A 144,179-nucleotide genomic window follows, 5' to 3' on the forward strand; every position below is an offset into this window, starting at 1 on the left:
TGTTCAAAAGAATGTGGCTTAACTATCTCCACAGGAAAAACCAAACAAATGAAGAATATCTATTTCTTATATAATAATATTCAATTGGAAAGACAACCCATAAAAATGGTCCATCAGTACATTTATCTTGGATAGACATTCTGAATGGACAATTAGCTGGTCTCAGAAATGGGCAGGAGGAGAATAATCTGGATTGTTGTTGGAAGCTTCTGCAGTGCTTTCAATTACCCTAAGCTTCTCACTAAAACAAAGTCTCATCTTTTTAATATAAATATTCTTCTAGCTGTGAATCATAAAATTCCATAGTCTCCAAATAGAAGTTGGGGTTCATCCAAGGTCAATGAAGGTGGGAATCAGAAGGCTGTAAAAATTACCAATAAAGAGTTGCTCAAAGGGAAAACCATAACATCTTTCATCAGAGAGATGAGACTAGAAAAAAGTGGGCTAGTCATGTACTCATAGTGGAGGATAACCAAATATGGACAGTTGAGTACAGTCCAAATAATTCATTGGTATTTATATGAATCCAAGAAATCTAGCAGAAGGGTACTCAGTATGTTGGTTGATAGAACCCTGTATGAAAGATTCATGTGAGGACATGAACAAGAGTCAGACAGAATAAGAAAGTATGGGTTGGTTTCAACATGCAATGTTGGAGGGAGTACCCTTCTAGATGAGATCCATCAAAGTATCAAAATAAGCGATGACAAGTTGGTGTGCATATGGTGGAGAGCAAGATGAGTGAAAGGATCGAAACTACCAATTAAAAACTATCAAACTGAAAGTATTCGTTAAGTGCTACTGTCTGCCAAACACTGTGCTACATGTTGGCGATACAAATACCTATGTGTAGAGTGCACGTATAGTGTATAATGAAGTTGGAAAAGTGAGTTGGGCTATGGTTGTGAAGGGCTTTAAATGCTGAATAAAGAGAAGAATATATTTTATCCTAGAGGCAACAAGAGACTATTGGAGTTTATCGAGTAGCGAGTGGAGTGACATGGTCAGTCCTATGATTTAGGAAAATTACTTTGGCAACTCTTTGCAGAGTGAATTGCGAGAGGGGAATTTGAGGCAGGTAGACCAATTAGGAGGCTATTGCAATAATCCATGTAAGAGGTAATGAGGGCATGAGCAAAGGGGATGATTGTGGAGAGTGAGAAGGGGTCTGCCAAGGAGATGTTATTGAGGTAGAAATGGACAAAATTTGACAACCAATTGGTTATGTGTGTTGATTGAGAGTGAGGAATCTAGGATAATGCTAAGGTTGTGAAACTGGGTTACTAGAGGGATGATGATGTCCTCAAATGGAACAGGAACATTTGGAAGATGGATGGATTTTGGAGAAAACATGAGCTGTGCTCTTCAGAATGCCTGTTCCATAAGTAACAAGTTTGCTTTCATCTTAAACTTTTCCCTTTCCTATTCCTTCCATCTTCTTTCACTTACTGGAACTTGCTTCCTTCCTGATGACATAACTTCCCTGGCCACCCTTTATAGGACTGATTGCACTCACTTTGGAGTTGGGGGTGTTGGAACACTTTGCTTCCCATTGCCACTTCCAGAATCTTCTCCCACCTCCATTATTCAACAACCTATCCTCCTTTGTGGTTTATTTAATCTATGTTTATCACCCAATCATGATTCTGCTATCTTAATTACCAACTTTGAGGACCTCTTCCTTTTCTCTATAAATTCATGCTTTTCTATAAATAAATGCTTGACTCACGGTCTTTTTCTCATTCCCAACTCTTTCCCTTATTCTAAGGGACTTCAATATACCTATTGATACTTTCTCAAACACTCTATCCCCTCAGTTCCTCAACTTACTCATTTCTCATGACTTACTTCTCCAATCCACTGCAATGACACACAAAGATGGTAATCCTCTTGATCTTACTACCACTCCAAAGTTTCACTTCCATGTTCATGAAAGCTGAAATTTCCTTATATGATCCCAGTCTGTTGACATTCCAACTATACCTTGCAAATCCAAATCCTGTTCTTCATCCTTACCATTATCTCTAATTTCTCCACTCTTCAGTTCTTTCCCAGGCTATCACTCTTGCACTAGCTACACTTTTCTCCCATCCCTAGCTTGATCTCTTGGTGAACCAGTTCAACTTTACTCTATCCTTTTCTCTTGAGTCCCTTGCCCTATCAAAGACCTTTTACTGCCAAGCCTCAGTCTTGGATTATACCCACCATCCATTGCCTTCCCTCCTATTCATATGACGCCGAGTGAAGCTGGAGAAAAATGAGAAAACTGTGCTGATTAGGTCTACCACAAATTGATGCTATGTAATTTCAACTTGACACTCAGAATATTTTGTATATCCCTAATTGATTCACTATCCCACTACAGGGCCTTTTCCAGACTTTTTCATCTCTCCTCAAATTTCCCATGGCTCTCCCTACCCCACTCTCTCAGCTGGGAATTTTGCCACATAGTTCACTGAAAAAGTGAATTCCAATTTGCCAAGGTCCCATTTGCTTTCTTATTCCCTTCTTCTCATCTCACTCCACTCAGATGCCTTCTGCTACTATCTTTTAATCAGTTCCTCTCTCACATGAAGAGATGGCCCCTCTCCTTGCCAAGGCTAACTCCTCTATATGTTCAAGTGTTCCCATTCCATCCTCTCTTCTCTAGCAGATTTCCCCCTCTATTGTCCCTACTCAATCATTATTGTCCCTACTCAATCAGTCTCTTCCCATCTCCTGGTTGCTTCCCTACTGTTGACAAATAGGCTCATATCTCCCCTATCCTTAAACCACTCCCACTTGATCTGTCCATCTTTGCTAGCTGTTGTTCCATATGTCTCCTCCTTTTTGTGACTAAACTTGGTAAGGCTTTCTATAATCTGTGCCTCCACTTTTCCTTTCACTCCTTCTTAATTCTCTGTGGTCTGCCTTCTGATCTGATCATTCAACTGAAACTGTTATCTCTAAAGTTACCAGTGATCTCAAAATCACTAAACAGAATGGCCTTTTCTCAACCCTCATCCATCTTGACCTATCTGTAGCCTTTAATATTGTTGATCACCCTCCCCTGGATATTTTTTCTTCTCTAGGTTTTCTGGACACTGCTCTCACTTAGTTCTCCTTCTACCTGTCTGATTGCTCCTTTTCCATTCCCTTTTCTGAATCTTTGGTCATGCCCAGTAACCACTGCAGCTGCCCCATGGTTTTGTCCTGCATTCTCTTCTCATCTCTATTTTTAAATTTTTTTTTTATTTTTAGTTTACAACACACGGTTCTACATAATTTTGAGTTCCAGATTTTCTTCCCTCCCTCCATCCCCAAGATGGCATGGAATCCCATATAACTTCCACGTATAACTTCGCATTGAATTAATTTACACACTAGTCAAGTTGTGGAGAAGAATTATGACCAATGGAATGAATCATGAGAAAGGAGAAACAGAACCAAAAAAAAAAACATAACCCAAAAACAAAAGAGAAAAAAAAAGGGGGGAGAAAAAGGCAAGCATGAAGTGTGCCTCAATCTGCATTCATACTTCATAGTTCTTTCTGTGGATGTAGATAGCATTCTCCATCATGAGTCCTTTGGAGTTGTCTTTGTACCTTGTGTTGCTGAGACGAGCAAAGTCTGTCAGGGTTAGTTCTTATCTCTATTTTAGTTCACTTGGTAGCCTTAGCTTCCATGGACTCAATTATCATCTCTAATGTAGATGATTTTCAGATCATTTGTCTAGTCCTGACTCTTTTTTCCTGTCTTCCTATCTTGTATCTCCACTTGCCTATTAGACACCTCAAACTGAATGCCCCATACTGTAGACATCTTAAATTCAACATATCCAAACTGAACTAATTTTCTCCCCTCTCCGACCCTGCCTAGTCCTCCTCTCTACCTAATTTTCCTATTACTGTTGAAGACACTACTATCCTTCAAGTCATCCAGGCTTACAACCTAGCTGTCATCTTTATTAATCACTCTTTCACCCCTTATATCTAATCTGTTGCCAAGTTCTCTTCATGTACCTTTTTAATATCTCTTATACATGCTCATTTCTCTTCTCTGACACTGTCAGCACCCTGGGGCAGGTCCTCATCACCGTATTGCCATAGCTTTTTGATTGATTTCCTTGCTTTAAGTCTCTTTCTTCTCTAGTGCATCCTCCACTCAGCTGTCAAAATGATCTTCCTAAAGCTCAGGTTTGAGTATGGTATACCCCCTCCCCATTTAAGAAACTCTAATAACTCCGTATTACCTCCAAGATCAAATATTAAATCCTCTGTTTGGCATTCAGAGCCTTTCATAATCTGGAGTTGGAAAAGCATAGACTCTGTTTCTGCCCAAGAAAAAGTCTCAACAAGTTGGAAGAGGCAGCTTTCCAGCTCATAAATTATCTTTGAGCAATGAAGTCTTCTCACAACTTACTCCTCCTTCTCCTCCCCAAGTACACCATCATTGAGACTTCCATTGAGTGTTCCTTGCACAGAATACTCCATCTACTGACATTGGGCATTTTCACTGGCTGTCCCCTATTCATGGAATTCTTTCTTTTCCTATCTCCATCTCCTGGTCTCCTTGACTTCCTTCAAGTCCCAGCTAAACTCTCTTCTTGATCCCCCTTAATTCTAGTGCCTTACCTCTATTGATTATCTCTAATTCATCCTATCTTACTTGTTCATAGTTTCCATGTTGTTTCCCCTATTAGACTGTAAGCAGCATGAGAGCAGGGGCTGTTTTGTGGGATATTTTTGGCCTTTCTTTGTATCCCCAGTGCTTAGTAAAATGCCTGGCACATAATAAGCACTTAATAATGCCCATTGACTTATTTTGATTTGGTAAACACAGACACAGTCCATTATTGGAAAATGGAGTGTGTAGAGTATGTGTTTCCTGATGTGGAAAGAAGACATTTGGTGTGAGACAGTGGAACACTTGGGTTAATAGAGGTAGGGGTGAAGGAAGACAATTGAGACACCATGCTGGGCTTGGAATCACATTAGACCTGAGTTCAAATCTTGCCTCAGACACTTAATAGCTGTGTGACCTTGTGACCTCTCTTGACCTGAGCCTCTTCATTTACAAAAGGAAGACATTGGACTCTCAGGTCTCTTTTAGCACTAAATCTGTTGATCTATGATTTCCTCCTCTTGTGTTATCATTGTGTATTTTCAAGGGAGCTTTTGTTGTTCCATGTGCCAGTGAAATGTACACAAACAATGATGAAGCTGTGAAACCAGAATCCAGTCTATGACTACTGACCTGAATTATACTAACTTACTTGTTCCTGGCTCTTGTTCCTTAGAGGCAGTGGACAACTTAACATGGACCAGGGTTGAAACTGAGGATAGCATTATGGTTTATTTCTAGTGTATTTTCAAAGCTCTTGTACCTGACTTTGGGGTCTAGAACTCAGAATTATTGCAAGATGGTTATAATTGGAAGGGCATGTGGGAAGTTCTTCCATTCTTAGCCCAGAGTCCTATAGCATGTTGAAAATTATCAGTTTAATACAATACTAATTTGTTTGAAACAACTCATGAAACATCACATGAGTTTCAGGAAATAATGAACAAATGTTCTGAAAGAATGTTTTTCTCACAAGGGAAGAAAACCTTAGGGAATATGCAACACATCTATAGAACACTTCTGAGTCATCATTGTCTTCTTTTCTTCATCTCTTCCCTTTAGTAAACTCAGCCAACATTAGACTACATCACTGGGTCACAGGAAAGACAACTGGTAAAAAGCAAATAAAAATGAGGAAATGGTTCCCAAGAGAGGCGATGGATTTAATGGTTGGATGATGATGAAGATTGCAAAGCATCCAAACTTCTGACACAATTACAATATTAGTGATGTTTTCAATGCTTTATGCATTTGCAATACACATTCATGAAGAAAAACTCAAGGTACTCAAACTTTATATTACTACACACTATTATGACTCCTTAGTGAATTATTGTTTCTAGCTGAGGTAAGATATATAATCCCATTTTTCCTTTCCAAAAAGTATTTCTATAGAATCTTACATCCAAAAAGATAATTTAATAGTTTGAAAAGTACAATTTTAAAACATATATAACAAAGTATTCTGAACTCAAGGACTTTTAGTATCATGGGATTTCAGAGCTGGAAGCAGGACCTAAGAGGTCATATAGTTTAAACTGTACCTGAATAAGCATCCCCTCTATAGTTTACCGAAAATTGAGTATCCAACCTTTGCTCGAAGACCTCTCCCATTCCATTTTGGGGCAATTCTAAATGTTAGAAAGTTTTTGTTTACTTTGTGACTACATCTGCTTCTCTGAAGCTTATAATGACTGTTCTTAGTTCTGTCTCCAAGTGGATCGTCATGCTCCATCAACATGACAGTCTATCACAAAGCTAAAGACAACTGTCATGTTACATGATTATAGATTTAGAGCTGAAGTGTGACTTCAGACAATGCTTGGTCCAACTCTTTCATTTGAAAGTTAATGATGCCCAAATTGGGGAAGTGACTTGCACAAAGTTCTACAGGTGACAAGTAAAATTGGTATTCAAACCCAGGTCCTTCGACTCTAAATATACCCCTCTCCTTTTGTCTCTTCTCCAACATAAATATTTCCAGTTCCTTCCACTAATAAATATTTCCAATTTGTTCTACCAATTCCACATATAGCATGATCTTGCAGTCTTTTATCATCTTGATCACCATCCTCTGGATTCTTTCCAGCTCAACAGTTTTCTTCTAAAATGGAGTGTTATCTGACCAGATCAGAGTATGTAGTAGTAACCTACTATTTCCCATATTCTGGACACTATTCTTCTTTTACTGTAGCCTCTGATTACACTAGCTTTTCTGGATTGACATTGAACTTGGAATCCACTAGAACCCCCAGATCTTTTTCAAATGAGCTGCTATCTAGTCATTCATCCATAATTTTATATTAGGTTTACTAAGGGTAAATTTGCTTAGGTTTACTAAGGGTAAAATTTTACATTTACCTCTGTCTAATTTTATCTTACTACACTTGACCTAATGTTCACATCTGTTGAAATCTTATTGGCTCTTGACTCAGGAATGCTAAAGATATAGTTTAGCCTTCAACTTTGTACCATCTGCAAATTCGATAAGTCTATCATCTATGCTTCTATTCAGTTCATTGACAAAAACCTTTACCAGCACAGGGCTTAGGACAGACAGACCCTTAGGGAACATCACAAATCTCCTTTCAAGTTGATACAGACCTACTACAGCTATTTGGGTCTGTATGTCTGCTTTTTAGTTTTGGTCATTTAAATAATTGCAAATTCAGTTAAATGCATTCTTTTGTAGTCCAGTGGTGTCAAACTCAAATAGAAACAGGTCACGTTGTTGTATTGTATTTTTATTAATTTTGTTAAATATTTTATAATTATATTTTAATCTGATCTGGGCTACTCTCTAGAATTTTGTGGGCTCTGAGTTTGACACTTCTGGTCTAGTCTCCATTTTCTCACAAAGATAACAAGAGAAATGTTGCCAAATGCTTTGCTATTATCTAGGTAAACTATATCTATGGCATTCCTCTGATCTATAACCCTAGTAACTCTGTCAAAAAAGGAAATGAGGTTAATCTATGCAGCAATCTAGAAAAAATTTTCTGGTTTTTTGGGTGTAGCCTTTTGTTGTGATAGGTTATCTCTGTTCCTCCTGCCTGGCACTCCCTCCCAGTTCTGGAATCTGCTATGCCTGGCACCTTGAAAGGTTGTCACATGGAAGAGGGATTAGGCTTGTTTTGTCTGATCAGATTGGGCAGAACTAGATGGATCAATGAATAGAAGTTGCAAAGAGGCACATTTAGGTTTGACATAAAGAAAAATTTAACAATCAGGGCCACATCCAAAAGTAGAATAGATCATTGTAGGCAGTACTGGGCTCCCTATTACACAAGGGTTTCAAACAAAGGCTACATGACCACTGGCCAGGTGTGCTGCTGGGAGTCCTTTTCCAGGCATGGGTTGGACTAGAAGGCTATTGCCGTCCCTTACAACTTCAGAATTCTGTGATTTTAAGGTACCAGGCTAGAAACATTTATCTTCCACATAGGTTTGCTCATTTTTGCATCCATGCCTTAGGTGACAGTGGTAGGAAGCCAGTCAGACTCACTTTGGTTAGTTAGTCAGTCAGTTCATAAACATTTATTAAGTGCCTACTATGTGCCAGGCATGGGGGTGAGTGCCGGAGAAACAAAGAAAGGCAAAAGTTAATTCTTGATCTCAAGGATCTCAGTCTCCTGGGAGAGACAACATGCAAACAACAACATATAAACAAACTCTATTCAGGATAAATTGGAAATAACCAACAGAGAGAAAGCATTAAAATTAAGGAGGATTAGGAAAGACTTCCTGTTTAAGGTATGATTTTAGCTGAGACTTGGAGGAACCTAGGGAAGTCAGGAGGCAGAGATGAGGAGGAAGAACATTCTAGGGATGGAGGACAGCCAGCGAAAATCTCTGGAGTTGGAGATGGAGTGTCTTACTCAAGAAACAGCAAGGATGCCAGTGTCATTGGGCTGTAGAATTAGTAGGACATAACATATAATAAGACTGGAAATGTGGTGGGAAACAAATAATGAAGGGCTTTGAACTTCAAATAGAGGATTTTATATTTTATCCTAGACGCGACACCTAGTCATGTCCTATGAAACACCTGAACTTCCTTTACTTTGGAAAGTATTGTAGTCCTCTTGTGTGAAACCGAATCAGGCCCAATTACCCCCAAATGGGTATAAATGAAAAGAGACTGGTATTATACACACCCACATCTACCAACTCACAAATACACACATTTTATACACCCACCTATCCATGCCCTCCATACACATCCACCCAACATACATATGTATATATACATGTACGTATATACATACATACATACATATATAAATATATACATATATGTATATATACTCACATATGCATACACATATGTGTATGTATATATACATGTCTTTGCAAACCTTAAAGCACTATCTTTATAAATTATAACCTTAGTGGTCTTTCCAGAGGGTGGCTCTTACTGGATCATCAACCCCCTATTCTACCTCCTCTCACATCTTCTATAGCACGATGATAACTGCACTCAAGGCCCAGACCTTATATATCATGACCCCTCTGGATTCTGGTTATATCCTCATCCCACTAGGGAATATAATCTGAATATATACTTATTCTCTATTGTCTATTCCCAACCCTATGCCCTAAGGTGCCTAATGTTAAGCCACAAACCTCCATTTATAAGTTAAGATGTGCCCGTAACTAAGGTATGTTGCTGTATATCGAATCATCAGGATAATTCTTTTGCAAAGATCTCCTTAAGACCTTGCAGTCTGGCATGACCTGTTCTTGATGAAACTGTTCTGTTTGTCTCCTTTTTAAGATATTCATCAACTATCCCTTCAATTATTTTCTAGATTACATTCTAGACTTTGTCTAAGAATTGAAGCTCACTGGCATAGACTTTGCAGGCTATACAGAAACTCCAGACCTCTTCTATTCACCGCCATCTTTGAGAGATCACTTTTTCAGCAATCGCACCCACCAATTCTCCAAGTATCTTGAGATATAGTTTGTCTGGTCTTAGTGACTTGATCTCCTTATTTATTAAGCACAAACTATGTGGTAAAGAGGACTTATTGTCTTCATTTCATCGATGGGGAAAAAGTTTAAGTGATTTCCTCAAGCTCACACAACCAGGAAATATGGGAACCTATACCACCGTTCACGCTTTCTTTCCAATGTACTATGTTAGGTCTCAAAACTATTAGGTAACACATGCCAATTATGCCAGTGTCCATGAACCTTTTTTATACTATTATTTAAAAATATTAACTGAACATCTACTCAATGATAGGCACTGTACTAGGCATTATGGAGGATTTAGAGACAAGCAAGAAATGATTTCTTTTCTGAAGGAAATTGTAACTTGGCAGGGGCAAGAGGAGCCTGGGTGAAAGAGTGGAGGGCTAATCTTGGAGTCACAAAGACTTGGCTTTAAATTCAGACTCTGACTCTGACACAAGTTGTGTGAATTCAGGCAATTTGGTGCCCCAGGCAACAAATTAGAGTTCGAGTTGCTGATCTCCACCTAGAGAAAGGATTTCCACACTGATGAAATCACAAGTCTTGGCCAAAACAAGAAGGTGGGAATGGGGAGATGATATCTGTATGAATAATTGCAACCTGAGAGAATACATGATAATGTATACCATAAATCACAATCTATAGGACTTCAGGGAAGAATGATTGCTGACTGAGATAATTCTAGAGGAGGTGATATTTGGACAGGGCCTCCTTCAAAGACTGGTAAGATTTTGACAGACAGATATGGAACGGGGGGGGGGGGGTGGGTGGGGGGGTGGGGGGGGCAAGGTTATCCAAGGCAGAAGGTTGTACTGTTGGCTAGTCAAAAGGAAAACAAGATACCAACAAGTGGACTGGGTTGAAGAAAGAATGAGAAAGGAAGTAAATAAACATTAACCAAAAACACCTGGATCTCTCTACTCATTCATGTATATGTCTTAGGTAAATAGAAAATTATTTTTCAGTATATGTATGTTTTATATGGGGATGCTAAGTGGCACAGTGGATAGAGTGCCAGGCCTGGAGTCAGGATGATCAGAGTTCAAATCTGGCCTCAGATATTTACTAGCTGTGTGATCCTGGGCAAGTCACTTCACCCTGTTTGCTTCAGTTTCCTCATCTGTAAAATGAATTAGAGAAGGAAAAGGCAAACCACTCTAGTATCTCTGCCAAGAAAACCCCAAATGGGGTTACAAAGAGTCAGACACAACTGAAATGACTGAACAACAACAAGAAATATTTTATGTGTATGTAATATAAGCTCTTTGTCAGTATAGACTTTTGTTCTTTGTACTTGTGTCCCTAGCTTCTAGCACGGTACCTGGCATATCACAGGTGTTTAATAAATGCTGTTGATTGATATGTCTAGATGTCTATACAATAGTTAGCTATGCATATACTTAATATATACACCTAAAATATACCACAGCTCTGTTCTACAATATATTCCTACACGTGTAATAGATATGTACATACCACATAGCTAAATTATCGCACATACATACACACATACATATACACATACATACATGTGTATGTGATAAACAGAAAATCGTGGATAGGCCATTGTTCTGCAGTCTAGGAAAGCAATTTCATCAGAACTGGACGAAGAAACTGCTGACAGCATTTGTTATGAAATCTTGATTATATATCTGTCTTCATCAAACACAAACATGATGCTTAGATTTGGGCAAAGCCCTTCCAAGGTTACACCTGCAGTTTTCAATTTTAGGTCATCAGAGATCTCCACATATTTGCCAGGAAAATATCTGGAACATCTGTAGATGGGAAAAAATATTGTACTGAAAATTGATACCCTTTTCTTAGCACCCCAGAGTTTTTTTTTAAGTGAAAAGAGAGGGGGACTAATATTTGGAATTGGCAGCAGATGACTTTGGTCTGAAATCACATTTCAAACTCTCTTACATTATTTGAAGCTATGTCAGTACTCCTATGTGCCCAGATTAAGAGCAGTATTTTGAAGAGAATTTGAAACTTGTCCTTTGTTCTGAATTGGGATATCTTTCTCTTTGATGATTGTAACTATGGAGTCCCATCAATCAACATTAAATATTTGTTATGTGCCTGGCATTGTGTTAGGCATTAGTGATATAAAGAAATTCAGTGAACTTCTGCTTAAGGATATAGACTCCCAGTTGAATATTTTTTCCATTCAATTAATTTTTTAAAATTTTTTTTGAAATTTAAAAACTTCTTTTGATTCTCTCCCCCCACCTCTTTTCTTCACTGGAATTATTTTCTTTCTAGTCCAGAATTTAATGTTTTTGTTTCCCATTGGAATTCTCTCAGGTGACCAGTCCAGATAGTCCTTTTGATTTCTACTGTATTGTTGCTTATAGCAGTATTGACTGTATTTATCTGTACTTCTTGGAGTTATGCGTTATTGACTGCATACACAGCTGTCTTGTTGATTCATTGGTATTGAAGGTTTTATTCTATGCTAATTGTCTTTATATTTTTTAATTCTAGTTTTTACAGGTATAGGAGAAGAGCTGAGTGGTTAAGTTACTTGTCCAAGGTACCACAGCTTGTATGTGTCTAAGATGGGTCTTGCACAGTGGTATTCCTCAAGGCCAATGATCTAATCAGTATACTATGTTCTCTCTCATTACATGATATACCATCTGTGTATTATTTGTTTAAATCTGCACTATTACTTTGCTGAGTACAATTTTGAACTAAAATTTGAACAAAATGGGGGCTAAATTTTTAGAAATTTGCAGAAGACTTTTAATATTAGGACTAGTTCTTGAGTATAAAAACAAAGATGTTATAAAAATATCAAAAAGTATTATAAAAGATTTTGGAAAATACAAAGTAATCCTTAATAGGCATCTTTTCAATTTCCCATTTCCTAAGGAAATGTTCAAAGTTCCATTGTATGAGTAGGCAGATGTTTGCCATACTACAGGAAGTGACAGTACTCCTAGCTAGTGTAATTGGGACTTATACATTTTTCAATGTATATTTTACTTCTTCTTCCAATCACATGTTAAAACAATTTTCAAACATTCTTAAAAAGTTTTGAGTTCCAAATTCTATCCTTCCCTCCTTCCTTCTTCTCCCCTCTCCCTGACACGGTAAGCAAGTAGATATGGGTTATACTGGTGCAATCATGTAAAAGATTTCCATATTTGTCGTTCTGTACAAGAAGACCCAAATGAAAGAAAGAAAGTGAAAAATAGCATGCTTCAGTCTGTATTCAAACAATATTCGTTCTTTCTCTGGAGACAGATAGTATGCTTCATCATTAGTCCTTTGAGATTGTCTTGGATCATTCTATTGGTGAAATAGCTAAATTATTCACAGTTCTTTATTGAACAATATTGCTATTATTGTTGGCCCTGAGGACCAAGCAGTAACATTAGAGAATGACCTTCAGGACCTAGTCCAGTGCTAGCTGAGGCAAGGACTTATCTGGTTGCAGTGCTGCCTTTGGATGTGAACTTGGTAGCACCAATGCCGTGGAGGAACTAAGCTAAGTTTGAGCCTACTCTTCCCGGAGACTGAAGTGGGAAAGGGGAGAGGTGTTCAGGGGAGGGACTGTTTTTACTTTTGTTCTTGTTAAAGCTTTGAAATGAATATCCCTTTGTAAAAGCTAATTGATGGTAAGAGGTTAAATGAAACCAAGGGGCTAGTCAGTCACGGGCACCTAACAATATGTGTGTGGCGGGGGGGTAGGGAGAAGGTCACAACCAATGGGGACTTGAGTCAATGGCATTAGATAGGGGATGCTCCAGATCTTCAGGGGAAGATGTAGTGAGCCTGGCTCTGGGTTGACGGCCAGAGAGATACACTGACATTAGTGATAAAAAGAAATGATTGAATCATTTTTGTAATAGCTTTTGTTGAGTCATTTTTTTTCAGTTGTGTCTGACTCTTTCTATACCCATTTGAGGCTTTCTTGGCAAAGTAATAGAGTGGTTTGCCATTCCCTTCTACAGATCATTTTACAGATGAGGAAACTCAGGCAAACAGGGTTAAGTGACTTGCCCAAGGTTTCACAGCTAGTAAGTGTCTGAGGCCAGCTTTGAACTCAGGAAGAAGGGTCTTTCTGACCTCAGGCCTAGCACTCTAGGCACTGCCTAGCTTCCCAAGCTTTGGAATTGCTGGAAAAAGGCAAACTGGTTGAGAGCTGGATGGAACCTGCAAATAGTGACCTACCTCACAAAGAAATATCTGATTTCAACTGGCCATAAAATATGTTCTCAAGTGTGGGCCACAGTAGGAAGGCAAAGACCATGACTGTTAAGTGAACATGAAGCTTTCTAAAGGAGTCATTGATATCAACCAGAAAGTAGATTCCATGGCTCTGCTCTGTCCAGTCCTGGCAAATATCCCCGTAGTATCAGCATATATGAATGAATGCTAAAGCATCTATTAAATGCTTTCTATGTGCATGCAGATCACTGCACTAAGCATTGGGGACACAAATAGAAAACAAGACAGTCTCTGCTCTCATTTCAAGGAGCTTACATTCTAATAGGAGGTCTCAACTAGAAGTCAAATGGAAAGCACAGAGAACCAACTCTATTCAAGATATAGCAACATGCAGTACGTTGCACACTGGGATTTGGTATCTGACCACCTTAATCATCCATGCATCTTCTACAGACACTTAAGGAAGATAGAAGCAAATGGTAGCCATGAATGTAACAGGAACACTGGCTCTTCCATCTCAGGAGTGGATCTAGAGAAGTTTGAGTTCAGCGAATCTCCAGTGCATGAAGAATGACAAGATTGGTTGAAGGAGAGGCTCAGCAAGAGAATAGGCATTTTTTTCCTTGCAAATGTGATGTGGGATGTGCCTGAGAAGCAACACAAAAAGTCTACCTCCTAACTATTTTGAGTTTTGTCTGGGGAGATTTCCCTTATTTCTGATGTGATAGCTAAAAAACCATATGAAAGAATGGCTAGTCAATGTCATCATAGAATCTGATCCTTCATATTCATTGTTTATAGTGGTGGTATTTTCCCTGAGAATGGGAAAATGCGAATGCTTGCAGACTACTAGATTTCAAACAAAAGAAACAGAGTGTACCAGCACACCATGCCAAGAAATCAAGGCATCTTAGGCTGTTTGCTAAACAGCGAGTTTTTAAAGTCATTTTCAGTTGTATCAGATGCTTTGTGTCCCCTTTTGGGGTTTTCTTGGCGAAGATACTATAATGGTCTGCCATTTCCTTCTCTAGCTCATTTTACAGACAAGGAAACTGAGGCAAACAGGGTTAGGTGAGTTGCCCAGGGTCACACAGCTAGTGTCTGAGCAGCTAGTAGTTTTCAGTATTGCCATCCTGGAATATACTCTCTCTGTGTCTTTCCCTGCTAAAATTCCTCTCTTCCTTCAGTGCTCAGCACAGGGGCCACTTCATCAATTCTTCCTTTATCACTCACCACACTCTTCAGCTAAAAGTGATTTCTTCTCTCTCAAATTTTCCTAGAGCTATTTATCTGGATTGCTTTCACATTATACTGATCTGTCTTCATGTTGGGCCCCCCTAATAGATAATAGGTTCCTTGAGGGCATATATAATTTTTTTCATCTTTGTATCTTCATTAATTAGACCAGTGCCTTGCACATTGTAGGTACTTAAACAATATTGCTGTTTGTTAAATGATGAAAAAGATGAGTTCCTCCTAAAACTGGATGACATCAGGAACTATTGGTGAGATGATCTTCATAGGGTTATGTAGACTGGAATAGGGCCAGCAACAGAGGGTGAAATACGACCTCTTCCTTCTTTAAGAGAGAAGGGCATGGAGACAGAAGGAGAGCCCTAGATACAATCCTAACCTTAGTGAAGGGAGGTTGAAGCAATAGATACCGCAGTTGTCTGTATTTTACCTGTTTAACTTCACAGTTGCAAATGTTAAGAAGGGGCTGGGTGGGTGGGGGAAGAGGGTTGTGGAGCAGGTTTCTCCCAGATCTATGTCTATATATGACTATGCTAATCTAACTTTATTAGATTACAAAATCCTTGAGGACAAGGTGTGTCACTTGTTTATGTTCCATAAAGCACCCAAAGTAGTATGCCATTTTCCCTGCAGTCATGCATTCATTTAATTTGTTAGCTTACGATATCTGCAATAAGAATATATTCAAGACACTAAGATGAGTCCTTAACTAATAATCTGCCACCATTGACATCTTGTAGTTGCTGCAGTTGTTGTATCCTATTTCATGGTTTTTAACAGTAAATAATTACGACTTATAAATAAAAATACATATTTGGTACGCAATCTTGAAAGGGCAGAGTTTTCCCTAATTGGGCGGAGATATCACTGGCAGTTTGCAAATATTCTTATTGTAACACCATTGGCCATTATTATTAATCACACCCTGAATTCCAAATATCTTGTCTGGGCTATCCACACTCCTAAATCTCCCATTGTTTGGAGAACTGGTGGTTTTTATTAAGGACAGTGAGGGAAGGATTTTGGCAATGTCTAGTGAATTAGGGGTTGGTTCTTCTAATACTCTACATTCTAGGATTCAGTGTCGGATGCTGAAGGGAAAGGAAAAGATCAGATTCCAGGGGAAAATGGCATTTGCCCATCTTGGGTGGGAGAGAGGGGAAAGTATGTTGTATTGGGTTCAGGAATAGTGGAGGGGGGAGGAGTAGGCAGAAGGGGTGAAAATAAGGTGGTCAAGTTGTTTACCAGCAGATGAAGAGGCAGCAGGGTGTAGTGAAAAGAGCATTTAGTCTGTCATCAGAATAGCTGATTTGAATATCAACTTCAACACTTATGGGCAAGTCATTCTGTTTCTCTGAGTCTCAGTTTACCTTATCTGTAAAATGGGGATTATAATACTTGTCTTATGTACTTTACAGGGTTATTGCGGGGAAGGTGAAAATACTATGTAAGTGTGAGCTCTCTTCCCTTTCTTTTTCTGTTTCTTTTTGGCTCCAGACGTGGACTTTCACTGGTGTAAGGAATTCCAGGTGAGGAATTGGTAGAGCTTCCATTTAGCAACTCTTCTGTAATTTGTAATCTTAGAAAGTTGTCTTGGAGAACTTAGAAGTTAAGTGATTTTTGATGGAAAAGTCATTTAACTTCTAGCAGTGGTGGTAGAGATCTGAAGGAAAGAAAGGAAGGAAAGAAAGAAGGAAGGAAGGAAGGAAGGAAAGAAAGAAGAAAGGAAGGAAAGAAGGAAGGAAGGAAGGAAGAAAGGAAGAAAGGAAGGAAGGAAGGAAAGAAGGAAGGAAGGGAGGAAGGAAGGAAGGAAGAAAGAAAGGAAGAAAGGAAGGAAGGGAGGAAGGAAGGAAGAAAATAGAGTCTGATTAAGGATGGAAGGAAGTACTTGGCAGATATATGGAAAGAAATACCCTACAAACTTGATAGCAGAAAACTTCTGCAGTACACTTCTCAGGCAAATACAGACTCAACCAACTCTTGTGGCTTCCTGTCGCTTCCAAGACAAAATGTAAACTTTGTTTAGCTTTTTAAGGCTTTCATGATGAGTCCCCAACCTATCTTTCCAGCTTTACTGGACATTACTTTCCCTCCCATACTCTGTCCTACAGTCAAACTTTCTGTTCCTCACACATAATACTCCATCTCTGTCTCTGTTCCTTTGTTTGCACTGACCATCCACTAGCCTGGAATGCTCTCTTTCCTTTTCCTCTGCCTTAGAGTCCTTCTCTTTTAAAAAGCAACTCAAACATTTCTTCTGCGTGAAGCCTTTCTTGATCGCTGCCACCCTCCCCTCCCTCAGGTGCTAGTATCCTTTCTCCTAAACTACCTTGGCTCTTGCACATAATTGTATTCATTCCCTTGATATTCACATAGTATATAGTTATAAGTAGATACACAGTATATACTTATTATTATATTTACACAGCATATACTTATTATGTACTTGTTTTCCCCATTAGAAAGTAAGTTCCTAGGGAGTAGGAATGGTTTCGTTCTTGTATCTCCAGCGCCTACCACAGTACCTGCAAGCATATGTTAGGCGCTCTGTAAATACTGGTTGTTTTTTTAAAAGAACGTGAAGGGGGCTAGATGGACTGGAAGAGGTGAAGGTGATGTCTTGTTGAGGTGGGAACTGGGTTGTTCCCAAGAAACGAAACAAAGGGAAAAAGGTGACTTCGGACGAAAGTGAGGAGGAAAGGGGAAGCCACAAATGCCCTTTGTGGGCAAAGACAAGGTGGATCTGCAGGTAAGAGGACACGGGTGGCCCTACATTATTTAGGGTCTTTTGAACTGTGCGGGTGCAGAGAGGGATAGCCAGACACCTTAGAAGTCACCTAGTGTAACGCTCTGACTTTGTAGATAAGGAAGCTAAAGACTTGCCCAAAGCCACACAGATACTAAGCGTCCCAGCCGGAAATCGGACCCAGGTCTTTGATTCCTAAGCCCTCTTTGCACTGCATCACACGGTGTTGGGATATAGTGAACTTCCTTATTGGGTTATCGAGTGGGGGGGGGGGAGGTGCGCGGGTATTGCGGTCCCAAACTCAAACCGTTTTCGGTACCAGTGAGTATCCCTCCCGGGTTGTCCCTGTCCTGGCTCGAGGTCGTCTCTGACTCATGAAAGGGGCTGGGTCTGGCCGGGCGGAGGGGGAAGGGGAGGGCGGGGGCCGGAGCTGGGGCTAGTGGGGGTGGGGGGGGGGGTTGTCGCGGAGCTTCTCCCACCCCGTTGGCTCTCCGGCCGCCTCTTCTCCAGCTGGGAGGCAGCGGCAGAAGGACAGGGAGGAGCCAGAGCCAGGAGCTGCAGCTGCAGCCGCTGCTGTTGCTGCTGCTGCTACTTTCTCCAATCTCCCAGCCTCGGGCAGTCCCCACGGATCTGCCCTCTTGCTGCTGCTCCCCACTCCAGGATTTCTATCTGTCTCCCTGCCTTCCGACATGCTTCTGCTCTTGGGGCTCTGCTTGGGGCTCCCACTCTGTGTAGGGCAGCAGGACCCCCTGGCGCTGGCCGAAGAGCTGGAAGAGGAGTTAAGGTGGGACGATCAAGTAAGTCTGATGACTGTGGCGGGGGGCGGGGGTGGGGTACGGTGGAGTGGGGAGCAGAGCTGGTTAGCCTTCTCACAAGCAGGACACTATTCCTCAGTCTCTGTTTGACTTGCCTAACTTTCTCTTCATCACCATCCATACCATTCACCTCAGAAAGTCGAATGCCAGGTCTCCCAGCTTCTCCTTTGACTATCCCCAGGGGTCTCCCCTTGTCAGTTTGTTGTCTCTGATGATCAGGTGTATTGTAGCTGGATCGCTCTTAAGGTTTTCCAGTGTCCCCTTCAAGCGAGGATCCTTCTCTGCTCCTCCTCCCCACTTTCCATTCCAGTAGGGAACTCCAAGTTCAGTAGACTTCTTGGTCCCACTCACCTGCCAGGGTTGTGGCAGCTTTTTAACCCAAAATTCTGATTTTGGAGCAAGAGAAGTTCCTCATTATATTCTGGAATATTTGGGATATGGCTTCTTATTTGATTCTCGGAGGGCAGGCTTGTCTGATTGCTCCCTTGCAGGGTTCTGGGAAATGTCTTCAACCTCCAAACTACAAACTGTCTTCAATCTACAAACTGGGAGGGGGTAGCCTTTATTTTCCCATCTGAAAACACAATACCCATTCTCAGTATTGCGAATAGCTTTGGCTATGTTAAACTACACCAGATATAGCAACAAAAGCCTTGAAACTGGTGTCAAGAGACAAGTTGGAGACCTAGATTTGAGTTCTGATTCTGCCATTAACTGGTTGTGTAATTTTGAGCAAGTCTCTTAAGTCTTTCAAGTGAGGAGTCTAGAAGACATGATTTCTAAAGCCCTTTCGAGCGTTAGCAGTGCATAACTTAGAATCATGAGCCTTTGGTCCCAATGCTTCTTAGGAGCAATATTTAAAGGATGCAATATAGACTTAATAGCTAACAGATGACTTTTGAGTTGTTCTTAAAATACTTTTTATTGGTATCTTTTATTTTACAACACCTACATTTCCCAATGTATCTCCCTCTCTTCCTCTCCCAGAAAGCCATCACTTATAATAACAAATTTAAAAAGAGGAACCACCACCACCCCAACAACAACAACAAACCTTCAGCCAAACTAATCAGCACACCAAAGAAGTTTTATAGTGTATGCAGTGTTCAGCATACATGGTCCTTAACCTCTGCAAAGAAGCTGGAGGCATTTTCTCATATCTTTGGGGCTGAGCTTGGATATTAAGATTTCAAAGCATACTGTTTCTATTGCTTGGTGTTATTTTTTCCATTTACATTGTAATCATTGTACATATCATTTCCTGGTTCTGCCTATTTTACTTTGCATTGGTTCATATAAGTCATTCCTTCCTTCTCTGTATTCTTCATATTCGTCACATCTTACACTGATACCTCATGTAATTCCCTCCCTCCCTGGAGGGAGAGAGAGAAGGAATTAGCATTTATATTGTGACCTACTATGTGTCAGGCACTGTCCTAAGCACTTTTTACAAATATTATCTTATTTGATCCTCACAATAAGTATGCAAGGTAGGTGCTATTATTCACTCCATTTTACAGTTGAAAAAACTGAGGCAAATAGAGGTTAAGTGATTTGCCCAGGGTCATACCACTAGTAAGTATCTGAAGCCAGATTTGAATTCAGGAATTCCTGACTATAGGTCTAATGCTCTATCCTTTATATCACCAATTGCATCCAGTTACATTCAACTACCACAATTTGTTTAACCATTCCCTGGCAAATGAATATCCACTTTGTTTTCAGTTCTTCGCTCCTACAAAAAGTTCTGTTATAAATATTTTCATATATATGAGGCAATTCTTTTTCCACATACCTCATTGGGGGTGATATGCCTAGCAGTAGAAATTCTGGGTCAAAGGGTATGGACATTTTAATCACTTTCATTGCATAATTGTTTTCCAGAATGGTTGGGCTAGTCAACAATGAACTAGTGTGCCAGTCTTTCTACAAACCCTGGAACATTGACTATTCTAATCTTTTGTTAAGCATGATATTTTACCATCTCCCTGGATATCTTAGTTTTTTTTTTTCTGTGAAAAGGAAGCCTTCACAGGGTACTACTGGCTGCCAGCACAGTGAAAAGAATTTTCTGCAATTATAAGACCTTCAATAATAAGTGAGATGAAAGATGTGAAAGCTCTTTGAAAAGCATAAAGCAGAATGTGAATATAAATATAAAATGTTACATACTTATGGCTATTAAAATACATCATGCCACCCTGGGTATCATCAACAGTTATATTTGGGGAAAATATGTAGGTATTTGTTTCTTTTCCTAGCATTCCATAGTAGATACTGAAGAAAAATCCCATGGGGGCATCATGATGGATATTTTAATGTTGCTTTTGCTCAATGGATGTCTTAATCTTTAAAGGATGAATAACATTACATATAATTACTAGGATATAAGGATGGAGAGAGGAGAGAGAAAGAGAGAGAGAGGGGGAGAGAGAGAGAAGAATTAAATAGGAAAGCTAAAATGGAAAGGGAGGACCCCTGAATATTATAGGACTCCCTAAAGAACTTAGTGTAGTAGTGTACTTCTAGTCTGGGTATGGGGATGTTGAGAAATCTAGAATGATAAATTAGTGCAGGCTTCCTTTCTTTTCCAATATTCGCAAGGCTTTGGAACCTAACACATGGTAATTTTCATTCTTAATGAAAATTTCATTCTCCAAAATGCTTTGCTGTGTTGTTATTGTGCTGCTGGGTTCCATCAATTCCTCTTGTAAAGATCCTCAGCAGGAAGTTCAGAAATATTTTTGCATCAGAGGGGTGGCATGGCATAGCTAGTGTGTGGGGCCCTAAAGTGGAAAACTGGGCTCTCTCTCCAATTCCGTCACTCACTTGCTGTTTGACAGTAGGCAAATTACATTGTCCCTTTGTATTTGTTTTGCCCAAGGCACAAAAGCGAATAGTAATTTTCTGTGGGCAAATAATGATGTATCCTTCTTATCTCCCAGGAAACGATCTGAAATTCTAACCTAAAAATGCACCTTCTTCTCTCAATGAAAATATTTAACTGCTGAACAACCTGTAGGAATATTATGCCAGCTGAAGGAAAAATCTTGCATGGTTGATGTGTAATTACTCAAATTGGAATATGTCCAGACCACTGTGGCTGTATTATTCCTTGACACAGATGATAGATGACAACTCCAGTGGGCCAGTAATCTCTAGTCCTTGGTTAGGTTTCAAATTTGAAACAACTCTATTTGGGAACTCCCACCATGTTGGGTCATGAACTTTCTCAGGAGGAATGTTAACCACTAGGTTATTGCATATTCATACAATTATAGAATCTCAGGGTTAGGAGGAGCATCAGAGATCATTCAGTCGAACTCATACATGGACAGGAATCCCCCGTCCAATCCTTACCCTCATACAGTTTCCCTCAATGGGACCACACCCAAACTGTTGGGGTGATGAGCCTCTCTCTTATTCTCGTTCCCTCCCTCCCTCCTTCCTTCCCTCCTTCCTTCCTTCCTTCTTTCCCTCCCTCCCTCTTTCCTTCCTTCCTCCCTCCCTTATTCCCTTCTTCTTTCCTTCCTTCTTTCCCTCCTTTCCTACCTTCCTTCCTTCCCTCCTTTCCTTCCTTACTTCCTTCCTTCCCTCCTTCCCTCCCTCCTTCCTTCCTGCCTTCCTTTCTTCCCTCCCTCTCTACTTCCCTCCCTCCTTTCTTTCTTCCTTCCTTCCCTCCCTCTTTCCCTCTCTCCTTCCCTCCCTCTCTCCCTCCCTCCTTCCCTCCCTCTCTCCTTCCTTCCTTCCCTCCTTCTTTCCCTCTTTCCTTCCTTCCTTCTTGCCTGCCTTCCTTCCTTCCCTCCCTCCTTCCTTCCTACCTTCTTTCCCTCCCTCCCTCCTTCCTTCCCTCCCTCCTTCCTTTCTTCCTTCCTTCCTTCCTTCTTTCCCTCCCTCCCTCTTTCTTTCCTTCCTTCCTTCCTTCCCTCCCTCCCTCCTTCTTTCCTTCCTTCCTTCCTTCCTTCCTTCCTTCCTTCCTTCCCTCCCTCTTTCCTTCCTTCCTTCCTTCCCTCCCTCCCTCCTTCCTTCCTTCCTTCCTTCCCTCCCTCCCTGCTTCCTTTCTTTCTTTCTTTCTTCCTTTCTTCCTTCCTTCCTTCTTTCCCTCCCTCCCTCCTTCCTTCCTTCCTTCTTTCCTTCCCTCCCTCCCTCCTTCCTTCCTTCCCTCCCTCCTTCCTTCCTTCCTTCCTTCCTTCCTTCCCTACCTCCCTCCTTTTTTCCTTCCTCCCTCCCTCCCTCCTTCCTTCCTTCCTTCTTTCTCCTAAGGATACAATGAAACAGTTTCTACCTTTAAGGAGTTTACATTTCCTTGTGTCTTTGCATGGCCTTCACACATTCTTAGATTCTACGTAATTCTCCTATATCCCCTAACTTGGGCATAGACAAACCTCTCCTTTTCTTTGGGTTCTTAAGGGAAAACCCTCAAATTTTTGCTATCAATGACCAACTCTTTTATTCCATCCTTCTTACCTTTCTCCTTTCTATTTCCCCTTCTCTTCCCTTTTCATTTCTCCCCGGTCTCCCCTCCCTTTCACTCTCCATCTCCCCTCTTTTTTCCCTTCCTCTTTTCGAAGCTGCCCAAGGAAGGATCCAACAACTCAGGCAAACCTGATTTTAAACTGCAACTTTAAATGAAGAACTATTGAGAAGATTGTGGGGAACCTGCTGTGGCTCTCAGCACCCATTCACTTCATTTACTTCTCCCCTTTTTCCGATCTGAATCTTTTCTGTCTTCATGCCAGTGGGGAATGGGCTTTTCTTGAACCAATAAATAAAGAAGTTTAGGTCTTCAGGGAGGATCAGAGTTCCTTCTCTACTCCCTTCCAATGCTCTTCTCCACTGATAGGTCTTTTGAATACCCCAAGTGCTCTCCTCTCCTTTCCCTTTTTCCCTATTGGTGTTTGGGCTAGTCAGAGAACAAATATATCACATTAACCGGGGTTTTAAGGTGTTTCATTGTATCTGTTTACTGCCTTAGAAGGGACTTTGAAGACCATCTAGTTAGTTTAAAACCTTTATTTTAAGGATGAAGAAATAAAGATCTTTCCTACTTATTTTTTTCTTATTTCTTCCCTTTCTCTTCTATATAATTAGCTCCAGTCTCCTGTCTACTATTTAATCAACAAACATTTATGAAAAACCTACTATGGGCTAGGTACAGTGCTAGGTGATGGAGATACAAAGACACAATCTTCCCTGTCCTCAAAGAACTTAAATTCTATCAGGGAAGGCGACATGTAAATACCTACACACACACACACACACACACACACACACACACACACACACACACACAATAAATAAGAGTAGTGAGCAATGAGGCAGGATTAGTAAAGCAGGATATGGTTTTTGGGATGAGCTTTGAATGAAACTCAGGATTCTAAGAGGTGATGGTGAGGAATGAATATATTTAAGATATGTGGGGAAGTCTGTGGAGAAGAAGCAAGGGTGGGGATAGTATTTTGTGTGTAATGGGCAACAGGGAAGCTAGCTGGGCTATACTAAAGAGTCTGAATGGGATTAATATATAATAAGGCTGGGAAGATAGGTTGGAGACAGTCTGGGAAGGGCTTGAAATGTCAATTGTTGTTGTTTAGTCATTCGGTCATTTGTGACCCCATGGACCATAGCGTGCCAGGCCTTTCTGTTTTCCACTATCTCTCAAAGTCTGTTTGAGTTCACATTCATTGTTCCCATGACACTATCTATCCTTCTCATCCTCTGCTGTCCACTTTTCCTCTGGTCTTCAATCTTTCTCCCAACATCAGGATCTTTTCTAGTAAGTCCTGTCTTCTCACTACGTGGCCAAAGAATTTAAATTTCAGCTTCAGTATATGACCTTCCAGTGAATAGCCTGAGTTAATTTCTTTAAGTGTTTTGTAATTTGATCTCTGCTGTCCAAGGGACTCTCAAAAGTCTTCTCTAACACCACAATTCAAAAGTGTTGATTCTGTGGCACTCAGATTTCCTTATTGTTCAACTCTCACAGCCATACATTGCTACTAGAAAAACCATAGTGTTAACCATAGAGACCTTTGTTGGCAAGGTGATGTCTCTGCTTTTTAGTATGCTGTCCAGATTTGCCATAGCTTTCCTTCCAAGGAGCAAGCATCTTTTAATTTCATGGCTGCAGTCACCATCTGCAGTGGTCCTTGAGCCCAAGAATATAACACGTGACACTGCTTCCATCTCTCCTTCCTTTATTTGCCAGAAGAGTTTGCATTTTATATTGGAGGTGATAGGGAACCACTGGAGTTTATTGAACAGGGAGTGACCTATGCTTTAAGAATATCACCGTGGAGGCTATGTGGAGAAGGGGTGTGTGTGTGTGTGTGTGTGTGTGTGTGTGTGTGTGTGTGCACGCGCCCGCACAATGGAACTGGAGGCAGGGAGACCAATTACAAAGCTGTTGCAATAGTCCAGGAAAAAGATCCTAGGATTGTGTCTGTATGAGTGAGGCAAAGAGAATGAGTTTGAAAAATGTTGTGGAGGTCGAGTTGTATTTTGTTGTGTTTTAACACATCACTTATGGACTTGTAAAGGAACTCTTCTTTCTCTGATCCCCCATTCCAAGACACATTCACAGCTACTATGGATTCATTTCCAGGTCCTGTCAAGGTGGTTTGTCCATATTGCTTTATTAATCCTACCCATCTGACTAAACACAGTCCTCTTTTTCACTGTACTCTAAATGTATAAAACTCTGGTATAGTGGATAGAATGCTAGTCTTACAGACAGTAAGACCTGAATTCAAATCCTGCTTCTGACACATAGTAGGTTATGTGATCCCAGGTCAGTGCCTTAACTTTTCAGTGCTTTAGGCAACTTTCTAGACTATAAATTGCAGAGATAGTGACCACCTGTATTAGTAGAGGGATTTTCCTAACCTGGGAGATCCTTATGTTATTGAAATTACAGTCAAGTCCCTATCCTTATCTTTTCCACTAAACTTCGGATTAGCAAATTATGCCATGCTTCATTTTCTTGTCTGGACTAAACTCAGTCCCTGTCAGCTTGTTGGGAGGACTGATGAACAGCAACAAGTACTCATAAAAGGATCCAGGGATGCTTCTTCTAAGATCTGTAATTTTGTTCATATGGTACACCTTCCCTTCTACCAATCCAGTTGAAAGGACATGATTACTACCAGCTTGGTGATGAGCCTCCCAGATCTAGTTTGGTTGGTCTTCAGACAACAGATGGACTGTGTGTCATAGGTGCCCATCCCCAGTCCTGTCCTAGGTACCCAGCCAGCTTGTTAGGAACCGTCAGAGCTTATGCTACACTGAAAGAGTTTTGGAAAATCCAGGATTACCTCCATAATGCAATGACACATTAGAGTAGGGATTTACCATCCTATATAATACCTCTGGATCTTTGCATTGGCCTGACTTCTCAGCTCTGGATCTTTCCCTTTCCTAAGGGCCAGCTCAAGGGCCACTTTCTATGGGCTTTCTCCATCTTGGATTCTTTTGCATTTATTTTTTCTGTATATACATTTTAGCCTTCAATAGAAGGAGAATTTAGGGCAGCAAGGTGGTGCAGTGGACAGAGTGGTAGGCCTGGAGTCAGGAAGACTCATCTGTCCTCAGACACTTACTAGTTGCGTGACTGTGAGCAAGTCATTTAACCTTGTTTGTCTTAGTTTCTTCATCTGTAAAATGAGCTGGAGGAGGAAATGCAAACCACTCCAGTATCTTTGCCAAGAAAACCCCAAATGAGGTCACAAATTGTTGGACACACTGAAATAATTCAACAACCACAAAAGAAGAATTCTGAGGGCCAGGAGGGTTTTTTGGGTTTGTCTTTGTATTCTTAGCACCTATCATTGTGCCTTGTAAATAGCAGACACTTGCTGAATACTTGTTGAATTTGTGAAATTGAATATTTAACTAGTAATAATGAGATTGCCACCGCCCACACCTAGTTCCAATAGGCACCAAGAATTTATATATGAAGACCACAAAAAATGTTAACCAGAACTTTACCTTTTCAAGAAAATTTCGATTCTGTTCATTTTAAGTTTGGCCTGAAGTATGGCCATAATGATCCCCTAGAGAGACCTAGATAGTCATCTCAGAAGCAAAAAGCCCACTTCTCTTGTTATCTATGAAGTCTGTTTACCAGAAAAATATATTTTACAAAGGAGAGACTTCAAAGAAAATATTTTAGATCAATCAAGCTCTATGTAATTCCCACGGGGAATTGGGCCCTTCCGTTGAACCATAGAGTGATCTTAAGTGGTTCTCGGCCTTTTCATGATTTCAAGGTAGAAAAACCTTAAAGTTAAAAAAAACCCGAGATACTTGAGTAGAACTGGGTGAGTAGCTGTTCCTTTGGCCTCTTGCAGGTGTCTGAAGAATGATTCACTGTTCCTACCCCGTTCTGAGGGTCAAAAATTACCATGCTCCCTGAAGTTCTCACCTCAGCCTAAATACCATGTTTCTTCCCTCTCTTTATTATGACTCGGGTTCCCTTATGCTGAGATGGCTCCGTAGTGATTTATATAGCATTCTCTGATCACTATATAAATGCTGACCTATAGGTGGCAAAAAGTGCTGGACTTGGAGTCAGGGAGACCCGAGTTTGAATTCTGCCTCAGATACTTCACTAGCTGTGTGAATCTAGGAAAGTCACTTAATTTCTCTAAACCTTGGTTTCCCCATTTATCAGATGGGGAAAACAATATCACCTTCCTCATAGGATTGTCATGAAGAGCATACAAAATAATAAGGACAATCTGGCTGGTAAACCTAAACCACTGTATAAATGTTAGCTACTCCCCAGTTGCCTTGCCCTCTGCCCTCCAAAAAATGTTAGCTGTTATTATTAATTTTATTACCCAAATGTTTTAGCAACAAACTGACAGTCACAGAGTCACAGAATTTCAGAACTGGAAGGGCCCTCAGAGGCTATGTAGTCCAACTCATTCTGGAACAAGAATTTTTTCTACACTGTACCAGACAAAGGGTCATCCAACCGTTGCTTGAAGACCTCCTGAGGGGGAATTCCAAAGGCAGCCTATTCCACATTTGGGTAGCTCCAATGGTCAGGAAGTTTGTCCTCACATCAGGCTTCTCTGCAGCTTTCATCCAGTATGCCCAACATTAACCTTGAAGGGATGGCTCAATATTCAGTAACAACTGAAATAGGGCGCTGATGCTGTAGCTCGCCGCTAGCATTTACACATCACTTTAAGCTTTTAAAGCACTTTGCAGGCATTATCTCATATTATACTGACAACAGCCTTTAGAAGTAAGTGCTATCATTCTATCCATCATATAGATGAGGGAACTGAGACAAACAGAAGTCAAGTGACTTGCCCAGGGTCACTCAGCTAATATGTGTCTGAGGCCAAATTTGAACTCTTCCTAACTCCAGGCCCAGGGGTCTGTCTGCTGCACATCTAGTTTTAGCTCACATTTATGTCGAGCTTTTAGATGTACAAAACACTTTCTTCAAAATAAACCCGCTTTCAAGCTCCCTTTGAAGTGTTGTCTCCCCCTTTATCAAGGCCCGTCAATCTTTAGGGTCTTTTTTTTTAATGCTAAGAATATCCAGTATGAGTCTCCTTTTTTTCCCTCAGGGGAGGGACTCCCTTCCCCATGATCATCATTGTTAATACTGTATTATGAGATTTTTACCATTAATTATTATTAATAGTACTTAATGAAAAGAAAAAAGAAGATCTGATTCTCTTCATGCCTCCCCTAGAATGAAGCACTCAAAGCTGCCTGGCACCAGGAAGAGAAAAAATGTAGTTAGATTGTGAACTCCCTGAGGGCAGGGATTAGCTTTCTCTCTGCGTGTATTTCCATTCATAGCACTTAGCACAGTGCCTGGCATATACTAAACACTTAATAATTGCTCCTTGACTTGACCTGCGAGATAGGTAGCAAAGGTACCTGGGAGAAAACTGAGACTGGAAATGGTTGAGTGTCTTTTCCGAGAAAACTCCTTGCTTCCGCCAACAGACTTTGGGTGAATATTCAACATATCGAGTCAATAAGATAGTCACAAAAATCTAACTGTGTCTTCAGTGAAGGTGTTTCCTGATATTCTGAATTAAATTGAATATTGACCACCAGTCCCTCAAATTAACTTTAGACATCTTAATTCTGTGTCAGCTGTTATAAGTCAGAGTAGTGTTCATTTCAATGCAGCAAAGAAATGGAATAACTTTCATCTTCTCTGTTAACATATTGCCTTACTAGCTAAGCATGCATCTGGGTCTAAGCACTTTGTCACAGCTTTAGATAACAGCTCATTTAGTTTCTGGCTATTAATATGGCACCCCTACAGCACCCTAGGGGTATGAAGAAATATTCTGAATTTAAAAGATGTTTTTTAGAAAAGGATCCACAAATCCACAAACCCACAAATATAAAGCATCTAATCAGCCATTCGTGATCGTATTTCATGAATCTTTTTTTTTTTTTAGCAGGTTGGACACCGAGTCCCAAGACAGGTCAGGCTACAACAGAGGCTGGTATGTATATTCATTCGGCATCTGAAAAGCAGATTTCCTTTCCTCTTCTAATTCCTTTGAACTAGCCATTGCCTTTGATTAAAGCTCCCTGAAAACTTATAAAGAAGCAGATGAATTAATGCCAGAGTTTGATAGTATTAAGCTTTGAAAGCTGTTGTTGTTTTATAGGACTTTTAAAAAATAGATGTGAGCTTTCCTTTTTGGCAAAGGAACAGATCGCGTCAGTAGGAAAGCAAGGACAAAGTATTTTAAAAATAATCTACTACATAGGGTTTCAAAGGCCCTCTTGCAAAAATAAAACCAAACATGAAACTTTTTTTTCTTTTAACATTTCTCTTCAATCCCCCTGGGAGTTTAAAAACAACAAAATCTTCTTAGTGAAGTAAACAAACAGAACATCCACAGATGTAGGCTAAAGCTTCATGGGATGAAAGTTGGGCAAGAATTTGAGTGCATTTCGGAGGTTAACAGATTGGGAGCTTGGGATAACCTCCAGCAATTCTAATAACTTATTTTGGAGTCTTCTTTTACTGACTACTGTGTACTCAAGGATAAATCATTTTGAAACAGTGAGAAGCTCCACAAATCTCTAGGGTCTTTTTTTTTTAATATTAGGAATGTCTAGTGTGAGTCCCTTTTATTCCCTTGGGGAGAGACTTCCTTCCCTGTGATTGTCACTGTTAACATTGTATTATGAGCTCTTTATCATTAATTATTATTAGTAGTACTTGTGAAAAGAAAAAAAGGAGACACAACTCTCTTAGGGCCTTCCTTGGAATGAAGTAGTCAAAGCTGCCTGGCACCAGAAGGAGAGAGATGTTTGTAGTTAGAATTCCATCTGCATCCTTTGGGGCTGACCATCCTTGATGCTCATCTGATGTTAACTTGCTTTCCCTTAAACTGTTAATCTGTTATTATTGAAGGCCAAGGATTTAACATTTTCTTAGGTCCTTCATAGTGCCCAGCACAGTGTTGGGTAACTATATTGCAATAACCACTGTGTCATGAGTGTCCTCCATTGTTGCTACTGTTCCTAACCTCTGTAATCTTTAATAAATAGCCTTTATAAACCAGAGGTTTTGGCATATGCCTATAAACCCTGCTGCTCAGGATGCTGAGACTGGTGGATCACTTGAGCTTGGGAATTCTGAGCCATACTGGGGTTAAAGCTGATTGGATGTTCACACAAAGTCTGGCATCAATATGGTGAGCCCCTGGGATTGGAGGGCTATCATGTTGCCTATGGAGGGGTGAACTAGCTCAGGTCAGAAAAGCAGAGCGGGCCAAAGTATTGAGACTGGGCTTGGGAGTGATGACTGTACTTCCATGTGGGGTGAGATAGGGAGACCTGGTCTCAAAGAAACAACAAGCAAACAAATCCCTCCCCTATACCCTTCCTAAGTGGCACTGGCTAAAGACATTCATCATCTGGCGATTAATCTTTGGATGGTTGGATATTAATAAGCACTTTTAGTGGATTCATTAATTTAGTTAATGATTTAATTAATTCTTTAAAAATTTAATTTTTTAAAAAATTTAGCGATGCAATTTTGATATCATGGACATTTCCCAGTAAATACCTAAACACCACCCTCATTCCCTCAAAGAATACACTTCTGGAAAACAGCTACTCTGTTAACAGAAAGGGCAGAGGTACCCTTTAACTTTTTATAGTATTGAACCAAAGTTGACCACTATATTTGATGAGGGTTTTATTGCCTTTTTTTCACATTTATTTACATACTACACCACAGTCGTCACTAAACATTGTCTTCTTTTGGCTCTGCTTTCTCCCCATTGCCTTATTTGCAAGTCTTCCTATGTTTCTCTGAATTCTTCATACTTCTCATTCCTTACAGTGCCGTCATACTCCATTACATTCATATTTGCTAACCAGCCCCTGGTCATTGGGAATTCTCCGGTCATTTTGCTTCCAGTGCTTTGTTATTGCAAATAGTATTGCTATGAACATTTTTGCACATGAGCCTTTTCTTTCTGTCAACAACCTCCTCATTCTTAAACCCCTCTCTTCAGTTAGATCACTGCAAGTTATAGAGGTAGTGAACCTGCAGCCTTGAGGCCACATGTGGCCTTCTAGGCCCTTAAGTGTGACCCTTTGACTGAGTCCAAGTTTTACAGAACAAATTCTTTTATTAATGGCATTTGTTCTGTGAAGTTTGGATTCAGTCAAAGAGCTGCACTTGAGGACCTAGTGGGCCACATATGGCCGTATATGTGTGTGTATACGTGTATAAATAAATGAATATATATTTAGAGTATATACATATATTTAGAGTACATACATAAATGTACATATTTTATATGTACATATAAATGTATATGTAAAGTATATATACACTTATGTATATATTTATACTTGTACATATTCAGATTATATATGTACATATTATTTAAACATACACATATACACACAGACATCCATATGTATTTAGACCTATGATTTCACTGGTATGGGGGCTCCCAGATTAGGGAACTAACTTCTTCTACCTGCACAGGTTTGTACCTACTCTGCCACTTTTGGTTTTGGAGATTTGCCCACAACAGTGAGAGATTAAGTGAATTACCCAAGTTCCAGTTCATACAGTCAAGCTCTGTCAGAGGCAGGAATTGAACTGATGTTTTCCTGGCTCCAAGGCAGAGTCTCCATCCGATATATCACTACATGCTGCCATATGTTTTGTTGATGCTGTTCAGTTGTTTTTCAGTGGTGTCCAACTCTTTATGACCCCATTTGGGGTTTTCTTGGTAAAATTATTGGATTGGTTTGCCATTTCTTTGTCCAGCTCATTTTACAAATGAGGAAACTGAGGCAAACAGGCTTAAGTGACTTGCTTAGGGTCACGCAGCTGGTAAGTGTCTGAGACCAGATTTGAACTTATGAAGATGAGTCTTCCTGGCATTCTATCCACTGAGTCACCTAGCTGCCCACTGCTACATACAGAGTGTCCCCAAAGCCTCAGTGCAGATTCAAACCTAGCAATAAATTTGTATAATATACTATAACAAACTAATTAATAAGCTTGCATCTGCACTAAGGCTTTTGGTACATCCTAATCGTATATGTAATGTATATCTATATAATTTTCTATAGTTATATTTAATCTGTATCATTTATATTTATAAAAGCTATCCATATTTCTATTCTTAACTTCATAGAAATGAAGACATAAGATAGATGTGTATAGAAAATATTCTTTTACAAGTAAAGAAAGTGGGCACAGATGTGAAATTATTTCCTTATAGCAGATGAAATTATTTCTTTAGTGACAGTAGTATGAACAAAATTCAGTTTTTTATCTCCATGTCTTCCTAGGTTTATGTGTAATATAAAGTAAACAATATTGTGGTTTCATTATCATTATCACCTTAAGACACTTAGGACTTATGTTTAATTATGTGTCTTTAGGTTAGATTAGAGTAATTCCATAAAATGTTTACTTGAGACTGACACTGAGAGGTATTATGGCATAGCTGATAAAGACTTGGCCTCAGAGCCAGAACGACCTGATATTAGGTCTTGCCTGGGTGATACATATTGACTGTATAACCTTAGTCAAGTCAGTTAATTACTCAGTGGCTAGGCAGCTATCTGAGACTATAAGGTTCAGAGAAGGTACTGACCTGAATTTAAAGACCATAGATTTTAAAGCTGGAAGGGACCTTAGAGTTAAATGAGTCCATTCTCCTCCCTTCCCCACCAACCTTGCCTTCCCCAACCCAACAAGTCAAGAAACATTTTTAAAACAACTATATGCCAGGCTCTATGCTAAATATTGGAGATACAAAAACAGTAAAAAAAAACAAAACAAAACCAGAACAAAACACAAGCAAACAAAACAAAAAACCACAAGCTCTCAGAGTCTGAGGGAAGCAACATATGAACACCTATGTACAAACAGGACATAGGATAAATTGGAGATATTAACAGAGGCAAGGTACTAGAATTAAGAGGCATGGGGAAAGTCTTGTTGGGATTCTAGGCAGGATTTGAAGGAAGCCAAGAAAGCCAGGAGCCAGAGATAACAAGGGAGGGAGAGTTCCAGGCATGGGGGACAGCCAGTTTTTGAAAATGCATGGAATCTGGAGATGGAGTGTCTTGTTTGATGAACAGCAGTAAAGCCAGTATCACTGGAGCACAGAAGACTTTGTGGGGAGTATGATATAAGGAGACTGGAAAGTAGGAAGGGGCCCAATTATATAGGGTTTTAAAAGCCAAACAAACAGAAGGTTTTATATTTGATTCTGGAGGTAGTAAGGAGCCATCCTTCATTTTATAGATGAAGAAATTGTAGCCCAGAGAAGTGAAATTACTTTCCCAGGGTCACACAGTCACACTTTTCTGGTAACTTCCCATGTCAATGCAGTCACACATCAAGTTCCTACCTTATTCCCATCCAATTTGAGAAAAAAGCCAAAAAGATTTGGGCGTAGATGAATGCCTTGGGGATAATTCAGGTCATCTTCTTGTTACTTGATTTTAAATAACTCACTTGAGTCATGTTGAGATTTTTAGTCCATGAATTCCCAAGGACAGACTGCTTTTCAATCTGTTTTAGCTTTCGTAGGAAATAATGAAGGAAAAATTATATTGTGTCACAGGAAGAACTTCCTCCACCCTAATTTTCCACTTTTATTTCCAAATTAAAAAAAAAGCAATGAGAGTATGGAAAGGGTGTTGTACCATTAAGGAACCCTCATTTTGAGATGATTGAAGCAACTGTTTTATATTTCCTCCATTCCCATATACTTACGAAGTGCCTCATTTAAACTTTGCTGGGCATTCAGGAACCTCTGTGATCTTGGGTCTCTTTACCTACAAGACCTAGAAGACTCCATTCTAGTCAGGCTCACTCTGTTACTGCCACAGGATTATGTGCTAATTATTCCTACCTCCATTCTTTGCTTGTATGTCCCCCCCCTTTTTTATAATGCCCTTCCTTTGCTTCTAAACTGATCTATATTCTATTCATTTCTGAGGATCCAGTCAAGTTCTGCTTCTTCCACAAAGTTACCTTTGCATACTGCAGTTCTCACTGATCTCTAGAGAAGCCGTATCATGTAGTGGGAAAATATAATATTTGGAGTCAGAAGGCCTGGGTTCTAATTTCAACTTTTACTTACCGCCCACGTGAGCTTAGACAAATGTCTTTGCCTCTCTTCATACGTGTCTTCATATGTAAAATGAAGCAGATGAGATAATTTATAAAGTACCTTTCTGAGATATGAATCCTTTTCTCTAAACTCTGACAATACTTAGAGTAAGTACCACACATACAGCATTTAATTTATGGGTATTTGTTTAGTTTCTGCAATTGAATAGTACATTCATTCAGGGAAGAAACCATGTGTCATTTTCCGCACATTCTGCATCATCTCAACATGTGTTTGGGAATATGAGATGGAAGAAGAGTGTCAACCATCCTGGAAGGTGGGGGCGGCAAAGGGCAAGGCTCCAGAAAAATGCCCCAACATCAAGAGTAACTGGTAAACCATTCTGAGCTAAAATGCCACTCCTTTGCCCAGCTTTCAAAGACTTTCACAGCCTGTTACCAAACCTAACTTTCTAGTCCTATGCTATTTTTCTCCATATATTCCAAGCTTAAAGAAAATTTGTTTGCTTTCCTCCCACAAACACATTCCATGCTCTCTCATCTCCATCCTTTACCTATGCTATTTCGTAGGCCAGCAATGATGTCCCTCTCTCACCTTATCAATTAGTTTCCATATAGCCATAAAAACACAATTCATATGCCTCATCTTTCATGAAGTCTTTCTTGACTCTTCTGGTTGGTTTCCTCTCAGGCTTCACATAGTTCTTTGTTTTGTAGCCCTTTAGTGCATTTATCAGGTCATATGGTAGTAATCTGTGGGGAACATCCTTCTATTAGAATCAAATAAGCTCAGTGAAGGCAAGGATTATAATTCATTTGAACTTTGTATTTCTCTGCGGTTAACACATTGTCCTACAAACAAGCACTTAACAAATGTGCGCTGAATTAATAAATCAATGCCCTACCATGGGTGAGCTTGTAAACTTTCTGTAGACTGAGTTCTTAAACTTTTTTGTAGAGTTATCTTTTCATGTACAAAATTCCTGGGCACCGCCAAATGGTTCAGCACCAGAAGCTCATATTATTTTATTGGTGAAAATTAAATTTAAACAATAAACATTAAAGAAGAGGAATCAACTATCTGTTTTGCCACTGCACCCTAAGGAACCTTTCCATCTAACCCTCAGTTGAAACTTTCCATATGTGTTGCCTCACTCACTGGAGCATGAGCTTCTCGAGAGCAGGGACTCCATGACTTTTCTATTTGTAGTCTCCATCACTTAGCACAGTGTTTTGTGAATCGTAAGTACATAAAAAAATACTTCATTCACTCAGGAATTGTATTTCCTCAAATCTTTTATTTTTTCATAGGAGAGCAGAACTTTAATATTTCCAGTATTTTGTTGCTTAATTCTCAGAAGACTTTTGTGACTTAGTGCCATCACTGCTGAATAGGAGAAAATATCTGAGTTTTAGAGGTAAACTCCTGGCATAAGTCCTCACTGAATAGTTACTGAACCAAAGATGAAAGAATCAAGGGTTCTTTTAATTGAGTCCTTTATTGAAATGTTTGACCAATTCAGTGGTCTTTGATTATTCATAGCTTTTAGGGGAAGTTCGGATTGCATTATAAGGTTAAAACAACATCGATATAGTAGAAATCACTTTGTACTTGGAATCAGAAAGACTGGGTTCAAATTGCAGCTCTAATACTGACTAACTGTGTGACCAAGGGCCAGTCATTCCAACTTTAAGCCTCAGTTTCCTTATTGTAAAATGGAGATGATTTTCTGGCACTATGTATCTCACAGGGTTGTTGTGAAGAAAGCAAGGTTTACTCTCTGGGGAAAAAAAAGAATGGGAATCATATGATTTAGCTCTGGAGAAGAAGACAGGTAAGGGAGAAAAAAAAAGAAAAGGCCTCCAAACTACCCCAAAATTGCCCTAATGAAAAATCTTTCTTTGAATCATGGACCAACCAAGCATGGACAATAATCAATAGTTCTTTTAATTCCCATAGAAAACAAAGCCCTTGATGACGCACTTTTCGGTGAAATCTACCATTATCTCTCGTTATGCCTTCACCATGGTTTCCTGTAGCTTGCTGAATCGGGCATCAGAGGACAAGGAAGTTGAGTTTCAGATGCAGATCCCAGCTGCAGCCTTCATTACCAACTTCACTATGTAGGTGGTATGACTGTCAAAAATTCAGCATGAATCCCGTACTGTAGGATGGTTGAGGCTGGCCTACAATGGCATAGATGATTTGGACAATGGTGAAAATCAAGGGCAGTGCTGAGGATTTGGTGGGGAATGTTAGAGTGGGAAGTGTATGTGTGTATGTATACATACTACATACACACAAATATATATGCATATGTATATATTCTGTAATTTATAATATAGGCATGTATATATTTATGATAATCCAGGAGATTTGAAAAGCACTTTAAATTATGTAGGGTAGCAGATCTGTTTTTGGCTTTAAGCTGAACTCAAGAGATCTACAAAACGGGGTGGTGTTTGGGGCTTAATTTTAGGTTTGGGCAAAGGTCCAAAATGGTGCCTATTTTTTGTTGTTTGTTCTGGTCCTATCCTGTTTTGTGTATATATCCAATTTGAGGCAGATGGCATGATTTACTCCTGCAATATTATTTAGACTTTATGGGTTGAGTCTTGCCATTCAGACCTATTGAAAATTGCCCAGGAGAAAAATGAGCAATCTGTGGGTAGCATCCTGGAACTTTTTCTTTCTGTACGTTGAAAAGAGAAATAAAAATATTTTTCTAAGGTTGCTGTGGTTACATGCACCGTATCTCAAATTGTCTATTAACTCAAGGTTTGTAACGGCTATCGCTTCTGTTTTAGGGTTGTTGGAGACAGGGTTTATCAGGGGGAAGTTGCAGAAAAAGAAAAGATACATGGTGATAGAGCAAAAAAGCAAGACAATAAGACCTTGGAAGATAATGGGTAAGTATCATTTAATGAAAGGGTTAGTTTTACTTTTGGGAAATCTTGAATGGAACAGCATTTTTGTAACTTCTCATATTCAATTTCCCTCTTTCTCGGGCCTGTCTCCTGCCAAAGTGTATTGAGTGTATCTGTTTAACAGCTTCATCAATCCACTATCCCTTACCAAATGTGGAGAGCCGATATCGTATCAGTTTTAAAGTTGCGGAAAGTATCAAAAGCCATTTAGAATTCTTAGCTGAGTAAAGAATGAAATTTATATCTCAACTTCAGGTCTTGCTACCTATCTTCCAACTGTTTAAAATTCCTTTTCACTGGTTGCCCCCTTTTGTCTTTCCTGCAGTTTTGGGATGATACAAATAAGAAAATGGTGTTTGGCTTTTGTATTCTCTGTCATCCGGATAGTAGCATGATTTAGCAAGAGGCTGTGTTATGGAGCAGATAAAGATCTGGCTTTGGAGCCAGGAAGACCTGAGTTAGAGCATTGTCTTTTACGCATACAGGTTGTGTTATCCCGGACAAGTCCCTTCATCTTTTAGTACTCTAGGTAAATGTCTAAGACTGTAGGTTGCAGAGAAGAGAGAACTCTATGTCCGTCTGCACGAAATCACAGGTCCAGTCCCCCTTGCTATTGGCCATCATTTGTTATCTGCCCTAGGACTTTCCTTCTTTATCACTTGTAATTCTTCTCTTCTTCAGCTTTCTTGTCTTCTTCCCTCTTATCCCCACTGATGATGAGGGAAGCTGGGGAAACAGCTCAGTGGTGAGATGGCTGAGGGCTGTGAAGTGCACGTTATGGTGGCTTTGTCTTGTCTTTACAGGGAAAAGGGGACTGAGACTTTCAGTGCCTCTGTCACCATCCCCAGCAAAGATAAAGCTGCCTTCTTCCTGCATTATGAAGAGCTTTTGCAGAGACGGCTGGGAAAGTATGAGCATGTAATCAGTGTCCGGCCCCAGCAGCTTGCAGGGAGATTGCATGTAGAAGTGAATATTCTGGAAAAGTCGGGCATTGTGTCCCTTGAAGTACCGCCGCTGCAAAACAGCAGGCAGAAGGGCAGCGGGAAAGTGGAGGGTAAGTAGTGGCTGGGATGCTAAACCTTCCAGATCGTGATCTCTGCTCTTCACTATGCCAGGACAATAAGCAGAGTCCATATTACATAAGGATGACTACCTATGTGTTATGATTTCAGGATTGCAGAGAAAGCTCCTCATTTTATAGAATATATTGACAAGCCCTACCTATGTGTTATGATTTCAGGATTGCAGAGAAAGCTCCTCATTTTATAGAATATATTGACAAGCCATCTATCTGTCTATCTATCTATCTATCTATCTATCCATCCATCCATCTATCTATCTATTTATTTATGTACAAAATGAAATTCTTTAATGAGGAATTGAGGAGCCATTAGGACAGTGGCACCTGGAATGTACAGAAGAGGGGCAGGGGGTGGGACTAGACACCATGCTGAATAAGAGCTAGTTAAAAGAATTGATTACATTTACCCTGGATAGGAGATGATTTAAACAGGACCTGATAGAGCTGTCTTCAAATATTTGAGGAGTTATCATCCGTGAAATATGGGAAGGAGGAAATATAGCTCCTCCTCACCACTCTCCATAGTAGTCATTAAAAGCTTGGGCTTTAATCACACAAGGTATTGTTATTTTTTAAAATAAGCGTTACTTATGTATTTTGGTTTTTACATCACCATAGTTTTGCCCCAGTATCTCTCCCCCTCCCCCTCCCAGAAAACCACCCCATATAACAAATAGAATTTTAGAAGAAAAAAAGAGAATAGAATCAGTACAACCAATCAATACATTGACAGTGTTCAAAAACGTGTAATGTTCAACAACTTTGGACCTCTCAGCTCTGTGAGGGGATGGGTTGGAGGTTGGGAGCATCCCCTCATATCTCTCCACCATACTTGTTCTTTAAAATTTAGTGATGCTTACTTTTGATATTTTTGGTGTGTAGGTGGTTATTCCTCCCATTTCCATTATTGTAATTATTGTGTATATTGTTTTCCTGGCCCTGCTTACTTTACTCTGCATCAGTTCATAGAGATCTTTCTCTGACTCTCTATGTAACATTCATCATTTCTTACAGCATAATAAAATTCCTTTACATTCATTTATGTATCAAAATTTGTTTAGTCATTCTCCAGTCAAGATGCTTCTACTTTGTTTCTATTTTTTTGTCATCACAAAAGTGATGCCATAAATATTTCAGTGCATATGAGTATTTCTTTTCATCCATGGCTTCCTTTGGGCATAAGCCCAGTTGTGGAATTACTGAGGCAAAGGGTATAACATTTTAGTCATTTGCTAATCCCATATTGATTTCCAAATTGGTTGTACCAGTTCCTAGCTCCACTAACAGCACACCAATTTGCCTGTCTTCCCCTCCAGCAATGACTATTGCTATTTTTGCCGTCTTTGCCAGCTTGAAGGATATGAAGTAAAACCTCAAAGTTGTTTTGACTTGCATTTCTCTTATTATTAATTATTTAGAGCATTCTTTCATGTGGCTGTCAGTACTTTTTAATTTTTCTTTTGAGACTTGTTTGTTCATATTCTTTGACCACTTATCTCTTGGGGAATGGCTGTTTGTCTTATGTACATCTGTTAATTATTCATCTATCTTGGATCTCAATCCCTTATCAAAATTTGATACAAATTTTCTATCAAGATTTGATATAAATTTTTTTTATCAAGATTTGATACAAATTTTCTATCAAGATTTGATATAAAGATTTTTACCATTTGACAGCTTCTCTTCTTAGCCTAGGTGCATTAACTTTGTGCAGAAGATTTTCAGCTTTGTGTAATCAGTTATTTATTTTACTTTTTGAAATTGCTTCTATCCCTTGTTGGTTAAGAATACATCTCCTACCCACACCTATGAATAGTGTGATCTATTTCTCTTCCAATTTTTTATAGTGTGATAATTAACATTAAGATCATGTATCCATTTAGAGTATATTGTAGAATATAGTGTAAGCTGCTGGTCTAAGTCTAATCTCTGTCAAGTTGCTTTTTAGATTTCCAGAAGTTTTTATTAAATAGGAAGTTTTTTCTTAAGTTTTTGACTTTATTGGCTTTATTGAAAACTGGTTTATTGAGTTTCATTGTTTCTGATTCTCCCTGATCTAGTCTGTTCCATTTAGCTACCTTTCTGTTTTTTGAATCAATACTAGGTGCTTTTGAAAACTGTTGCTTATGATATAGTTGAATATCTGGAAGTGTTCTTTTCCTTCATCCCTACCCCTTTTCATTATTTCTCTTGATAGTCTAGATCTTTTGTTTCTCCAAATTAATTGTCATTGTTTTATAAAATTCTATGAAGTGTCTCTGTGATAATTTGATTGTTATAGCATTAAAAGTGTAAGTTAACTTTGGTAGAATTTTCATTTTTATTATATTGGCATGACTCAGCCATGAGCCTTCCAGTCATTTAGGCTATATTTCATTTCTTTAAAGAGCATTTTATAATTAAATCTATACAAATCTTTTGTGTACTTTAGCAGTTTAATTCCCAAATTCTGCATTTTATGGCTTAGATTTTATAATTATTATATAGAAAGGCAGTTGTTTCTTGAAGCTTTGTTTTTTAGTCTGCAAATATGCTGAATTTATTTACTTGTATTGATAAGTATCTTGCTGATTCCCTAGTTTTATCTTTTCTTTATCTATCTTTAGGGTATTTTTCTTTTGTCTCGTTGCTGTTACCAGCATTTCCAAAATTTTATCAAATAATAGTGGGGAGAGTAGATATCCTTACTTCACAACCATATTATTGGAAATGGTTTTAGTGCATCCCCATTGCATATGATGCTTGCTTTTAGTTTTAGGTAGATCCTTTTTCTTTTTAGCTTTTTTTCCAATTACATGTAAAAACAATCTTTAACATTTTTTTATTTTGAGTTCCAAATTCTCTCTTTCCGTCTCCTTCCCCCTCCTTGAGAAGGCAAGCAATTTTATATAAATTATACATGTATAGTCATGTAAAACATTTCCATATAGGCCATGTTGCAAAAGAAAATACAGACAAAAAAAAAAACTCCAACGCAAGAAGAATAAAGAAAGCTTTAAAAAAAGTATGCTTTGATCTGCATTCAAACTACATCAATTCTTTCTCTGGAGGTAGATAGCATTTTTCATCATGAGTTCTTTGGAACTGTCTTGGGTCATTGTATTGGTGAGAATAGCTAAGTCATTCATAGTTGGTCATTGTACAATATTGCTGTTACTATATACAATGTTCTCCTGGTTCTACTCACTTCACTTTGCAACAGTTCATGTAAGTCTTTCCAGGTTTTTCAGAGAGCATCTTGCTCATCACTTCTCTAGCACAGTAGTGTTCCACCAGAATCATTTATCACAAGTTGTTTAGCCATTCACTAATTGATGAGAATCCCCTCAATCCAATTCTTTGCCACCGCAAAAAGAGTTGTATAAATATTTTGTATTTATAGGTACTTATTCTTTTAAAAAAATCTCTTTGGGTAATAGACCTAATATTAGTATTGCTTGGTCAAAGAATATGCTTTTATAGCTCTTTGGGCATAGTTTGGCAGATGCTTTTTATGACATTAAAAAAGGCCCCTCTAGGGTTTTTAGCATAAATGGGTATTGTACTTTGTCAAAGCTTTCTTCTGCATCTGTTGAGATGATCATGTGGTTCTATATGTTTTTGTTATTAATGTGATTAATTATGTTGATTGTTTTTCATTCATGATTGAACCATCTTTATATCCCTGGTATAAATCTCACTTAGCCATAATGAATGATTTCTTGATAAGTTGATGTAGTCCAACAGATTTTTGTTTAAAACTTTTGAGTCAAAATTTTTTTGAGTCAATATTTATTAATGATATTGGTCTACAGTTTTTCTTCTATGTTTTATCTCTCCCTGGTTTAAATATTAGGACTGTATTTGTCTCATAAGTTTTTCAACAAGGTACTTTCTTAATTTTTAAGAATAATTTGTATAGTACAGGTACCAATTTTTCTTTAAAAGTTTGATAGAATTCTCCTGTGAATCCATTAAGACCAGGAGCTTTTTTCTTTGGTAGTTCCTTTACAGCTAGATCTATTTTCTTTTCTGAGATTGGGTTATTTATGATCTCGATTTGGTCTGCTGCCAGTTTTACTATTTAAAATTTTTAAGGTATTCCTCTATTTCTTTTGTATTCTCAACTTCCTTACCATAGACATGTGTATAATAGGATCTGATTATTCTTTTTATTTCTTCTGTTTTTGTTGTGTTTTTGCCTTGCTCGTTTGCTCTTTTGTTGATTGGGCTTTCTGTTCTCTTTTAAATCAGATTGACTAAAAGTTTGTCAATTTTATTAGTCTCTTCAGAAAAACAGCTTTTAGTATTATTTATCATTTACATACATAGAAGGTATTTAGCTGTTAACACCCCAGGATTTAATCACAAAATAACAAGCCAGTAACATTTTAGAGAGTGTGAAGCCCTTGACTGAACTAGAGAGAGAGCTCCCAGTTGACTATCAGAAGATGCGCCTTTGGGGGTGACCTTTGAAGAAGTAACCTCAAATGATTAGATTTGTTCTGTTTAGCCCCTGAGCGTACAACTAAGAGCCATAGATGGAAGCTGCAGAGAAGGCAAATTTAGGTTCAATGTAAGGAAAAAACTTCCCAAGAATTAGAGTTATCCTTTATGTTTTTATCATATGTCAAGCACTTTGCATTTAATTAATGTTTGTTGATAGGATGGGTCCCTTTCATTGGAATTCTTTAAGCAAGGGTTGGAGGAATGCTTGTTTGGCATGCTTTGGTAGAGATTCTTGGTATCTGAATCTGTTTTGGTTTGAAATTTCACCATTTGACTATCAATCTTGTTCACTTTGACCCATATTGAGAAAGACATGAGAATGACAACCTGTTAATACTTACCTGCAAATTACACTTTATTGTGAATTAATTCAGCAGGTTCTTTTCTGAAGATTGATAGGGGAGAAGGGGAGAGTTTGGACATACACTAATGGATTCTGGAGGGAAGAAAAGTACTGGTAGAGGGGAAATTTGACCTACTTTATAATTTTGCTTCTTGTTATCTTTACTGCTTATGTACTTTTTCATTATCAGGGTTAGCCTTGACTATAAACTTTAATTTAATGGTCAAGTTTGGGAAGAAGGTGATCTAGAATCTTCTATCATCTGAACTAGCATTTCTAGCTATCCCTGAGTCTTTTTTCCGGGAAATGTCTCTCTTAAAGATGATGATCTTGTGGTGGTGTAAGAGAGAGGATTCTATGCAGTATAATTAAGCATTTCACTGAAGCTATAATAAAGTCACTGACTGAGTATAGATAGGCCCATGAATTTAGACCAGGGGATTTTTGAGAACTGTCAGGCTTACTGTGGTGATGTTTAAATGAGCTATTAGCTGGTTATAACAATTTTGCTCTTTTATCAGGCACCTTTAAGTGTACGTGTATGTATGATATACTTAATAAGGTGTTTTGTTTTGGCAGTTACTGTTTATTCAGGATCTCTCAGAACCTCTGGTACATTCTTCTAGAGTGACTTTTGATCTCTTAGAAACTATTTAAGAATGTAATTTTGTTTACTGGTTGTGTCAAATAAGATAGGTGAATCGATCTCCCAGAATATGGTGAGTTTTATGAGAATGAACTGGGCCAGACTAGATGGCGAGTGCAGCACACTCATGCCTTTATCACCCCTTCTCATTCCTGTTGCTTTCAAAGTTCTGACATTGCTGTTTCTGTGAAATTGTAATGCGATAAGTGTGAAACACAGGATGTTTTGATTTTGTCTGAATTTTGCTGCATGTTTATAAAAACCCTGAGGTTAGAAATCAAACTGTGTTTGGCCTAGTACCAGGACATTTGTTGGAAAGGTATAAATTATGGACCTAAACCAACAGATTCTTCTGATGTTTAGAACAACACTAGCTCCTTCCCTGTTGCCTACGTGCACAGGCTCAAGTGTCCTTCATTCTTTTCACTTGACCCTCCCATCTCCTGAAGCTATTGCCCTATTTCTCTCCTTCTTATCCTATAAAAACCCATGTATACTCCTTTGCTTCCACCCACTTGTCAATTCCTTAAATCCGGCTTCTGACTCAACTGCTCTCTCCAAGGTAACAAGTGATTTCTTTCTTTCTTTCTTTTTTGGAGGCAATCAGGGTGAAGTAACTTGCTCAGGGTCACACAGCTAGCAAGTCTCTAAGGCTGTATTTGAACTCGGATCCTCCTGACTCTAAGGCAGCACTCTATCCACTGAGCCACCTAGTTGCCACGTAAATGATCTCTTAGTTGGTAAATCTAATGGACTTCTTTTGGTCTTCATCCTTGTGTTGCACACAGTTGTCCTTTCCATCCCCCCAAACTACTCTCTTCTCCCTTGAATTTTGTAACACTTCTGTCTCATGGTTTTCTTTCTGTTTGACAGCTGCTTCTCAGTATTCTTTGCTAGATCATCGTCTTTATCTCACATGCCATGCATGGGTCAGCGGGACTCTGTCCTGGATTGTCTTTTCCCTGCATTCCCTCTCAGTGATGTGATCAGCTCTGATGGGTTCAAGAATCTCTACATAGATGGCAGCCAAACCTACGTATCCAGCCCTCATCTCTCTCTTGAGTTTCAGTCTTGCATTGCCAGTTTCCTGTTGGACATCTCCACCTGGATGTCCCATAGGCATCTCAAATTCAACATGTCCAAAATAGATCTCATTATCTTTCCCTCTAAACCTTTTCTTCCTAAGCTTTCTGCCAGGGACATAGCCATTTTTCCAGTTGCCTTAATTTGGAACCTTAAGAATTATCCTCAACTTCTCTCTCTCCGTCACCTACTCCTACTCCTATATTCAATTAGTTGACAAATCTTTTCTATCCTATCCCAGGAAAATGTCTAATGACTATTCAGTTCTCTTCACTCATATGAATATCACCCAGGATTAGGACACCAATTGATTGGACTACTGTAATAACCTCTAAATTGGTTTGTCTGCCTCCAGTTTCTCTGTTCTCCAGCTTTATCTCCATAAATGACAAATTGATATTCTTAAAGCCTAGATCTGGATGCATCATAGATCTGAAAATGTCACTGAGACTCAAGAAGCCTCAGTGATTCCCTAATTTTGTTGTTCAGTCATTTTTAATTGTGTCTGACTCTTCATGATGCCATTTGGGGTTTTCTTGGCAAAGATACTGGAGGGGTTTTCCATTTCCTTCTCCAGCTCATTTTACAGATGAGGAAACTAAGGTAAACAGAGTTAAGTGCCTTGCTCAGGGTCACACAGCTAGTAAGTGTCTGAAACCAGATTTGAACTCAGGAAGATGAGTCTTCCTGACTCCAGGCCCAGCGTCCTATTACCTTTTAGATAAAATACAAACTTTTCTTTGGTATTTAAAATTCTTTGCAGCCAATTTATCTTTCCAGATTTATTCCACATTACTTCCCCTCATGGACTCTATGTTCCAGCCAAACTGGCCTACTTGTGGTTGTGTCAAATCAGATAGGTTAGCTTGTCTTCCAGAATATGATGAGTTTTATAAGAATGAACTGGGCCAGACTAGATGGCAGGTGCAGCAGACTGTCTACAACATTCCCATACACACCATTCCATGTCCTACTTCCACACCTTTGCATAGGCTGTGCCCATTCTTGAAATCTTCTACGTCTTTACCTCTAACTCCTGGAATCCTTATCTAGATTGAATGTTAAGTTGATACATCACCTCCTACATAAAGACTTTCCTATTCCCCTCCCCCTCTCCACCAGTTTTTAATTTTTCCCTCAGAAATTTTTGTGTATTTTTAATATTTATTTAGCTGTATAATGTTTATTTACCCCCAGTAGAATATAATCTCACTGAGGATGGGGACTGTTTTTTTTTTCCATCTCTGAATCCTTACCTCCTAGCAGGGTTCCTGGAAGGTGTCAAATAAATGTTCATTTAAATGAATTAAATTGAATAAGAATAATGGCTTTAATTACATGCACAGAGAAGATACAGGCCACCAAAGCTGTCTAATTTCAGACTATTTTTCCCCTTTATCCCTTCTGCAAATATAGTAGTGGTTGTATGGAAAATGGAAGAGGGAAGTGATGGAGGAGAAATGGGCAGAATCCTATTAGGACTCATCAAAGTCCAAGTTCAAGCAATGTGGTAAGGGTTATATGTTCACAGGACTACTTCTATGATCTCATTCCCAAGTCTTTTTTAATGCATATTTATTTTAATTTTAATTTTTAGTTGCAAATTTTCTCCTTCTCACCTCCAACCTCTTCTTTACCCATTGAGAAGGCAAGAAATGTTAACCATTATACATATGAAATGAGGCAAAATATAGTTACACATTAGCTATGTTTCAAAAAAAAGAAGAAAAAGTGAGGAAATGCTTAGCCATATTTAGATGCATGTAATATAATACCACCTTTTGTAAAATAATGGAGTAGATAAGAATAGAGCACATTATCACAGATTTCAAAGCTTCCCTAAGACATCTCATGTGACTACTCGGCTGTCTCTGTGTTGACTCATATGGTATTCATTGTGGTCCAATGGCATCTCGATGGCGCCTGTAGCTATGGGTGCCTTTCAAAAGTGCTCAGATGGTCTTACCTGGACTAGCCCTAGAAAATAAAAAATTTATCTGAGAGTAGCTAATAAAGGAAGCCAGGTCAACTCTATTAGAGCAAAAACAAACAAAGAAATAAACAAATGGGCCTTGCTGGAATCTAGGAGATGAAAGAAGGTTCGGTGTTTATTAGAGGAAAGGAGAGTAGTGTCAGAAGAAAATGGAAGTCATTGGGTGGAGGAGAATTTAGATGAAGGAAAAACATAAAGCAGAATAGTAAATAAATAACTAGGAGTTTAAACTTCAGAAGTTTCTTCTAGCAAACTTCTTATTTTATTTTTAGGGGTATAATATTGGGTCAAATAGCAGACAGGATATGCAAAAGATAGGAGTCTTAATTCTAGCCCTGTCCCTAAAACTTGTCTGCCTCAGTACAACTCTTCCCTTCTCTCCCTCACCTCCAGCTATGGTGCCTCCTTCCTTCAACGTTACTTTTTAATCTACTTTGTATATATGTGGTATATACCTACATATATATACATACATACACACATATATGTATGTACATATACATATATATACATACATATATATATATATATATACACATAGTCTCCCTCATTAGAATGTGAGCTCCTTGAAGTCAGGGACTGTTCTGTTTTTGTATTTGAATCCCCAATATTTAGTACAGTGTCTGGCACTTAGTAGGTGCTTAATAAATGCTTATTGATTGATTTCTCATCAGAAACCCCACTTACATGGACACTTAAAGGGTAAATTATGTGTTTTTAAGGACAACCTTAATATCTTACTTTCTAAGCAATCCTAGAAACTCACAAAAGAACCTACAATGTCTTGTTTCATTTCTTACTGGTTTGAATATTTGGCATTCAAGATTCATATCTAAGGAGGAAAAATTTGATGTATGGGAAGGATTGATGACCATGGTAAAGAGTCAATGAGTGCAAACAAAAGTGAGGAAGAAAGGACATCTTAATTGAAGTTTTACTTCACTCCTGTCATCTACTCCCCCAACAATACTTGAAAAGCATTTTTTTTTAATCTGACAAAAAAAATGTGAACTTCTGGCCCATGGGATATCCAGGACATTTCTGATGCTGGATTTTCTGTTCTGACATGGGTTGTTCCTATTTTCCACTCGCAATGTTTTGGGTTTTTTTTAAACTATTGCAGAGGAGCCAACATAGAGTTACTCACGAAGCTGGTGGAAACAGTTTCTTCCCATAACCAACTCATTGTTATAGAAACTGAAAATGGAATAGTAAAAAGAGTTGATCTAGCTGAGATGATCATGGCCTTTGCTGTCTTCTTTGAACCTAGCTTAAACCAAAATGGCATCAATGGTGGAAGTGTCCATATCAGTGAGCTCATAGATTCAATGAAGTATTGAAGCATTAAGTCTGCTGTCTTTTTTTCCTACACTTTTTGTAAAATCAAAAAACCAAAAAACCCCTTTTTGCCAAAAAATATTCTTTAAGTTTTGATAACTAATGTTGCAACTAATATACTCAAGCTAGAAATATAATCCTAGACTTCCCAAAACAATAGTAGTTAATTAGATTAGATGTTAATGCTGTTCATTAGGATGATTTTGCTTTTGATGATATTTGTAAGCTACTTTTTCTAAATGTGAAGTTTTTGCTAGGATTATAGGCACATACCTGTAATCCCAGCTGCTTCATAGGTTGAGGGTGTCAGGTCTCTTGAGCTTGGGAGTTCTGAGCTGTGATGGCCTGGGGTATTGGCACTAAGTTCCACTTTAATATGGTGAGCCCCCAAGAGGGGATAGGAGGGGCACCAGGTTATGTAAGGAGGAGCAAAGCTGCCCAGGTCAGAAATGTAGCAGTCAAAGCTCCCTTGCCCTTCAGAATGGGATTAAGCCTCCTGCATTTCTAGCCTAGGAGAGATAGGGAAACCAGGAAGGAAAGAAGGAAGAAAGGAAGGAATGAGGGAATGAAGGAAGAAAAGGAGGAAAGGAGAAAGGAAGGAAAGAAGAAAGGTAGAAAGGAAGAAAGAAGAAAGGAAATAAAGAAGGAAGGAAAGAAGGAAGGGAGCAAGGAAGAAAGGAAAAAAGGAAGGAAGAGGAGGATAGTGATATTCTTCACAGCAACAGGAAAGTTAAGAGGGGGAGAGTTTGGGGGAGAAGGTAATGAGTTTAATTTTGGACACATTGAGTTTAAGATTATTATGGGATACAGTTTTGAAAAAGGGTTTTTAACATTTTTAATTCACAAAGGACTACTTTGTCTGTAGTCAATCATAGTCTGTTAAGATAGAGTCAAGATTCTGTTCAAGTGGCATCTGCTGCTACAAATGTCTTCTGATTGCCCACAGTTGTTAGTGCTATTCCTCTGAAATTACTGGTGTTGAGTAAGCTGCTTACGTGTTGTTTCTCCATAGTAGAACATAAGCTTCTTGGGAGGAAGAACTATTTGTTTCTGTTTTTGTACTCCCTCCCCAAACAGGGAGATACTTGATAAATATTTACTGAATGTTGAATGAAGAGTTCATAGAAGAATATGTCAAGGTTTTTTTTAATTAAAAGTTTAGCTTGTTCAAGGCACATGCTAAGTTTTGGGGACACACACACACCCCATATGTGATCCTGACATCAAGAAGCTCCTATTATAATAGGGGAGACAACATACAAAAAGTTGTACATCTAAGATATACCCATTGTAAGTGGAAGGTAATTTCAGAGGATAAACACTAGCAGTGTGGGGAACTCTTCCAGAAGGTGAGGAATCCAGGGAAACCAGGAGGCAGACTTAAAGAGGGAAAAGTATTCCAGGCACAGTGGATAGCCATTGCATTCACAGAAATGCTAAATAGGCTAGTGTAGCTGGATTGTAGAGCATTCAGAAAGGAGTAAGGTGTAAAAACATGGGAAAGTTAGAGTCTGGGTTATGAAGAGCTTTAAATGCCAAAAAAATGGTTTTATATTTGATCCTGAGGTAACAAGGAGTCACTATAGCTTAAGGAATGGTGTTGGGGTGAGTGATGTGAACAGATCTTAGGAAAATGACAGATGAATGGAGGATGGATTGAAGTGGGAAAAGAGCAGAAGTAGGGAAAGCCTAAAGAAGGCTATTTCAGTATTCCAGGTAAGAGGAGATGAAGAGCTGCACGAGAGTGGGCGCTGTGTAAGTGGAGAGAAGGGAGAGGTGCTGTGAAGGTAGAGATAACAATACTTGGCAGCTGGTTGGATATTGAGGGTGATGGGGTTGATGAGTGAGAGTGAGGAGTAGAGGATGACATTTAGGTTGTGAGTCTGGTAGGATGGTGGTACCTTTGACAGTAGTAGGAAATTCAGAAGAGAAGAGCATTTGGGGTGAAAGAGAATGAGTTCTGTTCTGGACATGTTGAGTTTGAAAGGAGAACCAATAATGGAGAGAAATCCTATGGCTCACCACACTATCAATAGAACTACATTTTTCCTAACCTGGATCTCTGCTAAACAGGTAATGAAAATGCCATTTTTATAGATAGAGTGAATAAAGTTGGGGAATTTAGGATACTTATTTATCACTAATCTGTAGGGGGGAAAACCTCACTAGTTATTAAGTAGCTGAGTTTGTGGGGTAAAGCCATCCTAATAATTTATTGGTAACCCAAGAAGTCCTCCCATTGATTTCCCCATTGAAAGCTTCCCTTGCGTGTCATCATTAGCTACCTTATACCAGATTTCCTGCTGTGATATTTACTTCTTGAATGTGCCTCAAACCCAGATCACTCTGGATACTGCAGTTGGAAATGTATGCACTGTTTGACCTATGTGAAATATTCCTGTCCACTTGCCAGGAAAGAAAGTTGTGTGTGGCTCCCTGATATTGTTCGACTCATAGATTGTTCAGGTGCATATCATTCAGCCCCCTTAATTTCTTGATGCTGAAAGCAGATGGGGGTCACGTAATTTTGCTTGTTCTTCCTTTGGCCCTCATTTTGTCAGGGCCAGCTGTCTATGGAATGACTCAGAAATACCCTTCTGTGGTTGTTTTGCTTAATTGGAGCAGATCACAAAAAAGTTGGTATTTTCTTGCTAGTCCACCACTAGTCAGTAGCAATCTTTTATGTTTTTAAATTTGCTCTTATCCCTTCATTTTTTTCTCTTCTTTAATTTTTTCCAGTCTTTTCTAGTAGTTAACTCAGTTTCTAAGTTCTTTCTAGACCATGTGCTGTATTGGCATGTCCAGTTATGAAGGGATGAATGAAAAAGCATTTATTAAGATCGTGCTAAAAGACAAGCCCTATGCTAAGCACTGAGAATACAAATAGGGAAACTGAGATTGACCCTGCTTTCAAGAGTTCACACTCTAATTGAAGGAAGTTAACACATGAAAGAAAATTTGGCTTCAGGGCAGATGAAAAGACCTGGAAATCTATGCGCAGTTTTGTTTGTTTTCAATGTCCATTGAGGTTTAAGAAATTGTTCTCAGGCTGTCACTTTGTAAGGTACCACTCAGCTTTTTAGGATAATTTAGCTCTAGTTTTGCCCATAAACAGGACCATGTAAAGGAATTTTGGAGACATCTCTTCTAACTATGATTTGCAATACTGCTTTAGGCAACCCTTTATACCTCATCCACCCCATCTCCTACACCCAACCAGATCAATTCCAGGAGCACAAGCATAGTTTGGAAGTGAGAGCCTGGCCCTTTATCATGCAAAGTTGCATCCAGAAAAGTAAATATGTGTCCAAAATAGGTAAAGATCTCTAAGTTACCTTTGCTTGATGTACATTGGACTGGCTGGGTTGGCGGGGTTGCCTTTGTTTATTTATTTTTTCCTGAGGGATTGAACACAAGGTGGGCCATTGAGAGTCATCAATATAGGAAAAGAATCTATCAGTAATAAGACAATTATTCAGGAGTCTTCTCTGATTTCAATTCTGCCCTTCTTTTGCTTGAATTTGACCCTGCATTTCAATATCAACCATCAAAGGAAGCTGTCTAATTATATGGCTAACATAGCCCCCTCCCCCTCCCCCCCACCGAAATCCAGCTGTTGAGAGGCACAGCAATTTCAACCAAGCAGTGGTTATAGGGATGTGCTTAACTGACTTACATTTAGGAAAATGGATCTTTAGGTCCTAGATGAGGCCACAGCTAATAGGAACTATTTAGCTGTTTTTTTTTTCCTTTTCTAATGGGAAATGGATTGGCAAATGTGTTTTGGAAAACAATATTCTAAAGTCACCAGATGTTGACTACTGTTCTCCTACAGTAGACCGGGCAAAGGGGGCCACAGGAAAGAACAGCCAGTAAATCCCTCTTTGCAGTGACCCAAGCTCAAAAAGCTTTCCAGATGGTTCCCTAATGTGTCATTCCCTGGGCCTAAATTGTTTTGTACCATTAGCCATTCCATATGGCCTTTGGTTTCCTTCTTCCCCAAGCTGATGATTCATCATTCAGTACAGGCATGTAGGAAGAAGATGAGTTCCTCTCTGCCAGAAGCAGCGGTACTATCTTGCATAGAGCACTGGGCCTAGAGTCAGGAAGACCTGAGTTCAAATTTGACCTCAGCCACTTATTAACTGGGTGGTCCAGACTTAAACTCAGTTTCCTCAACTGTCAAATGGGGATCATAACAGCACCTTCTTCACAAGGTTGTTGTGCAGATAAAATGATATAATATTGTGGCTGACTTCTGCCCAGCAACGACAGCCTTGCCCAAATCTAAATCTGCCCAGTAACAGAGGGCTCTATCTATTGACAAAAAAAACCTTGTTATTTTCTGTGTACGTGACTAACCCCTATGGTTTGTGCCCATATCCTTGAATGTTGCAAGTTAAGTTCCCTGCTTTGTGACCACATCCCTGAACCATTCTGTAAAATACCCAAGACATCTTCATCTCCTTTCCTGCCTCCCCTTACATACCTGTTTCCCCCTTCCTGACATCCTTCCCTGTGATTAACTGCTCATGTATGAGTATACCCCCATCCCTAGATGAGTGCCCACCACTTTTGTGACAATAAGGCTCTCTTATCTAGGAGAATGTCCGCCTCCTGAATTCTTTCCAGACAACCCGACTCTGAGCATCATCTACCTCTTCGATATTTGTAAAGTGCTTAGCACAGCGTCTGCACGTAGTAGATACTATATAAATGTTAGTTATAATAATTATTAATGTGTTGTCTAGATTTTAAACTCCTTGAGGGCAAGGACCATGTATGATTTTTCTTTGTTTCTCTCCCAACCACCTTGTATTGTATATTACACATACAGCAAAAACTTAACAAATACTTTTTGATAAATGGATGGATGATAATGAATTTTACCTTTTTCTGTGACTAGCAGAGTATGACTACCATAAATACCAAAAACCTCCTATGTTGCTTCTCAGTTCTAATGTAGTGCATTATGTTCAAGAAGCACCATATAGTAGTTAGCAAGGAGCGGCTTTAATTTACAGTGGGAGAGGGAGGCGCTGGAGGGCTAAAGTACACTAGTTTGCTCTGGGGTTCCTGGGAAATCACTTAAACCATTTGTTTCATTATTACAGAAATACAGGATCTCTTAGTTGGAGGGGACCTCGGCAAAAATCCCCCTTGACCAAAAATCCCCCTCTACAGTATCCTCAATAAATGGCCAGTAAATTTCACTCCAACTTTTGGATAACTCTAAATATTAAAAATGTTTCTCTTCTATCAAGCTGAAACTCACCTCTCTGAAATTTCAACCCATTGCTCTAAATTCTGAGGCCAAGCAGCACAAGCTAATCCCCCTTCTACCAGATAACTCTTCAGACACTTGAAACATCTCTGATAGCTCCTCTCATACCCCAAGTCTTCTTTTCTCTATGCTAAATGCTCCCAGTTCCTTTGACCAATTTTCATGTGGTATATTCTCCATATGCTCCCTAGATTGGCAATGTCCTTTCTAAAATCTGGTGTTTAGAACTGAACAAAATGAGCCACTTGTGGTCTGACCATGTCAGAGGGCAATAGGACTACATCGTCTGCCTCTGTTTGGGTACAATGCCTCTCAGTTGGAGTCCAAGCTCCAGTTAGCTTTTTCCTTTTTGTTTATTGTACAAGTGAGGTTCCTGAATGCTCTTAGACTAAAAGGCAACCAATGCCTTCTATTGTTTTCTAAGGGTAAACAGAGACTTCTTTTTTTCCCTCAGACTTATTAATCTGGCACCTCCTATGAGCAGAAGTAGCCATTAGATATGAATTAAAAATATATTGGATACACATACATACACTCAAACGTGTGTCACTTATATTATCACATATAAACACATATGTACAATACACATGTGGCCACGTCTCACATAGGAGATATACACACTGCTTATATATGTGCACATATTTATACATGTGTGCACACATGCAAAGATGCATGTGTATGTGCGTATATCCATACATGTGTACATATATACACATATAAGATATGGCCAGTGAAGGACTTTGTTTTGTTTGACTGTGCAATTTGTAACAAGGGTTTTGTTTTTGTTTTTCAATGGGGGTGAGGGGGTGGGGGTCAAGGTGGGAGGAAAACTATTCAAATATTCTAAGCAAGGTGTGATGAAGATGACCTGTGGTCACGGGAGTATAGGATCATGGAATCATAGATGCTGAGCTGGAAGGGCCCTTGGAGGCATCTAGTTGAACCCCTTCATTTTATAGTTGAAGAAATTCAAGTGCACAGAGGCAAAATGACTTGGTTAGGGTCCCTCACATGGGTAGCAGGTAGCAGGGTTGGAACTCAAACCAAGGTCCTTTGGTGCCAGGTGAATGGAGAGATGGGGACAGATATGGGAGAGACATTGTGGAGGCTTGGCAACTGATTGGCTATAGTTGGGTGGGGGATGATTGGAATGGTGATGGTATCCTTGGTAGAAATAGAAATTGGCTGGTTTAGGGGGAAAGAGAAATCAATTTCAATTTGGACATCTGTTTGTGATGCCTACAGGATATCCAGGTGGATATATTAAGGTAATATCCATCCATGCTTTTTTAAAATGTGGGTTGAATTATGAAGCACATTGGCCTCTTCCCTCATTCTTCTCTGTTTCCTCCACTAATTAGAAGAGGTATTGGAAAATGTGCTATTTTTATGCCACTTCTAAGAGGATCAGCTGCCTGTTTCATAGTGTTCCAAGTCCTTCCTAATTAATACTAATTTAAATTCATTCATGCTTTAAAAGTCACAGAGCTCTTTCCTCACAACCTTGTGAGGCAGATAGCACAAAATGCAGTTTCCTGAATTGTGAGAAATACAAAAGACCTTAGAGATGAGCCATTCCAATCTCCTCTTCTTACAAATGAGGAAACGGAGGCCTCAGGAAGGTCAAACATCTTTTCCAAGGCCACACGGCCAGTGAGTCAGTGGCAGAGGTGAGGAATGAATCCAGTTGTGACCTCACGGAAAGAGACCTGGCTCTGGAGTCAGAGGACCTGTGTTCAAGTGTTGCCTCTGATGTTTAGCTGTGTGACCCTGGGTAAATCACTTCACTTTAATTGGCATTCAGTTTTCTCATCTATTAGATAAGAGAGCTGGGTTAAATGGCCTCTGAGATCCCTTCTCGTTCTAAATCTATGGTCCTATGATTCTGACTTCCAGTCCTGTCTTTCTATCATATCATAATGCCAGATGAGAAAACTCACAGAGAGGTCAAGTGATTCCAGAGGACTCATGATGAAACATGCTATCCACCTCCTGAGAGGCAATAGATTCAGGGTATAGAATGAGACATACATACATACATACATATATATATATATATATATGTATATAAACACACACACACACACACACACACACACACACACACATATATATATATATATACATATATATATTTTTAACACAGCCAATGAAGGAATTTGTTTTGCTTGACATTACATATTTGTGATAAGGAATTTAGTTTTTCTTTCCTTCCTCCCTCCCCCTCCAAAGGAGGTAGAGTGAGGAGAGAAAATAAATATTTATATTTAATAAGCATCAGAGTCAAGATTTGAACCCAGCTCTTCTGATTCTAGTATTCTTTCTGCTATACTCCATGGCCTTTCTGCCCTTGATAGATCTGAAAAAAAAAGAAAAATCAAGTTTGTCCCCTTGGCTCTAGTGAGGGCTACATATAAACTGTCCTTGAAGAACAAATGTCTCTTCTGTAAAAGGAAATGAGATTTCCAGTAACCCTTAGGAGAAGGAAGTTTATTCTTAAATACAAATTAAATTTCCTTAGTATCCATTTAAAACCATATTCTATTGTATTCTGCTAATTAGAGTTGGAAAATAATTAGGTAGCCTCTCCCACATAATCATCTTTGATAGATTTGAAGCGGGTGACCAGATACTTAGACATATTAAAGCAAAACCAAAGAAGAAAAAACTTTGACTTGGTTTTAAAATGTAGACAAAGGTCTCTATACGTGGTGGTAGTAGGGATTTTTATTTCTTCCACAGCCTTTGAAGGTACATGGTTTGTAGGAGTTAGGCATCATACTAATTATGGTCCACTAAAAGGCAGCTTAAAGGGCCAGGCTTAGGAATTTTGATTTTTTTTTTGTCCTTGTGCATGTGAGATGATTACTAGTCACGTGAAATTTCAGTGCATTTTTTTGTTAGTAATTTTAATTTCTACTTAGAATTCTCGATCAAGTGAAATTACTGTGAAAGTTTAAAAAATGTGTCATAAAGGGGCAAATTATAGTTCATAATGATAACGTGATATACTTGATGGTTTTATGCCGCATTCCATTATATAAAAATAGGACTTACCATTAGTACTGAATTCTGGGTGCTACTCTGAGATCACAGTCATAGAAGGGACCTAAAGGTGCCAAGTCTAACTTTCTTTTTCTAAGCAGAACTGCACCTATTCCATCCCAGAAAATAGTAGTCTCCCCACTTCATAATTATGCTTCCTTTTTGTTTCCAGATGATGTTGGCCCACCTCCTTCCACAGAAGTCAATCAAAATGAAACTTTTGCCAAGATCGTTTTTAATCCTAGTATCATACAACAAGCCAAGATTGCCCAGAATGGCATTTTAGGAGATTTCATCATTAGATATGATGTAAACAGGGAGCAGAGAGTTGGGGACATTCAGGTAATGATTTTATGATTTCAGTTTTAATGTTTCTGTCCGCTAGTTTCAGTTAGACTCATCTATCTAAATGCCATCTTAACTGTTAGCTCACGTTCTGATTGTCGAGTAATGTTTAAGTCTCCCAGAAATCCATTTGCTTTTTCAAGACATGTCTGTGGCCGCGGCTCCTTCTCTGTGGGTCAGAGGTCCACATTGCCTGTTTCTATAAGCAGTATAGTAGCAGTATAGTGCAGTTATAATTTAAGTCTGGTATAGATATTAATCAAAGTGACTCTTCAGTGGCTAATTTGCCTTGAGGTTTTCTTGCTCTAGAGAGTTGGTGGGCATGTCAGAATACTGTGGTGTGTACTTAGAACAGACACTTAAGAAATATAAACCTAGGATGCTCACCATGTTAGATGCTAAGCAAATGTCTGGTGACAAAAATTGTGGAATTCCAAATAGACTAGAACCAAAGGAAACTGGGTAAACCTATTAATCAGGAATTTATTAAGTTCCTACTATGTGCCAGGCATTATGGTAGACCCTGGAGATGTGAAATAGTTTCTACCTTCTAGTAGCTCACATTCTATCAGGGGAAGCAACATGTACACATTTAACTATTTGTAAGATATATGTGATATATAAAAATATATACATATATACTATATATATACTGATTATATATATAATCAGTATATATATATACTGATTGCTTCAATTTTAAAGAAGAAATGTAATTTTCACACATATGTATGTGTATAATATTTATGTATGTGTATATATATATACACATACATAAATATATATGAAAATTACATTTCTTCTTTAAAATTGCGACAATCAGTATGACCAATAACAAAGTGATTCTATTCCCCACACCAGTTGAATGATCCTTTCAGAGGGTTTTGACTGGAGCCCAATTTGAATATTAGGTTGGAATTTTATGCATATCAATAATAACGGGTTCCAAGAAACCAGAGTCAGTGGCATTGGGAAACCCCAGACTCCAGAGAATTTGTCCATTTTCATTTCCCCCTCTAAATGTCCTAGATTCTGACATTCATATCCTCCCTTCTTTCCAACAGGTTCTGAATGGTTACTTTGTGCATTACTTTGCCCCCAAGGACCTCCCTCCTCTCCCCAAGAATGTGGTATTTGTCCTTGATAGCAGTGCATCCATGGTGGGAACCAAACTCAGACAGGTGAGTGAGGGTCAACTGTCTTATTATTCCTGGTTTTCTTCCATCCTAGCCTGTGGACAATGGTCCCTTCTGAGTAAAATCCAGCTGTTGCTGAATATAATTATAAAGTCACAACATGCAAGTGATTTTGCTTGGAAACAACACTCCATAACTGATTGGGTTAAACTATTGTAAGTCATCATTTCAGCGTGATGGGATTGAGGAGAGCGGAAGGACTGGCTGAATCTAATCTAATCATGCCGTGGCAACACTGAAACCAAGGTGACTGGTAGCATGAGGAATGTGATTGTAATAGGGATGTGGAAGAGGGATCAGATGTGTTTTTTTTTTTTTGGCTCTGAAGGGCAAAACTAGAAGTAATGTGTGGAAGGTGAAGAGAAGCAGATTTATGTTTGATATGATAAAAAGCATCCTAACCATTAGAATTACTGAAATTAGAATGGACAGTCTCAGGAGGTGTTGGTTTCTTTCTCAATGGAAATATTCAAACAGAGTTGGAGGATCACTTTTTGAGGATGTCGTAGGGAGAATTCTTGGTCAAGTAAAGATTGGACTAAAACTGTGGAATTCCAAAGACACTAGAACCAAAGGAAACGGGGTAACCCTATTAATCAGGAATTTATTAACCTCCTACTAAGTGCCAGGCATTATGGTAGACCCTGGAGATATGAAATAGTTTCTACTCTCTAGTAGATGGATTTTGAGAATCACTATAACTCTGAGTTTCTGTGAAGGTAGTGACTAGAGCCATTCATATCAAACTAAAATGAAAGCCTGTTGAACCACACGTTGCCTTAGAAAACCACAAATTACCTTTATGTTATATTTTTATTTGTTTTGCTACATATGTTCCAATTACATTTTAATCTACTTCCCTCACCTCTGAACTAGAACATTGCTCAAGAAATAATTTAGTGATTGAACTCGGAGAATCTGGGTTTCAACCTTGGCTCTGCCACTTATTATCTGTGTGACCTTGGGCAAGTCATTTAACGAAACTGGATGGTATAATGGATGGTGATAGACTTGGACTCAGGAAGACTGGAGTTCAAATCCTGCCTTAGACATTAACTTCTGTGTGATTCTAGGCAAGCCATATAACTTCTTTGGGCCTCAGTTTCCTCATGTGTAAAATGGAGATAATGGCACCCACATCACAGGGTTGCTGTGAGGATCGAATGAGATCATCCATGTCAAGGATTATTATGTAAATGTTACCTACTAATTTCTGTGGGCCTCAGTTTCCTCAACTCTAAAATAAGGGGGCTAGACTTGAGGATCTTTCAGCTCCCTTCAGCTGTAAATTTATGGTCCTGTGATGCTTTCTGGCATCCATCAAGCAAGGCTATGTCATTTTATAGCATGGTCTTGCTGCTGTATATATGTTTATCTCTCCCATCGCTGCCACTCTCTACCTCTTGCTTTTGCTCTGGAATAGTAATTAAGTCAGACAGTTAGGTAGCACAGTGAATAGAGCTGTGGCCTTGGAATCAGTAAGACCTGAGTTCAAATCCAGCCTCAGGCACTTACTAGCTGTGTGACCCTGGGCAAGTCACTTAACCCTGTTTGCCTCAGTTTCCTCATCTGTAAAATAAGCTGGAGAAGGAAATGGAAACCACGCCAGTGTCTCTGCCAAGAAAACCCCAAGAGTCACGAAGAGTCAGACATGACGGAAAACAACTAAGCAGCAACAAAAATAATTAAATCAAGGGTAATATTGCTACTGGAAAGGATATGGCAGATCTGTGGTCCCATTGCTCCACTCATAATCCCTGTGATTCCTAGGTCCAGACTCTCTTCCCTAGCCTCTATTCTCTTACATGTATATGCCCTATTAGAATATACCTTCTTGATGGCCTAGAAACATCTAATTTTTGTATCTCTAGTGCCTGGTACATAGTAAATGCTTATCCATCCATTCGTTCAGACTGATGTTTATCTGAGCATGCCCCGTTTTCATTATTTTCCTGTTCCCCTCCATGACCATCAACACATTTTACAACATCTAGGTGAGGAGGATAAATAACAGATTCAGTCAATCAATAAACATTTATTAAGCACCTGCTATGTGCCAGGCACTGTGCTAAATACTGGGTTTATGAAAATAAGCAAAAGACAGCCCCTGCCCTCAAGGAGCTCACAATCTAATGGGGGTTGGGACGACAAGCAAACAAATGTATACAAACAAGCTATATACGAGAAATCTAAGACATAATTAAAAGAAGGGAGACACTAGAATTAAGAAAGATTCCTGCTGAAGACTCCACATCATTTGATTTCCTTCGCCTTCCTTGGTCACTGAGTTATACAACTGCCACTCTTCTCTAATCCCCAAAGCCCTGGCATGTAGTTTTGGCTATGAAATTGAAGGGTGGCTTCTTTCCAGGAGAACCACCCCAAGCTAGCCAAAAATCTGCCAGGGGCTTGTGAGCAATTTCTTAGTGTAATTGCCGTCTTGAGTGGGTTAGAAAACTGCTGACTGTTTTAGCAGCTTTCAGCTTTTATGAAGCTGAAGCAATTCAAGGGACTGTTGTTAATCGGTACTTCCTGGGATAAAATGGTGCTACCTTTGCTGGTGAAGAGTATGTTATGAATTCCCCAATATGAGAGGCTTTTATGCGTTGGGAGCTTTAGCATGTCGTAGAATCACAGTGATGGAGAGGACCTCAAAGGTCCCCTATTAAAGTATGACTCTCTCCTACAGCATCCTGAGAACTAATGCCTTATCCATCCATACTGTGAAAGGCATGGCATATATTTCTAGGCCTAGTGGCATGATATTGAGTACAGAGAACACTTGGTCCCTGTTGGGTACAGTTGTTTTCAGAAAGGCATGACCAAAGACCTTGGATTCCTTCCTCACTCAATACCTGGGAGGAGGCAAAAGGGAGGAAAGGTGATAGATAGCAGATAAAGCCTAGGGGTGTAGGGAGGCAGGTGCTGGGAGAGGAACGTCCCAGTGAGGGAATCCTGGAGGTGGTGGCACAGGGCTGGTTGAAAGAGCTAGGCAGTGAGAGTGGAGGACCACGGGGCATACCATCTGTGGGAAAAAAGCACACTCCCACATTAGCTCCCTGGGTGAAAGTCCTGGTGGTACCATCTGACATTGCTCTGAGGGACAGGGAATGCTTTATGTGCTACTTCTGTTACATCCTAACCTCCATTAGAATATTTTTCCTTATGATAAGCTGGGATCTGCCTCCTTGCAGGTTTCATACATCATTCCTAGTTATGCCCTCTGGGGGCCAAGCAGGACAAATTGAATTTTTCTTCTTAAATATTTGAAAACAGCCATCGTGTCTTAATATTTTGCCAAAGGCTTACCCATTTCCCCTCAATCCCATGAACTAAGTTGAAGTGTCTCATCTTGCCAAGCTCTGAAATACTTTATCGTGAGTAATATGGTGTTGTTGGGGGATAGAAGGCACTTAGAAGTCCCTGGAGAGACTCCTGGATCAAGTGTTCTAGTTTTCATAATCTGACTATAGCAGGATTATGAATTGGAAGAAAAGTGAAATTGTCCGGGAATTAATTTTTGAAATCTCTTTTTGATGATTCAACACATCTCACGGCCATGTTCTTCCACATGATTCCGTAACAAACTTATCTAGGAGGTGAATTTCTGTTCTTCAGCTTGTTGATATGTGAAAGCTGTTGCTTCCCTAGTTCTAGAGCAGATAATGACAAGCAAAGGTAGTTTGATCTTATGCTTTCCAGGAAAGATGATGGAGAGATGGAGGGGGGCCTGTAGTAGGCAAAGCAAGAAAGAGAAAATGAATTCTTTTCATCTTACCATCTTGCTGAAAACAATGGCCTTATTCTCAGTAGAATGTGCTCACAGGAAACATAAGAAGATTGCCTAGTCTAACGAGTCCACCTTTCCTTGATCAAGGATTTTATTCTTGGCATCTTTCACTTTCTGTGCCACCTGTGCCAAAAGAGCCAGCACTGGTCCACAGATATTAAAGAGTCTGCCCAAAAAGACCTTTCTTGGCAAGTGTGGAGTAATTAATGCACCTTGTGGCAGATATTTTTCTTGCTATGGCTTTTCAAAAACTCATAGATAATTGGTATTTTTCTAGGATAATACCAGACTGGTTTCACATATAGTTTTTAAAAGGCTTTTTTCTTTATCTCTTCAATTTATTCAGTAAGTTAAGGGAATAAAAACTGAATAACCAGCCCTGAGTTTCAGGTCTGTAATTGCTAATCTAAAATGCAGAATGTGGGATCCAGTGGGCATGGTGTTGGATCACTTATAATGGACTTGATGTTCGTTATTTCTCTCTCCTTCACTGATTTGCTATACTTCCTTAAGGTTTTAGTTTCTCTAACAGTGAGCAGGGCAAGTCTCTCCCAGGGTTCATTAAGAAATCTCTTCTCCTCTCCCCCCCCCTCCCCTCCCCTCCCCCCTCCCCCCTCCTCTCCTCTCCTCTCCTCTCCTCTACTCTCCTCTCTTCCCCTCCCTCTCCTCTCCTGTGTCCAGGAGCTACTCATGGTCCAGTCCCAATCTGATCAACAGGGGAACTTTGCCTTGATCTATTTCTGACCTGGGAAAGTCTGCCCCTCCTTAAGCAACCTGGTGGCCCTCTCTGACCTTACCCACCCTCAGCCCTCCACATCTACTCCAAGAGGCTTGCCATATTAATGCTGGGCATCCAATTAGCTTAGCCCACTGCAGCTCAGAACTCCCGAACTCAAGCGATCCACCAGCCTCAACCTTCCTGTTGGCAGGAATTACACACATGTCCCTCCATGCTTGGCTGTTTTGTATTTTTCAAAGAATGGGTGACACAACCTGTAGCCTGCCTGCTCCATGATGTTCATGCATTCCCTCCCTGCCCCTAAATCCCCTGCCAAAGAAGAAGATCCAGCCAATTTAGCATCATAAGTGTGAACGACAAAGGAATATAGCCCAATCTCTGATAGATTAGTGGTTCTTAAACTTGATTATTTGACATTTAGAGCATTAACCAAGCCTTTGGCATGTATAGAAGACAAACATTGTTTCTTGCCTACCTCCCCTCCCCATTCCTTAGTTTAAGATTCAGAGCTAGAAGATGAAGTATAAACAGGGAGAAGTCAGGATGTATGATTAGGAATAGAAGAATGTCCCCAAGATTGAGAGGCTTGAAAGTATATATTACATTAAATGAGCAAACAGGGTGTCAGGGAGATGAAGAGATTTATCTCTAGCTCATATCTCCTAGTTAAGTGGTGGCACTGAGATTACAACCCAGGTCTTCTGAATTCCAGTCCCATGTTTTTTGTTTTCTCCAAAACAAAAGCCAGACAAATCCTGGGAGGCTGTTGAAGGTGTGCATCATTGGCTTGGAAGAATCCATGGGAGCAAGAGCTTGGAAGGGGCCAAGTGGACGTTGTGTGATCCACTTAGGAGAGAATTTGGTGAATGGACACAAGGAGATAAAAAAGGAGGAGAGTTGAAGGGGTACGAAGATAAATGAGACATTACTTGAAAATTCTTTCAAGAAGTACTGAAAATTGGCACTGCACAAATATCATGCAGAGTAATTCTTGGTACTCTTCCTCTTCCCCATGCTACCTCCCACCTCCACTAACTGTCAGGTTGTTGGCCTTTGTGTAAACATCTGAAAATGAGCCCACAAGAAGAGAGGGAAGCATAGCCACCCCCTGCCTTTGTTCTAATCTTTCTCTCTAGGGCAATGACTAATTGGAGTGTAATCTGAGGTCACTCCAGTTGATAGCAACTCATCAGAGAAGGGTGAATGCCTCTGTCAACACTTGGCCACCGACAGATCAGTGTTGTAGAAACACATCACAACTATGAAGAACTGGGACTTGGGAGACTTTATAGGCAGCAGAAAGAGCGGATGCCTCCCAGCTATGACTCAGAGACGTGAAGTAATACATGGAAGACAGAGAGCAAAATTCTTTTTCTCCTAGCCTATTAGCACAGATTTGAGTTTTTAGTTTCAAAGAAATTGCTTTTTAGTAATAGTAATATTATTATTAATATACTTTTCTAATTCAAGTCCCTGTAGTTTCTTCAAAGAATTGGGAAGCAAACAAAAATGTTCAGGATAACAATTAATAGGATATTATTTGGTAAGAGATACCTTGCATCTTGAATTCCAAAGCAAAAATCAAATACATGGTCAATCAACAAATATTTATTAAGTGTCTACTATGTGTGAGACACTGTGCTAGGCACTGGGGACACAAAGACAAAAATGAAACAGGTCCTGCCTTTAAGGAACTTATAATTTACCAGGGGAGACATGTATACATGTTATAAATTTATACTATATATACATATATGTGTTTCTGTATTTACATGTGTGTATGTACATATATATGTATGTACATACATATACATATAACTTGAGATGGGGGAAGGTACTAGAAGTAGGGATAGTAGGTGGTGCAGTGGACACAGTGCCAGGCCTGGGTCAAGAAGATTCATCTTCCTGAGTTCAAATCTGTCCTCAGATATTTACTAACCATTGTGACCCTGGGCAAGTCTCCTAACCCTGTTTGATTCAGTTTTCTCATCAATAAATGAGGTGGAGGAGGAAATGGCAAACCACTCCAGTATCTTTGCCAAGGAAACCCCAAATGGGGTTAAAAAGAGTTGGACATGACTGAAAATGACTGAACAACAACGCTAGAAGTAAGAGGAATCAGAAAAGGCTTCCTGTAGAAGGAGGCACCTGAGTTTTGAAGGAAATTAGGGATTCTAAGAGGTGGAGGTGAAGAGAGATGCCTTCTAGGCAAAGGCAGAAGGAAATTGGAGTAGGGAGTATGAGGAAGAGTGAGGAGCACAGTTTGGCTGAACTCCATGTGGCATACACAAAGAGAAATAATTTAGGAAAAGCCTGGAAAGAGAGATTGTGAAGGCAGGTTGTGAAGGACTTAAAATGCCAAATAGAAGAAGACTTCATACTTAATTCTAGATTAATAGATGGAAGAGACCTCTCCACTAGTTTAAGATTTTTGTTTTGCAGATGAGGAAATGGATGCCAAGAGAACTGAAGATCACAAAAATTCACAAGTAGCAGAGTCAGGATTCGAATCCTGGTCCTCTGACTCCAAACTCTATTCTCTTTACCCTTGAGTAGTTAGCATGACCAAAGACAGGTGGACAGGAATGAGCACAGTGTATTCACAGGACAATGAAAGAGACAGTAAGAAAATATTGAGAAAATAGTGTTGGCTGGAGGACTGGGGTGTAATGGCTGTAGAAGCAGATGGGCTTAAATTATGCAGAGTCTTGAAAGCACAAAGAATTTGGGATTTTATGTTCAGAGAAAATGGGAATAGCTTTTGAACAGGTGACCAATACAATGGAAAAAATGTTTTAAGATATTTAAAGTTCTGAAAAATGCTGTCTACTTTCAGAAAAAGAACCGATAGAATATTAATGCAGGTCAAAGCATACTTTTTTCCTTGCTTTATTTTTCTTTTTATTTTTTGTCTGTGTTTTCTTTTGCAACGTGGCTAGCATGGAAATGCACTGCACATGTATAACCTATGTCAAATTGCTTGCCTTCTCAAGGAGTGGGGAGGAGAGGGAGGGAGAGAATTTGGAGCTCAAAATTTAAAAAAAAAATGAATGTTAAAAATGTTTTCACATGTAATCGGGGGAAAAAACTAATATATATATGTTTTTTTTGAAAAGTTTAATCTTCCAATGGTATACTATATGGATGAGAGTGGGGAAAGACTAAAGCCAGGTAGAGAAGTTTGGAGGCTATTTCAGTGAGCCTGGTGGGAGGTGATCAGGATTCGGATGGAATAGTGGCGAAGGAAAAGGAAAGGAATGGATGGATATGAGAGACATTTCAAAGGTGGGACTTGTTAGCTGATTCAATATGAGAGAAGAATGAAAGGGAGAAGTAAGAAATAATTTCAATATTTTGAGGCTGAAGTAATGGTTTCACCAAGGACAATAGTGTGAAGAGAACAGCAGAGGTTGAAAGACGGAGCATTAGTTGGGGTTAAAGGACGAAGACAGAGGAAAAGCAGTTGGAGAGAAATAGAACTAAGTCACTGTGGTGGAACAGAAACTCCTGGCTTGATGTTCGGGAATGGAAAGGTTAAACAGCAGTGTTAATTGCCCCAGAAGGAGAGAGAAATGAGGATTGAGAAAAGGACTTCGGTGATGATCGAGATGTGATGCCCAGGGGACTGGTTGGGACAGAAGTTAATTTGAAGAGCGGCAAAGGCAGGAATAGTCGGTAAATAATTGGCATTTTCCAACCAATGTGGGCAAGCTCATGATACCGTGGAAGTTTGTATGCTAAAGTTGCCTCATTAAATTAAGAGCTGAGACTGGTCTAAGAGCCTTTAGGTTTTTAATGCTGAAGCACAATCATAACTGGGGCAGGGCTAATGGAAGTTTGACTCCACTGGGAGCATTAAGGTTTGAGGGGCACTGATTAAATAGTCCTGCCTCACCCCCCCAGAAGGTAAGGGCCCTCTGCCTGTCCCCCCACACTAAGTGATGACAGTCTTGTTGGCCAATACTTCCTCCAACAGTGAACTCACTTCCTTGTACTTTTCCTCCTTTTTGCCATTCCTTCTCTTCCTCCCCTAACTCTCCCCCAACCTCAGTCCTTCAGCAGTAAAAATTTAAAGGTGTTATCTGGCATTTCCTCTTTACCCTGCCCCCTCCTTGCCTCAGTCATGCAAATCTTTAGGCTCTTTCCCTGCTCTGCCAAGAGAAAACCAGACGGCTGATGTGAAGAGTGACTGAACAAATGTTCTTCTCACTTGGTATTGAATACTGTCCAACATTTGTTTGATAACCTCTGTACCAAGAAGGCCTGGTTTTGGTCTGGGCTTCTGGTAGATTAGCACATTCATGAACAAAGCTGTCACCTCAATGGATACTTGGTATTGCCAGCCTCAGCCACCCATAATTTTCGAGGCACAGGAAGGGAGAGGGTGGTTTGCTAATCACAAATTCATTTGTATTTATGGCTGATATGTCCTACTTCTATCTGAGAATAATATGAAATATTTTTTCATTTGTCAAATAGAGAATATTAGTACTTCATGACTCACAAGAGGCTAGAGAGTTAGTATAAAGTAAGTTAAAAAAAAACCCCATAAGACTATCAGACAATAGTTTTACTGGGGCTTCCCACACTAGTGCCAATACAGTGATGCATCAAGTGATATGTGAAGAAAAATAGGGAGTATTTCATTACACTAGGGGCATTTTTTTCTTGAAGTGAAATTCTTATTCAGCTACAGTTTGATATTTGGGGTTTGTGGCCAAAAGGACCCTAACATTTTGACCCCAAAAGTCTATGGTAATTTGTATGAAGGCCCTATGAAAAGGGGGGAGGACCCTTGTAAATATTTAGTCTCTTTTCATGTATCTTGGCATTCCTCTAGTGATTATCCTGTGTTGCTGAATAATCACAGAACATGTACCATCACCATTGCCAAGAGTCCAGGCCTGATTTACAGGAGGGGAAATTTGACTAATGTCCTTATCATTGAGGAGAGCATTCAAGCATCAAGAACAGTGCTATCCAAACTCTGTCCTCCCCTCGGCACAGATAAGGGCACATTTTATCTGGAATCGCCCGGTCTTTTTTACTTGAATTTATTCAGTATTTGTTTTGTTCCATCCTCTCTCACTGAAACAAAAAGCAACATTGAAAAGGGAGCTGAAGGGGAGAGAGAGCCATGGCCCTGAGCTTGTAGCGAACAGAGAAAGAATAGATTGTCTTTTCAGGGGGAAGGAGACAAGGCGGAGGAATTGTAGAGCGAAGAAAAATGCTCTATGGCAAAAAGTCCTGACTTTGTATTCTTGAGAGAGGGATACATGGCCTAGTGAATAAAACTAAAGATTAGGATTGAGGCCTGTTACTCTGCTCCCAGTCCTACCTTACTGTGGGAGGTGACAAGTTATGGGGACAGGTGCAGGTTCAAGACCAGGTCAGCCAAGGCAAGGCTGAGAGAGTAAAGGCTAAGAACCTACTCACGGTAACCTCATTCTGCTTTCCCTTGTGTAGACTACTAGGATTTTCTCCATGTTGCTTCCTAAATACTGGTATATGGGAAGGACTTGAACCCCAGAGCCATACAATCTCCATGCTCAGGGCACCAGTGGGACAGTTTTCCATGATGCTACCTCTTTCCACAGTCAACCAACCAACGAGCCATCATTTATTAAACATCTATTAAGTGCCAAACACTATGCTAAATGCTGAAGATACAAAGAAAGGGAAAAAATACCACCCCACAGGTTTCTGATCTCAAGGGAGAAATTGCAAAAAGCTATGTACAAACAAGGGGCAGCTAGGTGGCCCAGTGGATCAAGTGCTGGGCCTAGGGTCAAGCAGCCTCATCCTCCTGAGTTCAAACCTAGCCTCAGACACTCACTAACTATGTGACCCTGAGCAAGTCACTTAACCCTGTTTGCCTCAGTTTCCTCATCTGTAAAATGATCTGGAGAAGGAAATGGCAAACCACTCCAGGATCTTTGCCAAGAAAACCCCAAAAGGGGTCAAGAAGAATCAGACACAACTAAAAATTGACTGAACAACAGCCACAAATGTACAAACTAGATGATATATACAGGATAAATTGGAGAAAATCTCAGAGGGAAGTTTAAATAAAGTTTAAGAGGACTGGGAAAGGCTTCTTATGGGACGTTAGTTGAGACTTGAAGGAAGCAAAGGAAGGTAAAGATTAGGACAGAAAGAGTTCCAGGCATGGGAGATAGCCAGTAAAAATTCCTGGAGTCAGAAGATGGATTGTCAATTGTGAGGAACCACAAAAACAATGTTGCTGTATCTCAGAGTGCATAGAGGGGAGTAATGTGTAAGAAGATAGGTAGGAGGGGCCAGGTTGTAAAGGTTTTTAAAACCAAACAGAGGATATTGTACTTGATCCTAGAGGCAGCAGGAAGCCCCTGGAGGTGAATGAATGAGAAGAGGGAGGTGAGGGCCATGGTTATACCTGCACTTTAGGGAGTAGAGGATAGACTGGAGTAGGGAGAGACTTAGGTCAGGCTAGAGGGACAGTCCAGGTGTGAGGTGATAAAGGCCCGTACTAGTGGTGGCAATGACAGAGGCAAGAAGGGCACAGAAAGAGATGTTGGGAAGCTAGAGATGACAGGATTTAGCAACTGATTAGATATGGAGGGAGTGGGGCAGTGAGAGAGAAGAGTTGAGGATGATACCCAAGTTGTAAGTCGGGGTGACTGGGAGAATGTATGCATAGAAACAAGTAAACACACACACACACACACACACACACACACACATACACACACACACACACACCACAAGGTTCTTTCACAAGTTCCTAGGTCTCCAAAACCCTTGAGTTCCCCATCCAAGCACATACCACTCACTTGTATACTGCTACTAACCTGTCTTTATCATTGCCTCACACCACTCATCTTTGGGTCAATCTGTCCACCCCATCCGTGCTCTGCTCCCTACACACACCTTGTTGTTCTTCAGTTGCTTTTTCAGTCACGTCTATCTCTCTGGAGCCCCATTTGGGGTTTTCTTGGCAGAGATACTGGAGTGGTTTGCCATTTCCTTCTCCAGCTCATTTTACAGATGAGGAAACCGAAGCAAACAAGGTTAAGTGACTTGCCTAGGGCCACACAGCTAAGAAGTGTCTGAGGTCAGATTTGAACTTGGGAAGATGAGTCTTCCTGACTCCAGGCCAGACACTCGATCTAACATGCCACACAGCTGCCCCCTACCACTATGGCAAATAGTGATCAACACCATCAATAGCCTTTTGATACCCTGGAGGTTAATTAAAATTCTGGGCAGCTTCAATTCTCTGCCCCCAACTGCCTGATCTCTAAAATGAGAGAATTGGACTAGATAGCCCTGTGTTCTCTTCTCACTCTACATTTATGTGTCTATCAGACAGATGCAGACTGTTGAAGGGCAGGGTACCTACCCAGTGAGATATTTATTTTAAAATTAATTAATTAATTAATTTTAAGTTTTCAACATTCACTTTTATAAGATTTTTGAGTTCTAAATTCTCCCCCTCCACTCTCCCTTCCTGAAGGTGGTATATAATCTGACATAGGCTATACATGTATGATCATATTAAACTTATTTCCACATTAGTTATCTTGTGAAAAAAGAATCAGAACAAAAAAACATGAGAAAGAAAAAGCAAAAAACAATAAAAAAGAAAAAATAGTATACTTCAATGTGCATTCAGACTCCATAGCTCTTTCTCTGAACGTGAATAGCATTTTCCATCATGAGTCTTTTGGAATTGTCTTAGATCATTGCATTGCTCCGAAGAGCTAAGTCTAACAAAGTTGGCCATCACATAATGTTGCTGTTACTGTGTACAATGTTCTCCTGGTTCTGCTCATTTCACTCAGCATCAGTTCGTTCAAATCTTTCCAGGTTTTCCTGAAGTCCGCTTGCTCACCGTTTCTTATGGAATAACAGTATTCCATAACATTCATATGCCACAACTTGTTCAGCCATTCCCCAGTTGATGGACATCCCTTTGAGTTCCACCACAAAAAGTACTGCTCTAAATATTTTTGTACATGTAGGTCCTTTCCCCTTTTTTATGATCTCTTTGGGATACAGATGTAGTAGTGGTATTGCTGGATCAAAGGGTGTACACAGTTTTACAGACCTTTGGGCATAGTTCCAGATTGTTCTCCAGAATGGTTGGATCAATTCACAATTCCACCAACAATGAATGCATTAGTGTTCCAATTTTCCCACATCTTCTCCAATATTTACCATTTTTCTGTTTTGTCACGTCAGCCAATCTGATAGGTATGATGTGATACCTCAGAGTTGTTTTGATTTGTATATCTCTAATCAGTGATTTAGAGCATTTTTTCATATGACTATAGATAGCTTTAATTTCTTCATCTGAAAACTGCCTGTTCATATCCTTTGATGATTTATGAATTGGGGAATGACTTGTATTCTTATAGATTTGACTAAGTTCTCTATATATTTTAGAAATGAGGCCTTTATCAGAGATATTGGCTGTAAAAATTTTTTCCCAACTTTCTGTTTCCCTTCCAATCTTGGTTGCATTGGCTTCGTTTATGCAAAAACTTTTTAATTTAATGTAATCAAAATCATCCATTTTGCATTTCATAATGTTCTCTATCTCTTGTTTGGTCATAAATTCTTCCCTTTTCCACAGATCTGACAGGCAAACTATTCCTTGCTCTCCTAATTTGCTTATAGTTTCACCCTTTATGTCTAAATCATGTACCCATTTTGACCTCATCTTGGTATACGGTATAAGATGTTGGTCTATGCCTACCAGTGAGACATTCTTGAAGTTCATTGCTCATCCTTCATTTTGGCATTTTGATTTTTTAAAATCTCCACTTTCCAGCACAAAGCAGCTCTAAAATGCCTAAAATGTGTATTCTGGATGTTACTCTCCCTATCAAAGGAGAACTGGTGGCTGAGATTGAAGTGATGGGAATATGGTGGGAGAAATCACACTGTAGCTCAAAGGAAACCTGTGTCACCCAGCTAGTATGTGACACAGAAGGGAAATGACCCTGGATCTTCCTAATTGCAAGGCAGGTTCTCTGTGCACTGTATCATGTTACTTGTCACCTAAAGTCATTAGGCAATAGTAATAGGGGAATGGTAGAAGCACTCAGTCATTAATTCAATAACCATTTATTAAGTTTGCCTTCTATGTGCAAATACCAGTCCTGATGCAATGATAAAAGATGATCTATAGCACACAGTGAGGTTCTACTACCTACTTATATCTTCACACACTCTTGTTGTTCAGTCATGTATGACTCTTCAATAGCCTGTGGACAGTTAGTACTATCCATGGCGGTTTTCTTAGCAAAGATACTGGAGAGGTCTGCTGTTTCTTTCTCCAGTGAGTTAAGGCAAACAGAGGTCACACAGCTAGTATGTGTCTGAGGTTTGATTTGAACTCAAGTCTTCCTTACTCCAGCCCCAGCAATCTATCCACTTCAACTGCCTAGCTGCCTTCTCTCTACCTGCCAGCTTGCTGTTCCCTCTCTCCAAACCCCAAGCCTTTGCATAGGCTATCCCTGATGCCTGGAATACCCTTCATCCTCACCTCTGCCTCAAATAATCCCTAAATTCCTTCACCACCACCTCCATTGGAAGGTTTTCCTGAACCCTACTTGATAGTACTTTCTCCATCTTCAAATTACCTTTTGTTTACTTATTTATTTACATATTTTATAAGCCAATAGAATTTCAGCTCTTAGGAGGTAGTTTAAAAAATTTTTTTGTCGTTTTATTGCAGTTGCCTAGAACATTGTAAGCATTTAATGAATATACAGCTAGATGGCATGTGGTCGATACTAGGCCTAGAGTCAGAAAGACTGTGGGATCAAATGTGGGATCAAACACTGAATAGCTGCATGACCTTGGGCAAGTCACTTAAAAACAAACAACCAAAAAAAAAACCCCCTTTTGCCTCTGTTTCTTCAACTCCAAAATGGGGATAAGAAATAGCATCTCTACCTCCTTGGGTTGTGAGGATCAAACAAGATGAGATCTGTAAAGCACTCAGTAGCACAGTGCCTGGCACATAGTAGGTGTTATATAAATGCTATTCTTATTATCGTTATTAGATGCATTGAAATGAATTGAATTTTTAAAAAGTGAAGTTGACCTCTAAGTGACCAGGCATTTGCCCAATATTAAACCAGTCTGCTCCCTTCTTTCTGAGACTGCCTTTAGAAAACAGCATTATTTCAGGTTTGTTCAGGGTGGTTGGTCATAGTATTTTTCTGTGGCTTAAGTCGGATGGACACATATAAGGTTTTAAATGTGGTACTTTTTCTGATGTTCAGTGTGAATATAGCTGGAGACTAAATCAACACGTGCAATTCAGTGCAACAATCAGTGATAAAAAAAACTTACACCTATTTATTACACACATGCAAGACGCAAGCCACTCTTTTAGGTGCCGAAGACAAAGTCCAATGTGGGAAGAGTTTCCCCTCCAGCCGTCCCAATTTTGGTCCCTTCTACAAATACGGTAGTTATCATAGGAGACTACCGACCATATGGAAAAATGATAGAGAAAATCAAAATGTGTTGGTATAGAGTGAAGCAAGTGAATAGGACCCTTAGTGTGTAGAAGTAATGCCTAACACATCAGCCGCCTTTGAACTTGGCTTTCACATATATGTCATAATTTTCCCTCTCTCTTTGCACAACCCAAGAATTGTAACAAAAATACCATTGGCATCAGAATTTATGCCTTGTCTGATGCAGATACAAAAATATTTGAAAATGTCTGTTTCATGGGGACCCTGAGAAGTATTATACAGACAGTTGGTCTTTCATTGGCTGTACTGAAGCTTCACCCTGAGGCTTTTATTATGTAATATCTTCCCACTTTTAAAGGGGTTGATGCAGTTTTAAAGTGGTTCACCAGTTGTTGGTTACAACAGTCACACATTTCTCCCTTCCAAGGCTGTGCCAAGAGCATGGAGGAAAATGCTATCATTTGGATTTGGTCCTTGAGGGAGTAGGTCACTGATATCAGGGTACACTGCTGTACCAGAATCCTCCACTGTGATCAGTGGCCATAACAAGGGAGGAGTATATGAGCAATGGCCTAACGATGACAGCTGAGGAAGGGAAATTAGCCCTCCAATAGTCTCCGTTCTGGTGCCTTCTAAGGGCAAAGGAACAAATCATCACAAGAGATAGTGTGATCTTTTTTTCCTAGTGTTCTAAAAGAAAATGGTAAGTCATGAAAACCCTTACATTTATAGATGGAGAATTTGAGAAAGAGAGATTAAGAGACTTGCTTCAAGTATAAATAATAAATCAAAGGCAGAGCTAGGATTAACTTCCATAACTATGTTTTTTTAAGGAAAAACCTTTTGACCTAAGGAATGTATGTACAAGAAATGGAATTAATTCCATCGAATGGTACTTTGTCAAAAAGTTAGTATTACCTATTATAATCCTAGAAAGTATTCAAAAGAACAAGTTAGAAGCCATCCTTTGTACCATCTTGGCTCTAGGCCCCAACACCTGCTTCCTGGCAGATGTGTGTTGCTTCATCACCTAAGACTTATTCCCCATTCACTTCAGATCTTAGATTTTTATTGATCTCCAAGGAAAGAGTTTTCATATTCTCCTTCAGTCACCCATCCTTAACTATGCTGAGCAAGAGGAGACTAAGACTTTTTACTTAGCTCTCCAGGGTGGGGACGTAGCTACTGCTGTCTTCTGGCCAAAAATTGCCATGTGTTTATTATTATGAACAGAGACAGCCTAGAATAGTAGACAGACAGACAGAGAGAGACAGACAGACAGAGAGAGAGAGACAGACAGAGAGAGACAGAGAGACAGAGAGAGAGAGACAGACAGAGAGAGACAGAGAGACAGAGAGAGAGAGAGAGAGAGAGAGAGAGAGAGAGAGAGTAAGCACATTGGCCTTGGAGTCAAGATAATCAGGGTACAAGTCCCACCTCCCACATACTGGCTGTGTGATCCTCTCAATGTTCCAGGAAATTAAAACGATAAGTTGTAGATTAACTGTTCAACTGCTCATCAGAGACAGTTTCCTTACTAGGAATTCTATTTGCCAGTGAAATCACAGGTCCAAGCCAAAAATTTTTATAGTTTTACTGTGTGTATGCATATATAAATAATTGTATATAAAATAACTGGGCAGCTGAGTGGAACAGTGGATAAAGCACTGGGCCTGGAGTCAGGAGGACCTGAGTTCAAATATGACCTCAGACACTTATTAGTGACCCTGGGCAGGTCACTTAACCCTATTTGCCTCAGTTTCCTCATCTGTATGAGGAGCTGGAGAAGGAAATGGCAAACCACTCTAGTACCTTTGCCAAGAAGACCCTAAAATGGGGTCATGAAGACTCACACATAACTAATTGACTAAACAACAAGTATGTAAATGTTGTCTCCCCTGTAGAATGGATGGTCCCTGAGGGAGCAGCTGTGATTTTTGTCTTGTATCTTGAGAGCATAGCGCAGAGTCTGTTTCATGCTTATTTATTGATTGATCATGGGATCACAGACTTAGAACTGGAAAGGTCTTTAGAGATTTTCTAGTCCAGGAATTCTGAACCTCTTTTGTGTCATGGCCTCCTTTGGTAGTTTGATGAAGCCAATGACCCCTTCTCAAAATAATGTTTTTAAATAATTAAAGGAAAAGCTACATTTTGGTTAGAAGTTGGTGAAAACAAAGATGCACTATTTCTCTACCCTAGTTCATGGGCTCCTTGAAATCTATCCTTACACTGTGGAACTTTGGTTAATAACCCTTGATCTAGTCCAATCCTTTCCATTTAAATTCCCTGATTTACCAGTTCACCTGCTCTGTGACTTGTAAAGATATTCTCCAAGCCGAGATTATAATAAATGGTTCTTTTCAGATATGCATTAATTTTTTTTTAGCATTGACATTACCAGTTAATAGGTCAGGACTATCATGTCTTTCTTGTAGAGCTATAAATGCAAAGTCCTGTGATAATATTGATGATTAGAATAGCATTTAGCAAATCACTGATATCATGTACCTTTACATAAAAAGTATGCCTTATAGGTGTAGTCTAGACCCATGTATATATTATTGTTTTGTTCAGTTGTTCAGTTATATCTGACTCTGTAGTCTATGGGGTTTTCTTGGCAAAGATACTGGACTGGTTTGCTGTTTCCTTCTCTATTTGTCCTCATTTTTCACGTGAGCAAACTGAGGCAAACAGGGTTAAGTGACTTGTCCAGGGCCGAACAGCTAATAAGTGTCTGAGGCCGAATTTGAACTCAGGAAGATGAGTCTTTCTGCCTCCAGGTTGGTGCTCTGTGCACTATGGTGCCACTTAGCTGCAAGTATATATAGAGTACTATAAAATCTCCCTCTGCTTGGTCAGGTTTCCTACGATCTCTATGGAATGTGGGTTTCTTCATCACTCTGGCTCATAAATCCATGAAAATGTCTGAACATGGTTCTGTTAGTCTTTAACTTGCAAACACATTGTGCAAAAAAGCCAGCTTAAGCTCCCTAGCATTTACTAGCACTTTCTTCTCCAGAACTTTTGCCCTTCCTACCCTTCCAAACCCTTTGAAGACTGCAGACTTCCCAAATGTAGCTCACCAGACTTCCTATGCTCAGGGTTTAAGCAAGCAAAGGGTTAGCTCACTGTGGTAGCAGCTCAGGCCAAGGTTCCCTCTGGGGGTAATATCTGAAAGGCTGTAACAAACCCAAAAGGCTAGAGGAACAGACGGGTCCCACTGTACTGCCATTCTTCAGGTCATTTAAGGACAACTTGCAGCTGTGGCCTTACAAGGTCATAAGAAACCTGTAGCAACTGCTAAGAAAAGAGGAGGGTGGAGAGATCCAAATATTTCACAGAGAGATGAAAAAAACCCACCAAATTCCAAAACCCAATAACCTATTCCTCAAACAGAGCATCAGGCGCAATGGGAAAAAAAAACATCAGTAGAAGGGCCTGGCCAATCCTTCTCTGGGCTTAAACTCACTATTTAAGGATCCCTGAGGATGCCAGCAGCTAAACAAACATCATATCCACCCGACAAAGTTTCCCCCGATTCAAGCCCAGTGGCACCTGGCCAGCTTTTGACATCAGTCAGTGCTAAATGCTTCTAAATACAGGACCAGGAGGGGAATGGTTTGGGAGGCTTCTGTGGTTGCTTTCTTTGGTCACTTCATTACAAAGCAGCTGAACTGGGAACCCTGACAGGAGATAAGACCAAATGGCTAAGGACGATGCTGCGGGTGTTTGATATTTACTTTGGGATGGAAAATGTAGTTGGAAGAAAGGATGAGTAATGCCAAAAACTTCCTTGGGCTTCTTTGTTTCTCATCTCCTGAATGTACTTACCATGTACTAACGTGGGTTATGGTTAATCTGTGTTCATGTCTCATCTCTGTTCTGGACTACAGGCACCGTGATGTCTTATCTAAGCTTCATATCTCCTCCAGAATCCATTATAATGCTCTGTACACTATAAACGATGAATATTTGTTGAATTGAATCAAATTGAATGTCAGAACATGTGGGAATTTTCTCAGGACAGACTGGATCTGTCCCTTTCACTTCCCCAAAGCCATCTTTCTAAACATGAAATGCCAGTGACTGGGTGTCCCCCAAGGATCTGCCCTGGACCATCTTCTCTTCTTTGGGTTATATCAGTTCCTATGGGTTCAGTGCTTATCTACATGCAAATGACTTACAAATCTAAAAATACAAATCTACATCTCTACCCAAAGTTCTAATAACCAGCTGCTCACTGAATAGCTCTACCTAGATGTCACGTTGGCATCTCAAGCTCAACATGTCCAAGAAGACTACTGTCTCCCATTCTTAGTTTCCCTTTAAACTAGCTCCCCTTCAGACTTCCCTGTTTCTGTTAAGTGTACATTGTTCTTCCAGTCCTCCAGGTTTGTAACCTCAGAACAGTCTTAACTCTTCCCTTTCCTTCAGCCTAACCCCATCCCCATCCAATCACTTGTCAAGTCTTGTCAATTTAATTTATGCAACATATCTCACATCTGCAGAGAGACGAGAAGGAGGTCCTTGACGTAGTGTGATATAATAGATAGAGAGCCAGCCTGAGTCAGGAGGATGTGGATTCAATTCCTGCCACTGATAAATTACTAAGTGACCCCAGTTCTCAGTGTTCCCAAATTTCAGGGCAATTGCCAACCTGCTTTGGTAGGGATTTTCTTTATCTCATACCACTGAAATTTCAAGAAGAATCTAAAAGAAATCCCCAGGGCCTTATAGTCAGTAGTTATCAATTGCTTATAGAATTGAAAGACTAGACTTGTGGCCAGTACAAGTACCTAGTGACAGTTATTTTGTATTAGTTCGATGTTGTGATTTAGTTGTGTCTATGTCTTTCATGTATTTACTAACATCAGGGCTATCTTGGAGCACAGAGTTCAAAGGTATAAACAATGTCTGCTCAGCTCATTTTCTGCTTCAGTGTACACGGTTAGGTACTTAGAAAATATCATCTTTAGCTGGTAGTGACAGCTTTATTTGGGTGTGAATTCCATTTGTTTCCACAGGATGTTTGTGGTTTGTGAAGACAGTGCACCTGTTGTGTGAGAAGAAGAAATTCTGCTGCCCTTGAGTCTACAATTCCAAAGGGCTAGAACAGGATGGGAGTCAGGGAGAGATAGAGCCAGATAGGGAGGGAGAAAACAGATATGAGAGGAGTAGCAGGAGTTCCAGGCTGGCAAGAAAAAAGAATGGATTTTTATTGTTACTCTTTTCTTTTGAAAGAATTTGGAGAGGTCTCAAATCTTTACAGGAGAATGTTATGTGATAGGTTTATTTTCTTCATGCCTTTAAAGGTACAGAGTCAAGGGAAAACTTTTTCTTTTCCTTTCTCTCTCTTTCTTTCTTTCTTTCTTTCTTTCTTTCTTTCTTTCTTTCTTTCTTTCTTTCTTTCTTTCTTTCTTTCTTCCTTCCTTCCTTCCTTCCTTCCTTCCTTCCTTCCTTCCTTCCTTTCTCTTTCTTTCCTTCCTTTCTTTCTTTCTTTCTTTCTTTATTTCTTTCTTTCTTTCTTTCTTTCTTTATTTCTTTATTTCTTTATTTCTTTCTTTCTTTCTTCCTTCCTTTCTTTCTTTCTTTCTTCCTTTCATCCTTCCTTCCTTCTTTCCTTCCTTTCTTTTTCTTTCTTTCTCTCTCTCTTCCTTCCTTTCTTCCTTCCTTCCTTCCTCTCTCTTTCCTCCCTCCCTCATCACTCCCTCCTTCCTTCTTTCTCTAACAACAACATGACAAAACATAATTGGTCAATAGGCAGGAGTCTGGAAAGGATTCCAGTATGAAATGCATATTTTGATGGTTACAGATCAGGTTGCTTATACTTCTCAGTTATAGATCTGCTATGGTTAGCATATGCTCCTATACCATTAACTTCTACTGCCCACTGTATGGCATGAGGGAAACTGATAAAGGAAATAAGACGGATTAGACTCAAGGGGAGAACTGGGAGGATTAGTCTTGTCCAGGAGAAAGACTGTCTCATTCTCCCTTGGAGTGAAGGAGATGGGTGACAACAGAGAAGTTACGATATGGGAAGACAGGAAATGAGGGAGCTCATGACAGATTCATTGTCTTCTCAATAGAGCAAGAGGCAAAATCATTTATTGAGAGATGTGGGGATGATGTGAGGGGTTTCATGAGAGAGCAGAAGATTTGGAGTAGCTTCTGTGGAGAGTGGGATAGGGATTCAGATAACAGGAAGTATTGCCCTGTAGCAGTGAGAGCCCAGCTGAGGTTACATAGCATGAATCTGTAGAAGACCTAGCCACCTTAATTCTAGGACTTTGTCCAGTAGTACTTGGCGACTCTGAAGTAGGAGTAGAAAAGGAGGGTGTTATTGTTGGTCCAGGAGTTGGATTAGCAAAGGGAGAACAGGAGAAGGATGGAGAGGGGGGAAGTGTGAGGGGGGGAAGATAACTGAGTGGTGCAGTGAATAGAATGCTTAGAGTCAGGAAAACTCAAATATAAATCTTGCCAGAAACACCAGCTGGGTGACCTTGGGTATGTCATTTAACACCTCTCCTCCTCAGACTCTCAGCTTCCCGGACTTAATGGCCTCTCATAGCACTACAGGTATGATCTTGTAAATCAGTGCATCATTGTAATAGCAAACCAGAGAATTAAGGTAGTGAAGGGAGAGCAGGCCATGTGTGCTGATCTTGGAGAACAGGAAGTAAGGGGCTGAAGATTATAATGAGGATAAAGATATGTGAGGCAGTGAGAAAAGGGGGAAGACAGGAAATTGTGACTAGAAAAAGGAGATTTTAGGATTCTAGATCTTGAAGGTGGAGCTGTCATGGGTAATGGTGAGGTCTAAACAGTAATGACCCCTATGTATCACTATTTATTTATTTTTTCTCATCTCCTTTCCTCTTGAGGTCAGAAACTATATCTTGTTTTGTTTTATGTCCATCATAATGCTTGGTGGTGTTGTTGTTCAGTCATTTCAGTTGTGTCTGACTCTTCGTGACCCCATTTGGGGTTTTCTTGCAAAGATACTAGGGTGGTTTGCCATTTCTTTCTCCAGCTCATTTTTGTAGATGAGAAAACTGAGGCAAACAGGGTTAAGTGACTTGCCCAGGGTCACATAGCTAGTAAGTGTCTGAGACCAGATTTGAACTCAGGAAGATGAGTCTTCCTAGTTCTAGACCCAGCACTCTATCCTCTGTGCTGCCTAGCTGCTCTTGGTACATAGTAGGTATTCAGTAAATTTTTCTGATTGATTCAACCATTTCCTCACTGAGAAAGGATTTCAAGACAAGACCTTTACACCCATAGAAGTATTGAATGGCATATGGTAAAGGTGACCTCTTTCTGTTTTTATCCAGACCAAAGATGCCCTCTTCACCATCTTGCATGATCTAAGGCCACAGGATCATTTTAATATCATCGGGTTTTCCAATCGGATCAAGGTATGGCAGGATCGCCTGGTATCAGTGACTCCTAACAACATCAGGGATAGCAAGGTCTACATTCACCACATGACACCTACTGGAGGTAAAAATCTTCCTTTTTCTCACCTTACCTTTGTCACCATGATAAAGAAGAAGGTGGTTTTGGCCAGCAGGCAGGAATCTGAAATCTAAAGTTGACTTCAGGAAGGGAGATAAATCAGGAGCTTGCATTTTAAGAGATAACAATTTAAAAACTTGTATTACTTATGATTATGAAGTCAAAACCCTACTTCCTACCCCTCCCCCACCTTGTCTCAGCCTCCAATTTGATATGGTCCATTAAGTTATAAGGAAAAAAATTCTTTTAGGTCTAGAAGGTCTTCTCTGTTTCTTGTTGATCCCTTACAATGAACTTATGTTCTAAGAGTGGCAATGGAGGGAGAGTTGGTGGCAATAGTATGCCCTATTGTCCAGTGTGCTCAAATATTATGGTTTTAGGAAGAGGTGGTGGGAACTGCCCAGCCAAGTAATTACCCAAAGGTAGAACTGCAACTGAATGAACAAAGCATGCTTATCTGAGAGGTAAGCTAAGTGCCAAGGGGAAAAATACTGTTTGATGTGGAAGAGACATAGCTAAGAGGTCATAGTGAGGACAAAATTGGTTGAATGGTCTGGGATTTTTCTTTTGCTATATAATATACACATAATTGGGCAGAAACTGGGAACTTCTTCCACGATTCAGTCAAAAGATGGGCAGAAGAATTCTAAGGAGAGATTGTTTAATCCAAATTATGTAAATTGAGAGTTTGGGATTTCACCACATAGATTCAGGGATGGGAGTGGGAGGTGGGCTTCTAGCCATGAAAGAACAGTATAAGCAAAGGCAGAGAAATGCAGGAAAACATAGGACATGGTCAGGGTATGGTGAATAGCCTAGTTTGACTGGAACATAAAGAAAAGAATCATAAGATAAAGATGGAAAGGAAGAGTGCCAGATGGTGGAAGATAATCCTTCTCAGTCTCCTCTGCTGGATCCTTATCCAGGTCATAGCCTCTAAATGTGGGTGTCCCACAGGGCTCTGTCCTGGGCCCTTTTCTTCTCCCTATGTACTACTTCACTTAGTGATTTCATTGGTTCCCATCCCCTAGACTCACAATTCTCAAATCTGCCTATCCTGCCCTAACCTCTCTGCTGACCTCCAGTCATAACAACTTCAACTGCCTTTCAGACATCTCAAATTGGATGGAACTTAAGGAGAGAGAAAAAGCTTTGAAACTACCATTTGAGTGAGAAACTGAGCGAATGAAACTGCCATTGAATGAGACAAGAAACGAATAACAGCTGAATAAGATTACCAAACTTCAGTGAAGTGACTCCATGTGGTATTCAATGTCAGACTTCATGTGGTGTTTGGTTGACTACCATAAATTTATAGTAGCTAAGATTCACAGCAATTTTTCCAAGAACTTTCTCCTGGGAGCAACAGTAGAAAAAACATAGTGGTAGGGGTTACCTAAGGCTGCAAATTAATAGGTCAAGAATAGAGAAAGTTCAGAGGAGTGAGGGATTCTAGGTTGGTAGCTAGGGAACCCATAAAGTGACTGGCCATGGGGTCGAATCTGGATATGAAAACAAGGGAGATGGTGAGAGATGACTTAGAAAATTGGGAGGGTTCTAGGAAGCAGAGATTACAATGAAGATGAAGAGCAAATTCAGTGTGGAGTGAGGGAGTAGAAGAGGTGTGTGTGGAAAGTAGAATTTTCACTATTTTAGAGCATTTCTGTGATAGCAAAGCTGAAGATGTAACCATGCTGATAGGTTGCTAGAGCCAGATAGAGAAGAAGGTCCCTAGGATTGACATTAAGGTATACTACTAGAAGAATCACTAGGTCAGGATGCCAGAAGAGTCGTCAGTAGGAACATTGAAATCCCCAGGGGTGACATTCTGAAATCCATTGAATTTAGTTAGCCTTCTCTGAGGTTTTCACATCCTTACATCCCTATACTCTCATGGATATACAGAGGACATAGAAAGGAGTCACACAGGATGAGAAGGCATGAACAGATCACCGTGTGCGTGGTTGGAGGAGGCTGCCACGTGAAAGAAGCACTGAGAAAAATCCCCTTTATTCCCAATTATGGACAGATAGGCTGATTGCTGAGAAGAACTTCAGGTTTTGCTTGAACTTGGGATCACTCACATCTCAGGCTGTATTCCAGGGTAACCTAAAACTGAGCTCTTTCTTTTCTTGAGTGATGAAGAAGTTGGATTTATTGTTCCTGTGGTATTTCATAGAGAGATATTTTCATTTTCTTCCCTAGGGATGGGCTGAGAAATGGATGCCTTCTAAAACACTTGAGCAATTTGGTTGCAAGTAGAGATTCTTTTATTCATTGCATTTGTTTCTCCAGCATCTAGTATGATACCTGGAACACAGGAGGCACTTAATCAATGCTTGTTGACTGATTGGTTGGCATGACCAGATCTTGTGAAATAGATCCTGTCCTTTAATTTTTTTTCCTTTTCTTCATATTTCCTTTCACAAAAAACAGTGTAGGTCATTAATACTGACCTTTATAAGATAATCAGCTTTTGAAAAATGGAAAGTTTGGAGGCTAAACTGTGATGTTAGTCAGTGGCTTGACTTCAGTGTCTCCAATTTCTCTTCTCTGTCCCACCCATAGATAATTCTTCCCTTCCATCTATAGCATCTAGTTTCCATCAAAGTCAGCATTCTGAAAATATAAAATTCATTTATACTACATTAAAAAAGATAGATAACCAACTAAAGTGTTTCTTCTATCAGAGAGATGTGCATTGTTACAAGTATGAAAGCTAAAGGAATGAAACTTTTGCTGGAATTTCAGGCAGCTGTAAACAGGTTGGGTGGGGAGAGACATATTTTGGGGCATGAGGGTCTTCCTGATGCCACTGAAACCTTAGTACAGAGTTGTTCCCTACACCAGCCTTCGCAGGAGGCCAGTTTTGACCATATCTTGTCGAATTTCAATCATTCATTCATGGGTGATACACTTCTTGGGCAATTTTCATTCTAGTCTGATTGCCTTCTGCCAGTCAACTCACAACTAAATTCTTTGCCCCACCATCAACTGGCTGTTGCTTAAGGCAGTGCTTTTTAATCTTTTTGGTCTCAGGACCCCTTTACACACTTAAAAATTATTGGGGGCCCCATAGAGCTTTTGTTTGTGCGGGATATATCTATTCCTATTTATTTATCACATATCCCATATTTATCATATATCCCATAAATATTTATCCCATTAGAAATTAAAATGGATAAATTTTTAAAATATTTATTAACTTAAAATAACAATTCCATATTAACATTTTATGAAAAATAGCTATATTTTCCAAAACAATAAAATTTAGTGAGAAGAGTGGCTTTTAAATTTTTTTTTACTTTTTTGCAAATAACATCTGGCTTAATAGAAGACAGCTGGATTCTCATTGAATGCTTTTGCATTCAATCTGTTACAATCTGTTGTTTTGGTTGAAGTATATGAAGAAAATCTGGCCTTACACAGATGTGTAATCAGGAAGAGAAGGAGTAGGCAAATAATGTTTCATATTATTATGAAAATTGTTTTTACCTCAAGGACTCATTGAAAGGGTATCAGAGAACCCCAGGGGGTCTGTGGACTATAGATTGAGAACCACTGGCTTAAGGAATGAAAATTGTCATTGATATTAGCCTAGGAATGTGTAGCTTATATCACATAGTGTATTCCAAGCCCACAAAGACTGATTCAAAGATTAACCACTTTTTAAAATTACTTATCTGTATCACTTCCCTCTCTCTCCCCACCATTAGTGGGGATAATTTAGTGGATAATTAAGAATTAACCAGGGAAGTAATTAAGATACTAAGATCATAGACCTAGAAGGGACCCCAGAGGCCATCTGGTAGCTACCCTCTCATTTTACAGATGAGTAACTAATGCTCAGATTAAATGACTTGCTCAAGGGGACATAGGTTAAGAAGTGTCAGAAGCAGGATTCAAACTTCTCTGACGCAGAGGATCTTTCCATAGAAAATAATCAATATCTCCATAGGAAATATATAACGTTATTAGAAAAGATAAGTCAAAGCCTTGGTTGATAGCATTTTGATGCATGCGTCCACAGGTACAGACGTCAACGGGGCTCTCCAGAAAGGCATCGAACTGCTTAATGGCCACATAGCCGACAATGACATTGACTCCAGGAGTGTGTCTCTAATTGTCTTCCTGACGGATGGAAAGGCCACAGTGGGAGAGACTCAGTCAAGTAAGATCCTCAGCAACACAAAAGAAGCTGCCCAAGGTCGAGTCTGCATCTTTACCATAGGCATTGGAAATGACGTAGACTTCAAACTGCTGGAGAAGCTGTCGCTGGAGAATTGCGGCATGATGCGGCGAGTGCAGGAGGAGGATAATGCCAAGGAAGAGCTGATCGGGTCAGTCTCCTCCCGTCTTCTGTATGATGGGGACGCAAGAGGCGTGGATTGGGCACGGGCTCTAGGGCTCAGATCTGATGAGTAGCACCTCAGAGATTAGGATGCTGGATTGGACTGCTAGAAATTATTGTTCCATGAGAAAATGTTGGCTTTTCAAAACTTTAATTTACCTTATCTCTTCTTTATTCCCTGCTTCTCCTTCTGAAACACTTTGAGACAGAAAGGTCAGGGATTCTCTATTTTCCATATGAGGATAGTAAAAACAAACAACAACAAAAAATGAAAAGACATAATAACATAACAACAAAAATAATAAAAGACAAATTAAAAACAATAAAAAGAAATGATTTGCCCTTTCTGTCATAAAACACCTAGTTTGTGGGACAGAAGAAACTGTGACCCTGTTCTCTTCTGCTTTTCCCTGAGAGATCATTTTGTTACAGGTAACTTGGCATGGTAGATAGAGATCTGGTTTCTGAGTCCAGAAGACCTGCGTTCAAGTGCTGCCATTGATATGTACTGGTTATGTGATCCTGAGCCAATCACCTAACTTGTAAATGCCCAAGGCATTTAGATTCTAAGACAGCTCTCTAGGCAGCTCTCTATCGCCTCTAAGTTGTAGAGAAAGTGCTGATCTGCATTGGTAAAGGGAGTTTCCTCATCTGGGAGTTCCCTTTCTGTCTCTGCTCCCTTCCCCCCCCCCATATGTGTGTATACACATGTGTATGTGTGTGTACATGTTTTCATGTATTCATATATGAATAAATGTATTTCTCTCTAGATGGATAGGTAGTGCAACGGGTAAGGCACTGGTCCTGGAGCCAGCAAGATATGAGTTCAAATATAGCCTCAGGCACTTACTAGTGGTGTGATAGTAGGTATGTCACTTAACCTCTATTTGTTCAGTTTCCTCATCTGTAAAATGGAGTTAATAATATCTAGGTTTTCCCTTTGCTTACAAGTACATGCCAGGAGGGCAGCTAGATAGAGCACTGGGCCTGAATTCCAGTCTGACCTCAGACACTTACTTCACAGGGCTGTTGTAAGAACCTGTGCCTGACATGTGCTAAGTGCTATATAAATGTTATCATTATTATTATTATTATTTATAAGAGCTGACTTCAATGTCAGGAAGACCTAGGTCCAAGTCTAACTTCTGGCAGATGCTGGTTGGGTGACCCTGGACATGGTCCCTTAACCTCTCAGTGCTTCCAGGGAACTCTGTAGGGCTCTTAAGTTGCTGAGTGAGAACAAATATCCTTTGATTGAGAGTTCCCTATACCAGTGAAATTCTGGACTGAAAAGTCAGAAGGTTTTTTCCTATTCAAAGCTTTTTATCAGTGTCTTGGAAAAAGATAGAAGAAACTGCCAAACCTGGGGCAAACCTTTTAGATTAATTTACCTGTGTTCAATGGGGCAGGAAGTTGAAATGTAATTCCAGGCAATGTCACATTTTAACGGCTCAAGTTTTTTGTCCAGGAAGCTTTCAGTGTTTTAGAAGCATCTTTTTTATTCTCAGTCTGTCAGTTGACAAGCATTTATTAGAAGCTTATTATCTGCCAGGCACTGCACTAACCACTGGGGGTACAAAGAAAGGGGAAAATACCCCACAGTCCCTGCCCTCATAGAGCTCCTATTCAGTGGGGGAGATAAGATGTAAGTAAATAACTAAGTTCATCTAAGATCTATCCATTGTTAAGGGTGGTTATCGCATCTCATGCCACGAGCTGCTGCAGGGACCAGGCAAAGGCTCTGGGATAAGATAGAAGTTGAGCTGAGTGTTGAAGGAAGCCTGGGAAGCTGAGTGGGAGGTGAGGAGAGACAGCATTCCAGGCATTGGGGATACCAAATGCAAAGGCAAGGGAGAAGATGGAAGATGGAGCTTCAAGTAAGCTAGTGTTGCTTGAGCAGACAGGAAGCAGCCAAATTCTGAAGACATAAGAGAACTTTAGATTTGATACAGGAGGTGATCATCTTGGTAATATGGGTAGGCAGCAAGTAATTTGTTTCCTACTCTGCTGGTGGTTTGTAGAGAGCATTTAAAAATTTTGTTTCTTTTAAATTGGGGTAGAAGGGAGGAAAAATGCTAGCTAATTGGGGAAAAAATCGGGGGAGGGATAAGGATTACAGTAACTAAAGCAGTGGCAGAGAATATGACCCAGAATTTAGACTGCCAGCTCAGCATCCTTTGCCTTCTACCACTGTCTCGTGGCCTGCTGTTATTCTTGTTTAGTTGTTCAGTCATGTCTGACTCTTTGTGACCCTGTGGACCACACTGTCCATGGGGTTTTCTCATCAAAGATACTGGAGTGGTTTGCCATTTCCTTTTCCAGTGGATCAAGGCAAACAGAGATGAAGCCCAGAGCCACACAGCTAGTAAGTGTCTGAGGTCAGATTGGAATTCAGGCCCAGCGCTCTATCCACTGAGCCATCTAGCTGCCCTCCTGGCATGTACTTGTAAGCAAAGGGAAAACCTAGATATCTTTATAACTGGTCAATTGAATGTTCCTTGAGTAATCTGACAGCTATGTCAATTTGGAGAAAGTGTCCTAGCGGCATGCTTCAGGTTCTTGAGTTTTTCCTATTTGACGCTTTCATCAGTGCCTTGGAAGGAGATATAGGAAGCATGCTTATCAAATTCATAGATAAAAAAATCTGTGGGAACTAGTTAATATACTGAAAGATAGACTTAGGATAAAAATATCTTGAGGACTATGAGTCTAAATCAAGAAGATGAAATTTAAAAGGAATGCATGTAAAGTTCTGAATTTTGTTGAAAAAATAAATTATATATATATATTATATATATAGCTTGTCAGTGCTTTATGTGAAAAATTTTGACAAATATATATATGTTTGTACTTAATTAATGATTTTGCTTTATAGCCCATTGGCTTGAGAAAGTATCAGCTTATATTGCATTCCTAAGGTCATCATTGAGCTAAAATTTTGCCTCTCTACATGTGTCTGTATTCTCTATTACACATCCTTCTCTTGAGCAAAAACAAGTAAGAAACCCTCCAAAACCACAAAGCTAAAACAAAAACAAAAACTGTTTATGTAAAAAACAGCTGGGATTTTTAGCTTGCCATGAACTCAGCAGTGGCTGATATTTACTTAAAAAGAAAAAAAAATTGCTTAATTTCCAGATTAAGGGAACTAATGGCCCTCCTATAGGAAGGAGAAGAGAAACGAAGAGGAAAGGAGGGAGAGAATTTAGAACAAAGGAAGGAAAGAAAGTTTGGAATCAGAGTCAATCAGCAAGCATTTATTAAGTATATGTTAAATATATACAAGTGTCAGACTCTTTGTGACCCCATTTGGGCTTTTTTTTGGCAAAGATACTGGAATGGTTTGCCATTTTCTTCTCCAGCTCATTTTACAGATGAGGAAACTGAGGAAAACAGGGTTAAGTGACTTGCCCAGGGTCAAACAGCTAGTAAGTGTCTGAGGCCAGACTTGAATTCAGGAAGATGAGTCTTCCTAACTTCAGGCTTGGCACTCTATCCCCTGTGCCACCTAGCTGCCCTTCATTAAGTATATACTATGTGCTAGGCCCTGAAGACACAAATCCAAAAGTAAGACAGTCTTTGCTTTCAATGAACTTACATTCGACTGGAGGAAGATATATGTTCACAGATACATAAATACAAGATGTATACAAAGCTATTTGGGACACAGGACACTAATAACCAGGGGAATCAGGAAATGCCTTTTGAAAAAGGTGACCATTGAACCGAGACTTGAAGAAAGCTAAGAGTTACAAGAAATAGATGAAGAATTACATTACAGGTATAGTGGACAGTCTGTGCAAGAGATAAAATCTCACATACAGGGAATATCAAGGAGTCTAGTTTGGCTGAAATGTAGAGAGCACAAGTGGGATTAAAGAATAAGCAGCCTGGAAAAATAATCTGGAGTCAGATCATGAAAGGCCCCCCAAAATGCAGGAGTTTGTATTTTATCTTAGCGGCAATAGAAAGCCAATGAAGCTTCTGGAGCAGGGGAGTGACATAGTCAGACCTTTGTTTTAGGAATGTCAACTTGTCAGCTATGTGGAGAATGGATTGGAGAGAGGAGAGAGAGGAGGCAGGGGAACAATTAGGAGGCATTGTAATAGTCCAAAAAAGAGGTGATGAAGGTCTGAAGGGTGGAGGCCATGTGAGTGATAGAAGGGAATGAATGGGAGAGATGCTGGGGGGGGGGGCGGAAAATTGACAAGACATAGTAATTGACTTGATATGGTAGATGATGGAGAAGGTAGAGACAGAAGACAACTAAAACATTGAGAACATGAATGATTGAAAAAATGGTGGCACTTTTAAGCTAAACAAGGAAGTTAGGAGGAGGGATCAGTTTAGGAGGAAAGCTAATGAGTTCCATTTTGGATATGCTGAGACACTTCTGGGACATCCAGGTGGACGTGTCTAGAATGCCATTGTGGAGGCAGGAAGAGAACTCAAAAAAGGAGATGAGGTCTGGATTTGTAGATCTGGCAGTGACTTGCATAGAGATGATGGTTGAATCTATGGGAGCTGATGAGCTCACTAAGAGAGTGATCTCTTTTCTTGATGATAGCTGTAGGCCTGGGCTGTTAGTAGGGCTGGTAGTCTGGAGGACACTGCTATTCCCAAGATTCTTGGGTTCAGGGTTCTGGACTAGCTCCATGGGAATCTGAAGGGAGAGGGTGGTCAAGATGATGGTGGTATTTTGACTTGCCTGGAACATGCCACCTCACATCTCTCCCTCAGAATGCCTTGCTGCCACAGTTCACTTGTTTGCCCTGTTGGTGGTAGGTCAAGAAGGATAAGGATTGAGAAAAGACCATCAAATATGGTAATAAAGAGATCATTGGTGACCTTGGAGAGAGCATTTCATTTAAATGTTGGGGATAGGAGCCAAATTGCTAGGGGTTGAGAAGTGAGTAGGAGGTGCGACAGTACAGTCAGTGAGTGTAAACAGCTTTTTCTAGAAGTTTGGCTGTGAATGGGAGGAAAGATCTCAGATGTCTCTTAAGAGAATGGGAGGGTGAAATGAAGGTTTAGTCTTCTGTTTTTGTTTTTGTTTTCCTTAGGGAGAAATCTGGACATGTATGTAGGCAATAGCAAAGGAGCCAGTGAATTAGAGAGGTTGAAAATTAAAGAGGGGCAAGGGTGGTAAATGATGCTCTCATTTCAAGGTGCAAACTCCCAGAGGAGACAGGAAGAAATGGGAACAAAGGCACAAATGGGGAGATTTTAGCATTGGCAAGGAAAAAAAGAGACCTCACTATTCAAGAGGGCCTGGGTTTGTCTTATTAGCAGTATGACCTTGGGCAAATTGAATCTTTCTGACCCCTGGTTTCCTTATCAGTAATATGGGGATGGCAATACTTGGACTACTGTTCAGGGTCATAGTGAATATTAGAGTGGTCAAGGATCTTAGTGTGTGAGTGTTACAAAGGTTATGTTTGTTGGAAAGTCTGAAGTGAGTTCATAGGCATGAGTAAAAACAGCCTCCAGAGTAAGGAGATTTTTCTCATTAGAAAAATCAACCATTTGCTTTGAGACCATTGGCTAGTGAAGAGACAGCAACCTGGGTTATTTCTGGTACCTTTTCATTATAATAAAAGGGAAATATTCCCAAAAAACATTTTTTCAAATTTTCTTTTTAAAAAACTATGAACTTGACGACACCAACATGAATATTTCCTTATACAAAGAAAAGGAAGGTTATGTATGAAACTGTGAATCTTGGTTTTATATGGATTTTAAAGAATTATATGCTAAATGTAACATAGTAGTACCCAGGTATGGTAGAGTCCATCTTGTTTGTATCCTGTCCTGAGCTTACAAATATTTCATCGGCATTCTTTACTTTTTTGTCTTTTTAAAAAAATCACTGTCACCGCTCCTCCTCTTTTCCTCCAAAGTCTCCCCACTAAAAATAAAAGTTCTGCCTTGTAACAAATAAACACAATCAAGCAAAATAAATTTACACATTGATCATATCTGATGATGTTTGCTGTATTCTGCACCTGCAAGCCATCACCTCTCTTCAAAGAGATAAGAAGCATGATTCATTGTCGTTCTTCAGAAGTCATGGTTGGTCACTGCGTTGATCAGAGTTCTTAAGTCTTTTGAAGTTATTTCCCTTTATAATGTTGTAACCATTGTACAAATTGTTTCCCTGGTTCTTCTCACTTCCCTCTGCATCAATTCACACAAGTCTTACCACATTTCTTTAAATTGGTCCCCTATGTAATTTTTTATGGAGGAGAGTGAGCATGGTGGTAAGGGGACTGGAACACCATATACTGTAAGAAATAATTAAAGGAATTGGGGATTATTTAGGGTGGAAGATATGGGATGGAGATCTGGTATATGTGGTGGCTTTTAATATTTGAGAGGTTGTCATGCAGAAGAAGGCTTGGACATTCTGTGTGGCGCCAAAGGGCAGAATGAAGGTCAGTGGATAGATGTTACAGCGAAGCAAATTTTGATTCAAAAAAAGGAAAAACTTTCTAGCAAATAGAACAGTCCAACAGTGTAATAGTCAAACTGTGCTACTCTCTGTCAGTGTAGGAGTTTAAGTACCAACTGGTGTGTAAGACAATCAGGAATGGTATGGTGGAAAGACAATGGATTTGGAGCCAGAGGACCTCCATTTAAAGTCTGCCTATGTTGTTTGTCCCCTGTGTGACTTCAGGTAAATCACTTAACCACTCTGGGTCTTATCTCCATTTGTAAAATGGAATGCGGTTAAATGTCTTCTAAGTTTCCTTTTAGCTCAACATCTGATTCTGTGATGTTGCAGAGGGCATTTGTGCATCAAGCACAGAGTTAGACTAGATGAAGTTTATGTCCTTTTGAGTGTAAGGTTGTATGATCGATCCCCCTTGTATTAACTAGTTCCATTCTCTTGGCTGTGCTTGCTCTCAAGTTTAAGACCTTAACCCCCATCTGTGCTGTTCTACTCCAGGTTCTACGATGAGATCAGAACCCCTCTACTCTCTGACATCCGAATTGATTATCCACCTGGCTCTGTCGAGCATGTTACCAAAACTCTTTTCCCTAATTACTTCAATGGGTCTGAAATCGTCGTTGCTGGGAAGCTGGTTGACAGTCACTTGGACAATCTACATGTGGAAGTCACAGCCAGCAACAGTAAGAAATTTGTGGTCCTGAAGACAGATGTTCCTGTTGCATCCCACAGCACAGGGAATGATGTTACAGGGGTTTCCACTCCAGTGGGCCAAGATGCTGACCAAAATTACATTGAGCGGCTCTGGAGTTACCTTACTATTAAGGAGCTGCTGACTTCATGGCTGAAGAGTGATGATGAACAGGAGAAAGAACGCTTGATGGAAAGGGCTCGGGCTCTTGCAGTGCACTACCATTTCCTCACCCCTTTCACTTCCTTGAAGGTGAAGGAGTTGGCACCTGAAGCAACTCAAGTGGCCACAAAAGAAGTCTATGGCAGTTCTGCGGCAATGGGTCCAGAGACAGTTGTGCAAAGTTTGCACGGAAAGAACATGCCACCAGGTAATGAGACCCCAATGGCAATTTTTGGAAATTGTTTACTTAGAATTTCCACTTTCTTTTTTCAAAACTAGAGTTGTTCCTATAAGAGACTAGATTTCTATTTTTCCCCCTCCCCATTAGCTCAAATTATTAAAGCAGGGTACAAGGTTTCTGGACTTGGGCTGTGCCAGGCTATAACTACTGCAAAGCATTTGGAAAAAATTACATTTGGCTTAGAAGAGACACTCATCCCATTTTTACTTGACATGTCAATAGCACTTTGTATTTTTAAAATCATCAATGCTGGATTAAATTGTGCTCCTAAGGGGCAAAGTGTGTATGTGTATGTGTGTTTGTGTGTGTGTGTGTTTGTGTGTGCGCACGCACGTGTGTTTGCTCTCCACAAATACAAGACAAAAGTCAAAGACCTGGAATTCTTAGAAAATTTCCTTTTCATTAGTTCTATTGAAACGCAGAGTCTATCAATAAATTAAGCATATGTTAAGCTCCTGTGTACCAGTCATCATGCTAGGCACTGGAGATACAAAGATAAAAACAAAACAGCTTCTGGCCCCAAGGAACTTATATTCTATGAGGAGACAACATTATGTTTATGGGCATATGCAAAATAAACAAAAAGCAAATAAAAGGTAATCTTGAAGGGGAAGGTACCAGCTGCTAGGGGTGGGAGGGAAAGGAACAGGAGAGACCTCATGCAAAAGATGGCGCTTGTAGTGAGTCTTGAAGAGAGCCAGGGATTCCGAGATGCTGAGGCGAAGAGGAGGAGAACTAGGCAAAGGGGACAGCTGGTGCAAAAGAATAGCGATGACATTGGAATGCAGCATATGAGGAACAGCAAGTTGACTCTATTTTGACTGGACCACAGAATTTGTGGAGGGGAGGGGTGAGCAAGAAGACTGGAAAGGTAGTATGTTGCTAAGTTGTGAAGAGCTTTAAATGCCAAACAGAGGGGTTTATACTTTATCTCAGTGGTAGTAGAGAGTCAAGTCAAGACAGCAAGCATTTATTACAGGCCTACTATATGCCAGGCACTGTGCACAAACAAATTACAAAGAAAAGAACAAACCAAAAACAATCCTTGCTTAATGGGAGAGACAACATGCTAACAACTATGTATAAGCTCATTCTCTCTCTCTCTCTCTCTCTCTCTCTCTGCTGTGGGGAGTAAGGTATAAGAAGACTGGAAAAGCAGGAAAGGGGTCAGGTTATGAAGGGTTTGGAATGCCACAAAACTTTACTTGGGGTCCTCAAGGTGATGGGGAGCCACTGAAGTTTGTTTGAGTGAGTGTGTTGTAGGGGATTGGGGGGGAGATGAAGAGTTAATATCTATATTTATGAAAAACCACTTTGTCAAGAAATAGAAGAGGATTTAGAAGGGGGTCTTGGGAGGGGGAAGTAAAGTTTATCATTAGTATTAGTACACTTTGGAGTTTGTGAAATCAGATAGGGATTGGATAACATATTTTTGAACTCTTTAAATAATCAACAAAAGTATATTAAGTGTTTACTTTGTGCTAGGGACTACAAATACAAAGACAAAAGTATAACAGCCCTTGCTCTCCAGGATCACATAGTATCAGGGCAGACAATCTATTAAAAAGTATAGACCTGCAAAATATATAACTAAGGTGAGAGATGACCGAATGAGCCAAATCAGAGAGCCCAACTAAGTGCTGTGGGCTTATATTTCCTGCTTTTTTCCCTCTAACCCTACAAAGATGTATCACCAAATTAGCTGAACAACACAGACTCTTGAAGCTGGGTAAAAGATGAGAACAGTAAAATACCTCTATAGCAAAGTATGGAAGTTCCTTAGGTGAGTTTGTACCGGCAAAAGCAGAATAATTTTAAGAAAGATTTGAACCATGTTGTGTAAAGGACATTATTTTGTGGCATTGAGGCCATGTGACAGATGCAGGGAAAATTACTTTTGTGAATGACATTGTTATTATAGCCCCATGACAGTGACCCAGATCTCAGTAGCTTCAAGAGGGATAAGGCTCGGATGCTATAATGTCCAGAGGACCAAAGACAGAAATGAGAAAATAAGCCAATTGATTTCTCTAAGGAATATCTTTGAAATAATATTTTCATGAGGTGTCAATTGGTGCTTAAAATAATCTTCATTTCCTTAAAGCCATGATGATTTTGTTGAGTTTCTCTGGGAAATACAACTCATGGAGGCCCATGAATCATCAAAGCATTCATCTCAGTTGGATAATCCCTTTCCTTTATATTCAGTTTTCATTTAGCCAGCATCATATTGGCCTGGGACCATGTAGAAAGAAGGCCAAGAGAGTGAGGTGGAGAAAAATATTGCTCTTTAGGGGGATACTTAAGGGGTGGAAAGGGTTCGGATAACATACTAGAAGTTTTTCATCTTTAACTTCTGAGAATTCACACATATCTTTATGAGGTGAGATACAACCAAAAAACAGTTGCAAATTTTGATTAATCCAAAGAAAATGGAAATAAAATATTCATGAGTAAGATGTTAAGTGGTTCTTGTGTTGTGCTTATCACTTTTGCCATACTCTTTGTGCATACATTCTTGCACATATATGGCAGAACATGTTTTCCCAACATGGGCATAATTCACAGAAATAAAAAAAAAGCAAATGCTGTATAGAATAATCCAATAATGAAAATTAAGCCTCTACATTTCAAGCCTTGGAGTGTATCTTCTGAGGCAGAATTCTTTTGGTAATTTTTCAGACTTTTAAGTGTGTCAAATGTACATGAAAATTGACTTATGATCTCCACATTTTACTTTTCTTCTTCCTGTTCCTATTTTCTTATTTTTACATTTTAACAGTAGCTGGTCCATTTTTCTCCTTTCTAGAGCCTGATTTCAAGAAACAGTACAACCCAAGAATTAAAATCTCCAAAACATCAGGTACAGAAAAACAATACAAGTGTGGATGGATTAATTGAGGTAAATGACTTTTTCCCCTTTAGTTGGGTCTGTCTAATTGAAGGTGAGTAACTAGTAACTTCTTAAAGCCCAACCAGATATTCTCCTATAGTGTAGGACAGCAGGGATTCCCCTTCACCTGGCCAAGGCCAACAGAAACAAATGCCAAAGAACCTCCATTATGTCATTGTGCTGAAGCTTAGGAGATAACACAGTAAATGAAGAAGTAGCAGGAAAGATTGATAACAGGGGTGCATTTCAATAAATGTGCCAGCTTTAAAAGCTAAATTGTTTTAGGCCCTGGAACTAGGCCTAATTCCAGCCTCCAGTCTTAGAGATAGCCTTGAAATGAGCTTTGCGTATCTTTGGCCTCAGAGTGGAAGTCTATACCAAAACGTCAAAAAGCTCTCTTTTGCACACTTCCTGAGTTTACAAGAAAGACCAGATGGAATGACAACAGAAAACCTAAAGTCTTGTTTTTTCTCAAGAAGTTAAAGTCTTTTGCTCCTAAATCTCCTTTATTGCTTTCCGGATTATACTATCCATTGAGTAGTTCATAAGGCTAAGTGAAGTTCTTTAAGTGAGACAGGGGGTGTGGTAAAACAGATACTACTCAGCTTCCAACTGACATAATCTAATTCCTTTGAGCACACACATGCCTTATTAAATGCTTGCAAATCTCTTTTGGATGTTGCATGAAACTTGATGATTTGCACATTTCTTCATCTGGGATGAACAGCATCATTTCTTATAAAGTATTTAGGGGAATTTGGGTAGAAAGGATGTTTTATAAATAAATAGAAACCTTTTGCTATCTGACTCAGATATTGTTACCATACCCCCCCAAAAAGCAGACACATAAGTGAGAACTTTCTCACCCTTGAGGTTTTGATTTCACCATGTAGAAAAGACATAAATCTCTCTCTCTCTCTCTTCCTCCCTTCCTCCCTCCCTCTCCCTGTGTGTGTGTGTGTGTGTGTGTGTGTGTGCGCATCTATCTGTCTAGGACCTTTCTTCTATAAAATTCAGTCAAGCATGGTGTATGTTGCCAGATTCTTCCAACGCATTTTTGAATAATATTGGTGAGGTTCTGGGAGGAGAGTAGTGAAGATAAAATCCATCCATCAACAAGCATTTATTAGTGTGCTAGATACTATGCTAAATACTTGGTATATTATTGAAAGGTAAAAATAATAGACTCTGTTCTCAAGTTTACATTCTAGTCAAGGAGGCAACATATATGAAAATGAGTACATAAAAGATATGTACAGAGTAGATGGAAGATAACCCTATAGGGGAAGTCACTAGCAGCTGGTAGCAGGTGGAGGTGGTAGGGTGTGGAGGGGAGGTGCCGTTAAAGGTTTCCTAAAGAAGGTGGCATTCTAGCTGAATCTTGAAGGAAGCCAGAGTTTCTAAGAGGGGAAATTGAGGAGGGAGAACATTCCAGGCATAGGGGACAGCCAGTACAAAGGCGAAGAAATAGAAGATGCAGTGGGGGTGGTGGTGAGTGGGAGGGTGAGGAGACCTACACTTCAGGAAAGTCACTGGCACCTGTGTGGATGATGAACTGGAGTCAGGGAGAGATTTGAGACAGGGAGAGAGATGATGAGGGCCTGAGCTAAAGAGGGGAATGTATATAAGAGATGTTTTGAAGATAGAAATGACAAGATTTGGTGACTAATCAGATACATGGTATGAGTGACAGTAAAGAGTTGAGGATGGTATTGACTATGTGATCCTGGGAGACTGGGAGGATGGTAGTGATCTTAACAGTAACAGGGATGTTCAGAAGAGGGTTAGGCTTTGGAGGAAAGACCTTGTTTTGGATCTGTTAAGTCTGAGATGTCTGTGGGATGTGTAATTTGAGATGGCAGTAGGCAGTTGGTGTTGTGGGACTGAAGCCGAGAAAGGGATCAGAACTTGATATATAGGTGTGGAAATTATTTTCACGGAGATAAAACCCATGGGTGCCAAATGAGGAAGTGTAGAGAGTAAAGAGAAGAGGAACCAGGACAGAAGATACAGCAAGGAGACTGAAAAAGTGTGTGTGGGGTGGGGGATATCGGACAGATAGAAAGAGAAACAGAAAAGATCACTGTTGAGAAAACCCAGAGAGGAGAGAGTATCCTAGAGGAGAAGGTGATCAATAACATCAGAGGGAGTAGAAAGGTGAAGAAGGATGAGATGTGAGAAAAGGTCATTCGATTTGGCAATTGAGAGATCATCGGTAATTTTGCAGAGGGTTCAGCTCAATTCAGTGATGAAATTGGAAACTAGATTGCAAAGGGGTTTAGAAGAGAATGAGAGGAAGTAAATAGTAAGCAGATTTTTTTTTTTGAGTTTAGTTGAGGAGAAGAGAGATGTAGGATGATAACTTACATGGACAGTAGGATCAAGTGATGGTTTTTTTAAAGGTAGAGGAGACAAAGGCTTGCTTGAAGGCAAGAGGTAGGGAGAAATTGAAATTAGAGTGGAGAAGATAGCAGGGGAAATCTACTAGAGATAGAATGGGATCGAGAGAGTATGCAGAGGCCTTGGTCTTGAGTCAGAGAAGGGTCACAACTTCATCAAAGTCTGGAGTGAAGGAGATAGTGGTGGATGATGTCAGGGGAATATGAGATGAGGCAGGTGGGGAAGAGGTAGCCTGTGGGTTTTTGGGTCCACAAATTAAGAGGTTGAGGGGAGAGAGTGTGGGAGGTTTGAGGAGAGAAGAGTAAATTTGGAACAGCTGCTGTGGTCAGTGGAAAGAGAATTGATTAGGGAGGAGCAGAAGGATTACCTTGCTGCGGTGGGGGCCCAGTAAATATTAGATAACATAAATTTGTAGTGGAACTCTGTCAACACAATTTTGAGAGTTCTTCCAGATCCCTTCAGCAGCTTGTGCATAGAAGTGATGGTGGTAGATGGTGGGTATTGTATCTAGTGCTGGTGTTTACAAAGACATGATTGGTGACAAGACAAGAAGGCAAGGGACTTGAGAGTAGAAGATAATGTAGCATTAAGCTGGTTCACTAAGGAGAGAGAGCTGGCTGGCCTCAGAGTCTGGAGCCCTGAGTTTTAAAGGCTCTAGCTTCACCATTGATTGATGTGCCTGTTGGCACGTTACTTCTCTCTGTCTTTTTTCTAATCTGTAAAATAAGGGGATTGGACAAAATGTGCTTTAAGGTTTTTTTTTCCTAGAGCCAACATTCCATGACTTTCTGGATTAGTGCAATCTACACACAGGTCCTCTGGGACAATGATTAACTTAAAAGTCAGGAAGATAGATTCCTCCCCTGCCCACTGCTTATGACCCTCAAAGGGGATGGTGTTCAGGCTCACATTGCTCAGTTAATAGATAACTATTTAGAGGGAACTGAGTAAACGTTGGAATTTGGTATAGGTCTCAGGAAAAAAAGTTAAACTGTAAGACAAGAGACTTATGTAGAGAATGAGTAAGAACTCAATAGCAGAAGAACTTACTTGACCCTGTACTCGAGGATGTAGGGCTCAGATCATGAACCTCTTATTGCAAAATTCAGACTTAAATTGAAGAAAGTAGGGAAAACCATTAGACTGTATAGGTATGACTTAAATAATATCCCTTATGAATATGAAGTGGAAGTGAGGAATAGATTTAAGGGATTAGATCTGGTAGATAAAGGGCCTGAAGAACTATGAACAAAAGTTCAAAATATTGTGCAGGAGCCAGCAGCAAAAACTTCCCAAAGAAAAAGAAGATTAAGAAAGCAAAATGACTGATGAAGCTTTACAAATAGTCAAGGAAAGAAGGAAAGCAAAATGCTAAGGAGAAAGAAATATAGACCCAACTGAATGCAGAATTCCAGAGAATAGCAAGCAGAGATAAGGCTTTCTTAAATGAGCAATGCAAAGAAATGGAAGAAAACAATAGAATGGGAAAGTCAAGGGATCTCTTCAAGAAAATTAGAGATATCAAGGGAACATTTCATGCAAAAAAAATGGCATGATAAAAGACAAAAATGGCAGAGACTTAACAGAAGCAGAAGAGATTAAGAAAAAGTGGCAAGAATACAGAAAAGAACCATACAAAAAAGATCTAACATCACCAATAACCACGGTGACGTGGTTACTGATCTAGAGCCAGATATCCTGGAGATTGAAGTCAAGTGAGCTTTAGGAAGCATTGTTAACGATAAGGCTAGTGGAAGTGATAGAATTCTATCTGTGCTATTTAAAATCCTAAAAGATGATACTGTTAAGTGCTGTACTCAATATGTCAGCAAATTTGGACAACTCAACAGTGGCTGCTGTATTGGAAAAGATCAGTTTACATCCCAATCCTAAAGAGGGGCAATGCCAAGGAATTTCTTTCCATTTTTAAAAAAAATTAATTATTTTTAGTTTTCAACATTCACTTCCTTAATATTTTGAGTTTCAAATTTTCTCCACCTCCCTTTCCTTCCCCATCCCCAAGGACAGCATGCAATCTAATATAGGCTCTACTTATGCATTCATATTAAACATATTTTCACATTAGTCATGATGTAAAGAAGAATTAGAACTAATGGAAAGAACCACAAGAAAGAAGAAACAAAACAAAAGAACAAAAGAAAAGGAGAGCAAATACTATGCTTCCATCTGCATTCAGATTCCAAAGTTTTTTTCTCCAGAAGTGGATAGCATTTTCCATTGTGAGTCTTTTGGAGTTATCTTAGACCCTTACATTGCTGAGAAGAGGTAAGTCTAACAAACTTAGTCATTGCAAAATGAGGCTATTACTGTGTACAATGTCCTCCTGGTTCTGCTCATTTCACTCAGCATCAGTTCATGTAAGTCTTTCCAGGTTTTTCTGAAGTAATGCCAAGGAATTTTCAAATTACTGGACAACTAACTGTACTCCCTTCACATGTGGGCAAGGTTATGTTTAATATTCTGCAAGCTAGGCTTGGTCTGTGGAATCACGAAGAGTTAGACATGACTGAACAACTGAACAAACAATAACACAAAGATGTACTTGAAAAGCAGTGTGGTGTGGTGGATGGAGAGTTGGTCCTGGGAGTCAAGAAGACCTGGGTTCAAGTTATACTTTTGATACATTTTGGCTGAGTGCCTCTGGGCAAGTCACTTAACCTCTCAGTGGCAACTGGCAATTCTTTCCATCATAGAGCAGGTGTTGGTAAAGGGAGTTTTCTCATTGGGAATTTCCTTTGTCAATGAAATCACAGGTCTGGTTCTAAACAAAATAGCTCACTTTAAGGTTTACAAAGACGTTTACAAATATTATCTCATTTCATCCTCACAATAACCCTGTGAGAGAGATGTTACTATTATCCTCATTTTACCAGTAAGAAAACTGAAGCAGAGAGAGGTTGAGCTGCCCGGAGTCACATAGCTAGTAAGAGTCTGAGGCAGGATTTGAACTTGGGTCTTCCTGACTCCAAGTCTAGCATTCTGTCCACCATGCCACCTAGATGCATAGTTGACACTTCTATCAATCGTGTTTTAAGGTTTATAAAGCACTTCTCATACTTTATTGCACTTGACCTTCACAGTTCCCTGAAGTGGATAATGCAAGGTTTATTTTCCCCATTTTTACATGAGAATAACAAGCTAGCATTTATATAGCACTTTGAGATTTGCAAAGTACTTTACAATTATCTTATTTTATCCTCACAACAACTCAGGGAGGTAGGTGTTGTGATCATCCCCATTTTACAGAAGAGGAAACTAAGGCAGATAGTGTTTAAGTGACTTGCCCACCATCACACAGCTTGCAAGTATCTAAAAGCAGATCACAGAGGTTAAAAGTCAGACAGCTGGTCTCCATCTTCACCGCGGCGGAAGCAGGACGAGCGTGCCCGGGTCGCCACCATGCAGCTGTTTGTTCGCGCGCAGGCTCTGCACACCCTCGAGGTGACCGGGCAGGAGACCATCGCCCAGATCAAGGCCCATGTGGCGTCTCTGGAGGGCATCGCCCCCGAGGATCAGGTCCTGCTTCTAGGTGGCTCCCCGCTGAAGGATGAAGCGGTCTTGGGGCAGTGCGGGGTGGAGCCCCTGTCCACCCTGGAAGTGGCTGGCCGCATGCTAGGAGGTAAAGTCCATGGCTCTCTGGCCCGAGCTGGAAAAGTGCGGGGTCAGACTCCCAAGGTGGCCAAGCAGGAGAAGGAGAAGAAGAAGAAGAAGAAGACTGGGCGTGCTAAGAGGAGGATGCAGTACAACTGTCGCTTTGTCAACGTAGTGCCCACCTTTGGAAAGAAGAAGGGTCCCAATGCCAACTCCTAATCCCCTGGTACTTTCCCTAATAAAGCCACTACGACTCTAAAAAAAAAAAGTCAGACAGCTAGGATGGGGGAGAACTGGGATCCAAACCCATGTCTCCTAATTCCAAGTCCAATCAAAAAGGCTATATTTAGAGCTGGAAGGGAAATCAGAAGCCATTTAGTCTAAACCCCATCATTTTACAGATGAAGAAATGGAGGTTCAGAAAGACTGAATGGTTTTCCCAAAGTTACCTATGTTAGGCAATAAGTGACAAGGGTAGGATTTGAACCTAGGTCCTCTAACTCAAAAGCTGGCTTGGGGGTGGGCAGGTATTCAGTAGCACTTTTATTTAAAACAAGAAATATATGTTAATATCTGTTTTAACCTACAATGTCTTTCTTTCACTCTCCCCCTTTTCTTCCTTCCCTCCCCTCCTCTTCCTTCCCCTCCCCTCCCCTCTCCTCTCTTCTCCCTGTGACCATTGGAAGTGAAATCAGAAAGAAAATTAGAAAACCCTACTGAAAAAGAATAGGCAACTAGATGACTCAGCGTATATAGAATGTTGTGCCTGAGGTCACATTTGACCTCAGACACTCACTAGCCATGTGACCCTGGGCAAGTTACAACCTCTGTTTGTCTTAGCCCACTGGAGAAGGAAACAGCAAACCACTCCAATATCTCTGCCAAGAAAACCCTGCGGACACAAGGCTCATGAAGAGTAAGACACGACTGAACAACTGCAAAAGAAGCAGGGTATAGGGACCTGCTTGCCTCCATCCCACAGCCTTCTCTTACACAGTCAAACTCAATACTGGGCTTAAGCTTTCTTCTCTTTTCTTACTCTGTTAGCGGATGGCGACCCTCATTTTGTGGTGGACTTTCCCTTGAGCAAGCTCACTGTCTGTTTTAACATCGATGGGAACCCCGGGGACATTCTCAGACTCGTCTCTGATCACAGGGACTCTGGTAAGCTCCCTCCTGGCTCGTGGAATTAAATGAAAGGGAAGGTTGAGGGACTTGGGCACTCTACCATCACTGATGGGATCCAGTTATCTACCCCCTGCCATTTACAGAGGACAAGAAGTTAAAGAGCCTGGAGTTCCATCCGCAATTATATCTTCCTCTGTGTGAATTCAGTGTTATAGCATGAGGCATATAATTTCACCGCTTTATGCCTCGTTTCTTTAAAAAAATCATTTTTATTATATGTAACAATCATCAGCAAACACAAACATTGAAATATGCAAAAACAAACAAGAAAGAGGATTACGCAGGAAATTGTGAACTTCCGAATATAGTTTTTTGTAATGTAATGTAAAGGTTTTGTTTTGTTTTGTTTTTTAAGGAGAGCAGTGTCAGCATGGTGTAATGGATAGAGAGCTGACTTTAAAGCCAGAAAGAGCTGGGTTCAAACTTTGCCTCTGACACAAAGTGGCTGTGTGACCCTGGGCTGGTCACTTCTCAGTGCTCAGATTAATGGTGGCAAACTCAAAAATAAATAGGGGCCACACATAACAATCCTTCTGGGTGTCTGTTGATTTAGAAAAACACATATTAACATTGAGTTTTATTGTATTTTATTTATATTTATTATATATTATATAAATATCAATATTTCCCAATTGTTTAGTAGTTTTTCAGTCCTGTCTGACTCTTTGTGACCCTATCTGGGGTTTTCGTGGCAAAGATACTAGAGTAGTTTGCCATTTCCTTCTCCAGCTCATTTTACAGGTGAGTAAACTGAGGCAAACAGGGTTAAGTGAGTTGCCCAGGATGACATAGCTAGTATGTGCCTGAAGTCACATTTGAACTCAAGTCTTCCTGACTCTATGCCTATCCATTGTATCATCTAACTACCTTGTCTTAACTATCCTAAGGACCAAATCCTGACTTAATTCCAAGATCAAATAACTCAGCAGAGACCTTAGAAGCCAAGTTAGGCCCTTCTCCTAAAGCCCCAGGAAAATTGGCAGTATTTATGTGGTTTCTTTAGATCATTGGTTCTGCTTGCTATCTATGGAATGACAATGCTTTCCTGACTGGAAACTCACATAGAGAAATCTCAAAACATAACTGATAAAATGCTCAATTAGGTTCAGCAGAGACTGGCATCCCTTTTCCTTCTGTCTTTGTTTTCCTGACCCCAGCAATGAGAGATTTCAATTTAATTTTTAAAAAACCACAACTTTTCTTAATCCCTAACATATGCAAGGTACTTTCTTGTAATGCAAAGGAAAAAAAAATACTGATCCCTATCATCAAGGAGCCTACATTCAGTGATGCGAATAAAACATTAACACAGATAAATAAAGATAGGGAATTTGAAGAGGGAGAGAACCCTCCACAGCTAGGGAGTGCCAGAAAAGGCTTCATGGAGGAGGTGGCACCTTAGTTGTCATCCCTTGGAATGGGATTAACAGGAGGATTAATTAGCGAGAATGAGACTCTATTATACGGCAGTAACCTCTGATGACGTATTACCATCTGCCAGGGAAAACAATCCATTTTGGTTTGTATTGTATTAGACCTTGCTGTTAGACATTAGACATAATTGTATTGTATTAGACATTAAGATATTTTGTATGAGGCCACCATTTGTATGATATTCAGCCAACAGTATGAAAATCCACATCTTTGTTTGAGATAACTTCATTAAGTCTTAGGATATAGCATTGGAAGGGGATCTCAGAAGTTATTTGGACCAGCCTCCTTATTTTTCAGATGAGGAAACTGAGGCCCAGGGAGCTCAAGTGATCTGTCCATAGTCACACAGGAAGTAGAGGCAAGATTCAATCCAAGGTTTTCTCACTCCAAATCCAATGCTTATCTTGCTACGTAACACCCCCTCTTGAAAAATATCAATATCTTTTGTTTTTATATCACCTTCATTTCAAAATATATCCCTCCCTTCCACAGATAGCTGTCCCTTTTAACAGACATAAGGAGAGAGAAAAAAAAGCATTTTACAAAACCAACCAACACTTTAGCTGAATCTGACAGTGTATAAAATGATTCATACCCATTGTCTCCCTTCTCTCCAATGAATTGAGGGAAATACCTCTTCTCAACTCTTCTCCTCTTGGCTGTTATGACTACTCACCATTCAAGTTTGCTTGTTGTTCTTTCCACTTATCTGGTAGCCATTTGTAGATTATTTTCCTGGTTCCATTTACTTTGCTTTGCATCTGTTCGTATCAGTCTTTCCATCCATGCCCACTCTTTGAAAGCTGTAGTGGTGACATCCTAAGATATCTAGTTAGGGATACAGCAAGTGAAAGATCCTGACTGGAAACACAGGACACCCTATCAATCCTTGAGTCATTGGGAAAGAGGTGGAATGGGATCCAAGGAGCTAAGGGCAAGAGCCCCAAGGCCTTGTCAATGTCTAGTCACCACCAGGTGGTTGTTGATGGCCAATTGTCAGTAGAATACTGACTGTTCTGTTCACAGGCAAAAGGATCGTGTATTGGTATCTTTATGGTAGTGGTTTTGGCTTCTTTGAGAATGGAATAGTTCACCTAACCACTGTTTTGTTTTTCCTTCCCCGCTTCATAAGGTATCACAGTGAATGGAGAATTAATAGGGGCCCCAGCTCCTCCAAATGGTCACAAGAAGTATCGGACTTACTTCCGAACCATCACTATCCTCATCAATAAGCCAGAGAGATCGTACTTGGAAATCACACCTAACAGGATTGTCTTGGATGGTGGGGACAGGTTGGTCCTCCCTTGCAGTCAGAGTGTAGTAGTGGGGAGCTGGGGACTGGAGTTGTCTGTCTCTGCCAACGCTAACATCACAGTGACCATCCAGGGCACAATTACTTTTGTTATCCTTATTCACCTCTACAAAAATCCAGCTCCTTACCAGCGAAACCATCTTGGCTTCTACATCTCCAATAGCAAAGGACTGTCAGCCAAAAGTCATGGACTTTTAGGTAAGGGATGTGTGTGTGTGTGTGTGTGTGTGGCCTGTGCTTCCCTTCTATTTATACTGTTTCAGGAGGCAAATAATTAAATTTTTTAACTTGAGGTTGATGCTGCTGACATTTCTTTCTCTTCTCCTATCCCTTCTCCCTTCTTGTCTTTCTCTCTTCTCCCTTCCCCTCTTCTTTCTCCTTCCTTCCCATCTCCTTTCCTCTCCTCCTTCCCCTCCCTCCCCTCTCCTTACTTCCAGTTCCTCTCTCTTCCCTCCTCCTTTCATTTAATTGGTATAGGGAACTCCTTGTGAGGAAATATTCTCCACTAAGGTAGAAGGAGCTACAATTTATAGTCTTAGAAGAATTGCCTGAGAAGTTAAATGACTTACCTATGGTCACACAGTCATTACATGTCAGAGGCAAGACTTGAACCTAGGTCTTCCTGTCTATAAGACCAGCTTTCTCTCCGCTAGGTGGAGAGGCATTAGGCATGGAGTGAGAAAACCTGAGTTCAAATCCAGCCTTAGGCACTTACAAGCAGTGTGACCCCGGGCAAATTATTTAACCTCTTTCTGCCTGACTTTAGTTTCCTCAGGTGTAAAATGGGGATAATTACAGCACCTACCTCCCAGGGTTCTTGTGAGGGTCAAATGTGATAATATTTGTAAAGCATTCAACACAGTGCCTGGCATATAGTAAGAGCTTAATAAATGCTTGTTCCTTTCCCTCACCTCCCACCATGCTGCCTGGCTCTAGTTTCATTAGTTATTGAAAATTTAATACAAATACTTTCATATAACATAATATATGTAAGCGTGGATTCCCGTCTAGACATCCATAAAGACTTTCTGGGAATGGGAGGAGACTGTAGAACCCAATGCATCCTGGGAACTACAAGAAAGTAAAAGGTTCTGTTTTCACACTTCTTCTTAGAGTGGCATTAATGAAGTTCAAGCCATTTTAGGTTCCTTTGATGTAAATCCCCTGTGTTCTTAGGAGCAGCACTAGCAGAACTGCTCTTGCTTCATTGCTAACCATACCAGTTCCCATAGCTCTCTTGCCCCAGATTAACTGCAAGACATTGCACCAGAGCTAGGTTTAGAAGGCAGGATTTCCTGGTATTTGAACCTGAGCATTTGAGCAAGGTCTTGTCTATCAAGAATGAGTTCTGTTGTAGGTTGGGGTCTATAACCCCACTTTGATTGGAGGAACTCTGATTATGAATAACAAAGTGAATGATTGCCTCCTGTTTCTCACCTTCATACCTCTTGCACACACATTCTGCATAGCTGGGACTAGGTTATCAAAAAGACCTAATCCTACTTCCCTGTCACCCCTGACTCATTCTCTCTTTGCTTAGGCAACAGTGGCAGGGTTGGTAGATCTCCATGGAGCTGATCTGGAAAATTTCCAATGTTAAGGTAATAGGCAATAGCCTATTACAAAACAGCCTCCTAACGTGGAGGGAAAAGAAGACTTCTGGGAGGAGTCAAAGGACCTTAGAAGACATGAGTTGCACCTCTTCATTTTACAGATGGGAAAACTGAGGCATAGAGCTGTTAAGTGATTTGTTCAGGGTCACATAGCTAGCAAGGATCTGAGACAGGGTTTGAATCCTGGTTTTCTAGCTCCAGGTCCACTAACCAGTCCACTAGCCCACCTTGCCTCTTTAGACTGTGGTCATCTTAAAGTTTCCCACTGAGGTCATACCATTCTCCTTTGCGAACTGCAGTAAGTGTTCAGTTAACCCAAACTGGAGCCAAATGTAATCACATCTATGCTAACTGGGTTTGACCCATATTTGGTTCTTTTTTCCCTCTGTAGGTCAATTCCTGAACCAGGAGCCCAAGCTAATAAAAGAGCCAGTTGGCTCAGGCTCCAACCAGAACCATACTGAGCCTTCAGTCTCGCAGGCAGACCTAAGCTCTGAGACCATTCTAAAAGTGAAAGAGCACCGGGTTCCAGTGGTCTGGAAACAGAGGAAGATCTACAATGGACAAGAGCAGATAGACTGCTGGTTTGCCAGAAATTCGGCCAAGCTCATTGATGGAGAGTACAAGGATTACTTAGCCTCCCATCCCTTCGACACAGAGACCACTTTTGGAGTAGGAACATCCCAATGACTGTAGGACATGCCAGCCCTGGATATGAGAACACATGGTAGGGGAATGATCTTTGAAGCTATCCTAATGTATGCAGCTCTTCATCCCTGAGCAAACAGCTACTCTCTACAAATGTCAAGCTGGCCAAAGGGTAGGGAGGGGAGGCTTGGGTGAAGAAGTCATTTCCTTCCTTCTTTTCTCTTCTTGCCTTTTCCTTTCCTACCCCCAGGGGAGAAAGAGATGACAGAACTAAATGGAAGAAGCAGGTGAAACCATGACATTGCTCTAACCTGGCACCACTATTCTTCCATGTATCTCTACCCCTGCCACACATTAACCAACTCCTTTGTGATGCAGGCTGGTTGACTTGAGACCTTGCCTTCGATGTGGAAATGGCCTGCCACGGTCAGCAACTTTGCCTTTTGCCTCACTCTGTTCAATGCTTGGCTCTTATTTGTAAAACTTCTAAGACCTCCTGATGCATGGCTAGCTCCTTACATGGGAGGGCACCTCTAGCATGTCTGTGGTTATAGCCCATGGGTTTGATAATGGCCAACAACTCTATTATTCCTTAAGAAAGTTTCCTCTGTGGTGTTAGCTCAACTTTTTAAAAATTGGCTTTTTTTTTGTTCTCTATAGGAATTGATACCAGATCAATCCCTCTGCACCTAAAATCTTATTAGCTGGATTTGTAAATAACTGGACTTTGTTTATTGATATTTTCCTATTTATTTAGTTATGCCAAGTCTGTAAAGGAGGGAAAATAACAAACATCATGTGTATTTGAACTAGTCTGCTTGGAATGCTGAGAATCTTGCCAGCTGTGTGTTAAGTCACTTACAAAGCCCTAGGAAATCTCTAGTTTACTCTAATAGATTCTGGATGATTTTTTTTTCCAGTGAAAGGTTCTTCAGGAGATGATGAACTGAATTGTCCCAAGTGGAATTGGGGTGTGGCTGGGGAAGGGGCCGGCTTGGATTCAGAGCATGACTCTGGCCTTTGAGCTAGCTGTAGAGGATTAACTTGCACGTTCTCAGGAAGAGGAGAGCACACACTTACCAAACCTGAAAAGAATGCCAGCATCTCAGAGTTACACAGGCCAAGGAGTCAGAAATCATGATGTGAGGGAAGAAGTTCGATTGTTTTCAGACCTTGATCAAACCTGTGTCACAAATAGAAGAGGGAAGGGTACAGCTGCAGGGAGCTGCGAGTGGAAATAAAACCTGTGAATATTGCCCATTTAATTTTTGAACACCTCATCTGAAGCCAAATTGCATTATTAAGGGGGAACGAGCCTGATGGTAGAAAGGAAGCTTTATCATTACTCTTTTCCAAATATCTCTCCACCTTTGCTCTTCTGTTCATCATACTGTCTTTTAAGTGAAACAAGCCTACATCAGATCTAGTGAGGAAGGTTGTCTGGGAAGTAGACAGATGCTGGGTGTATGGAGCCAAACACAAGAGGGGTGCCAGAAATTTTCAGCCAAAGAAATATTTTCTTTTGACGAGGGCTCTATTAGAAGGCCAAGTGTTAACCTCAGGAGAGGTTCCTTATGTTAGGAGCATGGCCAAACTAGCCCTTGCATGAAATATGAAAACAGCCCTAGCATTTGGGGAGAAATCAGAATTAAGAAAATTGTTTGCCGAGTTTGCCTTCTCTTGAGAAACATCAGGAATAGCCAAATGTCACCCACGTGGTGCAGTCAGATCCAGACAGCTTCAAGGGAAGTAGCTTAGGTCACTTTTACTATCTAATTTCTCTAATTTGTCTTAAATCATCCACCTCTGTCCTCAACAACAGATGGCCAGGAACTGATCTCCTGAGTTCAGTTATATCTATCCCTTATCCTGCTATTCCATTTGTTCTCTCTCTCTCTCTCTCTCTCTCTCTCTCTCTCCCCCCCTCTCTCTCTCTCCCCCTCTCTCTCTCCCCCCACCTCTCTCCCTCTCTCTCCCTCTCTCTCTTTCTTTCTCTCTCTCTCTCTTCCCCCCTCCAACTCCTGTCCCCTTTCTCTTTCCCTCAGTACTCTCTCAAAATAGGTTCTTGCTCTGAGACAATAGGCTCAGAGACAACCAGTCTAGATGGCAAGGAGATTGTTATACACTTTGGCACTCACAGAGAGAGGGGAGTAGCATGAGCCAGCACCAAAACATAACTGGGCAGGCTCTTGATGGTTCTTTTCTCTTACTTTACATGTTAGTGCCCAAAGTGGGCAGATATAGCTGAGTAGAACCCAGCCCATTTTAAGTATTCAACAAAATTCAGAATGAGGATTTTCAATCAAAAGAAAGACTTCCTTACTGTAAGAGTCTTTAAAGGTGGAAACAGGCAATCATTTTATGACCATTTTCCCTCAAGGTGGCTTTTCATCTCAGTTCATTTGTCTATGCCCTTACTAGATCTCCCAGAGGTAGCAGTAGTGGAGAGAACTTACTTTTAAGCCAGGAAATACTAAGCTTGAGGTCCCCTCTGGCACATAAAGACTGTGTGACCTTTGGCAAATCACTTAACCTCGCCCTCCTTTAGGCAGCTCTCAGACTATAAATTGCATAAAGGTGCTGACCTGCAATGGTAGAGGGAATTCCCTCATCCTGGAAACTAGAAACCACAAACCCAGGCCTTATCTCTTAGACTCTACGAGTAGAATAGGAAGTTAATGGAAGGCTTTGGGCAAGGGAGTTTAGGGATCCATTTTCAGAGGAAGAGGAAGGAGGAGCAGCCAAATCCTTAAGATTCTGGTGATGATGGAACAGAAACATTAGAACTCAGCCCTCCTTACTCCTCCTTGCCCTCTTTTGAAGGGCTTAGAACAACACTACCCCCATTCCTCACACCCCTCATTCTGCTTCAGGACAGCCTTCTTCCTTGGTCGAAAAAGCAACCATCTGCTGGGTTTTTGCAATGCTTCCTTAAGATTTGTTTTAAATGACTGCTCCCCAGAGGTCCCTGATTTTCTTTCCTTACATCTTTGTACCTTTGGCATACCTGGACTTAAGACAGAGGTGAAGTACTCATTAGTGGATCTTCCTTTTGGAACTTTGGGAATGAGTGGGATATCCAATTGGCTTTGATCAGAAATGTACTCTAATTTTCTAATCTTACTACCTCTCTTCAAGGGTCTAAAAAGGGATGTGTACAAAGATGATTTCCCTGGCCCACTTGGTGCTCTTAAGAACTAGATTTAGAGTTAGACCACCTGGGTTGAAATTCTAAGGATGTCCCACTACTATGTGACCTTGGGCAAGTACCTAATCTTTTTTTGTGCCTCAGTTTGCCCCCCTGTAAAATAAGGGGATGGGCCAGATGATTTCTAAGTTCATTTCCAGCTCTAAAAGGCTATTGTTGTAATAGGGTTAAGGATCTGCAGTAATCTCTTTGCCCTCTTTTATTCGATTTTTTTTCACGCACACTGACATACCTTTGGGAAAAGCTGGCTAGAGGTCTGGATGCACTCTGCGACTGGAAAGTTAAACTAGCCAATAGGATTTGACCAATGACCTTAGCCTGGCTCATACCATACTTCAAACAATTATAAGCATTTATTAAGCACCTACTTACCATGCAACATAGGCACTGGGCATATAAAAACCCTAATGAAATCATCCCTGCTATCAATGAGGAGTGACATTTTTTTAGAGGAAAAGGTATACCCAAACTAAATGATTAACTAGACCACATACCTATTACCAGAAGTGAAACTACTAAGAGCTCTCCCTGTTACTGGGAATATTCTGATGTCACCAAAAGTTCATGTTCAGCCTTTGATGCTTATGGTAAGTTAGGAAGGAAGAGTGAAGGGTACTGCTGTGTGAATTCAGTGAACTTGACCACACTCTCTCAGGTCTCCTGGAGGCACCTTCTGGTATTCTACAGTGGGGCTGTTCCCTGGCAAAGGGTTTCTTTCCTTTTGTGCTTTTCTTATTAGGCAGTTCTGGATAAAGGCTTGTGCATGCACTCAGTGCATGAGGATATTAAGGACTAATTAATATATTAATTAATATAATTAATCACTTTAGGATCTTAAAGCTTTTTTTTATTGATATCTATACCTACATCTATAGCTATACCTAAATATGTTTTCCTCCCTTCTCCGGTAAGACATCCTTCACAACAAACCAGCAAACAAAGAAATAAACAAAGAAAAAAGAAGAAAAAAAATCAGTTCTGTAAAACTAATCAACCCAACATTTGACTGTGGCAGTAAACACGGTGTTCTATATCTATAGCTCCTCGCCTCGATAAAGAAGAGAGGAAAGCACATTGTTTCAACTCTTCTTCCAGAATAATTCTGGTCATTATAGCTGTGCAGAATTCAATTTCTTACTTTTTTGTGTTGGGGGTGGGGCGGGGTGGATTTTGCAATCTTAAGGTAACAGACAAGGGAAAGTGGCTCATGTAAAAGTCTGAAACTTATAGTCTCCTTCTCATTCATGGGATGGTTCCAAGGAGAAGACTATGGACAATTCAGTGAGGTGCTGGAATACTCATTAGAACAAAAGTCAACTCCATTACAATTGTGTGCTATCTTTTTAACCTATAAAATAAACATATGCTAAATGACTTTGAGAATATTTTTCCCCCCTTAACACAAGGAAGCTTCAGTCTACAGCTTAGGGCCAACTCAGCAATTGGCAAATGTTGACAGTGATGATGGTAAGAGCAGTAAGTGTCATTCAAGGAAAAGCTGGGTGTGGTAAAAGGCTTAGGGCTGAAGGGAGAGGCACAAAGTATGTGAGGACTCAGAAAGATCAAATGCCTTGTGCTCCCTAGAGATAAAACTTAAACCATTTCCAGCTGTGTGACCTTTCAGGAATCCACTACCTGAATCTTAGAGAGAAATCAGCTCAGGACATTAGCTTTCCAAACCCAAATGTGACCTGCAAAATGACTTCAGTCTTACAGGTGCTAGGGTGATGATGGAAAGAGCAATGGCCCTCCAGTCAGAGAACCAGAATTCATATCCTGCTTCTGATGCTCACTACATGTGTGACCTGGGGGAAGTCACTTGGTTTCCTTGGGCCTCAGTTTCCTCATCTGTAAAATGAGGGGGGTGGATTTAATGGCCTCTGGTGTTCCTTCTGGTTCTAGCTCTTGAGAGCTGGTGATACATGTTGATTAATGTGGAGTTGGAATTGGCTTTCCTTAGCTGCTTCCAGGAATACTTGTTAGTCTGAATTGAATAGTGTATCCTGATGGGTAAATTAGGTGACTGCTAGCCCAATTTACTTCACATTTATCAAATAAAATGTGCCTTCTGGCTAAGCTGAGTCATGAATAATGTAAGCCTCTTCTTTCTCAAAGGCTTCCTAAGGGGAATTTTAAGTCACTCTGGGTGAGTATGCTCAATTCCACAGCACTGTGATTAAAAGAAGATGGAACCCCTGCAGCAAGCAAAGACACAGCTGAACAGACATGTGACAGTTTTACTTCAAATGTTTATTACAATCCATAAAAAGCAAATAAAAATAATAAAAGGGCATTTTTAGAAAGTCAATTACAGTATGATAGTTAAGATTTACAAGAGGGATATTTTATTTTTTAAAAAGAGGTTGATGCTGACACTAAAAATCATATCTTAATATAGCTTGGTATTTTTTAGGGGGTATACTTTTTTTAGGGGACTAATACTCGTTTTTTAAGGGAAGGAAGAGTATAGAAGAACTCCTCCACCATTCCAGCAAAAAAGTGCTGCCTTGGGGTCCAAATTCTGCCACCCATTATTGGATGGGTTTGAAACATATGAAAGCCAACAGGCAGACTAAATTGGTGTCATTGGTGTCATATTGAAATAATAAAATGATCGTGCCAAGCAGCATGATTACAGCCTCTCCATGTTAGCCTTTCAAAAAGTCATCAAGTGCAAATGAGCAGCTCTTAGTTCTGCTGTCTCGTGGGCAATTTATTGCCTTCCTTACCATAACTTCTGTCACATTCTCATTCCACTTACAAGCATTGATCATCCAAATCCCCCCAATAAATCTTCCACTTGTTTTCCTGCATCTCAAAGGTATCTATCTTAGGATCATAGAATTAGAGCTGGAAGGGGCCATAGAGGCTGTGGAATTCAACTTCCTCATTTTGTAGATAGGGAAACTGAGGCACAGAGCATTTATATGACTACCCCAGGTCACATAGCTGGTAAATATCCGAGGCAAGAGCTGAACTCAAGTCTTACAGACTCCAAGTCCATTGATCTCTAAGTCAGGCTGCCTCAGTTTCGGCTGACATTTTCCTTGCTTGTATCAAAGATGGTTTTGCCACTTTTTTTGGCTGTCCTCTGAGCATGCGTCTCTTCTCACTGGTATTTAGTGGTCCTTCTGGGTCTCATTTTCAAATCAATTTGACAAATATTAAACACCTGCCGTGCTCAAAGGACTGCACCAGGCACTGGGGACACAAAAACAAAAAGTAAAAAATACAGTCCCTGCTTCAAGGAGCTAATGAGGAGCACAGGATGTAAACAACAGGAAAAAAAATAGCAGAGGTGAGGACAATTAAAGGGATCAGGGAAACTTCCTGAAGGAGGGGGTCCTAAGCTGAGCCTTGAAGGATGACAAGGGTTGTAAGAGACCAGGAAGGAGATTGAACCACATCAAACTCAGACCTCAGCATCACTTAAAAAGAATTAAAACAAATTTAATGAGACCTAGCTGGGGCGGGGGGCAAGGTATTAAAAAGTAAATAAGCGTAAAACTGATATCAAGAACTAAAACAAAGCCAGCTAACTTAGGGCATGTATAGTGCAGAGTTTGAACTGTAATATCTGTACAGTCAGATAATGTACTAAAGATTCCTTCTCACCTATTTGTAGAGCGGTTAATCCCCAAGGCAGATGTTTTCTTAAGGGGGGTTGGAAATCAATGAAGAAAGCACAAATAGGAAAGTAGGCAGGCAAATTAAAGTTTCTGAAATTGGCAATCAACATATACCACCTAGAATAAAATTATTCTCCATAGCATTGTTTTATACGCAGTGCTATAAGAATCAATAGCTATTTTGTGTATCCATAAGGGACATTCAAAAGGGAGACACTCTTCAAACGTGCACGAGTCTTTTCTATCCTGGTACAATTTTTCACGTAATTGTGCTGCTCCTGAAGTTACCATCCTATTCCTCTTCTCGCATTTACAGTTATATTTGTTTTTAAAATAGACATGTTTTGTTTTTATGTTACAAATGTGTTCAGATTGTCCCTACCCTGTAAGAGCTCTCTTGTAACAAAGTTAAAGAATTAAACAAAGCTGATAATACAATGACTTCATCTGAAAATGTATGCACTATTCCATACCTGTAGCCCCCACCACCACCCTCCCCCACATCAACAAAAAGAAAAAAAATTAATTCTTTGTTAAAAATATTCATGGTTAAGCAATTTGTTACACTGTCATACTTTTGTGGTCCAGTACCCCAAGCCCTGGGCCTAAATGGGCTGGATTCAATCTTTGATTTGCTTCATCCCCACCTGGAGTTTCTTCTGGGAAATCTCATAATAAAGCTCTAATTTAGCTCATATGCAGGTCTCCATAGCCATGGGTAAAAGGTGCCCCGCTCCTGTACAAGTTATATTGATTACAGGATAGTCTTTCTCTAGCTGCACAATTTAGAAAACACACGAAGGACTCATTATAAACAATTGATATAGTTCTCCTGTGTCTCTGGTGGGTTCTACCTTCTCCCCAGAACCCTAAATTGTCCCCCAAGATTCATGGTGACACCCTGTGATTTAGACTTCCCTAGGAGGAGAAATTAACATGGGGTAGTTTTGAAGGCAATGCCTGACATTCCATGAATCCCAGGTTCACTCCAGGAAAGCCTATTGGCTCATAGAACTACCCACAACGGCTTGGACCATCCCTGGATGTAAGGTGTTCCTGGAAAGGCCACTTCCTTTCCATTAGATTTGCCTAAATCTGTCCAAATGACTCACAGTAGTAACAGAGCGCAAAGTTGAGGGATGTTTTTGCTCCCCCATATCATGCATAGCTCACTCCCTTGCTCCTCCAGCTCCAGGGGTGATCTACAGTTGAGTGATGTCAAACTCTAATAGAAATGGATTCCTGTGGGCTGCATGTTGACTTAAAAAACCACAAATTAACATTATGTTTGTTGTATCGTATTTTTATTAATTTTGTTAAAACTTTCTTAATTATACTTTAATCTAGTTCAGTGCATGAACTCAGGAGTTTTGCTGGTCACTTGCTACTGTCAGTCAACCTCAAACTCGACACCTCTAAACAGAGTTCTCATCTCCCCAAGAAGCTAGCACTATTCACAAAGTCCCTCTTTTACTGGAGGGCTGCTTTCCAGTATTCTATTCTCTCCACAAAGCTCTATTGGCACTCCCACATCTCTGTAGAAGCCTGGGTTACAGAGCTCTCAAACTTAGGGTGGCTAGAAAGGCAATCCTAAGATTAGTGTGGCTTAGACACCCTCCCTTCTCTCTCTGGGAAATCAAATTACCAAATCCTCTAGGAATTTAACATTGCACAGGAAATACCCCTCTTCCATCCCAGAAACTGGGCCTCAAACCCTCTCTCACTTGGCCACCTGGTTCTACTCTCCTGGAGCCACATGGTTGGGAGCATATATAGTTGGTCCCTCCCTCTGCTTCACCATGGGGACTCTCCAGGCACTCAAGATCCAGAAATTCTTGCTATTTATTATACCACTTTCCCCAGTTATTGCTCCACTGGGAGTGGGGGATAGGGAGTGGGAGAGTAGGTCCCAGAGTAGGGGGCAGGTATTCAGGTATCATCGCCTCTTCTCCCTGCCTCACCAAAGTCAACTTTCAGGTCTTTTGTCTCAGCCTTTTTTCTGGATTTCTCCAAAAAAGAAGCTGACTATAACTCACCCTCTTTTTTTGTAGGCCCAGAAAAAACAGGTGGGCCCAAACCAGAGTAATCTAAGTCCAACTAATTCCTAGTTGATGACACTCCCAGAAGTGTCCTCATACTCACTCAGGTGTTACTTGGGAAACCTTAGTAAGTGTTGCTTGTCTGCTCAACATGTTGTCAATGAGCATGTCTACACCCACCACAGCAATACATTATTGAAGAATCCAAGCCTCCCCACCCTATCTGCCCATCAAATTGCTCAGGCTACTGGAGTGCTGAGTACTAGAGTACTGGATCAACCCACTGCACTTGAATTAGTGGTGTACAATGAAAGAATTTCTATTCTCACTGCTGCTGAAATGGAACTCTTAGGGCCAACCAATAAACTTCCACTTCCCAAATCCATTGGTTTTTCCTCAAATCTTGTTCTTCTTGTCCCCTCTGCAGCATTGATACCATTGACCACCCTCTCATTCTTGAAAGTCTCCCCTCCTTTGGTCTTCTTGACACTATGTGATCATAGCAATCTAGTGGTAGTTTTTGGTCAATTGTACTTACTTCACTTCGGAGTATAGTTTTTAGGCTGGGGATAAAGGATATGTGGAAGGAGAGGGGTAGGGGCTAAATCTACCATTTCATAGATGTAGGGGAGTAAATGTCTTCCACTAATACAGGTTTCTATCTTCTCTGAAACTTATAGTCTTAAGGAATTGGCTCAACATGAACAGCTTGGGCTTCAAGGGCACATGGCCAATCTGCATCAAAAGCACAGCTGTTCAAGGCCCACTCTCCATCCAATATGTACCACAGCCTCTGTGTGCTAGAAAAATTATCTTTTATTTGTACTATAAGTAAAGAAGCCTGGGATGTGTTTCTGAACTATCTACTTCTATTTGGGATGCAAAAAATAAATATACACAAGTGTTCATAAACTACACTGGAGTCCATCTCAAAAGAGAGTTGGCTGATAGGCATAGGAATTTTTCAAATTTTATTTTTGTTTTTTTTTTTACCCCCCATAAACCTGGGAGGGTCAGGTGGAGGAGGGTAAAGGCGAATACACAGTCTGCTGGTAGGAAAAAAAAACCCCAAAACCAAAAACAAACCTTGATTTCCCAAAATGCTCTTGGACAAAGGCATATGGCAGGAAGTACCAAGCAAGTTTCTGGGAGAGAAAGGGTGGCTTGGAGGAAAAAGGAAGAATCGAGAGAAAAACCATGACAGGAGAGAGAAATTTCAATGTTGCATCACCAACTTTGGCGTAAAGACATCTTGCTGAAAGAGGTACCGTAGGATAACTCACAGAGTGTTGGCAGCAGTAGCAGCATCAGATGACTGCTGGGCAGGTAGCACCATGGAGGTGGCAATAATAATGAACAGGAAGGGTGATCAACAGAAAAGACTGTTGGCTGTAGGACCAGTGATCATCGTGGGGCAGCTAGGTGACATCATAGTGCATAGAGTGCTGAGCTTGGAATCAGGGAGACTTATCTTCCTGAGTTCAAATTTGACCTCAAGACACTTACTAGCTATGTGACCTGGGCAAGTCACTTCACCCTGTTTGCCTCAGTTTCCTCATCTGCAAAATGAGCTGGAGAAGGAAAAGGCAAATCACTCCAATATCTTTGCCAAGGAAACCCCAAATGGGGTCACGGAGAATCCGACATGATGGAAAACAGCAACAAAAGTGATCATAGTCCATTCAGGTTTTTCCCAGAGACTCTCCCTAAAGCAATAGGAGTTTTCAGAAACTGAGATGAAATGATTCTGGGTGGACAGGGGAAAAGAAATGTCATTTAGCAGAACTCAAGGCTGATTAATTCCTATTGTATTCATGAAGGGGAATTAGAATGCTCCCTCTTTCTGCGTCCTGTAAATGCTTTAAAGTGACTTTGCTATGTATGTTCATGGCTATTTTGAATAAATACCTTATGTTCGAAAGCCTTGGAAACCTTGTTTATCTATTTGTTTTCCACAGGAATGGCATCTAATGCCCCTGGGGGTAGATTCATAACAAGCCAGAATGTAATACTTTTTCCCAGAGAGAGATTCTGGGTGGGGGCATGAGTCAAAGATACGAATTATTATTTAAAATCCACAAGAGAGAACCCAGTCTGACTGCCAAGAGTAGAGGGTTGAAGAGATTCCCTTGGCGCTCAGGTAACAACTGACACACAGCTTTCTTGCTGGAAGCACTCCAGGGAGTACAGTAATGTCTCAAAATAACATGGTGTTTGTGGAGGAGAGAGTCCAGAGACCAGTGCTAGAACTAGGCTAAATATTTTGAGAGCGGCACCAGGGTGGAAAGAGCATTGTCTCTGGAGTCAGAGAACCTGGATTCAAATCCCATCTCTAATGCGGACCACGTTTTGCCTTAACCTCCCTAGGGCTTAGGTTCCTCTTCTGAAAAATGAGAGGGTTGGGTTAGGTGACTTCAAAGGTGCCTTCCCACTTTAAATTTATGGTCCTATGAATGTGCGAATAGAAATATAAACATTGGTCATGGGCAAAGTTTGGTAACATATGCCCCCCCATCTTTGTCCTGGGCTCGAAGATGATATTAACTACAGCTTAATATTCTTTGCTAAAAGCTGATATTCAAAATACACTAAAGAGTTTCAGTACGGAGATTCAATGCCCAGCACAGGAACTCAACCATAGTAGATGTTTAATAAATATCTGTTGAATTAAAAATTGACTCAGTGTATAAGTCACTTATACATGCCCTCCCTCACCCTGCTCAGGAAATTCTAATTACTCACCCTTTGTACCTACCATTTGTAGCATCTTTCAACCATAAAATATTCCATGAGGCTGAACACATTTTTTACAGAAGGTTAACAGGGTGCTGGAATCCAGCTGCTATTCTGATATGGAATTAAGCAGAGGAAACACTGTGTAAGGGGAGGGAGGGAGGGAAAGAGAGAGAGAGAGAGAGAGAGAGAGAGAGAGAGAGAGAGAGAGAGAGAGAGAGAGAGAGAGAGAGAGAGAGAGAGAGAGACAGAGAGAGAGAGAGAGAGAGACAGAGAGACAGAGACAGAGACAGAGACAGAGAGACAGAGAGAGACAGAGAGAGAGACAGAGAGACAGAGACAGAGAGACACACAGAGAGAGACACACAGAGAGAGACACAGAGGGAGAAAATGAAGGAGAGAAAAAGTAAGAAAGGAGGGAAACAGATATAGAGAGGGAGAAAGAGAGAAGAAAAAGAGAAAGAAAGGTAGAGAGACAAAGACATAGATAAAGATAGAAAGACGGAGACAGAGAGAATGAGAGATGTCTTCAAGGCAATTTGCTGTGCTGGAGATTTCACTTCAACATTGTATGTTCTGGTCTTTGTAGAAGGTTGGCAATGAGAAACTTCAAGAACCAGAAGGTCTCTAAGACAATTTCTATTTACCCTCTTGTTGCTATTTGCTGAGCCATACAATGAAGACAGAGTGTTCTGAGGATTTTTGATGGTAGGGTCTGGAGGGGCAAGACTGTTACTCCTCAGAACTGTAAATCCTTCTTCAGACTATGTGGCAAAGACATTTCCTGCTTTCCCTGAGGTTTTATGCCTGTATACACAGAGCTGTGAGAATCACCACTCTGTATTGCAGAGTACATTACCTCTTCATAGGAGTATAGTTTATAAGGAACTTGCATATCCATCATCTCCTTTGATCCCTACAACAACCCTGTGTGTAGATGGGGCATGGATTATTCCCCTCATTTATAGATGAAGGAACCAAGGCCCAGAAGTGCTGTGACTTATCCAAGGTACCTAGTGACTGACAGTCAGCACTTGTAGCCTTATGTAACTAGATCCATTCCCTTTTCACAAGAGAATCTCCCTCCCTTATTATTTTTTCCATAATTAAGATTTTTTATTTTTAGTTCACAATGCTCAGTTCCACAAAATTTTGAGTTCCAGATTTTCTCCCCCCCCCACCAAGATGGCATGGAATCCAATATATCTTCTACACATAACTTCACATTGAACTTATTTACACAATAGTCAAGTTGTAAAGAAGAATTATGACCAATGGAATGAATCATGAGAGAGAAGAAACAAAACCAAAAAAACCAAAAACAAACAAAAGATAAAAAAAAAACAAAGGGAAAAAAGGAGAGCAAACAGTGTGCCTCAATCTCATTCATACTTCATGTTCTTTCTCTGGATGTAGACAGCTCTCTCCATCATGTCCTTTGGAGTTGTCTTTGTACCTTGTATTGCTGAGAAGAGCAAAGTCTATCAGGGTTAGACATCACAGAATCCATATTGTTGTGTATAATGCTGTCCTGGTTCTGCTCCGCTCACTCAGCATTATATCATGTAGGTTTTTCCATGTTATTATGAAGTCCGTATCATCCCCATTTCTTATCACACAATAGTATTCCATTACCTTCATATATCACAACTTGTTCAGCCATTCCCCAATTGATGGGCAACCCCTTGATTTCCAATTCTTTTGCTACTACAAAAAGAGCTGCTATAAATATTTTTGTACATATGGGTCCTTTTCCCACTTGTGTGATCTCTTTGGGATACAACCCTATTGTTGGGTCAAAGGGTATGAACATTTTTATAGCCCTTTGGACATAGTTCTAAATTGCTCTCCAAAATGGCTGGATCAGTTCACAACTCCACCAGCAATGTAACAATGTTCCAATTTTCCCACATCCTCTCCAGCATTTATCATTTTCCTGCTTTGGCATTTTAGCCAATCTGACAGGAGAGATGTGGTACCTAAGAGTTGTTTTGATTTGCATTTCTCTGATCAGTAGTGATTTCAAGCATTTTTTTATATGCCTATAGATCTCTTTAATTTCTTCCTCTGAAAATTGACTGTTCATATCCTTTGACCATTTCTCAATTGGAGAATGACTTGTGTTCCTATAATTTGACTCAGTTCCCTGTATATTTTAGAGATGAGGCAGAGACACTGGTTGTAAATATTTTCTCTCAATTTTCTGCTTGCCTCCTAATCTTTGTTGCATTGGCTTTGTTCATACAAAAACTTCTCAGTTTAGCATAATCAAAATTATCCATTTTGCATTTCATAATGCTCTCTATCTCTTATTGTATCATGAATTCTTTTCTTTTCCATAAATCTGATAGGTGAACTATTCCTTGCTTTCCCAAATTGCTTATAGTATCAGTCTTTATTCCTAAATCATGAGCCCATTTTGACTTTATTTTGGTATGTGGTGTAAGATATTGGTCTATGCCCTGTTTTTGCCCTACCATTTTCCAATTTTCCCAGCAGTTTTTGTGAAATGGTGCATTCTTAGCCCAGAAGATGGATTCTTTGGGTTTAAATATAAATTGCCCATGTTAACAGAAGAGGAAGTAAAATTCCTAAATAACCCCATCTCAGAAAAAGAAATTGAGCAAGCCATCAATGAATTCCCTAGGAGAAAATCTCCAGGGCCAGATGGTTTTACATGTGAATTTTATCAAACATTTAAAGAACAATTAATTCCTACACTTTACAGACTATTTGGGAAAATAGATGAAGAAGGAGTCCTACCAAATTCTTTTTATGACTCAAATATGGTACTAATACCCAAACCAGGAAAAGTCAAAACAGAGAAAGAAAATTATAGCCCAATTTCCCTAATGAATTTTGATGCAAAAATTTTAAATAAAATGTTAGCAAAAAAGATTGCAGCAACTTATCATGAGAATAATACACTATGACCAGGTGGGATTTATTCCAGGAATGCAAGGCTGGTTCAATATTAGGAAAACTATTAGCATAATTGATCATATCAACAACAAAACTAGCAGAAACCATATGATCCTCTCAATAGATGCAGAAAAAGCCTTTGACAAAATACAACACCCATTCCTATTAAAAACATTAGAAAGCATAGGAATAATTGGATCCTTCCTTAAAATTATAAATAGCATCTATCTAAAACCATCAACAAGCATTATCTGTAATGGGGATAAACTAGATGCATTCCCAATAAGATCAGGGGTGAAACAAGGATGTCCATTATCACCCCTACTATTCAATTTGGTACTAGGAACGTTAATTGTAGCAATAAGAGAAGAAAAAGAAATTGAAGGAATTAGAATACGCAAAGAAGAAACTAAATTATCACTTTTTTGCAGATGATATGATGATTTACTCAGAGAATCCTAGAGAATCAAGTAAAAAACTACTTGAAATAATAAACAACTTTAGCAAAGCTACAGGATATAAAATAAACCCACATAAATCCTCAGCATTCCTATACATTACTAACAAAGTCGAATGGCAAGAGATAGAAAGAGAAATTCCATTCAAAGTTACTGTAGACACTATAAAATATTTGGGAGTCTCTCTGCCAAGACAAACCCAGGGCCTATATGAACATAATTATGAAACACTCTTCACACGAATAAAGTCAGATCTAAATAAATGGAAAAATATCAGTTGCTCATGGTTAGGCCGAGATAACATAATAAAAATGACAATTTTACCTAAATTAATTTATTTATTCAGTGCCATACCAATCGAACTACCAACAAATTATTTTACAGAGCTGGATAAAATAATAACAAAATTCATCTGGAAGAACAAGAGGTCTAAAATATCTAGGGTATTCATGAAAAGAAATGCTAGGGAAGGTGGTCTAGCCATACCAGATGTTAAACTGTACTATAAAGCAGCAGTCATCAAAACTGCCTGGTACTGGCTAAGAAAAAGAATCCCTCCCTTATTATTAACCAAATGCCATTATTTCAAAATTGGTTTTCCACATGTAAATGTGGCTGCCAAGTATATAAATTCTGTGTTGGTTTTGTGATGTGCTCAGGCCAGTGGCACAAATGAGCTTTAAGTGAGGACATTGATTTGCTTCTTATCCTGGCCTTAGAAAGAAATGGACATGCTATCCTGAGAGGGTCCATGCAATGACCAACTCACTCAGTCTCATATATCAGCTAAATGTTATCTACCAGGTGCAAAGATGAATCTTCAGAAGGTTTATTGATGCTGGGAAGAGGCTGAAAAGACCTAATTCTTGATCTGGGGTGACGTCCCTGCATGATGGGCCTCAGGGCCTCCAGGTAGCACCTGTGGTCCTATTTGCAGTACAGGACTTTGTTTTGTCTTAGAATCTCTGGATCCATGATGCACTTGCTCAAATGCAGCCTTCTGCCCCCATCTTGGAAAAGTTGATATGCATACTTCTGTGGCTAACCAGCAGACAACAGCAAAGGCATAGAATACAGCATAACATCTGGGTCCTATGCTAAAGTCTCCTTTCTCCCTCCTTAGAAACAACATTCTATAAAGCATCTCCAGGCAGTAGGTTTCTGAAGCCCATCATTGTTATATTGTGAGATATGGAAAAACATCTGGGGAGGAAAGAAACAGTTTCGAGAATAGGGAGGATTGAAAGTGGGGGGGTCAAGGAGAGGAAGTTACATGCATGAAGGCTCTACTAATTTCTGGTTCCATCCCCTTCCCCTCATTCAATGCCCATAATTGAAGAAAAAGATCAAATATCACATTGAGTGGCTTCTAAATGTCAATCCTTTTATTTGGAATGCCCTGGACAATGCTGCCATTGATATGATTTATGAATTAGCTGGACTCACATCTGGCTGAGAGAGCATTGAGTTTTTGTCCTTCACTTAACCTCTGGGTTTTGGTGACACTTGACCTACATCAGTTTTCTCTCCTGGGCACAACTTCAGACAGAGGAGTTTGGCTGGAAGAAGAAACTTGGGATCTGAGGCCACATGGAAAAAATCGTTCATAATGTTAGGAGAAAATATGGGGGTTCGGAATAAGTAACTGGACATGGGGAAGAATGCTTTAAAAGCAAGGTGAACCTAAACATCATCTATCTTTGAAGCTTTAGAATCTTTTCATGACCTAATTGAATGCAGCAATGAACTGCGCTCCATTTCCCTCCTATCTGTGAGGCTTAACCAGATTTTTTCGCATACATGTTGGGGTTCTTGTCTTCATATGTGTTTTCATCTGCTATATTTCTCTTTTCCTTCTTCCTCTGTGTCCTCAAAAGACTTTTTCTCAAATATCCTCTCCATCTGAAGATATATTCAAGGGGAATCTTTTCTGAGCTATAACTAGGTTCATCATGTTGTTTTGGGGTGATAATTATTAAACTGTATAGCCCAAGTCCCCACTTAGTGAGTCATGCTATTGCTAGGCATGTATAGAAGATATAACTCCATTAGGAAATGACATTTAATTAATATATAGAACAACAGAAATACAAAAAAAAGGGATCAAGTGGAAAAAAAAACCATTCTCTGCACCTATACACAAAGGGGTTTAGATCTCCTATATCTACAGAAGAACTGAAATCTAATTCCATTTCATTTCTCCTCATCTTAGGAGGGCACAATCATTTCACATTTATATGCTGGGAGGTAAGCCCTTAGTATGCAGTGGTCTGCTTCTTGGGGACTTTTCCTTAGGGCAGGCTGAAAGAAGGTTGACTGACAGCTCTCACCCTCAGCTCTGTGGTTATCATCATCTTGGTCCAGATGGGATTTAGAGGTTCAGGATGCCATTCATCGCCCTTTCTCCTGCTCATGATATTTCTCTAACTAGAGTGTGGTGCCAATTCCTGAAGTCCAGTTTACAATCTTTCCAAGTTCTGAAGGTTCCTCAGTGGCCCATAGTTCTGATCTGGTGATGAAATGAATGAATGAATGAAAAAGCGTTTATTAAGTACTTTCTATGTGACAGATTCTGTGTTGCTGTGCTGTCACCATGCTGCAGGTTCAGGAAAAGCCTTCTGGGAAATATAATTCAGAGAATTTCTTCCAAGGATCAAGCTTCTTTCAGCCCCAAATATCATAGGAAATAAGGTCCATTGTTCTGGTCCTCGATATGAGTATAGAGGATTAATATATGCCAGGATCAAATATATCAATAGACCAGGATCAAACCTTGGTAACTTGACAAGGTGAAATAGATGAGGCCATTGCTTGGGATTTTAATTCTTATCTCCATAAGGAAGATTTGGACATGCCTATTACTTGGTTCAGAAGACTAAGGAATCTCCTGGACTTGGGTTCTTGTGGACCCATTCCAACCTCATAGGAGATGAATGATTAGCTCATTGTCTGGGCTTATCTCAGGTGTTTTAGTTTAGAGATACCTCCTTGTTGTAGGCCTATAAATGTGAGCATCTAGTCTTATCATGGCCATTTGGAGAGATTTAGAGAGAATGAAAATAGAGGGCTCAAACTTCATCCCTGGGAGGTTGAAGACTGTGCATGAGAAGAGAGCCCATGAACTGACTGTCCCCATCCTCACCCCTCAAAAATTGACAGCTGTGGAGAGGCAGTAGCAGAGCTTCTTTTCCTGAGAAATAGTTACAGCTGAGGGCAGTGATGGAGTCACAAGAATTTCTGGGCTCCTGCGCCCAGCTGGAGAGAGTCTGTGGTGGAAACTCTCAGAGATGATAGCCATGAAGAAGGCATCACAGGGCCCTGCAGTGGGAGTGTCTGAAGCTCAGAGCTCTGGAGGAATGTCAAGAATTCCAAGACCCAGACTTAGAGAGAAAGAAAGGGAATTCCTAGGCTAAGAGATGGCAGTAGTCAGAGGCAGATTAAAGTGGCAAGAGAGTCTGGACCCAAGCAACTTGTAGAGAAGAAGAATGAATGCATGGACCTAGTTCTCTTTTACAGAGAGAATGAATTATCAGATTGTGTAGGTTGGACGGTGAGGTAATTACCTTGATTTATTTTATATATATAATGTATATGCTCTATAGCAAACCTAAGTTTGCTTTCCTTCTAGGTGGCGCTCAAACCATTAGAGTATTTCTATAAAGCTAAAAGTCTGTGATCCCTGAGGCAAAGGTAGAGCTCAATGGAATATCAAGACAGGCTGACTGTCTAGCAACCCTAAGTTCATCTCCACTCACTGGGAATCTGAATGTTATACATCTGGAGACATGTTGTCTTATGGCAGGTTCCGGTTGGTCCCAAATGAACGTTCTGGATCTGGATCTTCATTATTCCAATGACCACAGATTTTTTATCATCTCTCATAGCTTTAATTTCCTAGGGCAACAGTGTTAAGTTAGAATCATGAACCAGAGTCAATTGGGTCATCCCCAAAACCATCACTTGCTTCTCTTTTTGTGCAGTCAAAGAATGGTAAATCCGGTAGTGTTTTTGTCTCTTTATTCCCTCTTTGCTCCTAAATTAACCAGCCAAACCCTCCTGGAACACAGGGGCTCTCAACCCATGTCACTGATGGAATCCATCCCACATAGCTAATAATAAGGGACCAATGTCAGGCCACCCAATGGGAGAGCACCATCCTTTCTTCCTTTGCCACCATCATGTCTCCTCCCAGCAAGCCATGGTCCACTATCAGTCTCACCAGATCCTGCTATCCAGGAAAAATGGCCCTAAATCTGGAGGTCAGGATCTGGAGAAATGGAATCAACGAGGTAAATGATTTTTAAACCCTTTTCACGACATATAAACAACCACTAAGCAAGGATATTTGAACAAATATCCAGGAAGAATATATGGGTGCATTCTTTAGGTTCCTGCTCATAAGGATGCACTCAGGTAATCACCAATAAGTCGTTTGGGAGAATAAACATTTCATTAAATCTGAAGAACAACTCTTCCTTTCTTGATTCTTGTTGTTTAGTGGTTTTCAGTAGTGCCTGACTCTTTGTGACCCTTTATGGGGTTTTCTTGGTAAATACCCTGGAGTGGTTTGCCATTTCCTTTTCCTGCTTGTTTTACTAATGAGGAAACTGAGGCAAAAGGGTTAAGTGACTTGCCCAGGGTCACACAACTAGTAAGTGCCTGAGGCCAGATTTGAACTCATGAGGATAAATATTCATGATTCCAAGACTGATGCTCTACCCACTGCACCACCTACTTGTCCCTTCCTTTCTGGATAGTGATCTATATAAGATTGCCCCTGAAGCCGACCCTTACGTACCTCACTTTCCTTCATTCCATGCCTTTGTGGCTAAAGGCTATGACTGAGGCACTCACACCACCTGGTCTAGATTGTTGCAAAGGTCTCTTCATTGGTTTTCCTGCCTCAGGTCTCTCCCCACTCCACTACATCTTACACAAAGCTGTGAAAATAATCTTCCATAGGTATGGATCTGGCTATGTGATTTCCAACTTGATCAATTCCCCTGGCTTCCTTTTGCCTCTGAAATCAAATATAAATTCTTCTGATTAGCTGTCAATGAAACCTTGCCCCCAATTTTCTGTCCAGCCTATGTTTTATTCTTTAATCTAGCCCACCTGGCCTTCCACATGACATGCCTCCTCTCCTCTCCATGCCCTTTCTTTGCACTGGCTATTGTCCATACCTGGAATGCATCCCCTCCTCACCTCTGTTTCATAATCCTCTTCTCCTTTATGTGAAACCTTTCTTGATCTACCAGACCATTAGCACCCTAGCATTTTTATTCTCTTTACATTTATTCTGTATATATTGGTAAATGTCCTCATAATCCCTCAATTAGAAGGTAACTTCCTTGCTAGTAGGGGTTGTTTCATTTATTTTTTTTCTTGGTGTTGTGTCCCCAGTGCCTGGTACTGTGCCTAGCACATAATAGACACCTGACAAATGCTTGCTCACTTGATGATGCCATACAGTCTAATCAGCCCCTGGAGGTCTGGGAAGAACACACAATGAATAAGACACCTAAATAGAGATCTTTGGGGTGGAAAGTGCAACTCATTGGAATGTGACAGGTACATGCTAGCAACCTCGACTTTCTGTCTTTTTCCAGAGGAAAACTTTAGGCCACCCCCTTGCCTGGAATGCACTCCCTCCTCACTGCCACCTCTTGGAATCTTTATTTTTTTTTGATCAAAAGCCTCCTCCCTTGGAGACCTCTTTTGATCCTCCCAGTTTCTAGTGCTTGGCCTCATGAAATGACTTTATTTCATTTTTAATATGTGATGCGTACACTTATATGTGCACCTGTCTTCTGCCTAGATAGAATGTAAGCTTCTTTGGGGCAAAGACCTTTTCATTTTTGTCTGTGTGTCCCTAACACCCAGCACAGGATCTGGCATACAGTAGACCTTTAATAAATGCTTTTTGATCGACTGAGACTGTAAAACAGAGGTCTGTTAAGCATTGATTAAGTGCCTTATATGTGTCAAGTGCTGGGGATACGAAGAAAGGCAAAAGCAGCCCCTGTTCTCAAAGGGCTCACAGTGAAATTGGTGAGACAACATGCCAACAACTGCATATAAACAACGTGTGTGCCACCTAAGTTGGAGAAAATCACAGAAAGAAGACGCTAGCATTAAAGGGAATCAGTGGAAAGGCTTCTTGCAGAAGGTGAGATTTTAACTGAAACATGAAGAAAGCCAGGAGGCAGAAGCAAGGAGGGACATAGAGGAAAGCTGTAAAAATGCATGGAGTTAGGGGATGAGTGTCTTGTGGGAGAAACAGCAGGGAGGTCAGTGTTGCTGGACTGTAGGGAATAAAGCAAAGGAACATGGGAAAGGGCTCAGGTTCTAAAGGACTTTAAAAGCCAGGGGATTTTGCATTGAATCCTCGAGGTAATAGGGAACCAGTGGAGTTTATTGACTAGAGCCTGATAGTCACTTAACCCTGTTTGCCTCAGTTTCCTCATCTGTAAAATGAGCTGGAGAAGGAAATGGCAAACCACTCTGGCATCTTTGTCAAGAAAACCCCAAATGGATCACAGTGTTGGACAGGACTGAAATGACTTAACTGCAACAAACATATTATAGGTTGTGTGCATGTGTGTATGTATGTGGAAGAGGCTGATAAGATATAAAATGGCTATATGTAAAGCCTACTTCATTTTGTCCCAAGAGCCAATCTCACAATAGACCCATAACTAGCAGCTTAATTTAGCTAAAGGAAATTTCTCAGTTAAGTAAGTAATGCCAGTTTAGTGGGTTGAAAACCATACCCAAAGCTACAATGTTGGGCCAGCTGTACTCCCTTCTCAGGAAGGTTCCTTAATAAAAAACAACTAACATTTATATAGTGATAAGTGACTTGCCCAGGGTCACACAGCTAGTAAGTGTCTGAGGCCAGATTTGAGCTCAGGAAGATGAGTCTTCCTGACTCCAGGCCCAATGCTGACATAGGAGAGAAATACTATTCCATAAGTACTGTATCTACTGAACCACCATAAAGAGAATAAACACACATAAATAGCACAAGGTCATTTTGGAGGGAGGTTCACTAGCAGTTGGGAGCTCATGAAAAGCTTCCTGTATAAATAAGGTGGTGCTTGAGGAAGAGAGAGCAGACTCAGTCTCCTATTTTTCAACCATGCAGTCATTTTTCTCCCCAGTGATTTTCCACAAACACTAAGCAGCCAGATCCCAAGCCTACCCTGTGAAGACAGAAAGCCAAGAACTGTTTCTTTTTCTTCGCTGAGATGGGGTGGAAGTTGAAGCATGCAGTGCCTATTCCTATCCATTGTGTGATGGAGCTGGACTTGAGATGTTAAACCTCATCATGGGTGGGGAACCTAGGTCCTCAGGTGCAGCCTTTTGACCAAGTCCAAGTTTTACAGGAAAAATCCTTTTGTTAAGAGCATTTGTTCTGTGAAGTTTGGATTCTGTCAGAGGTCTACACTTGAGGACCTAGAGGACCACACTTGAGGTCCTAGAGGGCCATGTGTGGCTTCAAAGCCGCAGGGTCCCTACCCCTGTGGCTGTTTTACTCCCCTCAGGGCCCTCTCCTTTCGGCCATGCCATACCAGGACTGCAGCTGACTTGGTTGGTAAAAAGGAAAAAGATATCCCACAGGTTAAAGCAGGGACTTTTGCTGTCCCCACATGGTCACAAGCTGCTGAGCTTGGCTAAAAGAATGGAGCCCATTATGACTGAGGTGGATGAGGGTAGGTGTGTGTGGGGGAGGTGTTAAGGAGAGAAAATGGGTTGAAATTTAAGGAGCAGAGATGTGGGAGAGTAGCCGGCGCCTGCTGTTAGACAGCCCTGATGAACTCTGATAAACTCTGAGGCGCTTTCCCCACAGCCTTCTAATCCTTGCCAGACACCGAGAAACTTAGCACACGATGGAAGGAGAAAGAGGAATTCAAGAGGGGTCGAGGGGAAGCAGGGAGAACAGAGAGCTTGAGGCCAAGGTCTAGCCTAGGAGGGATCCAGGGGAAGAAAGGGCCTTTCAACCTTTACAATGAGGGGAAGAGAGAGGGAGACTTTGCTTGTGACCCCGGTGTATCTCACTGAGCTTCTGGTTTTGAGGTGAGATAATCCTGCTGCCAGGGCCGGGTGGGAAGTAAGTATAGAGGGCTGAAGGCTGTTGCTCCAGGGACCACCCAGGGGCAGAGACCCCCCAGTCAGTGTCAGAGTGAGAGGCCCACAGGTGCTACTGATGATTAAAGGGATCAGAGTATCACAGGGAGGCTCTCAGGTGAGCATGAAACAGAAAAGGAGTAATCAAAAAGTCATCCAGGATTGTCCAGGGTGAAAGTCCTTTGACCAGGGAGTGGGCTGGTCCCTCAGTCTCAGACCCAACTCACTTCATTCACATTTCCCATCCCAAGGAAGGAAGATTAGGATGGGTCTTTCTGCACAATGCAAAGTCTGGTTCTGAATCCTAGCTCTCTCATGGGGACAGCATAATTTTTCATCTTTATGTCTTCCATCTCTAGGTGGGTGGTGTACAGCAGAAGTGTCAAATGCTGGACCCACCACCCTCCTGAGCACTGCCTGAGCCAGATTAAAATGTAATTGGAAAATATTTGACAAAATAAATAAAATTACAATAGATAATAGATGATGTTACTCTGTAGTTTTCTAAGTCACTATGTAGCTCTCCAGACTTGTAGGTACAGTTTAATAGCCCTGTTACAATTGGAGTTTGATAGCACTTGTGTCATGGGAAGAGAGCTGGCCCCCATTTAGGAAGACCTGTGTTCAAATCCTACCTTCTGACTAAAATTACCTGCATGACCCTGGGCGAATCATTTAACCTCCTAGTGTCCCAGCAATTTTCTAAGCCTGGAAGCTGCCGGGAAGGTGCCAGTCTGCTTTGATAGTAAAGTTCTTCACTGGGGTTGATGAAATCCCAGGTTCAGTAACAACAACCACACAACCACCTCAGCACCTAGTGTCATGCCTCTGGGGTTGATGAAATCACAGGTCTGACAACAATAGCAACAAAATTCTCAGACCTAGTGGGATGCCTTATAATTTTAGGACCACATCTAGACCTCTGAGGTCATCTAATCCACCACTTCCATTTTTCAGATGAAGAAACTGAGGCCGAGGGAGGTAAATTGGGAGTTTGCCCAGATAAACACAAATAGTAAATATCAGAGACAAACCCAGTTGTTATTTGTTCAGTCGTGACCAACTCTTTGTGACCCTGTGGACCCATAGTGCACAATAGGGCTGTTTTGGTAGAGATGCTGGAGTGGTTTGCCATTTCCTTCTCCAGTGGATTAAAGCAAGCAGAGGGTAAGTGACTGGCCCAGGGTCACTCAGCTAGCAGGTGTCTGAAGCCTGGCGCTCTATGCACTGAGCCATCTAGCTGCCCTTAAACCCAGATCCTCCCACTATTTTCCCCACTCTATTATATTACCTTCTCCATGAGTATAGCAGACGCTGCCTATATTTTTGTTGGACTGGCTGCTTCCTGCTACCCTCCAGGTCTGATCCTCGGGTTTCTTTGACTTCTCAGGTCTCCAGCCTGGCTGGCATGACTTGGCCGGGTAAATGTATGTATATGGATATAGGATGGGAGAGAGGGGGATTACATTGTAGCTCTAAACTCAGGAATGAGGCGAGACCAGTAACCACAACACTGTTTCCATAGCCTGGGAAATCCCAGACAAGCATGCCAGAATGTTTTGGAAGCAGAGAGTCACTCACTCAGCCTGGGTTCAGAGAGAGTGCCCGGACCCATGCTAGCTACCAGGATGCGTGTGACTCATTGTTTAGTTTGGCAGATTGGCACTGAACATCTGTCCCTGCCTTCTGGGAGTGAAAAGGAACCTTCACACCCCGTGTTCTACATAACAGGGGGTCTTGATCCTGCAGAGGGGAGCTACATAATATCCAAAGTTCACTTTGGGTAAAGGGGACGGAGAAGAAAAGAAGAAATCTCACAAATAGCTTCTATTTTTAAAAAGAAATCAGCATAGTAGACACAGAAACAGAATTCCCATAGGGTAACTAAACTAAGCCATTGCTGCTCATTTATTTTTAGATAATCTTAATTTTATCTTAATCAAATTCCCACCCTTCAATATATCACATAGAGAGGTAGAGGGTATGATAAAGAAATAAAGTCCCCAGGATTTTGTTTCTTATGATTCTGGGAGACCGAGATAATTACTCATTGTGAGAAAGGCTATACATATGACAGCAGAACAGTAGCATCTCCAGGAGAGAATTCTGATTTTTTTTTAAGGAAGTAGTGGCCAAGTACACAGAGTGCTGGGCCTGGAGTCAGGAAGACATCTTCATGAGTTCAAATTTGGCCTCAGATACTTAGTAACTGTGTGACTCCGGGTAAATCACTTTACCCTGTTTGCCTCAATTTCCTCATCTGTAAAATGAGCTGGAGAAGGAAATAGCAAGCCACTCCAGTGGTCAGTTGTCAAGAAGACCCCAAGTGGGGTCACGAAGAGTTAGACATGACTGAAAAAAATAATTGAGCCACCACTGGAAGCTATGAAAAGGACATATCAAAGAGACTTAGGACTAAGGAGAAAAGGGATAGTCCTCAATTCCTCTTTGTTATTGGGTCTGCTGCACCCCCAAATCTATTGCAAGGTCTGTTTTCTGGGACATTTTGGCCTTGGTCTTCTTGGGCAGCAATCACTTTCACGAGTTAGCAATATTGTACCTACAAAATAATTTACCTAGTTGGGCTCCCAGGCAGAGGTTCTTAACCTGGGATCCACAGGCCCCCGGGGGCCCACAGAAAGGGGGGGGTCTATAGATACATTTCAGTGGGTCTGTGAACTTGGGTGGGAAGAAAGTCACATCTTTATTTTCACTAATTTCTAACTGAAATTTAGAATTTCCTCCAATTCTGAATGTAGGCAACAAATGTTTTGAGAAGGGATCCAGAGGCTTCACCAGACTCCCAAAGGGGGTCCGTGACACAAAAACGTTAAAAAGTCAGTATTAGAGAGAGAGGTATTTAATGGGAACTATCAGAATAGAGATTGTAGAGGAATTCTTAAATTACTGATAAATATACCAATTTAGGGTAAATTGAGCTAATAAGCAAATGGATAATCATTAGTTCAACTATATTCAGATCTGTCAATTGTGAGGGACAACTAGGTGGTGCAGTGGATAGAGCACTGGGCTTGGAGCCAGGAAGACCTGAGTTCAAATCTAGCCTCAGGTGCTTACTAGTTGTGTGACTCTGGACAAGTCACTTACTCCTGTTTGCCTCAGTTTCCTCAACTGTAAAACGAGCTGGGGAAGGAAATGGCAAACCACTCCAGCATCTTTGCCAAGAAAACCTGAAATGGAGTCACACAGAGTTGGACACACTGGAACAACCGAACAACAGCAACAAAAGAAATCAATAGTGATGTCTATAAAATAAAAATGGAACCCTAAACAATAATCCTAGAAATGCAAGGCTTGTATGACACTAGATTACCTTTCCTAGGCCAAGTTGGGTATTTCTTGACTTCATTCCAGCATAAAAAGAGAGGGAGAAATAAAAGGGGTGGGGAAGGCTGTAAAGCCAAACCTCCACCACTCAGCTCAGCCCTACATGAGAGTACATCCCAGGCAGCACTCAAGGCTGAAAGGGTTCTCTGGGGTCACCAGTAAGAAATGGAGGGGCAGAGCTACCCAACTCTTGCTTCCGTGATAACTCAAGGACAAGAGAATAAAAGGAATAGCAGACCTATCAGAAGATCCCTACTCCCTTGGTAGTGAGCAGGAGAGAGAGACAGAGAGGAAGGAAGGTCAAGGGTCAAACTCCAAGAGCCCTGCCTATAACTTCCAGTACAATTAGGTCATGAATGCAGTGATGTGAGCTCTCTCAGCTCCGTTCCTAGGATGAGGCACTTTCTAACAGCACTGGAAGCTCTGCCAGGAGGAAGCCAGTTTGAAAGGGATGCTGACGCCCATTAAGTGAAGAAAGATGCATTTCCCTTTTCTGAGCTCCAAGCACGGAATCCCAAGGGTCCTGCCCTACATCTATAATAAGAAATTGTGTCCCACAATGCTGTGACTTATTGGGAACATTCCTGCCCAAAGAATTAGATGGAGGAAAGGCAGGCTCTTCTCCTACCCTTATCTCTATTCAACAACAAAAGGTGTCAACTATTTACTATTTCAGGGAATAATGGGTTTAAGTCCACGGGTCTTAGTTATTAACTAAGTTATCAACATTATGGAGGAAAATGGGGGTCCGGGGGTGCCTGGATAGTAGAGCTGCCTCAGGTAGTTGAAAGTGGGGAAGGGAAGCCCAGTCACAAACTTCAACCAGAATAGGGGCTGAAACTCATGGAGTGGCATGGCTATGGAGTTCCTAAATTATGGACATAGCTATAGAATCCTAACGATCTCGGAGCCAAGGTAAGACTTGGCTTTTTCAAGTTGCCAACTTGACCAGAGAGACCTCACTCATCTCCAGTGAGTCCCAGGAGGCTTCAGACAGCACTAGACCCCAAACTTTAATCATAGGGCCAGACGCTGTGAATAGACTGTGTGCTTCCCCTAAAAGCAAGAGGGATAAGAATGGATTATACTCTGTAGCCTATAAAGGTTTGGATCTATTTGTGAATGGCAGGTTGAACATCTCTATTGTGGAGTTACTTCTTGCTTGTTTTTCTATTTTAATTAAATTATTTTGCTAATGGATTTGTGGTTTGTATCATCTGTATGTAAATAGAGAACAATGCACTAGTTGGAGCTCAGAGTATGATTTGCATAATTGAAGACCCAAAACACTGCGTGAACCTGGGAAAGCAAAAACCTCCAGAGTCACAATGTGAAAGAGCCCCAGTGATACGTAAACATGGAGATAAACTTCAAAGCTAATTACTATAATTTTCCTGTTCTATTCCCCAGCTTAATCCCATGGGGGTATGTCCCTTGATCCAATTTTAGAATGTTAGCTAAAAACAGTGGAGGTAAAAGATCTGAATATCAGTGATCCATATGATAGCTCCAGAATATGTTTTCCCTCCTGTTCTTTGATTGTATTATCCGAAGTGGTGATTCTAGGAATGAATCGAAATAGATGTGGCTTCTGACATCACTTCTAACTTTGAGATTCAGTAATGATGTGGTTTATGAATAAGTACTGTCGAGCTTTCTAATGTATCAAGATCAGTCTCTTTGGGCAATCTTTTGTATGACATATCGATGTTGTATACATCATTATTGTTAATGATGCTATTCAAGCAATCAATCAGTGAGTGTTATTAAATACCTACTATGTATCAGAGTGGCTAGAGAGATGGACTTGGAGCCAGAAAAACTTGGATTCAATTCCCATCTTCCTCTGCCCTATGCTGGCTGGGTTACCTTTGGCAAGGTGTTTAAACCTTTTAGTGCTCTAGGTAGCCCGAAAATTGAAGAGAAGATGACTGTATTGATAGAGGAAGTTTCCTCCATCAGCATTTCCTCTGCCATCCCTGACCCTCCATCCGGGTCATTCATAGTATTAACACACACAACTCACTCTTGCAAGTTTAGATACCCAAAGGTCAATTACTGGGAAGAACACTATTCTCTAGGTGATTGGTGTAACCCAGAAGGTCAGGGAAATTGCAAGTCCCCTCCCTATCCCTGTCCCTACTATGTGCCAGGTTTGAAAGCAGAAGCTTGATGCAGAGCTAACATTTCAACAATTTTTATTAACACTGTTCCTTAAAAATGTCTGAGGAAGAACAGTCTGATAAACTTTATCAGGGGTTCTTAACATGTCCGTGGAGATACACACATATATACATATACACACATATATGTATGTACATATACATATTATATATATACATACATACATATATATATATGTTTGATAACTATTGCAATGTAACTGGTTTCTTTTGGGATCCTATGTATTTAAGAAGCATTACTTTGAGAAATCCACAGACTTTACCCATGATACACAAAAATGGTCCTAAAAGTACATATGCTTTTGTATTCTGCCAAAGTACTTTGCAAGGGTTAGGGCATCTTTCCTGTACTTGTACTATTCTCTTCCTCTTAATGGCCTCAGATTGTGGAGGGAAAAGAAAGATCCCTACAGATAGAATTTTTACTTGCTACTTCTTTTTTCTAGCAGAAGGAAACATCATACTAGCCTCTTCATGAGCCTCCAAAGCAGCAGCATCTTTTTTTTTTTCCTGGAAGGCTGAAGATGTTCAACTTAATTTAAGGAACTTCCTAATAATTAGTTCATAGACATTTAAATGCCTACTATGTGCTAGGCACTATGCTAAGCACTGAAGATAAAAATATGAAAAAGAAAGTCAGTCACTGCCTTCAAGGAGCTTACAATCTAATGGGGAATGAGAACACACAAGAGGAAGCTGAAAAGTTGGTGTGGAGGAGGGGGAAGTAGGGAAGGTACTTGTCATGGGACATGATGGATGTCCACAGGAGTGCAGCAGGGTGGCAAATAGAGAAGTGGTTGGCCTGGTTGCTCTCATTAAATGGAGGTTTTCCCAGTTTGGAGGAGTTCCCAATTATCCTCTCTGCTGAGAGGAGTCCCAGGAGCATGTGAGTTAGGCTGATATGATCTTGCAGGGTAATGAGGTTCCTGCTTGGAAGGATGGTTGAGGGGGGCGGTGCTGATGAAGAAGCTCCGAAGAGTACAGCTGGGTAAAAATGGAATACTATCTTTAAATGAGATGGGCAGCTTTGAGAGGAAGTGGATTTACCATAACTGTAGTACTCAAGTAGAGGTTAGGTGACCACTTGCTAGGGATGCTAGAGAAGTCATTCATAACACCCACAACTCACCCTTGCAGGGTGGGATATCCAAAGGTTTACACTAGGAGTGGGGAATCTGTGAGCCTTGAGGCCACATGTGACCCTCTAGGTCTTCAAGTACAGCTCTTTGAGCTTGGATTCAGTCAAATGGTTGCACTTGAGAACCTAGAGGCCCAAAGACTCCCCACCCCCGGTCTACACTATATTCTTCTTAGGGCAATAGGTGATCACTGGGGTGTGTTCTGCTGTTGCTCAATAGTTCCCCATGGGTGTGCTTCCCACTGAGTTTCAGGCAGAATTAATTTGCACTTAGAAAGAGTATTTACTAAACAAGTATAGCAAAGACATGTTACAGAAACTTATTCCCCCAAACAAGGGATGCACTTTTTCCTTGTACGTGATAGGTTCCCAAGGATAGTAGTTTCAAACATAGAAGACATCTGTTTCTGAAGGGTAATCTCACAGTTCCTGATGACTAGAAGTCCATTTTTCCCTTTGGGGAGTCCTCATGAAGTTCCCATTAGGTGTAGATGGACTCTGAGGGTCAATGCCCTCAGAGAGTGCCCTCCTTGTGTCTAATCTACCCTCAGTCTTTCTCCCAAATTCATACATAGAAACTACCATCCATCAGCCCCTGGTATACCAGGGAAACTACCAGCTGCACCAATTTAGATTTTTTTGACCTTTTGAAGATCACAATGGGAGTGGGGGAGGAGACGAGAAATATAGAGAAAAAACTATCTTCTCACCCTTTGAGGACAATTTCCTTCTGGGAGTCCTTTGCTGCTGGGTTCAGTCACCACTTGGCTATCTTGCTACTGGAATATGTATTTCCAAACTGGCCTGCTGTGTTGTTATACATAGTCTAAGAGGAATGTCTGATTCTTTCAGCCAATAATAATAAGGAATTTTGTCTGCTTTGAATGATCTGAAGCCCTTATGATCCTTTCAAATGTACTAAGGACATATTCGTACCTAATTTACTTTTGATTGCTTGACTAAGATGTTTGGATTTTTCCTGATTACATTAATTAGGGTTTGGAGTGGAAACTCTTATGCTTACAATAATATTATAGATTACTATAGATTTCTGTTTCATTTAGAAGTTAGAACAGAAGAGATAGGGGGCACAGTGGATAGATGCTCAGCATGGAGTCAGGAAGACTGATTTTCCTAAGTTCAAATTCAGCCTCATACACTTCCTAGTTGTGTGACCCTGGGCAACTCTCTTATCTCTGTTTGCCTCAGTTTCTTCATCTGTAAAATGAGATGGAGAAAGAAATGGCAAACCACTTCATTATCTTTGCCAAGAAAACCCCAAATGGGTCATGAAGACTCAGACATTATTGAAATGACTGAACAACAACAAACAACTTCTAAAATCTTTTAGAACTCTCAGATTCTGAATGTGTGAAACTGTAGGTTCACAGGATCAGAGGTGAAAATGACTTTATTTCTCATCTAGTCTAGCTCTTTCATTTTACATATGAGGGTACTGAGGCCTAAAGTGTTAACTCTTTCCATTTCTCCACCCAGCCTGCACACATGTACACATGAAAGAAGATAGAGCTTGGCCTGGCATTTCTAAATTTATCATGTAAATGTTTGTTTGTATGAACTGAAAATTCTTCCAGTCCTGAGCTTTGATTAATTAGAGATGGATATACCTTTGATGTGGGGATACGGAAATAAGTTAAAGCTTTTCTTTCCCCTGTACTTTAAAACCCTTTAGGGGTAAAACAAGAAGATATGTGATGTTTTGCCAGGTATTCTTTATAGGTATAGATTCATTCATTCATTCAACATATACTTCTGTAGGAAACAGATGGCATCTCCTTACATGTTGTTGCCACCCTTCTTGCTTACATTAGTTGGAAGAGATAGTCACATTGGAAGGAGATGAGAAACCTATTCCCATAAAGTCATAGGCCTGAGGCACATAGGAAAATGGAAAGGAGAGAAGCCTTCCAAGCAGAAGGAGACAAAAAGAAGAGTGATGAGAGGTCACCTACAAAGACTAGGCCTGCAGTGGTGGGAGACGACACTCTTCAGTCTAGGATGTCTATAGAACCAGAACTGGGATTGAAGACCAGTGGGTCTAGAGGAACTTGAAACTGTATCAAGCAAGGGGAGACTAAGTGTTCAGGTCACCACAGATATGTTTTGAATATGTGACACATAACCAAACTGATGTATAAGATCCCAGAGGATGTACCCGGAAAGGAAATGATAAACCTGAGGTTGATAATTAGTGTCAGAGACACGATCAAGACTAGGGATCCTCATTCCAGGTTAGTGTTCTTTCAATATGGAGAATTATGTCCTAATTCCCTGAGCTGTATTGCCATTGGCAAACTGCTTAAATCTTTCTAAGTGTCAGTTACCTAATCTGCAAAATGGGAATAATACCCCCTCCCACTTCACAAGGTTATTTTAAGTCTTCCTGACTCTAAGGCTGATCTTCCAACCACTAGCCGATGCTTCCTCTTTTTCCCTTTGATAAATAAACAAAAATCTGTATATCAGATTCAAGCCCAGTGTCGTGAGTATAGCACACAAAGTATAACACCCCACCTTCACCCCACTCCTAAGCCAGCTTGTTATTTTTTTCTGGGCTTGAATCATGCATCATTTCATTATGACCATGGAAAAGACCATGGTCTTTCCTTCCCATGGAAAAACAAATTCTTGCCAGGATTTCCTTTTGCAAAGGACTGTCTCTTTTTAGGACCATGCAACACTTTGTTTTGTTTCTTCCCCATCCTGAACAGAGGGAGGATTCCAAGGAAAGTTTACTGCTTTTGTCACTGTGCTGGTCATTTAGGGCCTTTTTGGAGACCCTTTAAGAATCACATTGTTTCTAAAGGGCACAGTGAGCATCACGATGAGGAGCTCCAGTTGAGAGCCTGGGAACGGGTCCAACAAAATCCCTTGAAGCTTCAAGGGGAAGAACAACACCATCATATAACAATGCAGCAAAAGAAACCTTGGATGTTAGGTGGTGGCATTAGTCATCAACACCTGAGAGAACAGTACATTCCCCTCCATATTCTGCCCATTATCCGGCCACCACAGGAAGTGACCTCAATGCTGAGCAAAAAGCAAATAGATTAAATTTAAGTGAGAAGAAGGAAAGAGTAGGAGCTTTAGGAATTGTGGGTTGAATTAATTTATCCATAGAAATGGAGACACAAGGATAGTCCTGAAATCCACGAATGAGTTCTAAATCCAGCTTGAATCAATGGTCTCATTATCCTGACTTCATAAACCTTATGATATAATTGCCTCCAAAGCTATCAGGTTGCTTCCAAAATATCAAACCTTTTGATAGAGTTGCCCAAAGAGCAAAATGTTCTATTTCCCGGCTCATCAAGGTTTTGTTTTGCAGGGTTTTTTTGTATTTGTTTTGCCCTGACCAACCTCTGCTAAAACTCTTAGGGAATAGCAATAGCTCTGTAGAAATAGTCCCTGAATGATTAAAACCTGGCCAAAGTCAGTTTTTCTCCTGGATCCTATTTCTGCCTTAAATTGGGACAATAGGCAGTGTAGTGTAGGGGACAGAGATAGCTTTGGAGCTTAGAAGACCTCAGTCTAAGACTTGCCTTTGGTGCATGCTAGCTGTGAGAACCTAGACATGTCTCCTAACCTCTTGGTGATCTAGGCACTACATGTGTATACACACACACACACACACACACACACACACACACACTGTGTGGAAAGGAAAAGGAAATCTTGACAAGAATTCAGTTTTCCTTAGGGAAGAAAGACGGAATGGTCATAATAGAAGGATGTATGAGTCAAGGAAAGAGAAAACAACAAGCTGATCTGGGGGTGGCATGAAGTTGGGATGTTATATTATATGTATTATGCTCATGATATTGTGCATATATGTATTACACAAACACACACACACGTGTATATTCAGTGGCCATATCTGTTGGTTTTCATGGTTTTTCTTTGAAACAATTATGTATGTGTATGTGTACACACAATTCCTCAATTGATGGGCACTCAATTTGATCCTTATTTTTTGTTACCAAAAAAAGGTGTTGGTATGAATATATGGTACACGTAGGATCTTTATTTTCTTTTACTTTATCAATGCCTTTTGTGTTTTTTTAATTATACATAACTCTCCCCTTTGATTTAAAGAAAAACAGTTAAAACCACCACACACAGGCACTGGATGTAATAGCACGTGCAGCTTTCTCCATCCTTAGTCTGCTTCATATGATGCTTTAAGGTTTACAGAGCGCTTTGCAAATATTATCTCATTTGATCCTCATAACAATCAAGGGAGGGAGATGCTATTATTATCCCCATTTTACAGATAAGGAAACTGAGGCTGAGAGAGGTTAAGTGATTTGCCCAGGTTCATACAGCTAGTTAAGTGTCTAAGGTTACATTTTAACTCAGCTCTTCCTGATTTCACATCCAGCAATCTATCCACTGGGTCACCTAGCCACCACACATGAAGGTGTCTATCTTCCCGTAGACCCTCTCTTGGGGTCTAGTCTCTGCCCACCCAGGGATACCAAAAACTGTTGTGGTTTCAACTCTGCTCACCCAGGGATACCAGAAACTATTGGGGTTTCATGATGTGTTGTGGTGGAACCATCCCAAAGAGCTCAGAGTCAGACCACCTCTAACCTAAGTATAGACATTTATTGAGATCGATGCCTCTCATAAAGTGGGCTAAGTTCCAAGAAGAACCAGCAACTTCAGAGAAAGCAAGATGGATTTTTGTAGGGTAAAGATGCAATTACATAACAGAAATTATGAATATTAAAAAGACAGGAGGGGCTTGTTAAGGGATTGATTATATATTTCCAGCTTTTATCATATTTGACAATTATCTGGGTGTGAGGTAAAAACTCAGAATTTTTAAAAATCCAAATATCTCTTAATCATTGATTTGGATCAGTCTTTCATATAACTCTTGAGGGTTTTCAATTCTTCTTTTGAAAACTGTGACCACTTATCCATTTGTAGCCTGTCTCTTGATCTTAAATTTGTGTGTTAATTCCCTTATATTCAACTTCTATTAAAAAAAGATCTTTTTCCCCCATGGGTGGTTTTCCTTCTCATCCTAGCTATGTTGATTGTGTTCATGTAAAAACTCTTCAATTTTATATAGTTAATGCACATAAAATCTTTTATCATCATCTCAATTCCTTTTTGGTTAAGAATGTTCCAGTAGCTGTGAAAGGTATCACCTTCTATTCCTCTCTAATTTTTCCAGATATAGCCTTTTATATTAAGGCCATGTATCCACTTAAAACTTATTGTGGTATATAATGGTGGTCTAAACCTGCTTTCTGCCACATTGCTTTCCAATTTTTCCAGCTGTTCTCATTTAATAGGAAGTCTTTCAACAAACAGTTTGTGTTAGTAGGTTTATTGAACACTGTGATTCTTGATTATCTGGTCTATTCTACTAATTTACTTTTCTGTTTTTTAATCACTACCACATCATTTTGATGATTATTACTTTGTAATATAATTTGATATCTGGAAGTGCTAGACCCTCTTCATTCATATATTTCCTCTCATCATTTTCCTAGGGAACCTGCTCTGAGCAGCTGTTGTTCGACTATCAAACATGTTATGCTTTTATAATTAATTTGAATGAGATTTTTCTTTCTATAATTTCCTTCTGCATTTTTGTATTGTCATATAGAAATGTAGATAATTTTGTGCACTTATTTCATATCCTGCTATTTTGCTGAAGCTATTTTATTCAATTAGACCCTTTGCTGATTTTCTGGCATTCTCTAAGTAAACTGTCATGTTATCTGCCCTATTTGCACCTGCTGGGAGGCAGAGACCTAAGATTGCTACTTCCCACCTACCGGTTGGAAGATGATCCTTAGAACATACCTCCTCCTGCTCGTGTCTGTCATGAAAAGGTCCCATGGCCTCATAAGACACAACAACATTGCTTGCCACTATATAATGACCTTGAGGGTCCTCTTTGAACCTTCTAAACATCAGCCTTCCTTAGTGGACCTCTTCTCATATGTTGACACTATGATTAGACTCCTTCCCCCAAGGTTAACCTTCTTCCACTCCTTCCTTTTCTCCCCACCCCAGTGATACTGAATCTTTTTTTCTGATTTTATATATATATATATTATTTTTCCCCAATTGCATATCAAAACAATTTTTTAACATTTAAAAAAATTTTGAGTTCCAAATTCTATCCCTCCCTTCCTCCCTTCCCTTTCCCCTCCCTGAGATGGTAAGCAATCTGATATAGTTTATACATGTGCAATTATGTAAAAAATTTTCATATTGGTCATTTTGTCCAAGAAGACTCAAAATGGAAGGAAGGAAGGAAGGAAGGAAGGAAGAAGAAAGGAAGAAAGAAAGAAAAAGAAAGAAAGAAAAACAAAGAGAAAAATAGCATGCTTCAGTTTGTATTCAGACTAGCAGTTTTTTTTCTGGAGGCACATAGGTTTCATCATGAGTCCTTTGGGATCGTCTTGGATCATTGTATTGCTGAGAATACCTAAGTCAGTCACAGTTTTCATCCTGCAATATTGCTGTTACTGTGTACACCATTCTCCTGACTTCTCTGTGCATCAGTTTATGTAAGTCTTTCCAGGTTTTTCTGAAATCAAAGTGATACTGAATCTTGAAGAACAAACTCTGCCCCTAACCCCAGTGGTCTACTTTCTCACTTCCATCCAGCCAAATCCTACCCGTCAATGTTTTATAACCTAGATCTTCCTGCCTCTTCCTTTTTGCTCTCCAGAATGTCTGCTTAACAACCTTCCTCTTACCTTAAAACAATTCTCTCACACTTCTCATCTTCTGGCACTCTCTGAGACCTGGCTGCCTCCTGATCACCCTGCATCCTGGACTACGTTTTCTCGCAGTGGCTATACTTTCTCTCCTGCCCCTAGCTTAACTGGTCACAGAGGAGCTAAAAT

General features: G+C 40.3%; 2 protein-coding genes across 4 annotated transcripts; both read left to right on the forward strand.

Annotated features, from left to right (window-relative positions):
- The first annotated feature begins 18,400 nt into the window (after positions 1-18,400).
- Positions 18,401-109,399, forward strand: ITIH5 (inter-alpha-trypsin inhibitor heavy chain 5). Of its 3 annotated transcripts, XM_036761274.1 has the most exons (15): positions 18,401-18,561; positions 29,019-29,066; positions 36,159-36,322; positions 37,007-37,108; positions 37,930-38,180; positions 56,600-56,769; positions 57,837-57,953; positions 80,313-80,481; positions 84,527-84,836; positions 91,797-92,359; positions 95,202-95,255; positions 102,345-102,461; positions 105,052-105,429; positions 107,236-107,571; positions 108,413-109,399. In XM_036761274.1, the coding sequence occupies exons 1-14, from the start codon at positions 18,454-18,456 to the stop codon at positions 107,532-107,534; spliced, it is 2,850 nt and encodes a 949-aa protein (XP_036617169.1). In that variant the 5' UTR covers positions 18,401-18,453; the 3' UTR covers positions 107,535-107,571; positions 108,413-109,399. The 3 variants fall into 3 exon arrangements, with proteins under 3 accessions (XP_036617169.1, XP_036617168.1, XP_036617170.1); XM_036761273.1 differs by lacking the exon at positions 108,413-109,399 and having other exon boundaries at positions 107,236-108,301; XM_036761275.1 differs by lacking the exon at positions 108,413-109,399 and having other exon boundaries at positions 29,022-29,066; positions 107,236-108,301.
- On the forward strand, positions 101,103-101,537 carry LOC118851750 (ubiquitin-like protein FUBI). The gene has a single exon (XM_036761276.1). It carries the CDS (start codon positions 101,106-101,108, stop codon positions 101,514-101,516), a length of 411 nt encoding a protein of 136 aa, XP_036617171.1. The 5' UTR covers positions 101,103-101,105; the 3' UTR covers positions 101,517-101,537.
- Positions 109,400-144,179: the final 34,780 nt, after the last annotated feature.

The sequence above is a fragment of the Trichosurus vulpecula genome, chromosome 5 (assembly GCF_011100635.1).
Source record: "Trichosurus vulpecula isolate mTriVul1 chromosome 5, mTriVul1.pri, whole genome shotgun sequence".
NCBI classification, from domain to species: domain Eukaryota; kingdom Metazoa; phylum Chordata; class Mammalia; order Diprotodontia; family Phalangeridae; genus Trichosurus; species Trichosurus vulpecula.

What these genes read in the sequence shown, in the direction of transcription:
- LOC118851750 (XM_036761276.1), top strand. Translation starts at nt 101,106, where the DNA reads ATGCAGCTGTTTGTTCGCGCGCAGGCTCTGCACACCCTCGAGGTGACC.
- ITIH5 (XM_036761274.1), top strand. Translation starts at nt 18,454, where the DNA reads ATGCTTCTGCTCTTGGGGCTCTGCTTGGGGCTCCCACTCTGTGTAGGG. An exon ending in AAGACCTTGGAAGATAATGG is followed by an intron (nt 37,109 to 37,929) that starts GTAAGTATCATT and finishes TTGTCTTTACAG; the next exon opens with GGAAAAGGGGACTGAGACTT. An exon ending in TGGGAACCAAACTCAGACAG is followed by an intron (nt 57,954 to 80,312) that starts GTGAGTGAGGGT and finishes GTTTTTATCCAG; the next exon opens with ACCAAAGATGCCCTCTTCAC.